At 43.5% G+C, this 144179-nt stretch overlaps 2 protein-coding genes across 2 annotated transcripts in view; one reads left to right on the top strand and one right to left on the bottom strand.

Annotated features, from left to right (window-relative positions):
* Positions 1-10449, top strand: part of ASTN2 (astrotactin 2) — a 289840-nt gene extending 279391 nt beyond the window's left edge. The window contains exons 24-26 of the mRNA XM_063316464.1: positions 2245-2345; positions 4151-4334; positions 9544-10449. Coding sequence (XP_063172534.1) covers positions 2245-2345; positions 4151-4334; positions 9544-9781 — 523 coding nt within the window. The 3' untranslated portion in view covers positions 9782-10449. The remainder of the gene's footprint in view (positions 1-2244; positions 2346-4150; positions 4335-9543) is intronic.
* A 12370-nt stretch (positions 10450-22819) lies between these two features.
* On the bottom strand, positions 22820-141384 carry PAPPA (pappalysin 1). Its single transcript, XM_063316193.1, has 22 exons — positions 140892-141384; positions 120892-121963; positions 111643-111788; positions 108699-108992; positions 107257-107449; positions 104038-104159; positions 100430-100937; positions 91888-92016; positions 89761-89852; positions 74595-74788; positions 61355-61453; positions 61033-61177; positions 59857-60070; positions 56098-56266; positions 49859-50042; positions 46065-46275; positions 44055-44226; positions 43104-43251; positions 37526-37635; positions 32915-32986; positions 29123-29221; positions 22820-23313 (listed from the first exon to the last, which is right to left on the bottom strand). Exons 1-22 carry the CDS (start codon positions 141382-141384, stop codon positions 23206-23208), a joined length of 4974 nt encoding a protein of 1657 aa, XP_063172263.1. The 3' UTR covers positions 22820-23205.
* Between the last annotated feature and the right edge of the window lie 2795 nt (positions 141385-144179).

Below are 144179 nucleotides of genomic sequence, written 5' to 3'. Positions count from 1 at the left end.
CCTTCTTCATCCTCTTTATTATTATTATTCTTTTTAAAGAGTTTGTAACAGGTTGAAGGAAACACTTCTTTCTGCCTAGCCTCTGGAAGGGTCTCTGATGCTCCCAGTAGGCAGTAATGACTACAGGAGCTGACTTAAAGATGATATTTTCTTGATGGGTTTATAATTGCAATTCTCAGAATTTCTTTCTCCATGCTGGCTGGAAATGTGGAGAGGTGAAAGTCTTAACATGCAGTAAAAATCTGCATGAGGCCTGAATTCAGCACTTGGAAGCTGATTCATAGTGAGAGCAAGGAATGCTGCCTTTCCTCTGAAGAGGCTTCCTAACCCAGAAGCCAATCAGATTGGGCCACCCAATTATCACTAGAGCTGAAAAAAGTCACCCCTTTGAGAAGTCGCACCTTCATCCTCCTAGGTCCTTCAGCGCAATTTGCTCTTTCATTTTGTTTCTCCTCCAATGAATATGAAAGTATGGCAGAATATTAGTGGTAGGCAAAATGTTACAACTGTTTCAAACTCAAAATAGAGTCTTTCCACCTCGCCAGGTGTATTCCCACCTCAAAAACTTTTGCATGGCTCTTTAAGATCTCTGTTTCCACTGAAGTTGCATTTTTTTCTCACTCACAAGGACATCTTTGTGGCAGTCTCCATAAAGATACCCCCCCCCCCAACAAGCCTTTTCTTTGATCTCTTGGGACTGGGTAGCCATGTAAACACTGACTTTTTGTCAGCTTGTTTAAATTGCGGATGCATCAATTCATGGAGCATAAAAACAGATTCCGGGTTGCTTTTTTTATTTTTATTTTTATTTTGTTTTTTACTCTCTCTCTCTTGGCACAATCTGCTTGCTTTGTGTCTGTTGATTTACTCTTCCCTAATTGTGCCAAGTTGCATCCAAAAGAGGAACTGCATTCTTGTGGCTTTGGTGAATAATATTTGTATAAATATGTACCTTACAACACAGTGGCTTGAAAGGGGCATTTTTCTACCGATTATCTAAGGACCATACAGTTAATTGTCTCTTGCTGCTAGGACACTGCACTGAAATTTGGGAAAGTTTAGCCACTGGATATTTCACAGAGATTGCACAACTTTCTCTCTTGTGCACACACACACACAGAGAGAGAGAAAGAATGAGAGAGAGAGACTTTTATAGTAGATTATAAATAAAATGGCCCCTGGGTTTTGTGTCCAGGTGAACAGGTGGAAATTTTGGATTGGGGTAGATTTTTCTTTTGTTTTGTTTTGTTTTGAAAATGCAAACTTTGCAGACAACGTTTGATAAACATCCTTTTCTCCTTTGGTTCTCTAGCAGAACTGTGGGCATAGCAGTGTTTTTTGTTTGTCTTTTTTCTTTTGTTTCTGAGAGAGAAGGAAAAAGGAAAGGAGCTTTTACTGCCCATATCAGTGGCTAAAGAGAAATGGGTAGGTGCTGGCTGCTGTTCTTGAAAGCTGTCCATAACATCCTCCCAGAGGAAGTATTGCACATTCTTAAAAGTGTGGTAATCACCTTTCTTTCAGAGGGAATCAAATTTGCATCTCGGATGTTTTCGCTGCAAAGGAGGTACCTGTAATCCAGGATCTCTGGAAATGTACATGAAAGTGGGCTGGGTACTATCTTTACAAGGCTGCAGACTTAGAGGACCACTGCACACTGTTTTGGGAAGGATGATCCACCTTCTTAGCCCAAAAATTGGAGAAAGGAGTTTACTTCAAGTCCATCTCCTTGTTTTGCCCATTGTGATTCCTCCAGCCTAAAAAATAGCTGAATTCTGCAAGTGGTGGTTGTTTCCTGCTACATATCTCTCCATTGCTCTGCATCAGATGAAAAAGAATGGGAGGAAGATGGATGGGTGGATGGATGGATGGATGGATGGATGGATGGAAGGAAATGCTGAAGAAAAGCCTAGGAATTTATTTGGCCCACAGTTCTATCCTGTTCAGTTAGAGTGCTTGTGTTTTCACACCATAAACTCCTCCTAAGCATGTCTGGCCTCTTTTTCTCTTTTCTCTTATGCATTACATTTATTTTTCCCCTTTCCACTCTGAACGCTGGTCAAGGAAGTTAACAATGCAATACAGTGAAACTCAAATCATAACTTCCCAGGCTAATGCCTTCTCTGAATGAAAGCTGTTTCTTTATCTGCTTGCTGCTGAAAGAGCTATCAGGAAGGGAGTTGGTTCAAAACTCTTCATTCCTCCTGTTTATCCCAGTTTATCCTGGTGGGTGTTTTTTTCTTCCAGATTTACCCTCTATGCTGTGGACACCCGGGGGAGGCACTCAGGACTGAGCACCATCACACTAAGAACGGCCTGTCCTTTGGTGGATGACAGCAAGGCAGAAGGTAAGTGGGTGGGATATGGGTCCCAAAGGACTCTTAAAGGTAAAGGTAAAGGTTTCCCTTGACATTAAGTCCAGTTGTGTCCAACTCTAGGGGGTGGTGCTCATCTCCGTTTCAAAGCCGAAGAGCCGGCGTTTGTCTGTAGACACTTCCGTGGTCATGTGGCCAGCATGACTACACGGAACGCCGTTACCTGCCCGCCGAAGCGGTACCTATTAATCTACTCACATTGGCATGTTTTCGAACTGCTAGGTTGGCAGGAGCTGGGACTAGCAACGGGAGCTCACCCCGTCACGCAGATTCGAACCACCGACCTTCCGATTGGCAAGCTCAGCAGCTCAGCGGTTTAACCTGCAGCGCCACCGCGTCCCTTATAAAGGACTCTTACTGATGTCTTAACTTTGCCTTAATTTCTGGAGTCTCCTACATAGCCCATTCTCAGATATTTCTGGGTCATAGACTAGAGCAGTGCTTTCCAAGCTGGACAACTCTGAGCTGTGTGGACCTCAACCCCCAGGATTCTTAGCAAGGGCCATGCTGGCTAGGGTTCTGGGAGTTGCAGTGCACGATTCTCAAAGTGGGAAACAGTGGTCTAGAACAATGGGTCTGTTGACAAATTTTGGACATTTGAATGCTCCCACAAAATAGACACCCACATTTCTAATTCACGAAACCATCTGTGGTCCTACGTTTAGCCCAGAGGCATTCAACTACTGGTTGCCACTCGTCTGCTATTTAATTCTTTCTAATTAATTTATGTAATACGTTGTAAAAGAGTGTTAGGTGCCTTCTGCAGCAACCTCATGCTCACTGCTGATTTGGGGACAGCTTGGGCTCAAAGCCATCTACGGTTCCTGTGGGCCCTGAACTGCATTCCATTGGGGGGGGGATTACTTGAAAGTAATGCTTAGATTCTTTGCTATCTCATCCTGAAGAAAGTTTGGAATTGCTTTCAGAATCCTTCCATTGCTTCCACTTCTTCAGTCTCCTTGATTCTTGTGGAATGGCAGAGGACATTAAAAGTAAATGTGGGTGTTCCTACTGCTGCCGTTGCAAATCTTAATATACCCGTCACAGGTGTTCTTTGGGCAGACTACAAGATTACTTGAGGTTTCAGGACCATGAAATTGGGAGGGTTTTCAATTTAGAATATTTGGAAATATGGACTGCACAGTTGGCCTTATTAGTAGCAGCAACAGCAGCAGTAGTCAAAAGGAAAGCAGCTTTATTTTTATTTATTTTTTCAAGTTTTGCCACTGCCCATCTCCCCCCAGAAGATGATAGATACATAGATGATAAATGATAAATAGATGATAGATAGATAGATAGATAGATAGATAGATAGATAGATAGATTGATTTACTTACTTACTTACTTACTTACTTACTTACTTACTTACTTACTTACTTACTTAAACAGCAGTGATGATCGCTGAACCTTTCTACCCCTTTGCAGCTTCCCCACTGTCCTCACTTCCCAAACTGAAGAACCTCCACTGGAAGAGACCCCTTGTTACACCTTTATTTAGGATTCAGTTGGAAGTGTGAGAAACTGCAGAGCGATGGATCATTGAGGCTGCAACACAGAACAGGATAACTAGCAAATCCTTGACCACCTTGTAAATAAAACAATTGTCCCTCATCCGGTGCATTAGACTTTCTCCAGCCCTTCTATTTCTTTAGTAGAAGGGAATTATTATTTTTTTAAAAAAAAAACATTCAACTCGAGATGGTCCATAGAAAGAAAATCTGGTCAAATTGCTACGTTCTGGTTGCTGCTCAGCCTGTTCCTCTCTGCTTGCTTTCCAGAGATAGCAGATAAGATCTACAACCTCTACAATGGCTACACCAGTGGGAAGGAGCAACAGACAGCCTACAACACCCTAATGGAAGTCTCTGCATCAATGCTCTCCCGAGTCCAGCATCACTACAACTCCCACTATGAGAAGTTTGGCGACTTTGTCTGGCGCAGCGAGGATGAGCTTGGCCCCAGGTAATTCTTTTGGCCGAGTCTGAATTCCTGCCGCCTTCCTTACCATTATCAGGGCTAGCTAAAATGTCACTAGGGTAGGTGAGCTTCTGAGTTTCTCAGGGTTCTTCATTAGGCAAGGTGTTTGTTACCAAAGGGGTGAAAAAGGAGATACCCAGTTCTCCCCACCACTACGATCACCACCATTCCTGTTATTGGATAGGAACCAGTCTTGATGAGGCTGGGGTCTCCTTCCACTGCAAGACTGTCAGTGTAAGAACTGACACTTTGGATCCCAATAATGACCTGACTCATGCACACTTGAAATATACAGAATTCAGATTTATTGAGAATGTGTACAGATCAAGAGAAAAGCTGTGATTGAAGATTCCCGCCTAAACTACCTAATTAAAGGTTAGCAGACATCCCGCTCCCCCACCCCTTACTTCTCTCCCCACCTAATTCCAATGGCCAGGCATGCCAAGCACAGACGTCTCTGATGGTACGAGCTTGACTCTCCCCCTTAGTCCAAACAGAATAGTTTCACACTCCTTGGTGTTCCCCCTCCCAACTGGTTCTTGACACACGTTAGCTCATCATGGCAGACAAACACGATCAGACGATTCATCAATCATTTGATTGTGGAGTCTGACAGTCAGACTTAGGGGGCATCCTAGAGGACCCATGCTGTTGGTTCAGTTTAAGGCCCAGCTGACTTCAAAGGTCTGCATCAACTTACATACCCATTGTCCAACCCTTCTCCATGAAATCTGGGCATCTACCCTTCAATTCAAACACTTGAGAAATCTTCTGAGATTCTCTTCTTCCAAACTGGATCATGTTTATGGGCTTGAACACCCTCCGTTTATCCCCATCACAGCTGTGGGGTACTTGGGTGTGCTTTCCGTTGTTGTTCATCCAGAGTTCCAGAATGTTTCTAAGTGTTCAAAGAAAAACAATTATTTTCATTCCCACTTCTGAAACATATTGGGATTTAAACTTTCCTACCACTCCGCCCCCTGTTATGCCTATCTAAGTGGCACTGCTTACTGGATTTTGGCTCTTCCTGAAAACAGGATTAGAGGTAGAGACCATCAAGAAATCTTTGCACTGTAGGCTAGACTGCAAAGTAAAAAGAAAAAAAGAAAAACAGAAGTCCCCAAAGAAGGCAAGGGCAACCCAATTCCATTCTGCTGCTAAGAAGTACATGAATGAATCCATTAAGTCAATAGGGAGCCAAGGTCATCTTAGTGACTTGATTTCCACCTTGCTATGCCTATGGAGTTGGTGGGCTGGTTTGACAATTTTCCTTCCCCAGATCTCTTCTGAACAATGGTATGGACAAAGCCCTCAGATATTACTCATTATAAGCCATCATTGCTCCCTACCCACCCCTCAAAAAAGCTCAGAAATTCAAATCACTTGGGAGATTTCAGAGAGCCCTTCCTTCTTCACACATCTGATGTTCTTCTGTTTTGCTTTCCAAGCCCTGTAGTGATGGATTTGTAGCAGCCCTTTCTTGTTTGCACATGAGTTGCCTTCAGTCCTCTGTGTGCCCAAGCTGAGCCATACAGATCCATGAAGCAGATGCCAAGAGCTGCAGTCAGGATGACCACAGAAAAGTAGTCCGTGAAAAGCCAGTGTTGGCCAGGCTTGAGGGTCTTTCCACTTGAAAATATCCAGGTCCCAGCCCAGAATGGTAAAGATCTCAACAGCACCCCTGAATCCTTTGCTGTTCCCAAGAGTAGTTTTGGAGGCTGACCTCACTGAGCAGGCATTCCCAAGATCAGGGCCCCCCTAGTTTGCCCCAGCATCCCTTAACTCTGACTGAATGCCCATGTCCTTTTACCCTGTCCAGGTCCCATTTTCCAGACTGGTTCTTCAAAGAGCTGCTGTGAAAGAACAGGCAGAGACCAAATGTCATTTGAAGGCGGGATGCTTCTTAATGAGCTTTTAATTGGCAGGAGCCTAATGTTCTGTGGGGGTCATTAATTTCCCCACTTTGAAATGTTTATCAGGGGAGCCCCTGATCTGTAGCAGAAGTTGGGCCATAAAACTTAGTGACAAGAATGGAGCCTGTTGCATAATCACCATAAATAAACTATACCGAAGCTCCCGCACAGGCCAGTTTCAGGAAGAACCACAGGTTCCTTCAAACAGCTGGTTAGCAGTAGATACAGTGCTTATCTGCTGTTCAAAGCAGAAGGTTTATGCTAGGAAAAAACAAGCTCATAGGTGGCCTTGGTTAAGGGGCTGTGCACCCAGCCAAATTTTCTCTGCACCTGCTGCAGTCCTGACCCCTTATTCCTAGCACCACCACAAGAATCCTAGGCTTTCTCCATAACTTAAAACAAGGCTTTTCTGTATTACTGTCCTGGATGTTCCTTCTGCAGTGTGTTTCTATCATACTTCAGCAGGATGGAAAATTATTTCTGTGGGCTTTGTGTTTTCCACCAGAGGATAAGAGGAAAAAAACAAACAAACAAAGAAAAAAAAAAACATGGAAAAGTTCTCGTAATGAGGAGCAAGATTCTTCCAGTCCCCTTGGTTGTGAAGTGGTCAAAGGATCTGAGAATCTCCTTCCCTCCATTCCAAGCATCTCTCCCTTCGGGGAGATATCACAAGATCACTTTTCCTGTCTATGTGTGCATGTGTTGTGCTGCTGAAATGGAGGCAGGGAGGCTTTGGAATGGTGGAAAGATTCAGAGTCCAGCGCCACTGTTACAAATATTAAGTCATTTCCTTGAATAATTAGTATTATTATTGCTTTGGCGCATATCCAGGTAGCGAAATCTATGACACCAAGGCTTCTAAATGAAGGCTTAAATGCAAACTCTTCTCTAAAATTCATAGGACAGTTCATTAGTCATGCCCAAAGAACAGAAGGCAAAAAATTGAGGGGACGTGACGCATAAAATATAAAAGGAGGTAAACACTAGGGTCATACTTGCAATCTTCCTGCCAATGGACAATGAGGTCCACTAGTTTGAACCCTCGCAACGTTATTTCTCACCACCTGTTATCTAATTCTGCTTTTTGTTGGTTTGTTTTTATTCAGAGATGGCAGGATTGGATTGGGGGGCTTTATCCATGGGTGGGTTTTTCTGGGCACTCTTTCCTTGCACCGCAAACTGGGAAAATGGAGCAGCCCTTCTAATCCTCCATCATCATACTCTCTTAATGCTTGGTTGCCTCCCAATTGACAAGGTGGAATGGAGGTGGCCGAGTGTGGTAGGGAGTGGTCACAAGTTGGCAGCAGAGGGCTGGTCGCGTACAGTGACTGCCCCCCTTGACCATCCTTTCCTGACTCAGCTTTCTAACGGCTTCATTAAGGTCTGTCCTTTTTGCAAATGATTCCCATTTTCTGGAGCTGAGTGGGTAGGAGATAGGTCAGGGTCAGGGGGTTGGGCCAATTTCATCTCCAGCTTTGGAAAAACTCCAACCTCCATAGGGAAATCTTGGAGAGGACCCAGCATCTGATTTATGGCATCCAACCGGCTGCCCTTTGAATTTATCTCCTCGCCTGCTCTGGGAGGTAACTCTCTCCCCTTTTTCAACTTCCTCTTTCAGCCTGCCCTCTTCTTTGTTTCCCCTTTCCTCAGGGGAAGATGTCAGCCAAAGATAAGTCTACCCTTTAGACGTTACTTCATTAACCTTTTCACACAAGTGAGTCACATCGGCAGCTTGGCCTAAATAGTCCACAATAATCTGCCTTTGGCTGAAAGGGAATTTGTCATTAGGAAAGCCTCAATGGGTTCCACTTCCCTCCGCCTCTTCTCTCCTCCATACCTTCCTTGTAGATTTATTTTCACTTGTAAGATGCTGCTGCTGATTCTCCTGGCCAAACTTGCCAAAACTTGCTGATGGCTCTTTCCCATATGCCACACCCAAAGCTATCACCAGAGATTCTAGAGTGGGGGGAACAGACTGGTTCAAAAGGCTATGTGGGGTGAGAGTCGGTCGTAATTCAAAAATACATTCAGTAATGTTGGGGGAAAAAAAAAAAAAGATTGGACTGGAGAATTCAAAGGCCATGACTCTCAACTCAACTGTTTTAACAGTACTGCATTTCTTTTCCAAGCATTCTCCTTTGGTTTGGGTAAAAACAGTGGGTTTTACTTACTTCTTTCCCAGTGGGAAAATTAAAAATAGTAAAATGTCCGTGGCTGCACGAAGTGGGTGGAGAGGGATTTAATGAAGCTGTTCCAAAGCTGCAGTAGTTCTGGATGAGGAGGATAAGTGATCATGCTTAGGTTTCAAAATGCAGTTGGAGGGGTGCAGAACAGCACCCCTGATTTTCTTTTTCCCTACCATTTTCAAGCCCAACAAGAACTTGACTTTGAAGCTTCTTTCAATGGAGAAGAAAAAGTTGGTGAAATTTTCATGAGTGGAGAGTGGTGTTCTAATCTGAAGGTGTCAATGAGGTAGTCATGGGGGTGTTGTGAAGATCCTGTCTTTTAAGGTAGTGGTCTGCAGCCTCCCCAACTTCCCACAAATCCATTCCATCCCAGAGAAGGAAATCAAACCCATGAGGCTTTTTCAAGTGTGGACAGCCAGGGAAGCTGCAGAGGGATGGAAGAATATTTCAAAACACATTAAGAGTACAAGATAAACCCAGGAGCCTCCTTCATATGGGAAGAAAATGTAAGTAAATTAGTAAAGAGATTTTAGCATGGTCCTACAGTCTTCTCATTAGTCACAGCCACATATCATTTGAAGCATTCAGTGTTATCTCCATACTATGCCCCAGTCTGAAATCCAATTGACATTGGTCTATGGCAATGTTTGAAGTGTGAATAAAAAAGTAAAGGAACAAAAATAGCTCCCAGTTGCACCAGTTCATTGAATTGCCACTATGACTCAGATCACCCATAAAATAATCTGATTATCCCCTCCTACCCACCCACCCTTGAGCTTTGCAAATTGTGAATAAGGTGACAAAAATATAGGTTTTGCTTAGTCCTAAATCCCACATACTCCAAATTCTCTGAAGAACAGGAAGAAGGGGAAAACCTCTATATTTTGAGTTTGAATTAAGGAATAATTTGGGGAGGCCATGACAAAGGGTATGTAGATGCTACCAGACTCCTGATTTTTTGCTACCATAGACTAGTCCGGCTCTCCTGCCACCTGACAGTTTCTAGAAATGGTGGTTTGGTCCTCTTCTCTTCCTATCCAATGTTCTTCATCTTTGACTTTCTCCAAATCTCAAGCTATTTTTTCCCCCTTCTAGAAAAGCACATCTCATCCTGCGACGGCTTGAGAAAGTCAGTAGCCACTGTTCAACTTTGCTACGCAGTGCCTACATCCAGAGCCGGACTGATACCATGCCCTACTTATTCTGTCGTAGCGAAGAGGTCCGGCCCCCTGGCATGGTCTGGTACAATGTCCTCAAGGACACCAAAATCACATGTGAGGAGAAGATGGTCTCTCTGCTGCGCAACATGTACAGTGATTCCAAGGGGCGATGAAAGACAGTGCCGGCCAACCGAGGCAACCCAGCAGAGGCACACCCAACTCAGACGAGTCAAGGACATGTGGCAACCTGCAGTTTGAGGGAAAGGAGAGCAGAGAGGTGAACAACAGCCAGCTGAGGGATCAGCAAGATTTCTCCCCCATTCCCCTTTTTTAGGTTCTGTTTTTTAAAATAATAATTATTATTTAAGCAGGAAGTACATAGTTTTGCTCCGTTCAAGGGAAAAAAAGACCAAAAAAAAGTGTCATCCTTCTCAGATGCTTTTCCTAACTAAATCCCTAGCCATGTGCTCCAAAGCTGAGAGCAGGGGCTGGAGAGAAAACTCAGCTGGTGGGGTGGGGGCCCACAAGTGGTGGCACCAACAGCTTTCAGCTGTACTTTAGGTGGGTGACTCACTTTAGGTCTTTGCTCGGAGTGACTGAGACTTGGGTAGCACGAGAACTTTATGCAGGAAGTCAGAAGAACCTACATTTTTGAAGGGACAGCACCCTTGAAGTAGCCACTGAGCAACTGACACCAGATTAGAGCAGGGGCTTTGCTGGTGGGCTATTACAAGAAAAGTGACACGTCAAACACGAACAAGAGAATGGCTCCTTGGATGATTCTCTCTACCAGTGTCCTGACAGGTTGTTCTGTGCATTAAAACATTCATATTTACTTCCACCTTGCTGGCCTGTCGTTTCTTGAGTCATGTGAGTGAATCGTTGCCAAAGATACACCCGCTTCCTTATTGTCTCTTTAGCTACTCTCATGTTTCTTCCCCCGTCCCCGCTTGGCTAAGGGAGACAATGCTCTTCCTACTATACACTCCACTGTCACATGCACTTAAAGTCTGCCAGTTCCTTCCATATATACTGATTACAAATTACACCTCTGGGACTCTTTCACACTCCAAATTGATTCAGATCAGTTTGGCTCATCAAACATAGCCAGTTCAGACCCTTACTGTGCCTGTTTCTGAATAGTCTGAACCTAGTTCAGTACAGCCCAATTCTATATGTGTGTCCTAGGAGGATCAGATCTGTTTTCCAGATTGTTTTCTATGTTCAAATTGAACTGGACCTGAATCATGAACCCCTTTTGCTTGATCCTTACAGAGTCTTCCTTCACCTCCATCTCTTCTTCTTTTAAGCCAGAAATGGAACTTGGGATCATTTGCACGCAAAGCAAAATCTATACCACTAAGCCTTGTACCCAAGGGAAACTTGGAGAATCCAAATGCATACGTGTTTCTAAATGTTGATAAGATGCTAAACATATTGCTTCCAGTATTGTTATAATAAGATTATTTGGGGTGGAGGGACAATGACACCCACCTCTGTTTTAACTGACAAAAGTTGGGCAGACTATTAGACCCTAAGCATCTTCCTCAGCAATTGTCCCTTTCCATTATGGTCTCTGCTACCCATTCAAAGCCAGAAGAAGACACTGGTGAGATACAGTCCCTTGATGTCCAGTGCCACAGCCAAGCCAAACTGAAGGAGGCAAGCAGCCCATTTTCTAACACTTGATATGGAGGAAGCCAACTCTACCCAGCTCTTCCATCAGCAACCTGAATATTCTGGATGGGTTCACACAACACCTTAGATCAGGCAAAAATGGGCTTGAAGAGTTGTTGGCTGAGCTTGTTTTAGGAAACCCAGCCAACATTTTAGCATGATGTGTAAATATCCTACTAAGCCATAATGTGGTTTATTTATTTATTTGGGCATCACATGGTACATGTACACAGACATTCTGTTTTGTAAACTCAGTTTTAGGATTACATGAGTTGTATGAATCCAGCCTGTGTGCCAAAACCTACCAGGCCAGAGAAGGTAAAACCCTGGATTATGGAAGCTTTGCTGTCTACTCTTGACATGGGAAAAATCTGATGTTTTCTTGCAGTTGCTACTTAGCCTTTTAAGCACTGTGAGACATTGCAAAGTATGGCATGGAGTGTCTTATTTTCTCTTGCCTCTACTGAATAAGTCTCCACACACCCAGCATCAGGTGAAGGTCTTCAATGCACTCAACACAGAAATGCTCAGCTGAAATAGGTCTCTTTGTGAGTACTCAGGATTAAAGTTGTAATTGCAAGGAGGAATTTTTCTCATTTGGGCTGGATTGCCTGCAGCAGGTCTCTGATATTGGAACAATGCTTAAACAGCTTCTGTTCTTACTTACGCTGTACTGCAACCTACCTGTTTTCCTGGATTTATGGTGTTTGCCTTCTGGAGCATCCCTGGAAACTACTTGAATATGCTATTTTGTCTGTCTCTCTTCATTGGGACTCCAAGGACCAACCATGGCCTTTTTGGGTGAAATTGACTTCCTTCCATTGACTGTGAGTAATTTATGTACTTCACACCCCTGTAAAGTGAGACTTGGATGTATGTATAGTTCTAAACACCTATAGGCCAGAGTACGTGGTTACAATTCCACTGCCTTAACATCCTTCTAGTTCATTCCACATGGAAGTTTGGTCTGGGCTTTTGATGACTTTGTAGAACTTTGAAACAAAGATGATTTAACTATAATTTCTATGTTTGGCCAGCATAACATAAATAATAAAAAACGCACCAGAGATTATGAATTGAACAACTATAAATATAGAGACAGTCTGTTCCTCAAAACTGTAAGGCCAACTACCACAGGATTAAAAGATGGCGACATGAAAGCTATAAGATATGTCAAACCAAAACTATTAAAAGGTAATAAGGTGAAGTCACAAACTTTAAAATTTCAAGAGCTGAACACATTTCAGTAAGACAAGTCTATCTTATCTGTGGAGCTAAAAGAAAAAAGGAAAGTAGGGGAACGAAAGTGCAGAATTGAATAACTGAAGGTTAAAATCAATAGTGTTACTAGACAAGAGCTATGCTGAACCTGATTGGCTCCAACTGGCAAATCAATACCTAGTGAATTTTGCAAGCTGTTGTGCAGAAGTTGGCAAATTTAGACACTGAACTCTGAGAACAGTGGGGTGAAGTAGAGTTGGTCTGTTCGGATTAGCAAACTGGGGAGTGGTGGGAATGAAACTTGCCCATCCAGGGATGATTTAACTCCAAATATCTTTGGCAACTAAAGGATGTAAGCCTTGTATAAGAAAGTGCTTCCTAAACCGTCAGGCTAGATTGAGCTTTGTTTTATTCCAAAAGGTAGACAACACTGGGATCTGGGGAGGACATTTCAAATTTTGAAAAGAAAGCAATCTTCCTTTGGGCAAGACTGTTGCTGGGGCCAGTCACCAACTACCCATTTACAAGAAGGCAAACTGGGGTGATTGCTTGCTTCCATCTCCTTCTCTAGGTATTTTAAACCATCCATGACTGGCTTTGTCTTATTTTCTGGTGAGGTGAACCCATCATAAACAAAACTCCATGTTGCAGCTGCCTACTATTTTTTTAAAGCAATTTTCTAAGAATGCTTTTATGGCCCAAGTGGAGATGTTCCATAAAATGATCATTAATGGCTGGTGGCTTGTTAGCGGGACGCAAACGTGTTGTTTCTGGGCACGTTGGTGTCCATCAGTTTCATACAACCGTTTTTTTTTTGTTTTTTTTTAATCCGACAAGGGACATCTTCAAATTCCTACACTGTGTATAACTAGCGGGCATGATGCCTGCTAAGGGCTTGCTCATTTTAATGCACAGAAGGAATTCTCCAGTGATCTTGCCACCCCTTAATTGATAGACGTGGGGGCTATACACATTTCGTTCTCCTATTTTAGGTGCTGGCATCTCCTTTGCTGGTCCTGTGGGAAATCTCTGCCGGTATTTATATGGAAATGTGCTTTGAAAAGTTATGAATGCTTGAAGGCACGTGCAAGGCCACCAAATAAGTCTGTCTGCAGGTTTTCTGTTGGGAAGAAAAACCTCAAGCCCAGCTGGGATGGGGGGAGGATGCCCTCCACTTTATGAGTCCTCTTGGGTGTTCTTCAAAGAGGAGACCTGTCTTGCAATAGAAATCCAAGCTGTGGGATCTTTATGTCTCTCAATGTTTCTTTTTGCTCTTCTTTTGGCCCTCGTTTAATATTTTTGTCTCTATCCGTCTTGCCAGTAGGAATTCTTCTTCCCGAGTTGGAAATTACAATAATAAGGTTGTGTCTTGGTTAATTAGAAGATGTGGGGGCTGTTCGTCTTTCATATATGGGTAAAAGCTCTTCAGTGTACAAGGCAAGGTTGTGGAGGGCCACACTGGTTTACAGCCATCAGTTTTGACCCAGAATCTCTGGCTGCAACCTTTTCCCCTGAGTTTCAACTTTTCCACCTTTCCTGTACAAGGTGAATCTGCTTCATGTTGTCTCCCTTTTACTTTCTTGAAATGATAATTGAACCATTGGGATTAAAAGCATGGCATTTATAAAGAAACCACGAAGAATTATGAGTCTGCAAAGTCATACTCATCCTGCAGTAAACTTGGACTTATAACCTAAACCACAAACATAGCATGATAATGCTACACAATGCGTGTCATACCAAGAAAACGTAATTGATGAGCAAATGCTTTTTTAGAAGAAAAGTATCACTGATTTATTAATATCAACATGCAATGTGTGATCTTTATCCCAAATATGTCATTACAGTTTTGCATTGGCGTAGTTGAATTTTAACCCTTGCTGTTCATCTATTCCTTTCTAAATCTTCAGCATTTTTATTTGTGTTGCCCATTGTCCACCAAAATGATGCAGAACCTTTGGAAAAGAGGCAGCTGCTTTAAAGAGCTGCAAACACAGGCTATGGTGTTTTGGTCTGCATGTATTAATGTCAGCTTTCAGAAGTCATGCAGAGAAAAAGCGTCTCTGCATAATTTTGGAACATCAACTCCCAGGAATGTGTGTATCAGCAATTTAAGCAATATGGGTTTCTTCTCAAGAGTTAACAGATGTTCATGAATGAAATCCTGTATGACTTTAGCAGAGTGCGCTTAGCTGGATGGAAAATGGAATGCTGTGAGCAAAAAGATAAAAAGAGAATGAAAGAAATAAAAAAGATGGGCCTACAGAGGGAAATGGGGAGAAGATACAGAAATGGATACACAGATTATTTAACAACTGAGTGCTTAGATGCTAAGGTTAACAAGCAACATCGCTGTGCTGTGCCCTGTCTAAACAAATCATCTTAGGGCTCAACATGATATTTTAGTTCAGACAACTGTAAGAAAACAGTTGCATTCCCACAACATGATGCCCCAACCTGATTTAGCTTAAGCTAGCATGTTGTGTGAAAACAGCCAACCTAAGGTTTTATGCACCATTTGTAGCCAATGAAGCCGTTTTCTTGCCTTTACAGGATTTTTTCTAAATCAACCTTCCCTATATGGGTCTCTCCAAATGTGCTGAGACCCCAGCTCCCAGGTTTCAAAACTAATGCCTCTTCTGGCTGGGGATGCAAGTACCTGGAGAATCTCCAGTTGAAGAAAACCTTGGAAAGGGGAGAAGTCGTCCTTGCAAAATAATAATTCAACAGAGGTATTCTGCAGTTGGCCAAAAGAGAGTGGATAGACATTACCAAATAAATTACTCCACTTGATATAGTGCCATCTGCTCACCTCTTCAGCTCCTGAGTTCACAGAATCAACTTCTAAAAATCCGATGGCTTGTCTTTCAGCAGTGGGAGATGGAGCAAAACATCTGTACACTCTTCATCGCCAATGTGTGAAACAGGGCTGCTGGGAATCCTGGGATATCCAGCTTCCTAGGGTACCAGTTAATACTGGGTGCCTGGAAAAGCATGTCTCCCAAGAAATCTTCCATTAGCATTTATATTGCAGGATGTATAATCCTTTCCTACCACATGTGTAGCAGCAAAGTGAATGATTAGTGGTTGGACAGATGGAAGGTGCTAATCCTTCCCTGTTTCAGAGCAAAATTGGACCTGGGCAATAGCTCACAGCTGAAATGCACAAGGTGAGCCAGCAGCATTTGGCAGATTCTCAATCTTGAATCGTAAACTTGAATGGTATGCCTTCCCTTGGCACATGGCTTGCAATACAAATTGTTCATAAAAGGTTTGATTCTTGTTTTCATCCCTAATGATCAGGCATTACATCCAACCAAGAGTCTGTGGGCACTCTCCAGACATCCTGTTTCAAAAGGAATCACTTTGAGGGAATGGGTGGGTGGGAGGGGAGTTCTCAAAACTCAGTAAATTTTTCTCATACTTGAGAGTTTTCTTATGCGACCCAGACACTGAAAGTCAGATGTTGAGGTTTCTCTGTGACTGGCTGGAAAGTCTGAAGCTTGGAAATTTCAGGGGCTGGTGAGTTGATGAATAAAAGGGATTCCCTTTATCCTCAAATGTTTCTTTCTTCCCTCTGTGGCTGCAGAGTTCATTTATAGCAGTTCTCCATGGACAGGAGCAAAACAGCACGGTAGGAAAAAAAAAAAAGTTTGCCTTTGCAGAATTAAGTTGGCAATGCTACTTGAGAGAGAACAAGAGGGAGTTGAACAATATTCCCAGAGCAGTGGGTGTATCAGTGTAGAGATAGTTGAGATTTTTTCCCCCTTTTTCTGCCTCTCCCCCCCCCCCCACCTGATTTATAAGTCAGGACAAATGAGGATTGTTGTTTTATCAGGCAAAACTGATCCATCAAAATTCATCGGGATTAGGGTTGAGTGAGAACTTGTATCGCCCACTCACTCCAACAATACTGCCACAGGATGCTTTTAAGAAGTGCAAGATTTTAATCCTTGCCAAATAAGTAGCCATGATCAGTTCACCAGCTGTGATTGAAGGTTCACCCCCAACTCTTTGCACTGAGCAAAAATACATGAAAGACGCAGAAATTGGAATAAAAAAGAACTAATGTCCAGTTCAGAACTTTTTAATACAAGGGTATATCACTGTGTTGTAATCATGGTGGTCCCCGGGAAAAGTCCATCAAGGTGCGCTGAATTACGGATCGGACGTTACACACAAAACCACACTGTTTGATGTCGGTGCATACAAGGTATTATATTTATGTAATATAGGACTTTAACATACAGGAAGAGACAATGGGAAAAAATAGTTCCAATGCATGTTGACATTATTTTTAATAAATCAAAAATAGCCAGTTACTTTAAAAAAAAAAAAAATGGGAGGGGAGGAACTCATTTAAAAATGCCAGACCTGTTTAAAAATTATAAAGACAACCTGAACAGAACCAGAAAACTTCAGGACAAAGGTAAGCAGCCTCCCCCCCACCCCAAACCTGTACTAAACAGTAATAATTATAATAATAAATTAGATGAAACGTTGTGTAAATATATTTTTTTAAAAAATGACCATCTTAATAAATAAGCTTTTTTTTTTACTATTTACATCTTTATATATTGCTTGAAGATTTAAATTAGATTTGTTAAAAACGAATGCAGCAACAAAACAAAAAAATTAAAAGGGGGGGCAAACCCCAACCAACTGGAGCAGCAAACTTACAGGCGTGAGGTACAGATGTAAGATTTAAACTGTGTTTTTTCTCTTTGCCCATCTCTTTTTTTCTTCTCCACCCCTTCCTCTCACTTCCTCTCCTTTTTATACAGTAGACATCTTATGAAAACAGCTGCAGTAATGGGAGGCTTGAGGCGCATCGGTTGATGCTGGCGTGGAGTATGGTGCAAAACAAATTCCACAATGAAGGTACAACAGTAACCATCCTAACAGCAGAAATAAAAACGATACAATAGGGTAATATCCATATGAAGGAATGCTTGGTAGTAAGAGTATTATACATATATAGATATATATTTCACTAAGAGGTCACAGCATGTGTATCTATATATTAATATATAGATATAAACACATACCTAGCCTACTTTTTCTTGAAGTTAGCAGCAGCCAAAGGGCAGAAAAAAATGACTCTTCCTTTTTCCCTTCCGTCCCCCTTGTGTGTATTCTAAAAGAAAGCCAGACGTCTCTCTTGTGACTTCTGTCAAATATGACGTCTCAGGCACCCGGTTTCCCATTTCTCCTCGTTTGCCTCTCAATTGCTGGTGAAAATTCGCATCCTTATGAACCCATGGCCCCCATTTTCAGCAACAGCAGGGGTCGGGCTGAAAGTGCTCTGGCCAGCGTCAACTGGGCAAGAAGACAAGGTGAAAAATGTATCTACAGCCAACCACCCCGGTTGGAGACCTAATCAACCTCTTGCTGAAAGCAACGGTTGGGAAAGATCTCCCCTTGGCCTCCAGGAAAGCTGGCTGACACTGCTATGTGCGGGGTACATGGGAAGGGAAATGTAGCTGCATCCTTTCCTACCACTGTTTATGTCCTTCCTCTCAGTGAAAAAAGGCGAGTGAAAAAGCTCTCATTGGCACCTTTACTCTTTAAAGGGTGTGTCAGGAGGGAAGATGTGCCCAGCTAAGGTGATAAGTGCATTGTTAGCTACAGCCAACAGTACTGTTTGCAGGGAATGGTCACATGTCCAGAGAGGCCTGAAAGCATCAACCAAGTGGGCCCTCTGGTTCTTTTCCACTTCACTTCCTAGCTTGGGTTTGACCCAGACTTAACTCCTCTGTTCTCTACCCCAAAGTTCTTCAGCCATGATGTTGGAGGGGCTGAATTACTTCATTTGATTGAAAATCAAGATGCTTTTCATGATTAAGACATCTTTGATGTTGACACCAACAAGCCTCACTGTTTCTGAGTTGGTCCTATGCAATGCAGACCCTTTTACTAATCTTCTAGATGCTGTCCCCAACCACAGGGCTAGAGGATAGCATTCCAACCCACTTCTCTGGGTAGATCATGATCCCCAGAAGTCTTGGGCTCCACTTATCAGTGATCATGTGAAGGTGATCATGCCCAGTGATGAACATGCCCAGTGACGAAGGCTGACAGGAGCTATATTCTAAAGTACCAATTGGGGGAGATTTTCTTTTTGCTAAAAAGGAGTAAACTGATTGCTCTCTTTCTATTTGGCTTGGCTTTTTCCTCCTTAGCTCACACAACTATGATCCATCACTTTCTGCCTGGGCCATGTCTATTAGGCATCTGTCTCGTCTCTTACAAATTGTTTCAGTTGTAGTGTTTGATGCTGTGCCCTCACCACTACCAGGGAAGATTTGAAGCCCTTGTCCAATTGGATTGGAGGCCTACCTTTACACAATCCCATGTCCAAATCTTCTGAACTTTGGAATGTGTAGTTAGCTGACTTTTTCAGAGTCTAAGGCACACTGGCTCTTGATCCCACAGGCAACAATGGTAGGCGTTGTTTCACCACACTTGCAAAAACTAAAAAGCTGTGGCTTTCCTCAGTCTAGGGACTGTCCAGCTGTGTGGATTTCAACTGCAGGAATTCTGAGCAGCAGTCCTGCTGCCTGAGAAATTCTGGCAAATGAAGTTCACACATCTGATAGGGAACCCAGATAGAGGAGGTTGGTTAAGGAGGACCATCCCAGTTTGCAGAGTTCAGGTTTGACCAAGCTGGAGCTAATCTTTCTGCTCAGGCTTGATCACATAGATGGCATCCAGTCTGGACACCATTTGCCCCACCTTCTGGAGGAAGCAACGGAATTGTCCCACCTCAATCTGCTAGATAAAAGGCAACAGCAGACTAAATACGAGCTATTTTGGAATCAGTGCTTCTAGGTTCTGACTTACAACAATGGCAGAGGATGGTCATTTGAGGGAGCAACACAGATTTTTTTCTATGCAGTTAGAATCTGGCCCAGGAGTTCAATGTAAAAAAATAAATCCGGTACTTCTCAGACGGGAAGAGTGGCATGCCATTTCTATACTTCCTCCTATCCATTGTTACCTAACCTTTCTGCTAACCCCATGCCTTTGACTTTTGTTCTAGCACAATAAAGCAGATAAAAAGTTCCCCTAAGACTTAAGGGAATCATCAAATTGTGGGTAACAATGACAATGCTGTGATCTTAATATGGTTTGTTGTTGATGTTTAAAATAAGGTTCTTCTTTTTTTTAATTTTACCTGTGCAGTTGGGCAAGCTGTGAAATACTGATAGACACATATTATATACAGTCTAATAACAAACATGGGGTGGGAATTGGGGAGAACCTTCGAGCATGCAAATAGTTTAAAAGGCATCCATTCCACCCCTATACACAAGAGACAGGATGCCAATTGATAAGGAAGGTCACCCTATTATCTAACCAACAATGCAAGGAAGGAAGGAAAGAAAAACAGTGGATTGGATCTTCCTCATCTTCTCACAGTTGCTTCTGTAACTTCTCTGGGTGTGCAAAACTTGTGTTATTTTAGAGGATGCCGCACTTTTGAGGCAACATGACATTGTCCTGCTTACTTGGAGGTCAGCTCCATTTTAACCCAATGCTACCTACTTCTATCTAGACACGCAGGGAAGCTGAAGGGCCTTGCAGAGGGTGTTGAACTACACCTCTGAGCAGCCATGGTCAATGACAAGCAATGCTGGTAGCTGTAGACTAGCAACATCTGGAGGGACTCAGGTTCTCCATCCTTGCTCTGGTGGACTGGCAGAAATGGATGTTTCATTTAAAACACACACCAGATCTGATATTTCTTGTTGGTCATGTTTTGCCCCAGCACCAACATATTTCTGTCCAGGCAAACGCCAATGGATGATTTCCTCCCCTTCAGATGCCCCTCAAATCAGTTGCAGCAATTTGTAGGCAAAGAAAAAAGGCCAAAGTCGCCACCTTAAGCCGCCTTCTCCCCCCCCCCCCCCTCTCTTCTTTCTTCCTTACAGGCAAAAATGAAACACAGGTAAGACCTAAAACAAACTGACAGTTACAACCAACTGACACCACAATGGAGGTAGCTGAGGCCTGCTTCCAAAGGATCCTCCAAGACTGAAATGGACCTCTTTGCAGTCGTCGTTGTTGCTGTTCCTTTTGAAAGGGTGGTGGTGGTGGGGGATGGACAGAAAAGGCACTCCCCCAACCTGCTATGTTTGACAAGGAGATAATGGAAGACCATAGGGAAACAACTTCCTTTATGCCTGCATAATGTTCTGCCTTATTTTAGCAGCGGACAAAGGGGATCTAGATCTCCAATCCTTCTAGGAGCTACTAGTAATGTGAAACAAAATACCCAAAGCCCACTATTATTTTGCCATATAATGCATAACATCCTGCAAAAAAATCTCATTTGGGCGTTAGAAATGGAATAACTCTGTGCCAATGTTATTGCTGGACCTAGAAAATCTATCTCCCTAGGGCCATCCTCCATGCTGCCTTACAAACAGGGTTTACACTTAGCAGTTGATTTGGAGCAGGTCAGGAGAAACCTACTGTGGGCCCTGAACTTCTGCATGGCATAACTCACTTTTTTTTTTGGTCCTGGCGGGTTCAGCTATTGAGTCACAACGTTAAACAGTGTTCTCCATTGTGCGCTACCTAGTTTCTTCCACAGAATTAAGGGAGGGGGGAATAAAACTTTTCCTTCATGGGAGGGGACAAATCCCTGTGGAATTAATCCTTATTTGGAAGGACTTGGATGAAATGGCTTTAGAGACAACTGGCCAGGGGGGAGAAAACCCTCAATCTAAAGATGTGGAGGAAAAATTGGGGTAGAGAAAGATTAATATTTTCTGAGGCTCCACGCTGACAGGAAGGATGGGGTCTAACAAGGTGGTGGTTAAAGTTTGGGGTGTAAAGATCTCCAGAACTTTGTGAGCAGCATAAAAAGCATCTCAACCCCAAATTGCAAAAGGCATCTTAACGTGAATGATTTCCAAGGACTCATTCTCTCTCTCTCCCCCTCCTGAGGATTAAATGCTCAGGGATCAGGCAGAGAAAGGGAAGCCAATTTGCTCTGTCCTCTGGAGCTCCAAGGTTGTGGTTTGCTCTCACCCGAATGGCATCCAGACATGGCAGTGGAGCCATTCTGTGTAAAAACAACAAACACACCAAGTAACTCTGCTAAATTGTGCCTCCTGTTCCATGCCTGGGCCACTGAAGGCTTGGCTCTTCTTTTTTGGCCACAGCCAAGGGGAATTGTGGTCACCTTCCAGATTCCCAGCAGAGGAAGGACACCCAAGTTGAAGGAGATGAGGCTTCTGTGTACAGAACATAATGCTCCAGCAGCAGAGGATGGTGGTGGGAGAATGGTGACTCAGCCCTCAAGGCCCCCCCACTTTCTTTTGCAAAATGGAATCTTCCATAAAAAGTTAATGCTGATATAGGGGGTTCATTCAACTTGAAGGTTGGCAGAACGACATCACTTCTCTTTGGGCGTGATCCTTCCCTTCATCCATCACTTAAGTTTCTGTCTCAGGGATTTTTTATTTTTAAAGCAAAAGAGGAAAGGGTCTAAATGGATGAAACATGGGCCAAGAAACAGGCAGGAGTTGCTGTCGGTCACCTAGTAGGAACAGGTTGGATGACCATCCCTTGGCATCCTTATCTACTGAAGCTTTGTTATGGGGAATGGAGGCTCTTCAGGTTGGGGAGGGGGGAGGTGTCCCCATTTTCTTCACCAGTGACCCTCACACACCCTCGGAGTGCTGGAAGGGGGGTGGAAAAAAAAGCCAAGGAGGATTTGGGAAGGCAGGCCATAGATAAAACAATTTTAAGGCAGACTGGTTGGTCGGTTGGAAGGTTGAACGTCACCCTGCTCTTGATATGGGAAGGGAATTTGGTTGTCTGAGAATCTAGCAGCAGAATTAGCAGCACAGCAGAATGGAGATTTGGTTGACCCTCTTTGTCATCTTCACCTTCTCCTGGGTTCCCTGGCAGCAACGCAGAGCACGTAGCAGCTTTCCCCCTCTCAGCCTCTTACCACAGGTGTGTCCTTCACAAGAGCTGACATCTTGAGAAAGCCTTTCTTTGCTCTCTGGTGTTGCTGCAACCGCCTCTAGATGTAGGGAGAAGGGTTAGCCTTCAGCACCAAGGAGAGCCTGGCTTAGCCAAAGAGGTCCAGTCTTCTCTGGAAAAAAGGCTTGAACTGGGAGCACAAAAGTTGAGCTCTCTTCTATTACTGTAATGGACCCTCTCTCATGCTCTTTCTTTCCCTCCCTCAGTTTCTCTCTATAAATATTAGGTATATATTTATATATGGCTTGTTTCTTGCCTTAATCTGGATCCAGAAAGGGGGGGGGGGGAAACTTAACCCCAAAGACGTACAAACCCACATCTAAAACCATACAGAGTTCATACGAGATGGATGCAGTATTAACACATGCTTTTTTTCTCCCCCCCCCCATCCCGCCCTGAAAAGTCCATTTCAACACGCTTGTTGTTCTGCTTGTTCTCGCTAGTAAGGTACAATGAATACAATATCTTGCTTGCCACCTTTCCCCTCTGCCAGAGTCTTGGTTCTCCTTGGGCAAAGAACGTTAAAGGCAGACCGGTTGCAGTCTAAATGTCCCTGGTGCAGAAATGCCATGGAGTGAGTTTGAGCAGCTTACTATAAATGATACTGACAAAATGAGAGGTGTAATGATGTGTTTCCTTGCCTTCCACTGGCGGGGATCTCTGTCTATTTCTCTTTCCTGTGCCTTGGCACTTGGCATTATGCAAAGCTGAAGCCACGATGGTCCCGCTGATTGTGCTCTTGAGCATTGGGATCTAAACAAGCACATTCTCCCTGCAGGTCGCATGACATGGGGAAGGGGATGACCTGTGTGGAGAAACAAAGGCTGTTATTGACTTCATTCAGTGAGCTGCGTTTTGACAGAGCAAGTTGCCAGTTCATCTCAAGACCACTGAGAACAGGAATGGAAAACCTTTAGGGGGCGAGGTCCATTTGAAGCCAACATCAATTTCATTTTCCTGGAAACAATATTAATAAATCAGCCCTCCCCCACAATGGAGGCCAGTAGCATTTAACTAAGGCTGAATGCCTGATGAAGTGAAACTCTTTGATGATCTTCTGCAGGCCATGACACAGGAGGACTTACCAAGGTGGGGCCTAATGTAACCTGGAACTATGCATGTAGGACCCAGAAGCCTATTGACAGCTAATGCGGTGACTTCAGGAGTGATGGCATCTTGCCAACATAGGATTAACCTGCCAATAATCTTACAACAGCATTCTGGTCCAGTTGTGCCTACTCAGTCATCTCCAGAGGCTGCACCATATAAAGCACATTACAGTAATCCAGCCAGGTGGTGTTCAGGGCATGAGTTAGCAATTTCAGGGGACCCTAGCCCACAGAGGGTCATAACTGGCAAAACTGCCAAAGTTGGGCCATAGCCTCCATTGGCTCTTTAACCATTTAAATAGTAGCTGTGAATCCAGGAGACCTCCAGGTCATGCATCAACTGCTTTGCTGGAAGCCAAATCCTGTTTCACTCCTTTCCTACAAAGGAGGGTTCTGCTTTTCTACATGGTTTGTTAAAATCACGTTTGGGTCACATTACTGAGCGCATTCATTAAAGATAACCATGCTTGTACAGGACTTTTTTCCCAGTTTTGCACAACTTTCCATGGCTCTGCAGCCTCCCTGGCTGCTCTTTCAAAAAAAAAAATAATCCCTACTGTTTTTCTCTCTGGTTTTAATGAAAGTCTGATTGATTGATTGAACGAGCCTCTCCACTGCCCAACTTGTATTCAATGAGTTGAATATGATTTGGACTCCAGGGAAGTTAAGACCACTAGAGAGGATTTTCTGTTCCCTTCCATCCTGCTGCAGCCTCCCTGGCTGCCTACACTTCTCAATCTGGAAAAGCTCCTTGCCTTGGGATCAATGGAAGTACAGTAAGGCAAGGAGACTGCAGATGGCAACCAAGAGGGTTGTACCAGGAAATCAATTATGCTCTGATAATCTGGACCAAAGACATGCATAGCACAAAACAGGATTTCATCTATGGTTCCAGTGTCTTGTTACATACCCATGCTGTGTTTGCACAACAAGCTTAACCAGATCCCTTAAAGACCTAGCATCTGTTCAACTTCATGCCAGTCTTGGTTTGGTTTAGCTGAGGGTGTAGTATGAACCCAGCCTTCTTGGTTAGTGTATGATTCCATGTACTGTAGAATCCATACATTAACTGGGTTAAGCATGTAATGCCCAGAGTCATGTTTGAGATGGGGCGGTGGAAAAATGTGTCAAATAAAATGTAGCATGAATCCAACCCTAGCAAGGGGGAGAGTGATAACTTAAGCCAGCCCATACATGCTCCCACCCAAAACAGACCAAATCTCACCCAGATCAGATTCTCAGTCAGCAGACGTGACCTTCCTTCAAAGGAGGCTCCTCCAGGCTGGTTAGGGTCATTGCATTGATGGAACCTGACCCCAAGCTGTACCTCTGCAGCTTGCTACAGCAGTACAGCCCTGCTCAAGAGAATCCACTAGGCTTCTCTAAAGGGACTGTGAAGCCCTGTGGAGGGCCCTTGTGCCCATGACTCCCTCTCACTTCCAAACAATTATGAGAAAGCCTTGCTTCAGCAGAAGGGAGCTGATTTCGAAGGATTGCATCAGGAAAGTGCAGGGACCAAGCTGAGGATGGGGAGGTGAGGAGTGAATTCCCCAGTGTCTTTCCCATCTGCACAGCCAGAGTTAATGGCTTAATTCCCCTCCCTTCCTGGCTGATGCCACAACCTGTTCAAATTTTTTCGGCATGTGCAATACTCCCTTCCTTCCTTCCTTCCCTGCTGACACCCCAACTTGTTCCTTCTAGGGCAATTTAAATAAAAAAAAATGTGGCAGCTTCTCCCTTGACACCCACAGGGGCTTCTGGGAATAGGCAACACACACACACACACACCCTCTCCCTCTCCCTCCCTCCCTCCCCCTCCTTTCACCACTTAACCACTCCCAGCACATGCACCCACCTGCTTCTTTGGAACATTCATTTTACACCCAAGCCACACAGAGAAAGGGATGGGCCAACTAGGTCTTCCTAACTAGAGTGTTTCTCTTCCACCCAGAATCTGGCAGAAACTCAAAGCACTAATCTCTGGGGCTGGCCATTTGTGAACCTGCAAGGAATTTTCAGGCCTATTGCTGCAAGGCAGAGACACACAACAAAAGTGTTCAGGGGTGCACAGGCCCCCAGAAGACTTGGGAGTGGTCCCTACAGCCTTTCCCCAAATTGTTACCAAATCATATGGAACGTAAGAGGGTAATTATTGATTACATGGAGGATAGTCATAATATGAGTTATGTTTAATTCCATACATTCATATGCATGGTAAATGACATAAAATCTAATTTTGTCTCTATCCTCACCTCACCTGCTGCTGTCCTCCAAAGAGTTGCTTAGCTCTTCTGGAATGCAGATTGAGGACATCATAAGGTCAGGGAAGGCTTTGTGATTTGGATAGAATGGATATTCATGGAAAGAGGATTCTAAATTTAGGCCTTTTCAGCTTCGTTTTCTCCCACTGGATCAGATTAGATTTGTATTCTGTTGGTTTTGTATTCTACGTTGTGTGTCTTAATTATATCTTAAACAATTACTAATAGAAATTAAAAAAAAAAAATATTCCCTCCTCCCCATTATCTTCCTTGCTCAATATTCTGCAGTTGTGCTGGTTAATGACTGCAATAAAGTTTTTCAGTTTCTCCACTCCACAGTCGGCTTCTTTCTCACCTGAAGTGGTGAGAACTTTCTTACCAAGCAAAGCCTCCAAGAATACGGTCAAAAACTTAGTTGTAGGTCCTGGAACTGTGAAGTCCCAGTGATTGAGAGTTAAGAAAGGCCTTTCTCTACAGTGACTCCTGGGCTATCAGTTATCTTCCCAGATTTAGTTTATGAAACCACCCAATATTTCTTCCAGAAATTCCAGTCAGATAGCTACACCTCAACCAACACCAGGATATTGCTACAGACCCATCCTGTGTCTTCCAGATTTTTTTAAGTGCTTTATTTTAATGGTAGATCTTGGACTTTTGGTTGTAAAATCAGTTGCCATGTTATAGAAAAAGTGGCTCAGGAATACAGCTGCCTTAAGAATTTAAATCGGTGTGCCCACTCCCAGATGGTAGCTGATCTGTCTGCTTACAGAATCCAACTAAATTTCAGCCTAGCTGGTTGGCCTCTTGCTCGACTTTGCGATTCAGTGTTCCCCGTCCGAATGGATTTAGGCATCTTCTGACAATGTCCCGCAGTGGCCCTATCAGAAGGGAGAAAGGTTTTCTAAGCAGTCAGAAGAGTTGGGAGTCATGGAGAAGTCATGGGGTCACCAATCTTTAAAAGGAAGCAGGGTTTGTGCCTGTCAGTAAATGGAGGAGTTTGTCCCCCCCGGAAGCACAGCAGAAGCTGATGCTTCTTGCTGTGGGCTCAGAAGGGATTGTTGGAACGCTCTTTGTCAAGGCTCAAAGATGTTCTTGGGTCAGTTGCAGGGCAAAGGGGCTCAGGAGATTAGCACATTCTCTCCCCCACTCCTGCTTCACTCAGCAGCTTTGCTTTCTGTTCCTTCCCCTGCCAGATGGTCACTGCCTGAGTTGAAGGCAGGTGGGAACCTTGGAACCAAATGGCGCTCCCCAGAATGAAGGAGCAAATTCATAAATCCCCTGCTGGGGTGGCATTTACTCTGCCCAGTGGACATCTGTACCAGGGAAGTGCATGTCTTGTCGAAAAGTAAGGCCCCTAAGACCCAGTGCAAAGGGTTCACACAACACGGCAAGCTGTCCACGAGAGTACAAGGATGAGTTCCCATTAGATACACCAAAGCACCATGTGGACCTTCCAGAGATATACAGTAGATTCAATTCCCAGAAACCCTAGCCATGGCTATGCTGCTTGGGGAATGCTGGGAGTTGAAATCCACATATCAGGAAGGGATCCAGGCTGGGAAAAGCTGTGAACGTTAAAACCAAGCTCACTGCATCTTTGGCTTTGAGGCAGGGTTAAGGGTAGGAAATAAACCATCATTCCCATCCTTAGCTTCCCCATAACAACTTGAACAACTCCCCTGTGTTGCATTTCCACAGGGCAATTTCAGGGATCTGGAGAGGGTAAATGTGGTATAGGAGGCCACACTATGTTCCCCTATTTTTTAGAACATGGCCTTGGATACCCTTTGTCCTCTGTATTTTGAAATAGCAACACAAACGGCTACTAGAGCCGCTGTGTAGCCTTCCTCCTGGTGCAACTTTATTGCATGATGGTGGTGCTACAGCTGCTAGTAAAGTAAGTTGCAAGTAAAGACGGAAAAGAAGTTAAAGGCAGAGCTGGGAATGGGCTAGCAGAGACCACTTGTGCGAACCTTAGAATAAGAGGCAGGTTTGAAAATATAATGCCGGTTGTAGGTGGAAGCCACAGACCAGAGTTTGTGCTTGCAAAGAAGAAACAACACAGACAACTTTTCTTCTTCATTGTCTGGGAGAAGCAGGATCAGCCTGCTTCTCCCTGCTTTTTCATCTGCTTTCTCCTCTTAGTTTGCCCCACTCAAGCACAGTAGCATAATCATGCTGGAAAAGTTGCCGTATGCAGGGCATTTTTATGCAGAATGTTTTATCTCTTGTTGCTTCTCCCTCGCTCTCTTTCCATTGTTTTTTTTTCCCTGCTGCTTTGGAATAATTCTTTTTAGCATTCTTCTCACAAAGCACCTCGGATGACGAAAGGATGGGAAGGGCTGTATCTGAGCAAGCTATGTCAAGAATTCACTTTTCAGTCAAGGGTCTCAGACAGGAAACATAACTGAAAGGGCTGGCCCCACTGTTCACGGGGCCAAGTCTTTGAATCCAAAATCCAGCAGGTATCTTCAAGCACTCAAGAACTGCTGGGCAACATAATTTTAAAATGTCGCACATTGTTTTAAAACATTACAGCAGCTGAATTCTTGAGAATGATCTCACCCTCCAACCAAGAGTTGGCCTCCCTTTGAAATGCAAAAGGTTTGGGCCGTTGAGATACATTACCTCTTTCCTGTTCCATCTGTCACTGAACATATTCATAGGCTGCACTGGCCAGACTTTTGATTAATTTATTCCAAAGGTGAGCACTTCATAAACCTCAGTTAGGCTTTTAAAATTCCAGCTAAGAAGCAAACTAGCATCTAGTAGGATAACAGCCGAATTGCAGTTCAAAGGCAGGTGGGCCTCATCATAGGAGAGAGGAGTAAAACATTAGCTTTAGAAGCCAATAATACATTTTTCCATTCTGCTCACGAGTCCCTGATAAATAGATCCGTTATACTTTTAATGGATATACAGACACAATTTGGTAGATAAAAACAGAGCAAATGTAGCATATTTAAGTCAAAAATTAGAGCTTGCTTGCCTTTCTTCCTACAGATCTTTAAGATGCAAACCTGTGGGCTGAGTAGTCTTTTTCCTCCCACTGATATTACTACAGGAGAATCTACCCAAAGGCTGTAGGACAAGGCAAAGTCCTTCTGTCAACAAACCCCCCAATTTCCCGTGCTTTAATTGCAAATGGGAAGGCGACAATTTCGATGGAAGTGGAAGGGCAAAATGAGATTACACACTCTTGGTCTTGCTGTTCAATGGAGAGAAGAAGAGAACTCAGCCTTACCTTTTTAGTCTTCACTGTCGACACACAACAATCACCGTCATCATAGTTGCAGAAGGCTCGGTTGTTGATCGCATCACAGTAGTTGTCTTCGCCAAAAGGCTGAAAAGAAAAAAAAAGAAAAAAGGCGAGGCCATGTCAACTTTCTCATTAGCAAACATCAGGGACCAGCCTCAGATGCCCACCATTCAGACCTCCCCAGAATGACAAGCAAGAGAATTGAACCTTCCTAGTGGAAAACCCAGTGCTGTTCCAATTCCCTTAGTAGACTTGTGTGTTGCTCCTCTGCTAAGCCTTGATATCCTTTCTTCTTTCCACTGCCTTTAAGGATGACTGCAAATCACTTTTATGCCCAGACTCAGATTTTCCAGAGAAATAGGTAAGATTTTCTTCCTAGTATAATCACTGAATTTAGCCATTTATCCTTTTAGGTCATCACCATACACAGCATCAAAGCATACAAGGCAGTGGTGTTTTGGGTGGCTCTTAAGAGTGTTGAAAGCTTGGGAAACATGTTCTAATATCTGTGTGTGTGTGCGCATGTGTGTGTTTTGGAGAATGATGGACTTGGGGCCTATAAAATGAAGTAAATAATCCATACCACATTTTCTTTTGTTTGTTTTCATCCTTGTTTTCCAAATCCATGGTGAACTTTGGCAGAGATGATTGCACTCATTCATATTTAAAGAAAATAAGTGTTTGGCTTTCATTGTTAAAAATGAGTGACTGGGTTTGCTTAAAAATTCATAGCTGGTTAATCTTGGCCAAAAACAGAAGGAAACAGATGCTGCCAACAAGTTGTGTGTCAAGCAAAAAATAAAGAGACCTGGGTTCAAATTCCCCTCCTCAGAAGTGAAACTGACTGGAAAAGACTCTTCCTTCTACATCAGAAAGATGTGAGGAAAACTTGAGCATGAGGATGCACAAAAACCAGGTATGGTGGCTCAAGCTTATACTATGGTCCATTAAGGAAAACTTTCTATGAAATAACTTTTAATGCTTCTGGGCTTGCAAGGTGAAAACACAGTTGCAGGGATGACTGTTTTCTTCTGTTCCCCCCCTCCCACCTCCACACATTTTATTTCTCAGTGGAGGTACATGTCATACTTTTAGGGAAGAAACCATCTCAGATACTGGCATATAATTGTGAAAACTGCAGCCTATAATGTTCCACTTTTCCATCTTTGGGGGAAAAAAAGGAGCAGAAAGCAATGAACTGGATGGAGTGTGTTTGTGTGTGTGGGACTGTGTGTTGCAAAAATGAAAATAGCATTGGGCTGTCTGAAGAACAATCAGCAAGGACATTTTGGTTCTCTTTTCTTTCTGAAGAGCCAAGGTCAAGCTCATAAATACTCATATTTCCAGAGGACTCCGTGAAATATTTCAGACCCCATCGTGTGTGTGTGTGTGTGTGTGTGTGTTTTAAATCACCATTATTGCTTTCCTCTATGTAAAAAAAAAACAAAAACCTCATTGCAGCACTCTCCTTTTTGCACCCAGAAAGGAGAGCTAGCACTGTGTGTTTTAGGTAACAATAGGGGAAACTGTTGTTACACCAGCCCAAGTTCACATTTTAGATGGGTGGTGTTCAAAAGTACAGCTTACTCAAACTGGGAAGCAAAACATTAAAACAGTCAAAGAAAGGAGATGCCCAGCCCTTTGATTCTCCAAATCATGGCTCAAAATATCAATACAGGTGTGTAACTTTTCATGGAGAAGAAAAATAGGCATAACAATGCCATAACAAACTTTCCAAATGTGGAATGGATATGGACAAAGCCTTATATAGGTAGTCCTCACTTAATGACCACAACTGGGACCAGGATTTCGGGTGCTAAGCAAAGCGGTCATTAGGCAAATGTGACCTGATTTTATGACCTTTTTGCAGCAGTCATTAAGTGAATTAAACAAACCACTTGGTCATTAAGTGAATCACATGGTTCCCCATTGATTTTACTTGCCAGAAGGAAGCCAGGAAGGTCAAAAATGGTAATCATGGGACCACAGGATGCTGCGACAGTCATAAATGCAAACTGGTTGCCAAGTGCTCAAATCGTGATCACGTGATCGTAGGGATGCTGTGACAGTTGTAAGTGTGAGGACCAGTCACGAGTCAGTTTTTCCGGCACCATCGTAAGTCTGAACTGTCACTAAACAAATAGTTGTAAAGCGAGGACTGCCTGTACCTCTGTTGCTCCTGGAGGTTGAGCTGCAATGACCTTGAGTTATGAAGGATTGCATCCTGGAGTAAATTGCTTCCTAATCAATGCAGTTTGATGCTGGAATCAATGCTTTGAGAAGTGATAGGGTTTCTGCTCACAAGGATTCCAGGCAGAGGCTGAACTATTATCCACTGGAAATGTTTTAGGTCTGGATTTTCCACTCTGAGTGAAGGTTGGCTGACAGGACCTCAAGTGTTCCTTCAACTCCTCCTCGCCTTTTCTTCAGTCCTTTTTAACGTGCTATTTGTACCTTTCCATTTCTCCAAGTTGTTTAAGGAAGCTTATCTCATTCTCTCCTGAAAAAGCCAAACAACCCTTCTTCCTAACAGCTTTAAGCTGAGTCTGTGCCAGAATCCCTCCTCAAAAGGAAGGATAGGGTGAGAAAGCTTCTTGATTAAATCTTGCAGCCATACGAGGGAGTGGAAAAAAAATGTATTAGACCAAAGCCACACGTGTGCACACACACGTATCCCTCAAATAAGCAAGTTATTTTCAAGGAGATGAGTTAAGTGCAAAACATAAACACCAATCTATTAACGGCACAGTGAGACAATTTTTAATCATAGTCCTCAAGTAACTTGCCTCTGCCCGCTGTGTTAAAAACGTCCACTTCTTGTGTGTGTAGAAACCTTCACTCTTAAGGAGAGACTAAAACTTGTGGGCAATTTTTAACTCCAGGAGAAGTGTGAAAAAGCATGATGTAAGTGCAAGCAGAAAGCTCTGAAGTGAGAAGAGATAATATTTTTAAAAAGTGAGAGAGAACAGAACCATTGTGTGTTTAAATGGTTAGAGCGCAGCACACAACCTTGGTCAGAGGATTAAAGTTGGCTTGGGGCCACATCCCCATGTGGAGGTAGGCTGAGGACAAAAAACTCAACTCGAATTAGTTTTAATTCCAAAAAATTAATAAGATAATTCCTTGTGGGTTTAATTAAGCTCTCCCTCTTGCAGAGAAAGAGAAAGAGGCACAAGGTGGCTAGGAACTTTAAGAGAAGGTGCTGGGAGTCAGACTGTGCTCTTCATTTTGAAGCAAATGCACTCAGCTCTTCAAAGTTTCTTCTGTTATAGCACATGGATCTTAATTCTTCAAACAAATTAAAAGAGTGGGTTAAAGGTAAAGTCTTACTCAAGTCCACCTTGACTCCTGAGAACTTCATGAATATGGAACTGGTTTGCCACTGTCATCTTTGGGAATTTCTTTCTTTTCTTTTTACATTCCAGTCTAGCCTACTTTCCTGAGATTTCCTGGCTTGCCTCCCATCCAAACGCAAACCAGGTCTGACCCTGCTTCATTTTTTGAGATTAGTGGAAGTTAGCTAAGTGCTGCTACTTACCTGGGCAGGGGGTGGGGTGAGAGTTTAAAATTCTATAATTTGTTCACTGTTAAAGCATTTATCCACCCCCACCCCCCATTGGCAGAAACAAATAAATAAAAGTGCACGGTCTGAGCAAAAAGCCACCATCCTGAATTTTGGTGGTGGTGAATGATTGAGCTGAAAGAGTTGAGGAAAGAGAGACAAGAGCAGTAGGAAGTGAAAGATCTAGAGAATTGGATTGGCTTATGCATACTCACCTCACAACCTTTGATGCAGTGGATCAATGCAGGGTGTGGGTACCACTTAAGTTCACCCGTGCAGACAACATTCTAGAGGATGGAATGGGAAAGAGTGGACATAATGAGACCTGAGGAGCATCAGTGCTAAGCCAGCTAGCAACTTTGTTTGACTGTCTTCTGATCTCCAGATGTTCCTTCCCTAGAGATGAAATCTTGCCTCCCCATACGTTTGGACTTTTTCAGGACCTGGAACCCCTCCAAGTATTTACAAGAACTGCTGGACACCCAACGGTTACAATAACAGAAAGCCTGAGATTAAAATAATATTTAAGGTTCCTTCCAAGCATCATGTTTGATATTTCATTTGCAACAGGGAAAGGAGCCTCTGCTGTGGAAAACGGGGGCAGGCAGAAGAGGGGAAAACTTTTGGTAATGAAACCAAGATTTTTCCCCTCCCCAGTATTAGCACAAAGAAGAGCTTTCTTATAGTGGTCATCTACATACATAAATATCCATCAAACCATTCCCTTTAGGGATAAGCAACATGCCACGCTCAGAAAAGGCATAATAAATATTAAGCTAAAGAAACTGAAGACCTGAGATAGGGAAAAGAAATGTAGCTAGAACTAATTTACATCAATATCATTCACTGTATTTTTAAATCCTTCAGTGTTCTCATCTTTAGTAGACATTCCATCAAGGTACAAAGCTCCATCTACTTGCTCCAGTTTTTCACTGTATGTCCATAACTTACCATCACTCGTTCCATTTTCTCTGTCAAATACAATTAACTTGGCCTTTGATACATCAATTTACATAAAGCAACCAAGGGACATCACACATATTTCTCTTACTTCCTCTCAATGTTGGCGTAGTCATTAAGGACTCTATAAGCAAACCACTTTCACCTTTAAGCATTTCTCCAGTTTTGCAGTTTTATTGTGTTTTCAACTTTCTCATAGCATTTAAGAGTTATTTTTAATTGGCTTTATAGCGGTCATCTTGCCTCCCTAAATTCATTAGTTTTTGTTCCTGATGCTGAACCAGAAATATGCCTGTTACTCAGATGTCTTCTCCCCTTATGAAAAATGTTTTCATATTTTTATGTTATTCTTAAATTGCTTTAGAACTTCTTTCAAATTCCTGTTGGTGAAGTTTTTGAGCTAACTTAATTCCTGATGATGATGATGATGATGATGCACCTTTTCTCATGGCTCTGCAAGCTGGTTTCCTACATTTCCCAATGTGAAGAAGTCCTAGGGGGAAGATCCCTTAAGGTCTTGAAGGTGATTCCTCAAAGTCCTGACCAGGAATGGAATGGAAGCATGGGAAGAAGATCTGGACAATGATTTTACCATGAAAGACAGGATGTTCACACATCCCTCTTAACCATCCTTGTAATTAAGTATGTATAATAAAACTACATGTCCCATGAACATTTTCAGTAGCCGTATGCTTTCTTGGGAATGCGTGTGTGTGTGTGTGTGTGTGTGTGATATTGTGAATGTGCCTTCATCAAATAGAATTAGGATTGGTGGTAAAAAAATGCAACACATTTTTTTTTTTCCCCTGCATGGTACCTTTCCCAAATTATCATACAGATGTCTTTGGTGTTTGCCATTGCTGGAGCTATCTCTTACTTCCCTGGTTTTGATCAGAATTATTGGCCACTTCAGTCTGCTTCCCAAAGGGTTCAGAGAACTGTTTTATTAAGCTGTTTAATTACACATCACAAGAGTGCCATTTATTAGTATTTTTTTCATGGGGAAAACCTCACCTGCTTTTTAGTGAGAGCTGCAGAGAACTTTACAAGTGGAGCGAGCAAGGGAGGAACAGGAGCAATAATTTTCCTTTCCCCCAACTTATTTGAGATATAATTCTGCAGGGAAACCTTGGTGTGTTTTTAGTTTTGGTCATTTGAGGCTCACCTGGCATGGAATAGGAAAAAAGGGGAGCTTTTATGTTGTACATGTAGGGCTGTTTATTCTTCCACAGCACAAGGATTTTCCACTGTTACTCAGGATCCAAATTGTTCCACCTGTCTTAAAACAGGTCTGGTCTGTGTGAATGGGGCCTGGGTAAAGCTGGACAGCAGTGGGCAAGATGTGAAGGGCATAGTTTTGACAGCCCCCATGGTGGGGTCAAGGATATCCCAATAGGAAATGGAAAGGCTGATTCTCATAGCAGGAAGGCAATTTTATTTTATTTTATTTTATTTTTTTTTTGCTTATTTTGCATCTCGACTTATTTCACATTAAGATGCTGTTTTAAAGAGTATTTTATTTTTAAATCTCTGGAAATAAACAGGAGGAGGTTGTAATTATGGGCAACCAGGTGATCAGTGATGCTAGTGTTTGTAAACCAGGGTGTACAGTAAATCAGCAAAGATTGTAAGTTAATTCCCTCCCCCCATCCCTGGGGTAAAAAACTAAGAAACTGCCAAAATTGGTCTTCCAATTGGAAAGCTTTGTTTCCCACTGAAGCAGTTCCCATTTCCTCACAGATCTCTATGACTGTCTTCACATTTACAACTGCCACACCTCCCTGAATATTGCCTCTGTAGTATCTTGACTTCAAGCATATATCTTTCTTAAGTGAGGACAGTTTTCCTTCTTTATGACACATCTTGAATACATAACACTCTGGGTGCATTGCTTTACCATGGAGGGAATATTCAGGATGGTTGTAAAGTTGAATTGTTTGGGGGTATAATCTCTAGACAGGGGGCAGGACAGGGTACAAGAACAGAGGAAGGGGAGGTATCAAGACCAACATGGTCTTTTTTCTTTGACCATCAGTTCCTCCAGATATGTTGGACAATAACTTCGATTGGTTCCATCCACAATGGATAATGGCCAGGAATTCTGGTAGTTGCAGTCCAAGCCCTCTGAAAAGTTATGATAAGCTTTCGACTTCTCTGTGATGTATCTCGTCATGATTGTAAAAAAGTAAAAATAAAAAATAAAAATCATTTTTAGCTGTAGAAACCCCTCCATCTTTGGTGCCTTCTCTGAGACATCCTCTTTTTTCTCCCTCATTGTCCTTGTTGCCATTATCTAAATGCCTTGGCTAAGTTGACATCCCTCAAAGGCCCATCTGTGAGTGGTGATGCCAGTTAGCTTTTGATATGGTCAATTGACTAATCAATAAAGTTATATTACGAAAACTATTACTATAGATGCCAGTTAGCAGAATCACGTGGTTTGCCATGGCAAATGGTACAAAATCACTGGCTGGACAAACCAGGTCCAGGACAATGAGGGCAACTGAGGTCAAAGAAAAACCAAGAACCAGAGGGACACGGCAATGTGTGACAGTACACAAAGATCACATATGTTCAGTAAAGTGTATCACCATCCTGTAATTTTGTCTGGCAGTATCTAACATGCTTTTTTAGAATTGAGCTATCGAATTCTTCATCACATTGCCTAACTTTTATGCATTTTCAGCAAACTTCTTGTTACAAAAGCTATTATTTTAGTATTCTGGATCAGATCATCCTCTCCCTGGCTCCCCCCCCCCCCAATCCTCTCTGCTTTCCCTTTCTTTTTTCCTTTTTTATTACCAGTTATTTTTTTCCTCCCAGCTATCTAATGAGACCTCCAGGGATACACAGGTATAAAACCCGTTATGGTTCCCACAAAGAGGAAGCATCAATAAAGGACCATGGCAGGTGGGTGGGGAGGGAGGGAATGAAGGAAGGAAGGAGGGAGCCATTGTTCTTTCAAGCCATTTTCCCCCTTTTTTTCACAATGTATTGGCCAAAAAATAAAGGCATCAGCAGCAGCTGCTTAAAAACCAAAAGTTCAAGAAATAAATTGCTGCAGTGGCCATTGGAAAAATTCTATATCCATTTCAGAGGCTGAGAATTCTTTGCTCCCAGGCCCTGGCCTGTTTTTCTTCCTGGAAAACGCCTAATCAAACTCAAGGCCTTGGAAATTAGCATTAACTGGGGGGCAAGCTGGAATTCTGCTCAAGGAAACAAAGTGAGGGGGGGGCAAGTTAGTTCCCTTTCTGTGTAACACCGAATCACCTACTGCCATCTGGACTTGCTGAAGCCACCCACTTATTCGTCTCTTCTGTTTGTACCTTTCCCACAAGATTGTAACAAGAAAAGCTTCTGCTTCTAGTCACCCAGAAGCTTCCAGGAATCTGAAATGTGTGTACAAATCCATCAGCTGTTTCTTGGTCCCTGTTGGACATTCTGGACCACACACATCTTCTAAACATGGACCATTCAGCTATCCTTTCCCATGTATTCCTCTATTATTCCCATTCATTGCCCTGAAAGCGATCTCAAGATATCAGAATCAATTCTTTCTTCAGTCCTGATAAATGGATAGTGTCTTCCCAAAATTAGCAAACCAGTTTAGGAGTTGCAGCAAAGACTGGGCAGCATCTACAACTCTCTCCCACAAAATGGTGCTACTCAGGCTATCTGGTGCTTGAGCGCAGTGGTTCACTTGGCCTCACTGTTCATTCCCAATGGAAAGGGATGGCATTAAAGGTTACTAAAACCCGGGTCTGCATCTGGATGGGCTCACTGTACTTACTGAGTTGAACAGCAATAGACCCATTGGTATGAACAACTCTTTTTCTCCATCTTTGCCAAGCCACCTTTGTTCTTACCTTCACTCGTGGAGGTTTCATCCAGTGTTGGATGTCCTGTAATGTTTCATTGGCACGCAACAGGATGGGCTCAGTGTGATGTTCTGGGCATAAGATGGTGCATTCAGCTCCTTGAAATGACAAAGAGAATGAGATGAAAGCCATTCATTTACTGTATATCACACATCTTCCTGTTCAACAGGGATAAAAAAACATTGGCTCACATGGACTATGCTGGCATTTGCCCACATCTTAAGGTTAATACTTCAGCAGTATCTATACAGCAAGCTGCCCACTATTTTAATTGGCTCCAGAACATTGTCACTGTGGATAAATAAAACAGGGGTCTCATAGCCTCCAGTCACAGATTTCAACAGAACCGTAAAACCAGTTGGTAGGCTCAGGAGGCAAAGCTATCAACACAGAAGGAGATCTAGAGAGTAATTTGCCTACTTCCTTAATTCAGAAGGTGACTCTATGTTGATGCTAGACTGGCTCCTATTAAGGGGGGAAAGGCAAAATTCTGTGTATATGTTGAAATGGTTAGGAAAAAGGAGAGAAATAGAAGGAATGAGATTCTCCAATGTAAGTCTATCTTTCTAGATTAGATCCTCCAGATTCAGAGATGGCCTATCTCCATAGAGGAAGATCAGGTTTCCCATACAGCACAAGCACTTGTCAGGACAATGGTGTCAGCAGTAGGATTATCTTGTAAGCATCTGAATCAGCCTCACAGCTCTGTTCACCAATAGCAACTTGCAGCTTCACGTGAAGACAGAGGGACCAAGAAGTCAGCTGAATAAATACCAATCTGGGTCCCAGAAGTTAGCCTGAATACAGCAGCCCCTGAACACTGTGTTCTAAATTCTAAACAAAAATCCAGAAGTAAGATGGAAGCTATCAAGAAAGTAGCAACCATTGTCTGCAAGAACTTGTGTGCTAGATCTACTTAATCATGCAAGCGACATGTCCTAGAGACAGAAACGTGACACAGGAGCTAAAGCATTTCAATCTGCAGCATAAACAGAAGCCACTTGATGGAAGGCTCAAATCCATCAATTCTTCCCAGCATAAGGTACCACTTCTTTAGGACCTGTCCAGGGTTCTGAAGGAAGTCTCTCACTCCCTGAACAGAAGCAAGGGTCCCCAATAAATAAATATTCTATAATTAAAAAAAAAACTATTTAGAAGTGTGCTTTTGTTCATTTCCATGTCTGCAATGCCAGGACATTGCACACTAATTGATGAAAAACTTAGTTCTTTATCAGGCAGAAAACTCAAGTCTTGGGCTGTATCCACTGCAGATGGAATCAGAGAAGGGCCCTCATTTTGGAATAATCCCAGGAGGGAGGGAGGAATCCTTGCACATAGAAAAAAATAACATGGTGGGGTAAATTAGGAGTGGAATACAGATGCTCAGGTCCCCCCAACTTCCCCCTCGCCATCTCCATTTCAAGACCTCCTGGATTAATATATAAACTGGAATATAATTATTTGTGGATTTTACTCTTTTCCAAATGTTGGGGATAAAATGCATTTGTATTCCCCCACCCCACCCAATCTTTACACCACCAAAATCCAAATACATAGCCATGCAATTATTTTCTGTAGGTTGTACAGTCTCTGCAAAGTTTTGTTTCAAGGGTAAGACTGTTTATTTGTTTCTATTTGTATGGCTGCCCCTCTCAACAGAGCAGCTTGGGAGAGTGAACAGGATTAAGGATTAAACAACAGCATCAATGACTGTAACAAACACACAATATTATTCTTTCAAACTGGGTGCCTCTGAATCAATCTGATGATTCAGATCAGATCTTGGTGATCTGCACTCTCTTTCTCTCTGTAGGTAAAGGTAAAGGTTTCCCTTGACGTAAAGTCCAGTCGTGTCCGACTCTAGGGGGCGGTGCTCATCTCCGTTTCAAAGCCTTGGAGCCGGCGTTGTCATAGACACTTCCGGGTCATGTGGCCAGCATGACGACTCGGAACGCCGTTACCTTCCCGCCGAAGCGGTACCAATTAATCTACTCACATTTGCATGTTTTCGAACTGCTTGGTGTGCAGAAGCTGGGACGAGCAACGGGAGCTCACCCCGCCGCGCGGTTTCGAACCGCCGACCTTCCGATCGACAGCTCAGCGGTTTAACCCGCAGCGCCACCGCGTCCCTCTCTGTAAGTTTATATTATATTATATATTACGTGTATATATCTCCTGCCAACCTGGCAGTTTGAAAACATGCAAATGTGAGCCAATTAATAGGCACCACTTCAGCGGGCAGGTAATGGCATTCCGTTTAGTCATGCCGGCCACATGACCATGGAAGTGTCTTCGGACAAACGCCGGCTCTTCGGCTTTGAAATGGAGGTAAGCACCACCCCCTAGAGTCAGACACGACTGGACTTAATGTCAAGGGAAACCTTTACTTATATGTATATGTATGTACATATTATATATATGTAGGTGTGAAATAGATAGACCACATCACACTCAGATAACTAAGGTGACACACTCCTAACTTGAACCCTGCTTCTTAACAGGGTGGATTTTTATAGGCAGGGATTTTTTTCTCCCATTGTATAGAGAATCAATCCACATATAGTAGATTGGGGGGGGGTCATTTAAGGGAATATGCAGCATGGCACAGATGCTGGCAACCAGTTTATTCCAGTTAATGGGGTTACCTGCAAGGATCCTCTCTCTCCTTTGTTAAAATAAGCACTGAGTGGTAATACAAGGGACCTTTCAGAGATACAACGCTAGATCCCAAGGCGATACCCTTGAACCTCCCGTTCATTAGAAAATGCCTCTTATAACCATACAGATGCTATAAATTACAGCACTCAGAACAGTCATCAGCTCCAGAAACAAGGAAGAGAGAACAGCCAGTTTTGCTCTGAATTAGCCTGACCAACACAATGCCCATCTTGCCATCCTTCTCAGCCACCTTGGCCCTGCTGGACATTTGGGCCTTAGCATTTGCCAAGATGTCATCACTGGTGCTACAAATCATGATCTGGAGATCCAAAGTCAGTTTGACCCCCAGTTATAAAACTGGCCAGCTTAGCTGCAATCTCCAAACAGAGATTGGAGAATCCCACTTACTTCAAATGAGCATCCTTCTAGAAAAGTGGGCACAGATCAGCTCTCCCCAATCTGATGACCTCAGCATGCACTGGTTTCAAATCCAATGGTTTCCAGCCAATTCTGAGGGTCAGACCCAGTGCTAGATGAAAGGAGATGAAGACACCATCCAGAAGGGACCATGGTTGGGGAAAACCACCTTACCTAGCTGGGCTTCATTTGTCAGGGGAGTGTAACCAGGTCAAATTTATAAAGATTGAGCCAGAAGAAGCAGACACGAACACCATCCCTCAACAAGGCAAGATAATTAGGAATTTTCTCTGCCTTTCTTCCTGCTCCTTCCACCCCTGAAATTGGAAAGCAGGGTTCTTTCTTTCTCATTCTCCTGTCCTTCCTCCCTGCCCCCCTGAAAAGCAAGTAAAATATTCTTTGCAAGTACCAGCAAACCTTGGTAGGTATGAAAAGGTCACCCCTGTCTCCAGGGGCAAAACACATCATCTGGAGAAACGAAACTGCAGCCTTCCTGCTCATTCACTAGTGGTGCAATTTACACTTTAGGAGGAGAGCGGTCCTGGATTGTTTTGATATACAATCCATAATTGGCTTCATTATAGAGCGATGAGCTCATCCAGCTCACATTCCTCTTTCCCTTGGGATGGGTGCAGAGCAGGTCCTGGTGCTCCACAATAGCTAGTCTATAATGAAGGAAAGGTTGGGAGGAGGGGGGCATGGACGAGGAAGAGATTGCTTCCCTGGCAGTTCAGAAAGACAAGCAAGAGACAAAAAGGTGCAGGGGAAAGAGGACACACAGCCTTGCATTCTTGGGTTGGATTGTCTTCTCCCCAGTGCACCTTTATTGATGTGGTACCCAAAAATCACGGGCAAGGATGCGGAAGGAAGAAACATGCTTTCCAGATGGACATGCAAGAGAAGAATAGAACTGGGTCTGAACATTCAAATTCCTGGCATCTGCAGAAATGGCTGGACAAAGCCCAGATCTACATCATGCAAAGCAGCTACAAGGAACATAGATAAGGCAGAGACCAATGGGCCATCTGGATGACTTGGGGTAAGACAGCTTTCAATGTCTGTTGAAGAAAGCATTTCATTCAGTACATCTCTCTGGCAGTGCTCCTGGAGAGTTAGTGCCAACAGAAGTGGGCTAGTTGGACCAAGTGCCTGATCTTGCTTCAGGTAGCTTTCTATGAGGGGCATACACATCAATTCAGATATGAGACACAAAACACCAGATAGGATCAACCTGAATTGAAAATCTAATTGTATAAGGTGTGGGAGTGCATGAAGCCAAGTCCATTGAAACTCTGGATCAGTTCCATGGCACCAGACTCAGTCCGACACATACGATCACTTGATTTCATTCCAAGGACTCTCCTTTCTATTGAAGGTTCCCTTAGACCACCTCCTTCTGATTCACAAGAACTGGAATCTTACTTTACTTCAGGCGAAGAACAATAGCTTCAAGAAGAGCATGAACTCTGCAACAACAAGACCCAAGTTCAGTCTACAGGGACCAATCTGCAGATGTGGGATTAGAAACTTTTCCAAGACCCTGATTCTCATTAACATCCAATTAATGCAGACCAGAATTATGCACCATACAGATAAAAGAAGAAAAAAAAAAAATCTGCTGGTGACAGATTAACATCTATCACCTTTCATCATCCCACAATCAATAGCCACCCAGTGATAGGAGCCACAACTTGACAACATTTGGACACAAAACTTGTTCATTTTAGATTTTTTACTCTGGGTTGGTGGTGTACACAAAATGCAGATAAGCTATCTATTTTCCTTGTGCTATTGATTCATTTTCTTTCCTGATCTCATGGTTTTTAGCTGTAATTGCTCTGCAACCAACTCAGTAGGGGCTTGCTGTTTGGGACAATTCAAAATATAATAAATAAATCACACCAATGAGATTAAATCATAAATCATAGTAAATAATAACTGAAGCCCATGTACCTCTGGAAACAGTTGCAGGGATATAAAATTGCAGTATAACTTTGTGCCCAGCCTGCACAAAATCAAACAAGGGAAGCAGAATGCCACACTGATGTTCTGGAAAGCAAGACTCTAAGTCCAACCCAACCAGCATTCCATCATCATCATCATCATCATCATCATCATCATCATCACCATCATCAACAAATTAGCTATTTCTTATCCATTTAGCTGAGAGAAACCAGGTAGATATTTTTGGGTGTGAAATCACATTTTTTAAAAAGTCATCAACAGCATCATTTAATGTTGCCAGTGGCCATCACCAAAGACAGCGAGACAACCCAATGTCCTTGGCCTGCTCCATCCATGACTGAGTCTTCTGGCACTTGACTTTCCTTTTTAAAATAGGTTCAGGAGCTGCTGTGGTTTTGACATTGGGGCCAACTGAGGCCAAACAAACAAACAAAAGAGGTGAGTTCAGGTCTCACCCCACTACCCTTCTTCTGTCTTACATGATACAACTCAGTCTTTTATTGTGAGCTGAACCTTGTGTAAATACCTATCCCGTAGCCATCTGGACACTGTAGCTTCAGGCCACCACTCAACTGGGTAGGTGGGGAACAGTGCCCTTGCATTTCAGGGCAGAGATGGAATGACCCACTCCAATTCCCATCCTTTCGGCAGTGAATCATGTTATTTCCCTGGCCCTGGAAAGAGAAAAAAAGATGTTAGGCAGGAGAACTAAGGAGGACAAGCAGCACCAAAAAGAAGAAAAAGGAAATGATCCAAGGTCCTAGTCCAATGTCTTAATCACTCTACCACACCAGGTGACAGAAATAATTTTCAGGGAAATAGCAAAAGTGAAACCATCACCATCCTTACGGCATGCCAGATTCAGTCTCTGCTTTCTCCAGTTACAGCTGGGAAAACAAACAAACAAACAAAAAACTTTTTTTAAAAAATTGGGGGAGGGAACTTTCTAATGGGATTTTTCAGACCTAACTGGGGATGGTATGGATTGAGCTTGATATGCCTTGAGTAAAATGTATGCACTCTACTACAGATTGATTGAGAGCCAGTTTGGTGCAGTGGTGAAGGCAGCAGGCTAGAAACCAGGAGGCCGTGAGTTCTAGTCCCGCCTTAGGCATGCAAGCCAGCTGGGTGACCTTGGGCCAGTCACTCCCTCTCAGCCCTCAGAAGGAGGCAATGGCAAACCACTTCTGAAAACCTTGTCAAGAAAACTGTAGGGACTTGTCCAGGCAGTCTCCAAGAATCAGACGAGACTCAACAGAAGAAAAGAAAGATGGATTGCCTTCCAGTTAAAAAAGGTAAGAAGATGGTTCCCATGTTTCTGATCAAATGGGCCGAATTAAATAGGAATCGGTCACTGCGTTAATCCACCTAGCACATCCATGTCTTAACTGATTCAAAGTGGCTACTGTTGGTTTCAGGCAGGTGGAGAAGCCAGGTGTTAACCCTTCAGGTATGGCAATCCCTGAACAGGACTCACGGATTGAGGGTCATCCTCTTCACACTTAATCTGACACACACTGTTGAACTGGAAACCGTTGGTGCAGTGGTACAGCCCGTGGAACTTGGAGGGTGGGGGGTCACAGGTCACAGGAACGCAGGCTCCTTCCAGCCAAGTTCCGTCTTGGGCACACTGAATCTTGAAAGTTCTCCTTCCATACATGCAGGGACAAAAACCAGAACCATAGACATATGAATGAGAGAAGACTGGATGAGAGTCCAGAAATTAAACAATCCCCGTTTCTCCAAGCAGTCTTTGCAACAGACATTTGTACCTCCCATATTTAGGGGTCAAGATCACCGAGACTTTCACTTTTTCGTGTTTGTCATTTATTGGCATGCCATGTGGTCTTCCAGGGAAAGCTATAAATGTTTGCAGAAGGAGATACACAAACACACTCAGTCAAAACAGCCCCTTTTGGGAAGAGAGGGGGGGGATAAATTCACCCAGAATCTTCAGCACTTTGTGGCCCAGGACTATTTTTAATGTGGCTGTGTGGTTCTCCCCCCCCCCCCGTCCCTCCCCCAAGTCATAAAATGTAGGATAGTGAGAAAGTTTTCCCACCGAGGTTCAAAGGGGGACTCCCCAGGTTGCATATCAAAGAAGGGCATTGCCAAAAGGAGGCGGGTGGCCCCAAAGCTGGTTTGTGAATGAAAGGGCTTAGAGATGCAGAACAGGCGGGAGTGAACTTAACTCCCCCCCCCTCTTTAAATGAAAGAAGCAGGTCCAAAATTGTCTCCTCCCCAAAGGAACCCATTAAACACCACTCCATTTGAGCCCCTTGGAGAAATAAAATGCAGGGAACAGAGGCCAGCTGTCCTTTTCTGTCCTGGAGATAAAAACAAGGGACTGAGCAGCCCTATTTAAGAATCAGAGAATTAATGCTAACCTCCCCTGCTCTCATTAACACTTCCTATACATGAGTGATGGTTTTTCTCACTTCTATAGCTTTCCTTGCAAATTGCAAAGCCAGGAGTGGGGGGACCTTGTAGATATCCTTCGGTCAGCTCCTAGGCAAAGTTTAGAGCGGCCTTTTCTTTTATGCCTCCCTCTACATCCAAAACTTAAAATAAAGCAAACAAGCATCCAACTAACATATCAGGAAGTGGGTAGACTCGAAGTGTTAGGTGTGATATGCTAGCTCTTTCTGTGTCAGGGGCTATCACCCAGGTTTGGGGCACGTTCTTTTTGCAAACAGAAAGTTCATAGCAGACTCGCCCATCCCAAGCAGGAGATTCAGTACAGCAGAAGATTCAAAAGTCACCTCAAACCCTTGAGAGCTAGAAAATATTAAACATACAGGCTTAACTCACTTAGCGGTAATGTGGGATTGTTGAGTTCTGGATTGGTATGTTTTGCAAACCCAGCCACTGTGGTTTGGAAAACAAGGTGGATGGCTTTTGGTGATAGATGAACCCAGGCAGTTAAGAAGCCAGTTTGGTGTCATGGTTAAGGCACTGGCCTAGAAACCAGGAGACTGGGAGATCTAGCCTTAGGCACAAAGCCAGCTGGGTGACCTTGGGCCAGTCACTCCCTCTCAGCCCTAGGAAGGAGGCAATGGCAAACCACTTCTGAAAAACTGGCCAAGAAAACTGCAAGGACTTGTCCAGGCAGTCTCCAAGAATCGGACATGATGGAATGGATTAAAAAAAAAAAAAAGATGCCTAAAACAAAAAATGGTTTAGCATAGTCCGATCTTCTACAGTAAAGACACTACAACTCATAGAAATGCTGTTTGTTCATAATGGTCTTTTGTTCGTCCCCTCCCAGGAAGACTGAATTGTAAGTGTGTGCCATCTAAGTTGAAAAATGTGGTATATGGTTGATGGGCACCTTACACTGCCTTCTAGATGATTTGGACTACAGCTTCCATGATCACCTCCCTCTGGTCCTGCTGGAGGACCCCAGGATGGTCCACAATTATCTATTATGTGTCCATTACAAGGACCTACAGAAGAATGCAGAGAACATTAACATGATACCACCTACTTTCTTGCTCTCTGTGAAGGTCCTGGGACATGGTAGCCTGGTCTGCATTTATACTTGCAGAAGGATCCCACTTTATGTTTCCCATCGCGGCAGCGGGCAGTTTGGAGGTCAGCGTTGGGAATCAAAGGGGGCGTCCTGCACATCAGCTCACAAAGAGCCTCCGGGAAAGACCACAGACCATCTTCCAAGCATGTCAAATTGTTATTGCTTCCTGGGAAAGACGTAAAACAATGTCAGATGGGTGCAAGCGGTTATAAATGCTGCTGGGCCAAAGTAAATAAACCAATTAAAAAATGGTACTTTGTTCAACCAGTTTCCTTCAGAGGGACAGGGAAGCAAGTTGCACGCAGTTCTCACAGATGGGTTATATTTCTCTGAGCTACAAATGTTCTGTCTTTCACTGTACAGTCTGCTGCCTTGCTGCCTGCAGCCTCCTAGTCTTCATGTACTTTCCAAAGGGAAATTTCTACCCAGGTGGTTTTTCCAGGTCAAGAAGCAAGGACTGGAGAGTCATGGAGCCTGGAAAGTGATGGAGTGAGAAGTAACCAAGAAGAAAGAGAAAATCTCTCTCTCACTCACTCTGTGTGTGTGTGTGTGTGTGTGTGTGTGAGAGAGAGAGAGAGAGAGAGAGAGAGAGAGACTTTCTGCTACCTTAAAACCATAAAGGAAGCTTTAAAACCATCAAAAGAAGTTCTAAAGCACTCTGAAAATGAGGTGGAAAAGCAAAGGACTCATTTGCAAGGGAAGAAACTGGAGGGGGAAAAAATTAAAGGTAGATTTTGGCATCATGGTTATGCTGAGGAAACTGGTGAATTTGAGGCCATATCAACCAAGGATGTGTTTTGAAAATCTCCCTCCTATTTCTTCCCCTTGAATTTCGGACTTCTCACTATCTTCTTTTCAGAATCAACCACAGATGGTCCAAAATCCCTCTTTTAAAAATCTCCTCCAGCTTTTTCTTCCCCTTTTTACAAAGAATATTTAAAAAAAAAAAAAATCCCAACTCTAGAAGCACATCCAAAGAAAGAAAATGTCACAGGCACCTAAGCTCCACAGCAAAGTTTTGGTCTACTATCCCACATTTGATTTGGAGGCACGAGAGCTTCCTCTACAGCTGATGCTTCCTTTTCTCCATCCTCTCCACTAAAGTTGCATTCGCCAGACTTCTTGAAATCAACCTCAGCCAAAAATAGTGGGGCACAAGCTTTGAGTAAACCTATCCCAGACTGCATTGCAATTTTCTGTGTCTGGAAAGACCTTAATTTCTCTTGTAGAAGACCACTGCAGGCAACCATCAATGATTTAAAAAAATGCTTATGAGGACCTCCTGAATCCAGAACAGGAGTTGCAGGGAGAAGAAAAACAACCATTACATCTTTCCGACTGCTTTGAGCTGTTGAGGTATTTTTGGACAGTTTCTAATGCTCCTTCCCTGAGGCAGCTTGCTTAGCTTTCTCCAGTCTGACTCACCCAGCACGTCCACTGTCCAGCATGGATGATCTCATGCTTGTTTCAGCAGGGTGATGAACTGTGACATTAAGAAACGGTGGCTGGTGTGACATTGGTGATTGAATTTGGGATGAGTCATCCCCGCCTCTTCTCCCAACATGCAGCTCACTGGCTGATCTCTGTTAGTCACACCCCACTGATTCAGCATTGAGAATTGCCAGCTTCTCCTTCTTTTCCTTCTTCCCTTCTTCCACCACCTGTTCTTCTGCTGCTTCTCCACCTTTGTGACTTCTTTATCCTTGCCATCATGTACCATGTCCAACCTCCTGTTCATGGTGAGAATTCATGTTCAAGGATTCCTAATAGGTGGCTGTCCAGATTCAGCTTGGTCACCTCCATGCAAGGTGAGCTCACCATCTCTCTGGATCATTTATTCCACTATCTAATTGCTCTTGTTTTGAGACCTTTTTCCTCCTACCATCCAGCCACAATCTTCCCCCCTGCCATTAAAGACCTTTATTCCACATTCTGCATTCTGAGACAATAGAGAAAAGTCTTGAGCTTCTCCAGTGTGACACCTCCCTTTCTGATGCTTAAAAAGTGTCCCTCCTTAGTCTTCTATTCTCAGGAACTGAGAGTGTTTACAGTTCCTTCAATCTATCTTCAAACCTCTGAGTTTCCACGCCACTAATCAGCCTTATTACCTTTCTTCCAGCCATTACTTCTTCAACCTTTCAATTAGAGTCACTGTCAAATATATTGACAAAATACACATGGTTCACTACAGCTGCCAGATAGCTTCACCCTATTTCCCTTAACAGGTGAAAATCAACCGTACTGTTCATGGTTTGCTAGAACCATGATTCTGACCTTGTTTGCACATCACACTAAGTCAGCATGTGATTGATTTGCAAACCCAGCTAGCTGAGGTTTACTCCATGAACCATGTTATACAAACCACTACAATAACAAGTATTTTTTTTTCTTATTCTTGCCATATGCAGGTTAATCCTAACCCTAACCCTAACCCTATGCAGGTTCTACGAAATGAATGAATGCATTCCAGTTTTAGAACATTAGCCTTGCCTTTTACTTCCTTTGTGAGTATGTTTGACACTGGTCTGGCTTTTGGCTTCAGCTTTCAGAATTAAACACATACACACAGACACACACACACACACCTGAAGGGCTGCTACACTGGAGTAATTAGACACTGGAGGCAGGACTTCATGCAGATGGTGGCATTCAAAGGATATCCATGGAACTACCTCTGACCATCCATTCACAAAAACAATTGCTACTGATGGTACATTGATGCTATTGATGGTCCCTTCCATCAAAGTGCTACAGCTGGTGTCTGTGAACAAGGCTCAGAAAAGGTCAGGTTCCAAAGTAGAGAAGGGAAACTTGTGGTCTTCCAGTTGTCACTGAATTCCAACACCCAGCAGCCCCCACCCTGAAGCGTGCAGGGAATTGTCATTCCATTCTGCTGTTCTCCTCCTTTGCTTTCAGTGATTAAACAGAGCTCAGGGGTAAGTTACACAATGCAGAGTGAATAAAGCTTGAGTTCTAGAAGTGGCTTCTATGCTGGTCTTTGACCATAATGAAGATTTGATTTGATTTGATTTGATTTGAAGTGGCTTCTAAAGATCAGACTTGTAGGGCTGTGTTGAAGGCTCAATAGGGTGATTCAGTTCAGGGATGATTCAGTAGTCTCTCCGAACATTGAGTTCAGCAAGTAAAACAATGCAATGTTCTGAATGGAAACACTGTCTGAGATTGAAACAAGTTGATACAAACAAATGAGACATGTGTATGAGCTCTGCTCTTTCCTTATGTCATCTCTCCAGAGATTTGCAGCCTCTCTGGCTTCCCTCTCCTGCATTGAATCTCAAAGGAAGGCATCAGAACTCCGCCCAGGGTGCTCTTTCAGGTCAAGAAATAGGGGTAAACAACAAGGCTGAAGAACAATGGAGTAACCCCCTTAAAAAAATTAAAACGTCCCCCCTTTTATCCACCCAAAACAATAAATCAAGTTCAGAAACACTACCCAAAGAGATCTGAAAGCATCTCAGCACTGAAGTAGAAAAAATGGAAGCTTTCCTTGCAGCAGAAGACAAGGTTCAGGGAAACTGGAGGATCATGTTTGGCTTAGAATTTGGAAAAAGGCAAAGTTGGGGGCAGCAGAAGAAAGATCTTGGGTGTATCCAAAGCATAGGGCAGCATCTGTGTAAGGCAGCAGAGAAATCTGGTGCCTTACATGAGTCTTTCCCTTTGACTCAGATTTGGAGGCACCCAAAATCATCATGATCCAGTTGGCAGAACTACCCTCCCCAAGAATTTACCTTTCAGCTGAGCAGGAGGCTTGCAAGTGAAAGAGCATTTCTTGCCAAAGGTGGTCCCTTCACTGCAGTTAAAAGTAGCTGGGTAGACATGGTGCTGGTCTGGAATTCTGCAGTCAATAGGCTCACAGGAGACTTGCTTGTTCCATTTCCCATCGATGCACATCATGGTGGTGCTCGGCTCCCACTGAGAGAAGAAAAACAGGATTGAGTAAGAGCTGAGCCTATTTCAGATCAGTAGCTTGTACCCTGGAGTTGCTTCACATCTGATTTTCCCCGGGCAAGCTCAACCGTGTCCAAATTCCCCTTTCGCAAATAGCAGACGAGCTCTTAATGTACAATGGGGGCTTCCAGAGATCATGCTGTAGATTTAGGAAATCAGAACTAGACACAACCCTTGCATTGGATTCATTTCTCCATCACCCTTAGCCCAAAAGACACCAACAATCAAAGTTCTGTGTGTGTTTTGTGACAGTCCATATCCACAAGTGAAGCCATTTACTGGCTTAACAGCCTTCTCTGTGGAGACAGGCTCATTGCCCTGGACTCAAGAAGGTTCTCTACTTATGACCTAGAACAGTGTTTTTCATCCTCAGCAAGTTTAAGATGAGTGCACTTCAGCTCCCAGAATACCCCAGCAGCATGCTGGCTCTCCGCACATCTTAAAGTTGTTGAGGATGAAAAACACTGATCTAGAATAAGCAAGCCAGAAAGGACCACATTTCAAAAGCCTAAGCCTAATATGGTGTGTGTGTGTGTGTGTATGTGTGTGTGTGTGTATGTATATGTATATGTGTGTGTGTGTGTGTGTGTGTGTGTGTATATATATATATATATATATAATTATTTTTAAACTGATAGTTCCTACCACAAGGTTGGCTGCAGGTCTATATACATATTTTAAAAGGTGGGGGAGGATATATGATTTGGGGCTAGCAAAGGCAGTAGAAGTTTTATCAAGGACTGAGGTGCAGTTATGAAAATCAGAGATTTTTTTTCTTTCCCCAATGAAAAGACTCTGGAATCTCCATTTGCTCAAGATCTTAATGGTTTCAGCAGTTTAGGGCCTGTCTGCTTTTGACTTATGGCTGGCTTTGGGATGGAAAAAAGCAGCTCTGCATATCTCCAGCTGGGAGAAGGCTGGTGGTTACCCCCAAACGGGCACACAAATCCTACACTTTCTTTCTTTTGCCAAGCTAATAAAATCAAGGTTGAATCACAAAGGTCTGCTTTACACAGCTATCAATTGACGGGGGAGGAAATCTGACGAGGAGTGCATTTTCCTCTACCCCTTGCAACATCCAAAGAAGAATGGTGGTGGTGGGAGTTGGCAAACATAAGCAAAAGAGAGATAATTACAGGTATGCTTAAAAAAAGCTAATGTATCAACAAAGAACCATGCTTGATCAGTCAGAAGTGTATGAAGTCCAGCTTCATGTTTCCTAAAAGGGCTAAAGAGATGTTTCAGGGTCATCCTTCAACAAAATTAGCACTTACCATTGGGTCTTCCTTCCCGCACAAAATTAACATTCGGAGGTTTACCTTTCCTAAACATTCATAGTCTACGTAGCTAAAAACAGGTGCTGTGATCTTCGTCCCTATAAAAGTGGAACCATTTAACTGAACTTCAGTGATCTCAGAAAAGCTAAGCTGAGTTGAGCCTGGTTACCACTTGGGCCACACTGAGATCCCAGAGGTGAGGACTAGACTGGGAAATGAAGGGGTAAAAAATACAATTTTCCGGGCACGTATGTGGAACTGGCTTCCTTGTTTAAGGAATAAGCAAGCCAGTTCTACATGTTTACCCAGAAAATTTCAAGGATGCCTTCATGAAATGTTCAGGAGTTGAGCTTGACTCAAAGAAACCACTTTAAGTTGAATGCAGTCTTAGTCATCCCTAGAACAAATCCAATATAATCAACAGCGCTCAATAAAAGATGTGACAATTCCATATATGATATTTATTTCCTGAAGATTTTAAAAGAGAAGGAATCTTCAGGGTGTGTGTGCGTGTGTGTATACATACATATTTGTTTCTCTGAAAAAGAAAGAGTTAAAAACACACAAGCACAGACATAAAATCAGTGAGATTTATTCTTGATTTCAGGGGACAGGCTAAACATGCCCGAATCTAATCCAGCCCAAATGGAATTTCCCAATAAATTCCTCCAGGTTCCTTGACTTTTGCTGAAAAGCTCCAGAAAATCTTTTCACTTGGTGTACTTTATTTAGCATCACATTCTTTTGGGCTCTTCAACTGAAAAGTCTGCCAAAGTAGCTTACACATTTTTTTAAAAAAAAGATCAATGTCATGCCAACAGGTTTGAAATCCAAATGTCATGACTTGAAAGGAAGGATGGGAAGAGGAAGGCAGAGAAAAACAGGAAAATAAAGCCGCAAGTTTCATGAGCAGTTTTTATCCTGACCAGAAAAGAAATGGTATGGAATTATCAGAAGCCAAATCAATATAGTTCTCCTAAGAACAATGACCCCTTAAGAAAAGTAATGCATGTTTTTATACAGGGTAGATAACTACAGCTTTTCCTGCCATTGTTGGTCTACAATCCCCATCATCTTTGGCCCCAGCTTATAATAGGGGGGGGGGGGTGATGAAAAGGGAGGACGATGCCTTTCCCACCTCTGGTGCAGAAAAACTGCATCCTTCTCTACTAAGCTCTGTTTCTAAATTCTGAATCCCCTTTTTCCCCAAAGACCAACTGCCCGGTTCACGCCTTCCTCTGCAGAGCCTCCCTGGTGCCTCTAATGGAACCCACATGGAGAAGTCTTTTTTTCTCCCCAATGTGATTGATGGGAGTTTTACAGAATTTGTTGGAGCTGTATTTTTTTTTTCATGGCACCTCCCGACCACAGCAGGAGTGAAAAGAGAGGCCGAGATGATACCTAGCCACCAACCAAGAAAACAGCAGATTTTGAATGAAGGGCAGGTGGGGGGGGGATGAGAGAGAGGAGGAGGGTGGGAAACAAAAGGAGGAGGGAGGGGGGTCGATGAAGAGATGAGAGAGGAGGAAGCAGAGAAGCTATTAGTGAGCACTATTGCATGTTGGGGCTGGGGGTATGTGCTCGCCAACTGCAATATCAGGCAGGTTCTGCCCAGAACCAGCTCTGTTTTTTTTTTTCCTCTTGCAAAAGATATTTCTGGTTTGTTTCCCCCCTCCCCCTCCCCCACATATTTCCCCCCATATGTTTCAGATTTCTGCTGTTATTTTTAAGCTTGCTTTCTTGTGGCAAGATGGCTGGGACAAGCCAGGGTGTTTCTCACCAGTGGGCTAAGAGTCGGAGAGGTCCACCACTTCCCCATTCCTGGCACTAGACCACCCCAAGCTACACCTGGAAGGGTTCAGCTGGCAGCCCTCCAGATGTGGATGAACTCCAATTCCCATCTGCCTTAGCAAGGCTTCAGGTAAGGAGTGATGGGAGCTGTACTCCCAGAAGAACTGGTGAGTCCACATTGGGCACCCCTGGGCTAGCGTGACAAATGGGAACACTTGCTAGGATAATGTTCCCCAATCTGGCAACTCCAGATGTGACGGGTGACCACTGCCATCACTGAGCGATGATGGGGGCCGTGGTCCAATGTGTCTGACTGAGGAACCTGGGTAGGGCAGTGCTGTTTGTGAAAGGGTGGTTAAATTAACTATGCATCCATATTTGCTTTGGAAACAAGATGCCTTGATCAAAACCAGGCACATTAGCTGGCTCTGATTCTTAACATAGGCACAAACACACACACACACACACACACACATGGACACAGACACACTATACTCTGCTGGTGAAACATATAGGCTGGCTGTATTTAGTTCATGGACTCTCACATTCTCTGGACGTTCAGCTTGATTTCCAAGTATTTCCAATCCATCTTAGCCTCCTTGCAGACCCAGTTTTATGTTCTGCAGGAACTGGTCAGCCACAGAGGGGTTCTGCTGCCATGGTGCTGTTCAACATGAGAAAATCCAGGCCATGGGGCAGAGCAGGGAGGATTTCAAATCCTGCTTGGCCTGCCACCGAATTAAATGGGCTGACTCTGTCCATCTCTCCCCCCCACCGTACAAATCTCTCTCTTCGCTAACTTCAGGAAAGGTTGGAGCATTTTGCAAAACTGAGGGAACGGAAACCTCCAACGTAGTCTACGCTGATAGTAAAGAGCTGGTTCCAAATTAATATCTGCATGCACGCACACACACCTCTGTGCAACCTCTGCTTGCACAAAAATGGCAAGATTCTTTCTCCTGAAAAACTCTGGATTTCCTTTGCTGCAAAGAGCCCACAAGGCTCCATGAATAGAGAGAAATAAACAAGCAATTGGGGCTTGGGTGGGGTGTGCAGAGGGGGGCAGGTTGAAGAAGAAAAAGGGAGCTGCCAACTTTCTCCTGGAAGAGAAGAAGAGAAGCCAGTCAGTGCTGGGGCCATGTTAGGGTACAACCTCTCAGAACAGAGGCCCAGATGGTGCGCTCGCTCCTTGAAAATGAGAGACGCCGACATGTCTTCGCGTTTCTTACGGGAAGACGCCACGCTCCTGACACTGAGACAAATTTTGCCTCTGCTTGCTGCCAAAACAAGGCACCCTGATTTGGATGGGGATAGCAAGGTCAAAGACTTCACCAGACTTTCTCCAAAAAGACATAATAAATGGCCTGTTGGTTTCTTGTGGGAGTGAGATTTACCACTGGTCGTAATCCAACATTTATTTCTCTTCTCCCGCCCCATGTTTTAATGTTTATTTATTGACAATACTTCTTGCAAAGGGTAGGAACAGCTATGCTTTAATTGCTTGGTACCCTTTTGGCATCTGCCAGTAAGGTCTGAAAAGCTGCAGAGGGCTGCCTCTGAAAAAAGGGTGGATTCTTTGCAAACACACACACACGGCAAATCTTTTTTATGGGGATGGAGCTGAGGAAGGGGTGATAAAAAGTCAAATTTAAAAAAACAAAAAAAACAAAAAGAAGGTCCAGAAATGTATCTTCAGAGAAATCTCAGCCACCCATGCTTACATCAGGGTTTGGTTCACACTGTGGATTTAACTTAGTTACTGAATTAACCCATTCTTTTCCTTTGCTCCACATGTAGAACTTAGTAGATGCAATCACTCAAGAAGTTAAGTTTGTTTATGTTTAGCCTTGGCTGGGTTTCCTACGACATGTTGTATTGATCCAACCCATTCAGCTATTTTATGGCTCAATGTATTATATGAAACCATAAAGATGGGTTATTTTGGACACCAGAGGAAGCATATTTTGTAAATGCCCAACACCTGGTCTTAGCCAAAAGACCAACAAGCAAGACAGCCACTGACATATAAACTAATCCAAAGGACTGGGTTCTCTCTCTCTTTCTCACACACACACACACATTAAGCCATTAAGAAACACCCTAACCAATAGTAAGACTAACCAAGCTTAGCATATTGTGTGAACACAGCCACTGGATCTTGACTGACCTGATTAAATTTTTAATCAGAGCACAGCCCATCACTTCTCATACGCAATCCTAGAAAAAAAAGATTATTCCAACTGGTACTTATTTCTTAGGAATAGCATCTATATCTACCACACTATATCTGCATATTATTGCCCTCTAGGAAATCATGGAGCTAAGGAAGATCGATGCTTTTGAACTGTGGTGCTGGAGGAAAGTTCTGAGGGTGCCTTGGACTGCAAGAAGATCAAACCAGTCCATCCTCCTGGAAATAAAGCCAGACTGCTCACTTGAGGGAATGATATTAAAGGCAAAACTGAAGTACTTTGGCCACATAATGAGAAGACAGGACACCCTGGAGAAGATGCTGATGCTGGGGAGAGTGGAGGGCAAAAGGAAGAGGGGCCGACCAAGGGCAAGGTGGATGGATGATATTCTAGAGGTGACGGACTCGTCCCTGGGGGAGCTGGGGGTGTTGACGACCGACAGGAAGCTCTGGCGTGGGCTGGTCCACGAAGTCATGAAGAGTCGGAAGCGACTGAATGAATAAACAACAAACAGGAAATCATGGCCTCTGATTTTGGTTTTGAGGGATCTCTCATCTGGGTTAACATCAAAGGTTATCACTGCTGAGCCCCTGCAATCTCATAGCCAAGAAAGGCCCCAAAGAAACCCTTATTTTCCAGCCTGTTGTCCTCTCTTCTCCCATCAGAGTCGTGTTTCATAAGATAGGTGGCTATATAAATTTGTTAATTAAAAATAAATAAAGTAAACCGCACAGCAGATGGTTTATGAATTCAACCAACCTGGCTCTGGGGTAGATCATCATTTCTGTGAATCTGAAGGACATAACCTATTTGGCAGGTAACGTTACACTGGGCACCATTGTAGCGCCCCCCACTGGTGAAAGTCAGCATGGCATTCTCAATCTCCAACTCTTGGCAGTCCATGGTCTTGCAAGAGTGCTGAACACAGCTGTTAGGAGGGGAAAGAGAATGGGGAAAAAAATCTCAGTTAAAGCAGGGTAGTCAGACTTGCAAAGTAGAGTAGATCTGGTGGGATGGTAATACCCCAAAGAGCACTGTGGGGTTCTGTGGCCCACTACCACCCCCAGACTGTGATTTTTCTTCTTCCTTTGAGTAGAAAGACAAAGCAGAAAAGCTGAGCTTGCACATAGAGTGAACCCAGTTATTTATGTGTGTATTTATTCATTCATTCAATTTCTATAGCCGCCCATCTCAGCAAGTGACTCTGGGCGGCTTACAACGATAAAAACCATAAAACCATAAAACAATTACAATTAAAACAGTTAACAACAGTTTCTGGGTTGCGTGATCCTGTGGACTAGTCTTTTGAAGTCTAACGACGAAAGAGCCAAGTAAACTGCGGGGGCTGCTTGTTGTAAAAGGAGTCACTATTTAGACGGGCCAAATTTCTGGATGGAGAAGTAGAATGTGGATGAAGAAGAATGGCACAGCACATACACCAAGGTGCATAAGTAGCAGAAAGTATCCAGTTTTAAAACCTTTTTTAAAACCTTTTTGGGGTTGAGAAAGTGAATTAAAGATGCCGGGAGGCCTTTTTAATGAGCTGGGGATGCCCTGTGTCTGTGTCACATGGTCAACCTAACTCACAAAGTATCTACTCATACAGAACATTGTGTGTGTGTGTGTGTACATACTACCATCTGCACCTGCACAGGTGTAAATTGAAAGGTGTGAGAGACAACACACAGCCCACCCTGCAGAAGCTGGTTCTTGGCTGCTTCCACCAATGTATTGGTAATAAAATATGATTCGGCAGATCTGAGAAAAGCAAATGTACTACCAAGTATGCAACACAGTGATGCACTTAAAGAGGAAGGAAACCACATGCTACCTGGGTGGGGGGAAAACCATATGAAATTGAAACGGGGAATTCATGACCTTCCAGATGTTGGCCTGTTGCAATTCTCCTGGTGGAAGCTGATGGGAATTATAACTCAGCAACATCTGGAAGTACCCCAGTTCCCCAACCCTTGTTGCTCACTGTGCCACCTGATTCTGACTTCCCTGGCTTCAAAATGCCTTTGAAATCTTGCAAATCTTACAGCAGGGCTATAAGAAGCTAACACAGAGTCAGTTCCAGCACACTGAGATCTGCAGTGGGCCAAGGAAAAGCTGGAAAAGGTACGAGCAAGCGACAAATCATTTGAGCTTCCTGTCCAGGGTAGCCCTATTGGGAAACTACTCAACATGCCTTGGCAGAGACTGCAAGCTTTTGATGCTGGAATCTGAATATTATCCTAGATTTATAACCCACTCCAGGCTTGAGACTCAGGCTAGGTGATAGTATTTCCTCCTTTCATTTCAAAAACAAATCTGAGCAGATTTGCAGGAGAAGAGGGCCTCACCATAAAACGTAAAGGTCCTGTTTTCAAAACCTCTGAATAGCAGCCATGGAGAAAGTCCTCTGGAGCTATCCAACAGTATCTAGAAGAGGGAGAGTGTTTCCTTTGCCACAGCATGATTGCTTCCCAGCAGGCCTTCAAATGTTAATTTTACATATGGAAGAAGAAGAATTCATCAGTAGCTTACCAAGGCTCAGGAGCCTTAGGAAGAGCTTTGGAATACACCTGGAAATCAACTGCCAATAAATTTGACAACCAACATTTCTGTTGAGAACAGACCACCCAGTTTCATAATAGGAGTAGTCAGAATAATTTAGAGTCAATCTGTCTTTAAGGAGGCATGAATACCAATGAGCAAGTGTGCTGCAGGTCCCATAATGGGGGAAATGCAGAGTAACATCCAGGGTGGAAATGAGCACATCAATTTGAATGGGATCCTGCCCTGGACATTTTTACACATTTGCTGGGAATCTTCTTTTAGACTGAAAAGGCAAAGAATAAATGCATCTGGGACAGAAGTAAAACCAATTTAACTCAGAGAAGTTAGGTCTGATCAAGAGGCATGGCATCTGATCACTCCAAAGGAGGCAAGTAAATTCAGAGACCGAACATTAGCCAGATCAAGTTTCAAATGAAAGGTCCAGTTTGTGGATGTCTGGCCAAGCCCCTCTGTGGGAAGCTGGCAGAGGTAGAATAAGACCTCCTGGAATAATGGATATGATATAGACTGTCGCTGAAAATCCAAATGGGAATGCTCGGGGGCGGGGGGTGGGGTAGACAGACGGACAAACCAGGGCTTCTCTACTCCTTTTCTTTCAACTGAAAGTCCCCATCATATAATTGGAGTGTGAGCTTTTTAATTATGGATTAGCGTTAATGTGGTGGAGGTGGCAGGAATGAGGGAGAATGAGAAGGAGAAAGAGAGGGAACAAGCAAATGTCATATTAAAGTAAAAACATGTTGAGCACCTTTAGCTTGTGGGAGCTAGCTGTCAAAGGGGAATAACTGGCCCTTTTCCGATCATATACTGTCTCATTCTCTTTCAGTTTGATGGGAATAATGTGCTTTTTTTTGTCCAAGGGAGAAGCCAATGCCAGTGAGATTCTAAGGGCTGGTGTGTGTGTTCCTTGTTCTCAGACAAGCCAGAGGGAGTCCAAGGGGTGCATGAGTGTCCTGTCTTCCCCAGTTTGCAGCCTCCCTTGCTTTCTATATCATGATTCAGTCCCAAGAAAAATGATCAGCCAGGACCTTCTCCCACAATTATAGAGGGATTATGGCATGAAGTCATCTCTCCAAGGTCTACATCATCTCTTCCTTCCCATGTTACCTTTCACTCCTAAGGAGAGAACTCTTCCCATAAGACTTTTTTTTTCCAGATTGGGAAATGGGGGCAACCAAGGCAGCTTCAGGGTGTAGAAATATGGGTGACACATTTTCTTTGTATGCTCCCTGAATTCCCACACTTCAATTCAATTCCAAGAGAAGACACCAGAAATAAACCCTTCCAACTGAGATTTTCAGATCAGGAAGTGGGAATAGACAGGAAGGAAGGAAGGAAGGAAGGAAGGAAGGAAGGAAGGAAGGAAGGAAGGAAGGAAGGAAGGAAGGAAGGAAGGAAGGAAGGTTCTAAGCCATCCTGAAAATTAAGCAGGAAGAAAAAGTTTCTTTTAGGACATGGAAAGAAAAATTTCAGCACCTTTCTAATCCATGGCCACCCAGCAAGCTTTTACAATGAATGCGGAATTTAAAACCAGGACTCATTTGCTTTTCAATGCTTCCCACCACACAAAATTTTCTTCTCAGGACTGATGTAAAGATCAACTAAAAACCAAAAAGCACTTTGTCCTGAGAAGAATAAAACTGAAATGACAAAGATCTTTCCCTCTTTCACAGAGGGAAGGGCTATATTCTTGAACTGCTAATTTAATTCCAACATTGGAATTGTACAGATTGGATGGAGGTCATAGAGAGAGGTCAAAAGAGGTGGAAATAATCTATGGACCTTCTCCCATGTGGGTTAAATGGCCCAGCCTGTTTGTATTCAGCGAGAGCCACATGGCTTCTGCCAACAGTGTCAGAGGTCAATCCCCCTTTCCCCTCTTACTCCTTATGATCCTCTTGATCAGGCCTTCTGAAGTTGGGAACTAATGAGTGGTAAAGAACAGAAGAGACTCACCTCTGTTCAGCTGGGCTATAGGTCTGTCCACTCTGGCAGCTGCTGACAGTGATGGGGTCAAAATTGTGGAAGGAGCGCAAGGCCACCCCAGAGATCGCCACATACTGAGACCTGAAGGTGATGAGAATTGCCTGGGTGTGGTAGAAATGCTGGCTAAGGTCATGGACAACTGGGATAATCAAAGGATTTTTTCGGCAGCTCAGACCATGCTCCCCTGCATCAGAGAGGGAAAATGAGAGTGGGGCCAGGGTTGGCAAGAATGAGAAGGACCAAAAGATTAAAAGGGTCAGTAATTGCACAGAGAAAGCTAACTGGACAGCAGTAGCATAACCCTATTGTAGAATTAATGCCAGAGGTATTTCCTTGCCTCCTTGCACAGCTTCCAGGATTTGTACCACCTAACATATTCTCTATAAGACTTAGAGAGAAATTTCCAATTAAAGTGGGATGGCATGCAGGAAGTTGGTAGTGGGTCCCAGTAACTTATCACACATTGCAGAAGTTACCACTTGGATTCTTTTTTAAGGAACGGAATCCATTCCTTCTTCAAGGGATTGGATCCCTTTCTTCCTCCAATGGATTTCCTTAATTCATTACACATTAACTTAGCCTCCAAATCCTTGCCAAGACACCTCAAGTCAAAGAAACCAGCAATTCAAGCTTTCCAACCAAGAGCAAAGAACTGATTATTGGGGGCTTAAGAAGCAATTCTGAAGAGGAAACGATTCGTGGATTGGTGAAACTTCTACTTAGAAATGCATAGAATCTTTACTGAATAGGATTCTAAGTGAATGTTGCAGGAGATCTTAGCCCCAAGCTTGGCTGGATAACAGTACTGCATTAAATACCACCAGTGGGGGTTCAGGGCTGTTAGCTTAGCTTAGTGCTAATGAGTCCCTAGGTTAGAAGCAACAATACATACATATAAATATACAAATAATCAATAAAATATGTTAATTGTTTCCCCATCCCAATTAGCTGGTAGAACAGCCTGTCGAATCTGCCTGATTAAATTCCTGCTGCGGAATCTGCTGCTGACTTTTGTGTGTCTCATGCAACCCTTTTAAAAAACAATTAAATGATTTCCTCCTGTTCCCTGGCCTAACTCAAGGGGAAGCACAAAAAGCAACATGAGTTTCACTTTATTTCATTATATAAGAGAGCCAACATTCTCACCGAGATCGTGAGTTTGGTTTTTGGTGTCCACCAGCTGCACAAAAATTGACTCTTGTTTCTGATCGAGGTCCATCTGCAACCATGTCCCATCAGTTACTAAGTGGATGATCACTGCAGCAGCAACCATGGCTTGGGAGTAGAAAGCCTGGGTAGAGAAAGTGGGGACCTCAGAAGTCTGGATCAGTTCTTACTTAAACAAGACCATGAATGGCCCAGAATAGAACCTCATCTGTCCTTGAAAAGTGACGAAACCCCAATGAATAGAGCTGCTTCTGTGTCTTTTTTAACCTCATCACTTTACACAATTGCATTGCATATTTACCTTTAGCCAGAAAACAGTGTGAGTGTGGTTGGCAGTGCAGGGGTACCACGCATATTGGGTCATGGCATCACTGAAGTCATACTCCTTGGTCCGGCACATCTGATAAAAATAAGAACATGGAGTCCAACTACAGTCTGAGGGGGGGGGGGGAAGTCTAGTGCAACTTGTGGTCTTCTCAGGTGGACCCAACTCATCTGTTGACATATGTGCTTGTATAAACACACACTCAGTATGCTAAACTCCAAACCCAGGTTAACAAAATGCAATGATAGTGTTCACAAAACATACAATGCCCCAACAAATAAACCATGGGATAGCTTCAGTGTGACAGTTTGTTTCACACAACAAGCAAAGATGACAGCTGGGTTCCCACAATGTTCTGATCCACAAACCCCATTTTAGTCTAGTGTTCCACAAACCAGCCCAAAGAGTTTGTGTAGGCAGCAAAAGATGGGAGATTATTGTGTGTCTAGTGGGCCACCCTAAGAATTCAATGCTCTTAAGAAGGCCTGGGCCATGAAAAGCACAGTCCTGGCCAAGATTGAAGGGGCAATGCCTTGAAAGAATCCTACATAAACTAGTATTAGTATTTCATGGAAGGAAAGTGTGAATGACTTTTAATGTTGCTGAAATCTCTACCCATCTTGATAAGAACCAGTCTTACATTTGGAACTAAAACATACGGGCCCCTTAATGTGCTGTCATTTTTCTGCAAACACAGGGCAAAGAGTTACCACTTCTCAAGCTTTTCAGCTAGCTTTGTGGATAACTCTCTAAATTTCAAAGAAGCTTAGGATACCAGAGGAACGATGGGTTCTAGTATCCCTTACTATGGGGTCTACTCACATTTCAAAATTATAGCTCAGCAGGACCTTGAGGGTGCTAAGATCTCCACCCTTGGCCCAAATCCTGGCAGCTGCCCCTCAAAGCTTTCTGAGAGAAGAGGGCTCTATCAGCACAAAAATAAATAAATAAATAAATAAATAAATAAATAAATAAATAAATCTCAGTCTCTGACCACGTGTGTTCCCCTTTCTACTGAGCTCTTTTTTCTGGAGAAGCCACAAATCTTGACGTCAGGCTGAAGCGCACACAATCCAAGATAGATGGAGTTATTTTGGCACTTAAGGAAGAAAAGCCCCCCAGGCATCTCTCTCTAGCAGCAAAAATGCAAGTTTCATTAAATAATAATTTGCTGTTCTCTCCTGATCCCCCCAGGCCAGCTCCCCTAAAAGTGTTCATGCATTAGATCCATGAAATGACAAGACTGGCCTGGAATCAGACATGATGAACAGAGAGTTTTTGAGGGGATCACTCTGACATTAAGTGGTGGCAACCATGGAAAAAGAATTCCACAGAACTTCAGGTCAGAACAGTTTCCTTCTATTCACACAGATAAAAAGTCCAAGTATTTGGGAAATGGAGAGGCTGGATTGCCCAAAAGTGAGGTAATGATTTCTCTAATTTAAATCCCAAAAAGCTGAGAGGAAAGGAATCCATGGGCGAAACATAAATCAAGTTTAATGGGTTGGAAGAAGTTTTTCAGTTTTGTCAAATAGAAAAGGAAAAAAGAGAGAGAGAGAGAGGGGGGCGGGGGGGGGGGGAGGAAAGGAAAGAAAACCCAAACTGGGACCGAATTTTGCCGAGACTTGCCAGTGGATAGTGTTACATTTTACAACAGTGCAAGACTTTGCATAAACTATCTTTGGCATTTGAAATCCATTCCAGCAATTTGACATGTATCATTTTCAGCAATCTGTCTCAGTGGAGCGGGATGGGGGTGGGAGGGAGGGAAGACTGGTTTTGATTTTAATACCTATCCCAGTTAGGGGACGGATCCTGCCCACATCTGCAATTTATACAGCCACGGAGCTCGCCAAGGCCAATGGCGCACCCCTCATTTTTCGCAACCCTTGCAGGGTGCCTCTGCTCTAGATTTACTCAGCCCCCAAGAAGACCGAAGAAAACGAAATGGGAGGAATGGAGTTTGGCACCATTCACCTGTCGCTTAATGGATGAGTGAGAACTGCTTTTAAAAGCTGACCCAAACCTCTACTAAAAAACTTGAGCGAAACCCAAAACAAACCACTGTTGAGCTTCAGGAAAGCTCTGTTCATTTAAAATATCGATGTTTCCATTTTATGTTATTTTATTTTTCTTTTCTTTTTTTCTTTTTTTGGTATTTTTGTGAAGCTCAGCACTTTTCCTGTGAAATCTGCCTGCAATCAGAAGCAGGACTTCTCAGCTTGGTAGGGCCCTATTGTGTGGTTTGGAGTGGGTTGGATGGCCAGGTCTTCAAAGAAATGCTCCTTAACGCTGCACAGCACTGAACGAATGGATCGGCTGATCACACCCATTGATTTAGAATGGATTTCAAATAGTTTATGCCCAAACACTTTGCTGGAGATCTTCAAATGAGGCCAGATTGTCATCTGTCAGCGATGCCTTGATAGATCTTGCACTGGACTAGATTATAAGTGACCAACTCCATGATTCTTTGATTAAACACTTTCAAATAATCAGGCAAGCATTATCAGGATGTTTTCGACAGGCAAACCATGGTTGGCATGCACCCTGTTAGAATACATCTCTTGGCCCTTTCCTAGCCACCTGGGTTTCATTCAGAGTCTTTGATTCAGATATATGATATTCACTGAACATTCCTGGTGTTCAAATACTATTAAACTCAGGAAGCAACCAAGATTGTCTCTGTCTGTCTGTCATCTATGTCCAATGTTCCACACAACATCTTTGATCAATCATATATTGGCAAATGCCAAACTAGACCTCCTCAGCCAGATTGCCTATGATATGCCATAAAATATACCAGTCAAGTGATCAGTCAAGTAAGGCACAAGAAATTTTACATTGCTTGTTTAGCAGAAGTCCAGGAAGAGAACCAGAAGACATCAGAGAATTTATTTATGGAAGCATTATCTAAACCAACCTACTTGAGACAGGGATACCTAGTTAATGGCATAAAATGCAGATGGCCAAGGACTGTTTGCCACTTGAGACACAAAAAGATGCAACTCATAATCCCTGAATGGTTTTAGTCCCTTGGAATGGTGATAAACACAAAACAGTCTGTGTGCTCAAATATTAAGGATGACACTATAGAGTAAACTGAATTGTTAAGGCTCTAGGAACTGAAAATACTAGCAGATATTGTAGACTTAGAGTAAATTCCTTGTGCTGATTCTTAGGAGAGCTATTGCTACTGAGTTAAAGCTTCCATATGACTTTCTATTTGGAGCATGAATTGAGGTCACCTTTACAAACAACTAATAGGGAAGAATGTTCAGTTCGATTCCTAACCAAAAATTGCTACAGTGGTTACAATGAAAAGTAATAAATAAATAAATAAATTAAAAACAAAAAAACAAAAACATAGGTGGAGGTCTCAAAACCTTAACAAGTTAGTATGGATACAACTTCTGCTTCTAACAGTATCATCTTCCAAAGTCCCACTGAAAGTTGTTACAATATTCTCATGTTTAATGCTACAGAAGTGAAGGATGACAAAATACACTGGGAATAATCATTTTGATGATTAGGAGATACCCCATTTAGAGACTCAGCTCAAAGGTTCCCATCTCCAAATCCGATCAACTTTCTAAACCAACTTTCCAGATCAAAGTCACTTGTTAAATCAAACGCTTCCAAACTGATTCAATGATTTCCACATATCTAATGGATTTGGCTTTTCAAAGCAACTAGATCATCCCAATCAATTAAATTTTCCAAATCGAATTAACTATCCAAATTGGACCAGGAGTGTTTTGCCCAGGCTCATTAACTGCAGTTAATTCAGCCAATTTAAAGCAAATGAAATGTAAATTTTAAAAAAGAGCTCTTTGTCAAGCCACACCAACTTTTTTGGCCTTGGCCCCAACTACATTTAGAGTGGCCCCAACTTGGTGTGTCTCAAAGTTTGAAAAGTCTTAGGCACCTCTCCTTAGAGATGGACAACTGAAAGTTTCTGCATCTGCTTCCTGGCATCTCGTCTCGAAAGCTGTTTTCAATTAGAGCTATCCTGAGTTGCTTCTGCCTTTGAGTGAGTTCTAAATCCAGCTTTCTTCCTTCCACCCACACACATGGTGGAGAAAGCAGGAGACAGAGAAAAGGAGGGCACAGTTTTGGGTCTTTCCCCTGGGGATGTGGTGAGGTTTCCCTTTGGCTTATGTGGCCCAGCTTTTGCCAACAATAAGGCAACATGTTCCTCCTCACCACTGGTCCCCAAAGGCTGCCGTGCTGGAGTTTTATCCTGGAGCCCTAAAGCCCCAGGAATTTCTTTAGGAGGGCAGAGGAAAAGTATTCTAGCAGTCATGCATAAAAAATATCCATGTCAACCCCTGAACCTTGCCTCTCAAAACATCATTACAGCAGTCTGCAAAACTGGTCATTCTTTTTCAGGAAGGACTTGGCTTCTGTCCTGTTGTGCTGCTTCTCTGCAAAATGTAAATGTAGATCTTGCCTAAACTAGGGATGGAGGGAGGGAGGGGGAATAGTCAAAGCTGGTCCTAGAGCATACTATTAAGTGTTCAGTATTGGTGTTGATGAACAGACAGCGGCAGGATGGAGACATGCAGCATCATCTCCTTCCTCTTCTTCAAATGGGAAGCCTTGAATTCAATGGAGGGCATGAACAGAAGGTGTTCTGGAAAGACATCAAGGGTAGTTGGGTTCTGCAGCACACCCATCAGCCATCCCAATCAAAGTCAAGTGTCTGAGATGCCTTCAGTCTGCTTGCTCAATGGGATGTTTCCCATGCATAATTAAACAATCCCAACAAGTACAAAAGTAGCACATCAAGGCAACAATTCTGATTTCCTTATTTTCTAAGGGCAGGGAAGGCTATGCATGCACATATACATAAAGCCACTTAGGTAACATCAACACACATGCCTTCAGTTTATTACTCTTACATTCAAGAAGTGTTTGGCCATATGGTACCTCCATTGTCTGACATGGTAGCACGTGAGTAGGAAAGCCTATGATCCTCCTCCAGATGTTATGGAACTACAGTTCCCAGAACTCTTGCCATTGGACATATTTTTAGGACCATTGCTCTCCACCCTGGGCTACATCCCAAGCCTCCTATTTTCCTTCATTATACTGGTATAGTCCACCATCTCTCCCACTGGTTTCAATGGAAAGGAAACTAAAATAGGAATTAAATAGGCCAAGAAGGGAGGGAGAAGAAGAACATATGGCATTCCCTATTGGATGGAGGTGGGGGAACCATGTTGTCCTAGCCCAGGGTGAAAAAGAGAGGTTGATATAACATAGGGAGAGCAGGCCCCGCACCCCACCAGATGATGCTGGATTTCAAGCCCAGTAGGTTTAGCTAGCATGGCTAACGGGCTGATGAAAGTGAGTGACCAGAACCCTGCACTTGATGGACCTTTAGTCTAACCCCAGAAAGTTGTATTTCTCTTCCAACCCCAGCACAGTGACCTAAGATGACACTTGGGAAACCACAAGAAATGATTAGCATGGAATGTCAATGGGAGAGAATGAATTTACCCAATATGCAAGGACATTTTGCAATCCAGGACTATATTTATCCACTGCATTTACAAGATCGTGGCGTACTTAAGGCTGGGTACTTTTGGAAGATGCATCTGTTGCACTCCCAAAAAGTTGTGTCATCTGTTCCTTCTTCCTGTTCAAGGTCAGCCTGGTAGGGACTTTTCTTATGAATGAAGTGTAAACAATGGCTGCCTTCCAATTGGATTTGAACAATCGATTTTCCAATTGGAAGGCAGCCATTGTTTACACTTAATCGAACAGACAGTATCCACGTACAGCCATAAATCAATAGGTACCAGCTACACTGCAGAGGGACTCCTTTGAAAAAGGGGCGAAGCTTGAGAGAAAGGGGCCCTTCTACTCTATTAAAGCAGAGCAAGATATCAGGCTCCAGTGAAATACAACTGTGTTGAAGGACTTGGCAGCAGCAGATAATCAAGAGAGGACTTTCAGGCAGATAAATCATGGAGGGGGGTAAATTCTTGCCCTTGTGGAAATTCACCAAAATGCTTTTTTGTGGTTTCAGTGATATGCATCCTTTCCTCATTAGCTCTGCTGCTTCTATTGGTGCCTTGTTGACAATGATGGAGTTGCATGCTAAATCTACAATATCCTCCAATTTTAAAGCCATTTTCTTCTCTGCTAATCAAACTTCTCAGAAAGCTCTGGGTGGCTTGTATAAACTTACTCAGAAGATAAGGAACCTTCTCAAGAGAAGTCAGCAAGGAAAGTATGTGCCAACAGTTTACCATGGACAGTTCCTATTTCCAGTCACCAAGAAATCCCCCTTTCTGATAGCTCTTAGCATTATATTTTTATTTAGTATGCCCTTATATCTAAGCACAGTGCAAGACCCATTTTTCCCCACAACAGCAGCCCTGTGAGGTTGATTGGGCTGAGAGTCAGTGACTGGCCCAAAATCTCCTAGTGAGCTTCCATGGGTGATGTTAGTCTCTCTGTTCCTAGTTAAACACTTAACCACTATGCCACACTGGCTCTCACTGATGATAGCCCAATCCTTCAAAACTAATAATGTGGGAGGATAGACTCATTTCTCTTGCTGAAACTTAATGCTAGTGGTTGTGGATTAAGTGCTGGAGAAAAGTAAGAGCAAGACGTAGAGCATGCATATTCTCCAAAAACAAAATACCATTCTTCATCATCATCATCATCTTCGTCATCATCATCATCATCATCATCATCATCAAAAGTTACCAGTCCAAATAGTAGTGAGCATTCAGCAGCTTTGTTCACACAACCTGACTACCAATTCAGCTGCTCTCCTGGGCAACAGACTCATCTTCAGGTCCCAACTTTACCAAAGACTCAGTCAGAATTTTTTTATTCTGCATCTAGCTACCCCAGAAGGAATCACTACTTTCTGTCATTCCTCCCCACCCCAAGAAGAAAACATGTATTTATTTAAAAATCAGTAGTGTTCCAATCAGGACAGCCACCCCTGCATATGATATCAGAAGAGGCTTCACCAATGCTCTGACAGATTTCCTGCACTCTGGTAGCTTCGAAGCTGCAGACCCTAAAATCAGCTTCTCTCTAGCCCCAAATATCTTTATTTTCCTCAACTTTGGGGATTGTGGGGAGGATATGCCCCAAAACATTTGCCCCAAGTTCTTAGTTGTTCAGCATCATAAGTGTTTGTTGTAAACAACCGTGTGAGTGGCAAATGCCAATTTTAATCACTTTCTCTCATGTTAAAAAGGTCAGGAGGACTATTTTTCATTTTCAAACATCTTTGAATTGAAAGAACAAAGCCTTTCTCGTGTTGAAGAGGAAGAAATAAAACAACTCAAATGCCTTCCTGCAGAAAACACCCGCAACTGTTTTTAATTAGGAATGCCACCCAAACTAGAAATTAGTAGGTTTGTTGGTTGAACCTATTACGGTAAGTAATTCCCATATTATACATCTGGATTTTGATTCATGGAATTTTACTGCTTTCAGAATGCAAGCTGAGATTGATTGCAAATTAATTTGCATTTTCTGCATGAAAAGCTTCCAAACACAATCTGTGAAGAACAAAAACATGTTGCCCATCTGTACTAACTCACAGTTAGTTTTCTAGCTCAGTGTGTGTGAGTGGGAGAGAGAAGGAGAGAAAGGAAAGATTTCGTCACCTAAATAGTTGCAGACTTACCCTGGTAGCAAACACACCTGCCTATACTGCAACATACTTTTGAGTAAGGAGGCTTAGGGTATAAGAGATGGAAAATCCGGTTTTGGAAGCAAAGGAGTTTTTTTTTTTTTAAAAGCTGAGATCCTTTTTCCTCATCCAATCATCAAGCTACATGTTGAAAACAGCAAAGTTTAGAATTAAACATTTTTGTGGCTTTGTAGTTCCTGTCCCCCACTGCCTATAGTATACCAAAGTAAAGGGCAATTTTAGTAGGAGATACATCTGAAGGGTCAGCCTTTCTTTCCCCTTCATTCTAAAAGTGCTGAGTAATCAAACTGGCACTGTGTCCATTTGCGTATCGGCTCAAAGGATCTTCTTGCCCTCTTCATATCTAAGTACAGTTCTCATGGAAGTATCTTGAGAAGCCTTGTTAAACCCTTCACCATAATGCACTCTCGTTAGCTTCAGAGAACTCTGGAATTGAAAAGGGGTTCTTGGGGCCACTGAATTTCATCCTATTTCAAGCAGGAATCCAAACTAGAGCATTCCTGGGAGACGGCTGTCCCACCTCAGAATACATCCATGATCCATCAGTTGCCTGAGTTCTAACCAGCATCTTCCTTCCAGTAATTATAATTCTGCTTCTGCACTCTTTTCTCCCACATGGCACTCCTTCTGCTGTCCTATCGGCCCCCCTCCAGTCATCTATTCTTAAGACTAAACTTACCCAGTTCCCCTTTATTTCCATGAGACTTTAGTTTCTAGGGCCTTGACCACCCATTCAGAGCATGCCAGTTGTCCAGAGAAGCAGAAGACCATGTTGTTATTACTTTCCACAGAAAGGATCATCATTCTAAAAAGCAAGACAGCAATTTTGCATGCAAAAAGTCTTAAATTGACTGGAGAGTAAAGATTTATAGGCAATTAAGCTGGGCAAATTCTGTATCTGGGATCAGTTGCAGAACGGCTGTTCTCCAGTCCCTACATAAGCAAATTCATCACCCTCCAGCCCCGTGTTTTGTAGAGGAATATCCCAGGATCACTGTCCAATGGGTCCAATGTCCTTGGGTGGACCATGAGAATGGTCTCATCCTGTTTCCTTCTCCCCTTTCTCCATGCCGGCATCCCATTTCCAGCTGCCAGATCCAGTTGAGAAGAACACAGAAGTTTAGGTAACACTATGCTAATCACCATCTCATCTTTTTGAAATCTGGGATGGTGGAGGAACATCCCAACTGCAGAACAAGTGAAACTGTCAGATACCCTTTGAACATTGCCTTATGGAGAAGCATCCAACTGTATGCCTTGCCTTTTTGTTTGACTCAGTATAGCAAGGGGAAGGAATCTGGGGCCCTCCATATGTTTCAGAACTATAATTCTCCAAATCTTTAGCCACTGGACATGCTATCTCCAAGGTTCATCAATAGCTCAAGGTTCATCAATAGCTGCACGGCTAGAGATTCCCCACCACACATATGGTAGAAACCTTGTAAAGCCAAAGAAGTTGTATGAAGAGCCAATAAGGGCACTGGAGTGAGTCAACAGAGAGTCCTACACTTCTTAGAGACCACTATGTCTTGCTTAGTTGAATCTTCTCAAGGTTATCTTAGCCAAATGAGAATGGTTAAGTCCATTGCTTGTGGACAGTCACTACTTAGGCCAGAGAAGCAAAGAAGGAAACCATTTAGATTGCTCCCTCCCTTCAGATGGTGATGTGTATTATTTTACTTACTTAAAATGTGCTAAGCCAGCCCTTGCTCAGTATGACTCCTCCCTTGCTCATTCTGATTAGGGAAACTCTGGACAACTGCCCCAGACTTCTACCTTGATAGCACCCCTGGGGGGAGAAGGCATTTAATGAAAACCATAAGACCCACTTCCTTTATTCTTTTTTTTTTAAATCCATCTTTAGCCAAATACTCCAAACCGCATATCCTCTAAAAGAAATAGCTAAAGGAGTCCTAACAAGTAAGAGGGAAAGGGGGACAGGCCAATCATTATTTCCTTCCCTTAGCCTCCTTTTCTTGAAATCCCAATTTGCTTGAGGTACCAGAATGTTTTACACTGCCTCCCCTTCAAACTGTCGTTTGTTTTTGCAAAATGCCTTTGGAGCCAAGTCAGCTCCAAGCAATGTTGCAATGCCTCATGGTTTTTGTTTTGTTTAATTTCGACTTCCATCTCATGAAACAAAGGTCAACACAAACTTTGTTGTAAACTCGGACGGGAGCAACTGTCCTCTGCCTCTTTTGTTTTGTGTGTCTGTGTGTGTGTTCCTCTGCAACACAGAAACACAGATCAGGGTGTCCTGCCCCTCTTGGTGCTAACAGTTTTCTTCTCCTAAAATGACTTTTGATCAGGATGCAGAGAAAGAGAAGATTTATCTGAAAACCTAAAAAAAGAGGGGCGTGTTGAGTGTTTCAGTAAAACTACCTGGAATGTTTCCTGGCATTTTCATGCAAAATCTGCCTCAGCCACATTCTCTGAGGCACAGCACAGCCAAACACAACTAAGGATGAAGGGAAATTGGGAGAAAAACAACACTGGATGTTTTTTTCCAATAGGAGCTACCCAATGAGGGCAGAGAAGTAGTTATGAAATCAGAGAGCTCAGGAAAATACGAGAAACCTGTCAGAAGTCTTCCTCATCCAGATTCCTGCTTCTTACTGTGGCCAGCTAGGTTTCTGCAATAAACTACCCAAAAAAGAAACAAAGGAAGTGACCCAATTTTTTCTAGGTTTCCAACTAGGACCACATAAAAAGGGCTTTGCAGCTTGGAGACAAGATAGATAAGAGGGTACTGAGAGAGGTTCCTAAAACAATGAATGGTCTGGAAAAGGGGGAAGAGAGTCCTCTCATTTTATGACAGTCTGGAGCGATTGTTCAATCTGGGTAGATGTGGAAAAAAGAAAGTTCTATTTTACATAATGCCTAAAGAATCCACTACCTTCAAAGACGGTGGTGGACACCAACTGAGATGGCTTTAAGAAGACTAGACAAATCCCTGGAGGATCAAGCTGTTAGTGGCTACTAGCCCTAGCTATGGTTTACTGCACCCAGAACAACAGTGTAAGAGATTTACTACTCCATTCCCTGTGTTCGTGAGTTCCTGGATGCAACTGGTTGGCCACCGTGTAACAAAGGATGCTGGATCAGACAAACCCTTGGCCTAATCCAGCCTTAGGGATCTAAGGTTCCTACACACAAAACACAGAAGTGGTAATAAGCAGCCTCATTTAGAAGGAAGTGATGGAGTTCCTATACAGGAAACTTTTATTCTGCATCTTTAAGGAATTCCAGTCAACTAAACCTCCATTGCTCCTGCTCCCAGTTCCTAACAAAACAGGCTTTATGATACAGGTAGCCCCCCACTTCTGGAGTACAGTATGAATTCAGTGGATAAGTAGTGTGGTAGAACAGATTTCCCTAAAGGTTTGACACTGCCATCAGATACAATGTTCTCAGATCAAGGAGAAGAAAGGAAACCCATCTTCTAGCAAGAGTCCCTCCGGTCAGAGGAGATGGGCAGTGACAAATCTGATAAATGAATAAATAAAGAGGAGCCACTGACTTCTCTCAGAGAGACCTTGCTGAGAACGAGATTCAGACCTGACATGCCCCAGAGGCTCCTTATTCAGACTTCGCCTACACTCACCCAGTCTTTCCTCTTAAGACTGGAGAACATTCTAAATATTTTAGGATCTCCACAGAATCTCCCATCATTTCTCCAGTTTTAATCTGTTTGTTTGTTAACTTGTAGATCACTTGTATTGTAAACCACTTGTAAATTTCTTGGATTTTTTTTTTATTAGCAGATCAATGAGGGTTTTAGTGGATTGGCATGCTACTTCAACAGTCTAGAATAACTGGCAGAAATCAAGCCCACCAACTGAATCTTCTGTGTGCATTTCACAAGACAGCAACTTGATGAAAGGGAAGTAAGCATGCACCTTGTGCACAGCACCCCTGGGTAGCTGAACTAGCTGACTGTTCGGACAGCTCCGTGAGTTAGCACACAAAGGGGCAGATAGGAGGCAAGCAAGAAGCCAACCTCAGTAGTTTATTAATCAAAGATTAATCCCAAAGGAAATCAGAAAGTCAGAAGGCTTTTCTTTCTCAAGATCGAGGATTAGATGCTGGAAAAAAAAGATGTTGATATAGCAGCCTGGAACTGTTTTGGTCTCAGGACTCTAGCCAAGGTTTGGCTGCTGAAATTGTCTTTGGTGCCATTAATTGACAAGCAGGTTTTTACTCTGGAGGAATCCTGATCAAAACTACACCTTCCCATGCTGGTAATGTTACCCCTGCCCAAATAAGAAAGGCTTGTAAATGCAAACATTTCCGTTCAAAAGAAACAACATGGAACAGACAAGGTTTCAGCGTGCCAACGGATGAACATCTCTGCATGTGCATGGCTCAGATTTTTGGTAAAACAATCTTTGCCTCTTGCAGTAAGGAGACAAGGACCCTGGAGCTATTGGTCTTTTAAGCATCATTACCACTTAGATTGGGAAGGAAGGGTCATCGAGTCTACCTGGACTGGTATAAGATTGAACTTGGGGAGTCCCACCTACAAAGCATTTTCCCACTTTCCTAAAAACTGGCAACCAATACACCATACTGGGGACTGCTGAGCAGATGACTTGGCTGTTCAAATAAATCAAGAAAGGGGTAATTTGTGGTGGCCAGACTGCCAATGTGGAAACCAGTGGCACAAAAAGGGGGATGATGATGATGTTGGTGGTGATGATGATAGTTTGGTGTACTGGTTAAGGCCCCAGGCTAGAAACCAGGAGACTTTGAATTCTAGTCCCATCTGAGACACAAAGCCAGCTGGGTGACTTTGGGCCAGTCACTCTCTTTCAGCACTAGGAAGCAGGCAATAGCAAACCACCTCCAAAAAACCTTGTCAAGAAGACTTCAGGGACTTGCCCAAGAAGTTGCCAGGAGTCAATAGTGACTCGAAGGTGCGCACATGCATGCACAAATACACCATGTACGTGAAGGAAACTGTTCCCTTCCCCCATGGATTTGTAATTGTTATTATTGGTTTTTTTTTTTAAGAAAAAAACGTTTACACTAAGATTGCACTTGCACAACATGCTAAATCTTGAAGAAGGGTAGTCAAATATAACTATGTTCAATGCTATAAACTGCCAGGGGTCATTCTTGATTCAATGGTAGATAGGCATCATGAATGAATGAATGAATGAATGAATGAATGAATGAATGAATGAATGAATGAATGAATCTGTGCAAAAACAAATAAATCATGCTATGTTTCCTAACTATGATAGCCTAATTCACCAACATGCTAAATAAAAGTTGGGTTTCCCACAAGAAGACTGAATCATGAAAAATCCAATCCTATTTTAGTCTTGTCTACCTAACTGTGCAAATTCAGCTTAAATTAAGGCATTCATCTGTCTTCTGCCTGGAAGTAGCAGGCATTTTTTTCAAATGTCACCAATCACTGTGTGTGGAGACTCCCAGGGCCACAGGTTGATATACAGGACCGTCCAAAACCATGGCTTGCTCACCCCAGAAATACTTGCAATGCCTAACCATTCTTACTTGATTTGCTGCTGGCTGACCTGCAACCACCATTGCTGGGCATTTCTCGTTATAGTGTGAAACTGACACATTGGATGCCCACTGGTCCAGGAACCCTTTGGGTGTGTAGATCCCACAGTCCATGATGCTGGTGGTCTGCTCAAACTCTTCGCACACACCATCCCCGTCATGGAAGTAGCAACGGCTCGGCTCATCTATAGGAAGGAGAATGACATGGAGTCAAGGCAGAAGCGAATGCTGTATCTCCACCCAAAAGCCCGGTGGTGGCACATGATGTGACTTGACAAACCAATGTGAACAGTGCCTTTGGAAAAGCCAAGCTCTTGCCCTAGAACTAAATTATGCAAATTAGAAACATTTGCACAGATTTACTCATCTGGCATGAAGCACTTCACTTCCATCACAGTCTGGTTTTCATCACTCTACTCCCCACCACCCTTTCTTCTTGTCAAATACTGGGTTGGCAGAGGGCAAGGAGACAGAGAGAGGAACAGTGAATTGCTAACATATGTATCCAAGGCCAGTTGTGAACCACACATTTTCACAAGCCCATCGGCAGCTTCTAGAGTGCTGTCACATAAAATGTGACCATTGCTTGGCCCTGTTCTAACATACTTCATCACTGATCAGTGGCCATGCATTATTAAACTAGTTTTGTTTTGGCCATGTATCCATCCAGATTCATCTATGAGAAAGTTCCACCAATTTCAATTGCAGCCATTACCACACATGAGTGTTAGTGCATGGTTTTCTACTCTGACTTGGCTATACTCCTTCTGTTGGTGGGACAACTTTTCCAAGATTAAACCTGAGACCTTCTGTATGAGAAGGATGAATCTATGATCCATAAAGCCCAAGTTTGGAACCCTCCAATCACCTCTTTTTGAACCTGGAATCTTCTGCAGGCAAAGTATACGATCTAGCAGTGATGGATGATCTCCTCTTGTTAATACAGCTAATTGCTTAATTATCATTTAGTCTACCACTATGGACTCATCACCCTTAGAAATCCAATAAACGGTCTAATACCCAGTCAAACTATTTGTCCACCTATTTTAGAATTGTTTACTCTAGTTTAGTTGTTCCCCTTCCAAAAAGGATAAAAGTCTTCTCAATAAATGAAACGGGGGCTTTCCACATGCTACAGATTTGCTGCCTTCCCAAGGAACAGCCTGTTCCTGTACTCAGCAGATCACCACTGTCAGTGTTCTCTATAGGTGACCCTAAAATTCCCAGGAAATTTCCTACCCAGTGGCTTATATTCATACATCTGTACTGTATCTTGACACACAAACTCATGTAAAACCAAAAGAAGTAAACAAAAATAAACACACACAGGGTTAGAAAATAACAACACAGCAAATTAAGAGCTGGCAGAGTACAACTGATTTCGGTGGCTCCATGCCAGCCAAGAAACTCCAGGCTCCAGTGTCATCCCTTATTTTGTTCTATCATGATACTTGCGAAACACCAAGTTTAGTGAGGACAAAGTCCTAGTAATTGGAAGCCTCTATTTATCCCACATTTAGCCTGTGTGGGAAAAGGGAGGAGGGAAAGATGAAAACAAGCTTGAATGAAACACCAAACTAAACTGGAGGGATAAAAAGCAGAGAAAAATAGAGCTACTTTCTGTAGGTACAGTGTGATCCATGATCCTGGATGAATTCCACCCCTTACCTCTAAACCACGTTTCTCCAACCCTGGAACCCTGTATATATGAATTCCAACATGTCTTGTGATGCCAGGTTTAAGGAAAACTACTGAAACACAGCAGAGTTTTCACAACAGGGCCTTCTCTAGCTGCCTTTTCTTCATGCCTTTATTTCTTTTATTAATTTTTTTTTCAAATGCCCTTCACCAAAAGATACTAGGATTATGGGAAAAAAAAGGAAGGAAGGAAGGAAGGAAGGAAGGAAGGAAGGAAGGAGGGAGGGAGGGAGGGAGGGAGGGAGGGAGGGAGGGAAGGAAGGAAGGAAGGAAGGAAGGAAGGAAGGAAGGAAGGAAGGAAGGAGGGAGGGAGGGAAGGAAGGAAGGAAGGAAGGAAGGAGGAAGGAAGGAGGAAGGAAGGAAGGAAGGAAGGAAGGAAGGAGGAAGGAAGGAAGGAAGGAAGGAAGGAGGGAGGGAGGGAGGGAGGGAGGGAAGGAAGGAAGGAAGGAAGGAAGGAAGGAGGGAGGGAGGGAGGGAAGGAAGGAAGGAAGGAAGGAAGGAAGGAAGGAAGGAAGGAGGAAGGAAGGAAGGAAGGAAGGTCCAGCAAGTAATCTTTACAAGGACATTTGGAATTGTGCACCAGGAATCAAATCACAGTCCTTGTTCTGGCTGTTTGAGGATGGCTGCTCAAATTTGTTTGAGTAACTATCATTTGTTTGATTTCAGCTGCTTAGAAATTAAGCCTCAATATCTCTGGTGGACTATATCTAGATAGAACCTTTCATTCTGATTGTTTTTCCCCCAGCTGCTGCCTTCCTACAAGACTGGAATATTTCTTCCCTAAGATCAATATCACCCTGACCCTGTTGGGCATCCTAAAAGCTGTAAAACCCTATTCTTTTATCAAGCCCTGAAGCAGGAAGGAGGGATCTGCTCCCTGGGGGTACTCTGGTGGGGAATGTGTTGTGTGATTATTCTCCCTGGTGTGCCATGTACCCTTCCAGTGTTTTTGTTCTGTTTGTTTTTAACTTTTTTTTTTTTTTTCAGATGTTGTAATCCCATTGTGTTAGCCACCTAAACTCACCCTCTGATTGAGGCGACACGCAAGTTGAGAAATAAATAATGACAACAAATATATCAAAACAACAACAAGGAATGTTTTTTTTTTTTCTTCTCTAATTCACCTATATAATAGAATTGGCTGCTTCCAGCAAGTACAGCTCCTGGTGGGTGACAGAGCCTCCTCTGTGCTGAATCACTTCCAAGAGAGTAACCCCACCCCCCACCGCTGACATTTCTTCTCAAGTTATACTGTGAAATAACATTGCAAGAGCCAGAATAAATTAGATCATTACAATTCAATTACTTAATGACTCCTCCTCCCTCTCCATTCCACCCCCACGGCATTCAGTTCCAATTCTTAATAGCGTAGTGCAGTTGGGAAAAGAAACTGGGAAGAAGACAGACTGCGAGGTTTATAAAGTCCACTGAGAAAGTACTCTTAACCCTTACCCACTCACTCACGCACACACCAAAAGGATAACGAGGAGCATGGAAGGGTAGGTTACTCAGAGCTTTTTGTCTCAGGACACCCCAACACTGAGAACGCTGTTTTAAAAAAAATCTGGAAACACCTAGACCAGCCTTTCTCAACCTTTTGAGCCTGGAGGAACCCTTGAAATATTTTTCAGGCCTGGGGGCTCAAATACAGGCCAGAAGTTACAAAACTATTGTATTTGTTTCATGGGTAGGCCTGTCGATATGCGTTAACAGTGTTCTTAAACTAAATATAAAGAATGAAACTTACCTCTTTAATGTGAAGTGGCCCGAATCTGAAATATTTTTTTTAAAATAAATCCTGATCTCCCAGGGGATCCCTAATGACCTCTGGTGGAACCCGAGTCTTCCATGGAACACTGGTTGAGAAACCCTGATCTGAACTGGGTTCACTGAACTGGGTTTCTTAGACAAATTGAAACATTGCCAGGTCCATGTTGCTGTGAACCCTGTCTAGATTGTACCAAGCCTAAGCTTTCAAACCATGCCAGTAACAGTAAACTACTCAGAGGTCCAACTCAATCCTTTTGGCACAAAGGTTTTGTTTGCACTGCCCATCCCAGATTGAAAATCAGCCCCCATCATGTTTTGCTGCATATTCATCTGTGGGGATGAGAAGGATTCTTTAACAAAGTCCTGGGCTCAGGTTAGAGGATGAAGAATGATTTGTTTCTTTAGCTTATAGACAGATCACATTCTCTAGTTCTCCCAATGTGGGGTTTTATTTTATTTTATTTTATTTTTTATGTTATAGAATCACGATCTGAAAGCCATGAAAGGGGATTCCTTTGCTTAATAAGAAATATGAGGAAGTTAACTTGGGTGCGCTGTGTGAGTGTTGTGTCATGGCCTGCAGCTGCACACAGAATAAATTGGCTGTAAGTCTAATTCTCTGACCCCAAGTCTTCCTTCCAAGGTCACAGCATCCAAAAATAAATAAAATCTGAACTGAGGCACTTCAGCCTTGTTTCTATATATTAGCATGGAAGACTTGACCAGGCAGAGTTTTAGTTTTTAATTTTCCAAACAGAAGTCAGTTTGAAATGGCAATCTCTCTTAGGATATGATGCCCTTCCTATGAAGGGTCTTTCATGCCCCTAGGTGAAAATACTCTTTTTTCATACCAGGCACCACTGCTTTCAAAAAGTAAGAGTAGAGCAGCAATGCACCTGCAATAAGGTCATATGTTCAGTTTAAGCAAGCAAGCACCCGTCTGCTCCATTGTGGTGAGTTAATTCATATGAAGAAGAGGCAATTCTTCCAAAATGATCTGGACCAAACTTGGGATCTGCTACAGCAGCTAATTTGTTCCTGATTATGTTTAAGACCTTAATAAATATCTCTGCTCCAAGCCTTCAAAGCTCATGGGAGCAGAGGAATGGGAGACAGAGATGTTTGGATTAAGACAGAAGTCCTCCAAGTGATTAAAGAAAAGTCTTGCTGAATGCAACACAGACGGTGAACATGGCCCATTCTTGGATTCCAGCTCTGCTCTTTTGAGTCAGCACGCCCTGCCCTCCATTACCTTTTTGGCAATGCTTGCCCCAGTGACATAGCTTAGGGGAGCCAGGAAAAGATTAGGGAGACTTCAGAAAAGGATGGGAAAATGTAGCTTAACTACTGTATTTCTTCTGAACTTGTTTTCTTTTTAAGGAAAGACAAAGACCTTAGTGTTGGCAGGTCACTATGAAATATTTCAAGTTGCCCTTTTAAAGGAGGGCAGCTGGACTGATCCAAGATGTTCGAGCTCTCAAGACAGAGGGAAAAAGGAAAGTAGCACAGTGGAAAATAAATTACCCCTGAGCTCAATGCAGAGGTTTGTGTTTTGGACCAGAAAAAGAACAGCAAGAGAAAGTAGATGGTGCAGAACTGGCTCAACATGGGAAAATGTATTTCTGGATCACTGCCCATAACCTGGACATGATCCAGCAGCCAGACGCAAGCTGCAAAAAAGGCAAATGTGATTGCACTTGATGAGTTTTCCACATCAAGAGAAGTAGCGGTTCCATTTCATCCCATCTTTGGCAGACCTTCTCTGCTGCACTTAGTCCATTCTCCATGGAGTATGTAGACAAATCAGAGCATGAAAAAGCAAGCTGTCTTCATACTCTCTCTTCATCCATACAACCCAGTCAGACCTGTAGCAAATGCATTCACACAAAATACTCAGCTTAGTTCATCTTAAAACTGGTTAAACTTTCTGAGGCATAGCAAGTGATGTGAACTAGGTTGCTTGGTAGTTTAAGGATGGATTTATGGTAAGGCTTCATCTAAGAGAGCCTGGTTTATCTCCTCATTACAAATTGGATAGGGCATGCATGAAATTGGCCTGAGAGAGTTTATTTTCATTGTTCCTTATAACAAACTGGATCTTGGCAAGGCTGAAAAACTGATAAGATATTGGCTGAGCTCTTATAAGCAGCAGATGTGGTGTTAAACTGATGTTTTGGCTGTCTCGCTACAGATTGCAGAGAGGAAAGTGTCATGAACCTGCTTCTTTGGAAAAAAAAAACTGACCATCCTCTTTCAAACAGGTCTGGTTTAAACAGTTTCCTGGGATTTATCAGAATTATTTCTTGGGCAACAGATTATGGGTGAGTAACTCCCCCCCGCCCCATCAAGGGCTGCATTCCTTCAGTATCAATTTATTGAGGTCCACATGGAGAGTGGAGCTGAAACAATAGTTGGATGAAGCTAGAACCAAGGGTGGCACTATACTTTTCTGTCTCTAACACCCCCACTCTGCTCTACTGCAGCTTGGCATTAAGGCCAGATAGCTAGATCAGTCATTCTTAAGACTTTGATTGATTGGTTATGTGCTATCAAGTCAGTGTTGACTCTTAGTGACCACACAGAGAGGTTCTCTCCAGAATGATCTGTCCCTTCATTAAGGCTTCAGCGGGCCTCTATTTTATCCGCGTCTGAATCAGAACCAGACAGAAAAATTCCCCCTGCAGGGCCATTCGTCTCATATAGACTCATCCCATTTTACAGGGTACATTGAATAATCTGGCATGCTCGCCTGAAAATCTTAGGTCCAATTTCAAGGTACCTATAAATATGGATTGGCACAGCCTTGTCTTTTCCAGAAGACTCAGATGAAACTCCAATAAAAAAGGCCCCAAACCTGGAAAAATAGCTATAAATTTCCCTTCTCTCTGATGTGCTCGCTCTGTAAATGCTTGGAATATTTTGTCACTGGGTTGGGGGGGAGTTGCCATGGAGATGCATGCTATCCCATAAAATCAGGTTGTTCACCTGATATTCTTTGTTACATTGGTGGTCTGCAATGCATGATACATATGGAGGGGTCCCTATTCAGTCTGATCCCCAGAGAAGATGTGCCTCAAACTCAAGCAGGGAGTTAATTATCAAATGAATGATGGACTCCAGGTTTTCCTTACAGCTCCCAGTGGCCCTGAGCCAGCAAGGCCATCACAGGGGATCGATGGGAGACCAACATCTGGAGATCCATCCTTCACCTAACCACTCCATCACACTGGCATGTTCCCTGTGGACAAATGGCCCTTTCTTTTTGTTTATTTGTTACAGATACTTCTGATTTTTTAGAAGCAGCAGAAAGAGGTGGGGCTAAGTGGGTGCAAAACCTCTGCCACATTAGGAAGTGGGCAGAACAAAACAACAGCTTTCCACACTGCAGTGCAAACCCAAAAATATGAATCTAATTTGGGTTTCCACCGGGGACTGCATTGCACAAACCAGAGAAGTCGGACCCACAGGGCTGCATCCTGTTTTCAGTTTGAGATGGAGGTGCTGGCACCAGAATTATCTTTTCTTCTACAATAGTTCATCTTTTTTAAAAAAAATGGGAGAGGGGACAATGCAGCCCAGACAAAATTAAAGAGGCAAGGAAAAGAGATATTTTTAAGTCTGATTATTTATTTAGGGATCAATCCAAAGGCAACAAGCCCAGAATCATATAACTACATGTCCAATTTTGATTTTATTTTATTAAAAAAAAGGAACAAGAATGCACAAGCATTGTTTCTGAGTTACAGATTCTTGGACCAAGTTGGCTTCCGCATCAACCTCCCTCTGCCAACGGCAAAAGTCTATTCAGGGTCAACTCCCCACTGTGATTGCTGGCCAAGCCCAGGTTTTCATTGCAAAGAAGTTCTGACTATGTCATATGGCAGATTACAACAAAAATAAAAGCCAGGCACTGATGATCTGCTAGCTAGAGCAGAATATGGTGCCGGAAACTGTCTTCCAGCTTCCTGGAAGGTTTTTTCCCCTTTCAAAAGAGGCTTTTGGTTGTGTCTCATTCTCAGCTTGCCCTTGGATGGATGCTGATCCACTGACTTTCTTGTTCCACTGTTGTCCCTTTCAGTTAATCATCCCTCCATCAGGCTGCAGCCTTCCCTCACTGCTCCCTCATTCTGAACAGGACAAAAATCCACGGGAAGAGTTAATCAAGGTGTGGGAAATTGTTTTTTACATAGGGCAACTGCAGCAAGATTATTATAGGCTCAAAAGCAGAAAGCACTCCCCACAACGGAGCGATGGTTGGTGAAGGTGATGGAGCTTTCAGAGATGGCTAAATTGGCTTTCTTGATTGGAGAAAAGGCAACATCTACGTTTATGGCTGACTGGAAACCCCTTATGGACTTTTTTGTGAAAAACAGAAAAAAAACAGACTCATGATTTATGATTTGGATGATTAGAAAATATTTGATAATAGAAAAAACATTTTTTTTTTTTTGGTAACTATAGAGTAAGAGATAATTTTGTAATTATACTTGTGTTGGCTGCAAAGGAAATCAGAAGCTCCTTCTTTCTATTTCTTTTTATCTTTTCTTTCTGCACTTTGGTCCTTTCCATTCTTTCTCTTTCTTACTTTCCTTTCTTTCTTTACTTCGTATTTGTTTTTGTTAATTTTTATCTTCGTTTTAAAACTTTTAACTAGATCTAAATCTAAATCCAAATCCTTTGAACAACACGGAAATGCCCTTTCTCTTTTCATTTCTCTAGCAATGATAACCTGAACCTGAACCTGAACCTGAACCTGAACCTGAACCTGAACCTGAACCTGAACCTGAACCTGAACCTGAACCTGAACCTAAAGTGTAGGAAGCCAAAGAGGCTGCAGATTGCTTGAAATATGATTATAAAGTGAAAGACATTCACAGGCACACACACACACCCATATACAACCTGCTCTTAACTAAGAAAAATGTGCAAATACTACTTCCCACTTATGTGGTAGTCTCCATAATCATCATGTCCTCCAGGAATACTCTTAAACAAATCAATCCCCAGTTAGAAGGAGAGCAGGCTTTTGTAGGGCACACAAAGATGGATTAAGGGCAGACTTTCTCAAGCTTTTGACCCTCCAGGTGCTGTGGGACTACAAACCCCAGGCTTCCCAGCCAGTGCTTCTGACTAATGAGACCATTGTCCAATGATACCCATAGGTCTAAAACTTGGGAAGGTTGAACTAGGAAGCAGAAAAGCTTAAAATGGGCTATTATTCTCCTGTTTTTCATCTGCAAGAGGGCAGAAAATAAGAGATGAACAAAGGCCATGTACTGTTTGTTGTTAAGGTTATGAGTAAAGCAGGAAGTCTTTGCTCTAATCTTGTTTACAGACTGAAGTGAGGAGAAGAAAACAGGCATCACAAATGCTGTGAGACACCCATTTCTTGTGGTTGCGTAAAAGGAAGGGGATGCAAAGAAGCAGAAAGCATCTTTGCCATGAGTATGGATGGTCATCTATCAATTTATTTTAAGCCTATTGGCTTAACAAAATTAGGCTTTGGAAGAGTGGAGATGAGAAATGAAAAGAGGGTTAGGGGAGGAAAGATGAAGAAAATTAGATTTGTGTCATTCCTCCCCAGAGAACTGCCTCTTAAATAGAGCTCAGGGGCTTGTGAATATTCATTGTTTCCCTGAATGCATCATCAGTTCCTGAAACAATGAGATAAGGGCAAAGGAAATCAGATTTATGGAAGGAGAGAAAGAAGGGCTGGTAGAAACCCAAACAAGAAGATGATGGGTTCCCCACAGATTTGTCCAGGGATAGTCCTTTAGAAAACGGTGCCTGTCAAAAATGCAGAACAAACTGTGAAACCTGGTCAAGTGCTCAACTTGATCAGCTTTTTGTATCACGCAAGCCAGCCAGATGCATCCAGAAATCTCACAAGCAGGGGTAGGAGGGGACACAGCCTACCTAATATTTGGGATGTGCAGACTTGGGCTCTGGTGGTAGAACATTTGTGTCAAGGCCAGCAGCCACTGACAGCCTGTTCCTCTACAAATTTGTCTGGTTCCCGTTTCAAACCATCTTAACTGGCAACATAGCATCAGTCAGTTTAACTCTGTATTTTGGATATGTCATTCCACCCCCACCCCCCCAAAGAAACCTGTATGGTGGCCACCTCCATAAATCTGAAAAAAATATCAGAAGACATCATCACCTTGAAGGTTCTTCTACTTGAAGATCTGTCCATGTCCTAGTCTGGTTTAAAGATTAAAATCCTAAGAAAGGAGAGTAACTTAGACCTTAAGTTCCCCATCACACACCAAAAGCTAACTGTTCCACCATCCTTCCTGTTCCTTAATAGCCCACTGCTAGGATGCAGGAGGCAAGCATTTAATTACACCATGAAAGCATGCCTTTAATTGCATGTGGTACATGGGAAATCTAAGATACTTGCAGAAAGAAGGTGGGGGTGGGTGGGGAGAAGGAAACCACGAAGCAAACAAACACTAATCAGCTGTAACTAAAACTTTTGCACCCCTGACATTAGAGCAAATGAGCAGAGCCATATTCTTCAGGGCATCTCAGGCAAGGGTGCCACATCAGAATGTGTAAAAGCAAGGGAGCCAGGTGCCAAGGAACCGTATTCTGGTGTGAGCACAGGAAGAACAAAGCACCATTAATCTGATCTGCTCTCTTTTATTCAGCTTTTTGTGTGCATAAAAAAGCCCCTGGATTTCAGGAGGCCAGGGCAGTCTGACCAAGATAGGAAAAAAGAAAAAAAAAAGTGTGTGTGTGTGTGAGACAGAGAGAGAAGACCACACATTCACTTTTGTTCCTGCTATTCCTACCTCCCATGATCTAAAGCAGATCGATCCAAGTCTTATCTGATTAGGAGGAGGCTCGAGGCAAAGAACAGGTCAGGGAAAACATAAGCAGGAGCTAACTATGTTACAGGCCAACAGGCACAAGCAAGACACTTTGTGAGCTGAGAATGCACAGAGGCAAACAATGATATATCCAGGCAAGACAAGAGCAAAACACACACTTAATTCCTCCCATTAAAAAAGGACAAACCAACCTACCACCATGGGGTGGACATAGGGAACAAAAGGAACACACATCTGATGGATTGGCATCACCTCCATTCCTCCAACTTTGCAGGAGACGATCTGGAAAGGAAATCCTCTCTCAGGTACCTCTGCCTACTTAGTGGGGCAGCAGCCAGCAGCAGTGACACCTCTGAGAAGAGGAGAGGAGCATCTTCCTCTCATAGCTAAGAATGAAATCTTCACCTCTTTTCTTGTGCTTTGGTTGCTAAGGCCAAAGGAGGAGGAAAAACATCTCCATTTTCTACTCAAGTAGGTCCAGAATTTGCTGGCTGGTCCTTTACAGGGACCAGATGAAGCGTAACCTGAAAACCTAGAGTAACAGTATGCATGTTAAGTTCTCAACTCTGGAATGTTCTAAGGTGGGAATACAGAGAGGGCAGTGAGTAGAGATTCAGATCAGCATTCCTTCACCTGGTGCCTCTCCTGATACTTAGGATTGTGTTCCCATTGGCTGGGGATGATGGAATATTTTGTTGGGAGGACTGCTGAACTGAGGAAGCATGGATTAGACAAATCTATAACAGAGTGGACGATCAAGGGCTATCAGGCTAAGTGGGGTAGAATCTCCAAATCAGGATCTCCCTGATCCAGAAAGTGCAGCTGAGTAAGGCTTGGAGCAATAGACAAAAACTGCAGGGAAGCAGATTTTTGGCTGCTCATCATGAACATCATGAACATCCTAACAATAAGAACTGTCTCAGAAGGTGGTGGCCTTTCCTGAGCTGATGGTAGATAAGCAAAGAACGGATGGCCAGCTGTCACCCTTCCAAATTTATGACTATGTTCACAGAACCCAGTTAAACAGGTCAGTTGCAAACTAAGAGCTGCATTTGGACAACATGTTGCTCTAGATGAGTTCTAACCTCATATGTGTGCTTGTATCTAGCCCATTTTTTTAAAGCTGACAGTTCACAGCATTGTGCATATCAGGAAAATGATCTGATTTGGGAACTAGGTTGAGCACGGTGCTGAATGCAGCCCATGATTCTAGAGCTTGCCTTTCCACTGTTGAAGGCCAACTATGGCCTAATCTGAAATTGCAGCCCCACTGCTGTAACTATCGGTTTGCTATTTAGTGGTACATACAACCCCATATCCGCTGCTTGCTGGCTGAGACAGCTGAGAGTGACTTCAGTGGTTTTAGCAGGAACTTCAACAGATTATGTTGCTAACACCCCAAGTCTCATTATAGAACAGAGCTGGCTTTTCTCAATCAAAGCTGATAATGATTAGATGTGTTGAAAGGGCTGAAACGGAGCTATTGTTGAGCTTTTGCTGAGTGGGCAGGTACCAATGGCCATGCTAGTTGGGAATTTGGGGAATAGTATAATGTTAAGGTAAAGGTAAAGGTTTCCCTTGACGTAAAGTCCAGTCGTGTCCGACTCTAGGGGGCGGTGCTCATCTCTGTTTCTAAGCCTTGGAGCCGGCGTTGTCATAGACACTTCCGGGTCATGTGGCCAGCATGACGACTCGGAACGCCGTTACCTTCCTGCCAAAGCGGTACCAATTAATCTACTCACATTTGCATGTTTTCGAACTGCTTGGTGTGCAGGAGCTGGGACTAGCAACGGGAGCTCACCCCGCCGCGCGGTTTCGAACTGCCGACCTTCCGATCGGCAGCTCAGCGGTTTAACCCGCAGCGCCACCGCGTCCCAGTATAATGTTATACTGTATATATATTATACTGTATGTATGTATGTATGTATAATACTATATATATATATATATATAACTATATACACACACACACACAGACACACACACACCTTGACATATACACACACTGTGTATATTTATTTATTTATTTGTCTAATTTGTCCCCGCCCATCTCCTCCCATCGGGGGACTCTGGGTGGTTTACAACAATCGATTAAAAACCATAACCATAAATACACAGAATAAAATACAGTAATAAATAATATAAATAGAGGTAAAAATAAATACTCTGTGTGTGTGTGTGTGTGTAATGTTAGTTTTATTGTAAACCACCCAGTGTCCCTCTTTTTGGGGGTGATGGGCAGTGATAAAATTTGAAAAATCAATAAATCAATAAATCAATAGTAGTAGTAGTAGTAGTAGTAGGAGGAGGAGGAGGAGGAGGAGAGGAGGGGGTGGAGAGATGGAAATTTATAAAGAACAGCTAAATCTCTGGACCCCCATCTCCTGAATCACTCCAAGCATCCTCCAGCCATTGTGTGCTGACAATCATTGCTAATCAAGGCTCAGAAAAAGGGAGATCTGGTTAAGCAATTATCATCCCTGAAAAGGAAGGATAAAAGCAACTTTGATGCCCCTTCGAGGGTGCTGATTAGCATCTCAAAGGAGATGTCAACTTCTTCAGTTTTCCCATCTTGGGCTCCCAAAGACTTATTCTTTACCCTTCTGGGCTTTTCAGAGCCCAGAAACCCCTAAAGATCCCCACAGATAAGCTTTAACCAGTTCTAGGGTTTAGAGTCCTGGAAGGGAAGGGCTGTAATCACAGAGAAACCAGGAAGGATTGATCGATTGCATCACCTGGGAAAAAACGGTATGAAGAACTCTCAACCCGGGAATTGGCATTTCCCAGACTGGGCTATGGTGTAATCCCTGGAATTTGCAATTTCTAACCAGATTTCGGCAGGCCATCAGTTCCGAGAAGATGAATGGAGGCTTTAGCAGAGAAGCTTAAGGTGAGTGACAAATTCCAGAAGGTGAGCCCCATTAAGGTAACTCTTCCCTACCACCAAAAGAAGTAACATTTATTTATTTATCATTTTTTTATCACCACCCATCTCCCTCAGACATAGCATTCCTTTTATACTATATATCCCACTCCGTGTGTTCTCACACCAGGTAAGTCTTCAGTTTTTTCACATGGAGATCATTTCCATAAACACATCTCCTTTCTCCTGGTCATGCTTTTAGGCTCTACCCACCGCACTAGTATCTTCTATTTTAATGGTTCTTTACCCAACAAACAAATGTCCAAGCAACCCATGAGAACTCTATAAACCTCAGCAACCACTCACAAGCCCAGGAATGGAGACTGCACAATCTTCCTTTCTCCTTATACAGTATATCTGAGTCTCAACCGAATTGGGGAGAAATCCAAGGCTCTTCACACAGACTGGCCACAACAAGTACTATTCTAGAAAACAAGCTGATAGCAGGTTTAGTAGCAGCAGCATTATTGTGACTACTCTGCACAAGTAATGCTACAGATATGGTGGACTGAGGATTATACCTCATGGGAGCTATCTAGCCTGCAGTACTCATCTACCCATAGGTTCAGTCAGCTGACTCCACCAGCCTGATGGCCACTTTTACTCCAGTGCCCCTACAAAGGGGATAACAACACAGCTTCCACAAGGGCTAAAGATCTATCTATCTATCTATCTATCTATCTATCTATCTATCTATCTATCTATCTATCTATCTATCATCCTGCCATGATGAAGGGCCATGGTGGCTCAGTGGTTAAGATGCTAAGTCAGAGGACCTTAAAGGTCGGCAGCTCGGCAGTTCGAAACCCAAGAGTGCAAGCCGCGTGACGGAGTGAGCTCCCGTCAACTTATCCCAGCTCCTGCTAACCTAGCAGTTTGAAAGCATGCAAATGCAAGTAGATGAATAGGTACCACTTCGATGGGAAAATAACAGGGACATGAAAGGAGCCCCCTCGGGTGTCCCCTGGGCAGCAGTGACGTCACCAGCAAATCCTCTCAATGCAGAAGCGCCTTGGTCGGTGCTCCTCTCTCTCTCTCACACACACACACCCTGCCATGTTCACAGAAGAAGACTTTTGGTGGCTCCCAATAATAAACCAAGCATAATGATCAAACAAACAAGCAAAAATCTGACAAAGGTATTAAAACATCCCAACGCAATAATGGCATTAGAGCCCCCCCACCCCCAAACTCCTCAGGGAAATCTCTATTTTCAACTTTTTCCATAAGGCAGATTATGTTGAAGACAGGCAGACCTCTAATGGGAGACCATTCTAGATGACAGCCCTCCTCATGGAAAAACAATGCTTCCAGGTTTAGGTTCCCTCAATCTTCTGAAAATGGGGGCCAACCAGTTACTTCTCCCAGAACAAGGTGGTTGGACCAATTCTAGTGGGGGAGATTCAGTCCTTCAGGCAACCTGGTGCCAAGCCATTTTTCTTTTTTAATTTATTAGCAAAAATTGAAGATTTTGAATCACATTCTGAATTTTGAATGAGAGTACCCAGGTTCTCAGCATAGTTCAACCCTGTGACTCCACTTCAAAATAAGTTGAAATCCAAACAGATTAACATATCTTAGGACCTTTCAGTATTCCTGTCTGAAATCTCATGTTATTCTGAGAATTCTCACATAAAAGTCATACAAGAACTCAAGAGCCTGACTGCCAAAAGCTCAACCATTTAAAAACTAAATGAATTTATTTTTGTATTTACTGCTTGGAAAGAAAACACTAGTTCCATGCATAACAGTTGCTCCTTAGTCCAAGAAGCCTTCTGGATGGATGTTGATGGCTATCTTACTTTAGGCCACTTTAGATGGATAGTAACAATGACATTCCTTTCCATCAGTTGACCGTTTCATTATCAATACAATGTGGGCATGGTGTTTACTCTATCACTTACGATGAAAGTACACCAGCGAAACTTACCTACACAGTTGAAAGATAATTCCTGCTGGCAAAAGAGGGAACATCCATCACGATTCACTTTGTTCATATCATCACACTCTTCCCCAAGGTCTCTGCCAATAGTAACAACAGTTACAACAATCAGATTATTAAAATAAATTTTGAAGGATGGGAGGATCTGGAGAGAAGAACTTTAAACCTTAAGCTAATGTCTTTCTTACTTTTTTTTTTTTTTTTTTTGCTTCTCGACAAGATGGACAGGAAAGAGAAAAGGGATAGGTTTGCTGGAAACAACAGAAAAGCAAGCAGACATTTTAAAATATGTTTTAGACTACATAAAAATCCCTGTAAGTGAGACTTGTTAAGTACGGTGCAAATACATTCAAAACAATGTAAATGCTATCAACCCTTTAGAGTTTAAAACAACATAAACTGGAGCTTCAGCTGGTTGGCAAAGGAAGAGATGATGGTTACAGAAGCTGTCACCTTTACCCATCTACTGAAGGGCAGGACCTTTCGGCCTCTCCTCAGTTATGCAGATCTTCTTTAGAGCAAATCTGAAATACAGCTAAAATGCAGCCTTCCATTGCCATAAATCCTTATGGGATGCCTCATTTTCTGATAGCACAAATGAGTTTGGGAGCTTTTCTGTTTTTCTTGTGATAACAAATGGTTACAGCCTTCACGTATTCATGTACTTTGTAGAATATTTTGGGGCTGCTTGAAAAAAAGTCTCTTAAGCGGGATGAAACATCATAAAACAATTATAGGGATTTGCGGGGAAGCAAAAACATACAATAAATGTTGATTAAAGATCAGCCAGTTTGGTGTAGTGGTTCAGGCACCAGGCTAGGAACCAGGAGGCTGTGAGTTCTAGTCCTACCTTAAGCACAAGCCAACTGGGTGACTTTGGGCCAGTCCCTCTCCACCCTAGGAAGGAGGCAATGGCAAACCACTTCTAAAATCTTGCCAAGAAAACTGCAGGGATTAGTCCAGGCAGTCACCAGAAGTCAACTTTGATCAGCACACATTCAAACAACAGGAGACATTTGTGTAGAATTGTGCAATGCTAGAATCTGCCTTGCAATTTCTGAATTGATTTCCTGTCTCCCAAAAGAGGCTTCTGTTTTTCCAGCACAGTCTTTGTGCTTCAGAGTTCTTGATTTTGTTTTTGAATTGATTTTATGGTTTTCTCTTAAACCCCTTTCTATCATCTGCAGCCTCCTTGTATGACCGCACTTTCCAACCAGAGAACATCCCATGGAAAAATTCCTGGTTTCTCAGAATGAAAGCATGGGAAGTCAAGGAAACTACAGGCTATTGGAGGGAGGATGAATATGGAGTGAAATACAGAATATTCACATGGGACAGTCATTCATCTCATAGATAAATTGTTGTTTTGGTACAATATGTTTAGTTCTATTACTCAATTAGCTCATTTTCCGAGTCCACCTCACACTGAATCATACACTCGCCAACAAGGCTGGGTTTACACACTAGGCTAAGCCACAGAAAGACTAACCAAGGTTACAGTTAACCAAGCTTAACCAAAGCCATTAGGGTTTCAATTGAGCTGGCTAAGCAGTCAATGAATGCCAGAAATCTGCTTTGTTTGTTTGTTTGTTTTGTTCCAGTAGGAAATAAATTTGGAAAGCAAATTCTCTTTCATCAGATGCAATAGGAATTGCTAGGCCAAGAGAAAAAGGAATATTTTTTACCATACCTCATTAACTTTAAGCCTTTTGACTGATGCAACTGTCCCTAACTACAAATAATAAAAACAATAATAACAACAGCAAAAATCCCCTGTGAAAAACAATCACAATCCCTTCTTCATTGTCAGGACATTGTCACTCATTGCCCTTTTGTGCATTATCCCCCTGTGAAAAATTAACAAGAATCATGTCATATTCAACAAACAAGTCTATCACAATCTCAGCAAAACAGCCATCCACCCAAAAGGAAAAATAATCATATGGCCTTTTTCATATGAGATAAAAATCAGGTTGGGCTCAAACTTTCTCACTGAAAGCAACGGGATTTCATTTTTTAGAAAAAAATACTGATATTGAACAAATCCTTGACATGAATGGAACCCAACACCTTTAGATAGAGAAGATGTGACACAAAAAAACCATCCATACTTACTTCTGAATAATCCCATCACCACAGTAGCCTTTTCCATGGGTGTATGCCAGAGGGGGAGAAAGCTCACTTTCTTCTTCCCCAGAAAGAACAGAAACCCAGTAATGGTATGACATCCCAACCTTCAGATCACTGCAAGTCAAGAAAAAGATGTCAGCTGGACAATGGGACCCTTAGAAACTGGGCATGATGTCTACTTTCTTGGAAAACTATATTTCCAAGATGCAGCAATACTACAGGGGACACAAGCAGGCTTAGTACACAGCATGGACTTCCATACAAATGTGCATCACTGCTCATGTACAGTACCTTAGAGATAATGGATGGGGAGTAGCCCAGGTCCTCACAGGTCCTTCCTATCCAATCTTTCCAGTGTGATGCAAAAGCAAGACCAAAGTTCCTGAGGGGTCTTTCCAATTATCCTGAGCCTTCTACCAATGTTTTGCAAGCAATGACATTTAAAGGTTAAGAGAAACTGACTTAAGACAAGGAACTATCCTTTTCTCACCACCACCACCACCACCCCGACTTTGGCGAATGAGAGTGGCTGTCTTCTAAATGAAACCCAGATTGCAGGGTTGTGCAAAAATTACCAAAATCATCCTCCCCATAAAATGTGGTTTTGAATGTTACTGGATTGTTTTGGTTATTTCCAGTGAAAGGGTTTCATGGTCTAAAGCTGCAAGGTTCTGTCATTGTTTTATCTGCTATAGAGATGAAAATGTAGGTGAAGTGATTTATTCCTGCCTTGCCCTAATAAGGTCATTAGTTTTATTCATGGGAGTTGGGCTGTACAAATTCCTTTTATCATTTGGGGGGGAGGGTTCATGGTGTTGTAATATTTGGGACCCCCGGTTTATAAGATTGCCCCAGTTAGCTTTAAAGGTTTTACCAGAGATTCCAAACCCACCCAGAAGGCTCTATTTCCTGATTTAAGTATTAAAGCTTGCAGCAACCCAGTGTACACCCACCTTTCTGTCTATTGCAAGATTAAGGACAACTTACAGCGATGAGCAATATGCAGCATAAACCAAAACAAAATAATTTCAAATTACTACTCAAATTAAAACCAATCATTAAAATAATTAAAAATTTAGGGAAAGAGGCATGACTCTACCACCTTCTTAAATTCTAGGAGAGTGAGAGCCTTAAGGAGCAAAACTGAAAGATCCCCCAACTCTCAAAGCTCCATGTAGGAAGGACATTATCAGTAGTAGCAGAACATACTACAACTATTATTGATATTAGTATTATGATTGCTGTCGTTTGGGTCAATGGAATGTTGAACTCCCCCCTCCCCCATTTTTAGTTTGGAGCGGGGGGGGGGGGAAGAGAGAGAGTGTGTGTTTGGATTATAAATGGCAATATATATTAAGCCAGCCTGAAGTGAGCATGTATTGCTAATTTTAAATGACAACTACCCAGCTGCTGGGTGTTTACATTTTAAAATTAAGTCACAATATCTGTGCCCCATCTTCTTCATGCAGCATGAAGAAATAAGATTCTGGATTCTGTCCAAGGAAGAGGAAGAGGAAGAGGAAGAGGAAGAGGAAGAGGAAGAGGAAGAGGAAGAGGAAGAGGAAAAAGCTGTCTAGTAATTACATCCATTATAACCTGGTGTTTTTTAAAGATGATAACGAAGGCTGAAATTAGTGGCTATTTAGTTACGGCATTGTTGCTGCAACAAATTGTTTTAGATACGTTTATCAAACCCTGTAGACTGTTCTTTTAAAGGAGAAAGAGGGAAAGGTGGCAGGGCACAGAAAGAAGACTTGAGAATATTTTCAGTGACGCCCCCCAAAATGGATAAAGAGCTCCATTCCACCAGGCCAATTCCAGATGGCTATTCCAAGCAAAGAGGAAGGTGGCTGGGAACCCAGCGCTCTTTTTCTACAGATAATTGAACAGAATGTCCTTCTACACAAAGGGGACCAGAAGGGAAGAAATAATTCAAATAGAAAAGCTCAATAATAAGGCCTAATCTGTGTTCTCAGATGAACCTTCCTATTAACTCCTTTGTTTTTAATCGTTTGTGATGCCCCGAGGTTGACTGCCCCACTCCCTGGGTATCGTTCCAGTCTGAACACCCAGCCCTGGTGGACCTCCTTCTGCTGGCCTTCCAGTGCCAAACCTGTGTGCACTAGAAACAAAGTTGATGAAACAGTCTTGTTTAAATAGCCCATTCCACCATCTTTGCCTCGCTAACGGCCAAGAGAATGTTAGAAATCAACTATTTTTGAGACCCTTTCTTAGAGGCTGCTCCTTTTTCACACGCCAAAAGAGCATCTCTTGCTGGCCATCACCAACAAGCATTACGTGGATCTGGTAACTCACCTAATGAACATATTAAGTGTTATCTGAGAGTAAATTAGTATATTAGACCAGATATCTCCCACTTGGGGTGCTCACTCAAGAGTGACCATATTGAGCATTGAAACAAGCTTGAAGAACCATGGTGGTCCATTGGAGGAAGTTTACGAACTCAACAATTGTAGAGAGTCTGAAATTAAAAATCAAACTAAAGCAAAACTTCATTTTCTTGGGCAACTCTAAGACTTTGCCTTCCTTTCAGCGGACAACAAAACCATCCATCTTCTTGCATTTGTTCACACAACACATCTTTGCTGATCCCAACCTCATATCCCAACCTTCTTCACAAGTGTATCCTGTGAACAAGGCTTTGAGGTACCTTTTACACAAATCTAGGAAGGAGAATAACACACACACTTGTTTATGACCTAAGGTTGTTGCCAAGTTACGGATTTACGATCTTCCATATACTGAAGCTGAAAGCAATGTAAATGTCAGCATGAAAAAAGAGGCATAGTCAAAGCAGCCTAAAAGACCGTAAGAACATTCAGCTTGCAGCTTCCCATAATTAAGCCATATAGCCTTTAAAACTGAGATACCTCCTGATTTTTTTTTTTTTCAAAGACATAGATACACAGAAAACCTTTTTCCCTGACTCCTGACATTGTTCACCCTAAGGCAAAGAACATTCATTTGCCACACAGGTTGGGTTGAGAGTTAAAACTAGTATGGCACTAGGCTAGTTTAGAGATTGCAGACCAGGGTAGGTGGCCAATTGGTTGCATCCTCCAGGACAGGATCTCACAGCTTCATTTGGCCAGCTGCCACCTCCTAGTTCCTACTGAAGCAGGCATCTCCCCCTGTCTAATGGTAGGGCTCCTCCTGTTACCAAAAGAAACAAAGAAGGGCCTGAAATAACCTGTGGGGTGCCTCAATCAGAAGCTGCCCTTCCTTAGTAATACTCTACATAGCTTCATTCCTTCACTTCAGACTTTGATAAGAGAAAAGAAGGGATAACAACATGACCTTCTTTTCTACAGTATCTGGAAATCAGAAAGGTATTTTCATTTGGGTCCAAACTGGTCCCACTGAAGGTGAGCAATTCCATCAGCAATTTCATCTTTGTTGGAAAGTCCAGAGAAATCATTTTCCGGGTCCTGTACAATCCCTCCCATCTTTTGAAGCTTACAGGCAAGGGGAAAGCCATTTTTTTACAGGCCCTGTAAAAAGGTAATTGCAGAATGCATTCATGGGGCAAGTGTATTGATTAGATCCTGCCTTTCTTCCACATTTTGACCTCTCCCCATTTCTTCATTATATACGAAAAGGCTCTCATCTTTTTGTTTTGATTTTTAAAAAATCTACAAAAAAGCTTCATTGGCCAGAACAGCAAGAATGCTGGCCTGGGTCTCAAGTTTAAGCTCTTTGTCTATGTGTCCAAAGCAGAGGAGATGGGCAGGATTTTGCAAATTTAAAGAAAAAAAAAATTAAAAGCCAGAAGTTCTTTGCAGTTGTTATTTCAGCTGGGTCTGGTCTAATGTTGTTTGGACAAGGCTGGAGCAGAAGAACAGGTACAGCTTCCCAGTTTTTGTGTTTGTTGATTTAACAGGCAGGTGCACCAAAACAACGTCAGCCAATGCTGGGTCTGATGGAAGTTTGCAAACTAAGGAGACCATCGGGACACAACTGTAAGGGTAATAGGGTGGGTGCATACTGTATGGTGTTGCCTATAGGAAGGAGAAAGTCTTGCTGAACTGAGGATTCCCATGTGAGATCCCAAAGTCATCTTGATAGTTGCATATCCTCCTTGTTTTGAGGATATTCATTATCCTATTAGCCAAATCTAAATCCTTTTTCTAATATAGAAATTGTTTCATTCCCTAAAATAATGTAACTGGCTGGAACAAGGATGGGCATTTATTTATTTATTTATTCATTCAATTTGTAGAGCCGCCCATCTCAGCAAGTGACTTTGGGCGGCGGACAATCTTACAATAAATTGAAAACAAATCCTCATCAAAGATATAGAAATTAAAATACACATCAGCAGAGGAAGATATCACTATTAATGGTTGTTAATGGAACCAGGAGATGGAGCCCTTTACACTCTTGGGGCCCCAGGCCTGGGCACAGAACCAGGTCTTTAGTGTGAAAGGCCAACAGGATCAGGGCCATCCTAATCTCTGGAGGGAGATTATCCCCAGGCTTGAACTCCAAGACCCTCTCAGAGTTGTCCTCCATGTTCCTCCCCGATCCCTCTTCTGCAGCTCTTCCTCCTTCTGCTAGAATATAACCTGGGAGGATATGTCTACTCCTATCACCCTTTCACTGACAGTTCTACCACCCGAACATGATACAGACCACCATTCCTGGAGCAACAGGTGGTGGGTATGTCTGAAAAACCGTTTTGTCTTCTCCACATAAACCACTAGAATAAAGACAGGGAATTAAAAAAGAAAAAAGAAAAAAACCTGCAAGCCATCTCCTTAATGTTTTAAGTCGGTTTCTTAACGCACCAAACAGAGAGCGTTCTTTTGCTAAGGAGATGGCTGGGAGTAACACACATGTGAAATGTTAAGGTGCCTCTCAACTTTGGGGCCCCTTTTAGGAGGAATGGTGATTTGATTTCCTAGGAGGGCCTAGGAGGAAGCTGTCTGCATTTCAAGCAACAGTTAAAGAAAATAAAAACAAAACAAACAGAACCTATTTCTCTTGGCCGATTCCTCATCCCACTTAAAAAAGAAAAAAAGAAAAAAAGAAAGGGAAGAACCACTTCTCTGTTATCATCCAATTTGCAACCGGCCTCACAAAATAAGCCACAGGGAAGATCAGGCTCACTGCTCTCCACTGAAGAAAGACCCAGGGATTGAGAAGACATATTTTGGACTAGGGGACCAAATGTCTCCAGCCAAAACAAGCAAGCGCAGAGGGGTGAGAAGGGGGAAACGCACACAGTTGAGAAAGGAAATTATTTTTAAACTTGTTGAGTAATGCACATCCACCCATGATGTCTTGCTTCTTTTAGTCAAACTAAGAAAATGCCATTTGTTTATGCCTGGGAGATTCTGTGGTATGCTAGAATTTACTCCAGCATCTAAAAATGGTAAGAAATGGAATGCTACAGTGAAATAACACCCCATGGGAAAGTGTGTAAATATGTGTGTGTGTGTGTGTGTGCGCGTGCACAAACACACAAATATTTTTGACCTCAACCCATTAACCTTGCCTAACCTTCCCATCATACTTTCTCCATTCAAAAGGAGAAGAAAAGGGGAGCTTCTTCTAAGGCTGGCTCTGACAACTGTAGTTTGTCAAGCCATGGTTAAGTCTTCTTTTGGCAGAGCAAAAATGATACTGAGAGAGTGTTTTTTTTTTCTTCCCAAGAACCAGAACACAGACCCATTGAAACCATTTAACACTTAATTCAAGATAAACACACACAAGGGAAAGCACCTATTTGCGCAATTCAGAGACAATTGAATGAATCCCACTGACATAAGATTTGTTGTTTATTCGTTTAGTCACTTCCGACTCTTCATGACTTCATGGACCAGCCCATGCCAGAGCTTCCTGTCAGTCGTCGACACCCCCAGCTCCCCCAGGGACAAGTCCGTCACCTCTAGAATATCATCCATCCATCTTGCCTTTGGTCGGCCCCTCTTCCTTTTGCCCTCCACTCTCCCCAGCATCAGCATCTTCTCCAGGGTGTCCTGTCTTCTCATTGTGTGGCCAAAGTATTTCAGTTTTGCCTTTAATATCATTCCCTCAAGTGAGCAGTCTGGCTTTATTTCCTGGAGGATGGACTGGTTTGATCTTCTTGCAGTCCAAGGCACTCTCAGAATTTTCCTCCAACACCACAGTTCAAAAGCATCGATCTTCCCTCTCTCAGACTTCCTTATGGTCCAGCTCTCGCAGCCATATGTTACTATGGGGAACACCATTGCTTTAACTATGTGGACCTTTGTTGTCAGTGTGATGTCTCTGCTCTTGACTATTTTATCGAGATTGGTCATTGCTCTTCTCCCAAGAATTAAGCGTCTTCTGATTTCCTGACTGCAGTCAGCATCTGCAGTAATCTTTGCACCTAGGAATACAAAGTCTTTCACTGCTTCTACATTTTCTCCCTCTATTTGCCAGTTATCAATCAAGCTGGTTGCCATAATCTTGGTTTTTTTGAGGTTTAGCTGCAAGCCAGCTTTTGCACTTTCTTCTTTCACCTTCATCATAAGGCTCCTCAGTTCCTCTTCACATAAGATACTAAGAGCCAAAACGAAAATGATGTTGCCTCTGTTGAAGCTGAAGGCCCCACCCCCTCCTTTCAGCAAAAAAGCATATATTCTGGTTGTTTTTCTTTAAAGGGGAAAAAAAAGGGGGTTCACACAAGATGCATAATCCACCTTAACAAAGGACAATATCTGTACTCAACTACCATACTATGCCCAAATAAATAAACCATAGGAGTGTTTAAGCTGATGGCCTGATCTGCACAACATGCAAAGGTTACCTATAACATACTAACCTTCAAACTATTCAACCCCATTTTAATCTAGTCCAGCCCGCTGTTGGAAAACTAGACATCACATCTAATTTACATTAACACAACAATTGTATTGCAACGTCTACCCCCAAATGTTGGGAAATCTTATTCAAATATGCCACGAGTACCATTGGACAGGATTTGGGGTATGGTGATGCCCCACCAAAAAACCTGTACCCAGAGTTGTAGGTGCCCATCTCTGGATCCTATAGCTGTATTAGTGGATCTGTACACTGAGCAAGATCCCTTCCATCTCTTCTGTTCTATGATTCTATGAAACCTATGACCCTGTGAACAAAGGGTTGACACAGTGCTAAATGGAGAGCAGCCAGAAATCACACTTTCACTATCATTGAGATGACCTCTTCAAGGATACTGTGCACCCAAATTTCAACCATTCCTCCTGACTCAGAAACTTCTAAATGATGGACTCTTGAAAGGTTTTTCCAAATCTAGAACAATATGGTCATGGCAATGCAACCTCAGAGATGCTTACTAAGAACTTCAGAACCAGGCTAGGGCATGAAACAGTGCAAGGGATGGCACCCTTCTCAAGCACAGAGACAAAAGTCTTCATTTCCTATTTTCAGGTCTACAACCAGGAAAGGTGCATCTCCAAAGCAAAGGAACAGCTGAGATATGGAAGGCCATGCACTAAAAGCAGCAAGCAGAAGAAGAAACTTTGAAGAAGGATGATGTAACTCTTTCACAGGGTCAGTTTCCCAATTTAAACATTTCCTCCCCAAAGTTGTTGTTAATACAGTAGCTAGCATTTATGGGAAAAATGGTGATGAAGAAAGATTAAACCCCCAACTCCCTGGTAGTTCCTGATCCAATCTAATTGAATCCCCGTGGCATCAGAACATCCAGCCCTAAGATATTTGGCCCGCCCCATAGTGGAGCAGTCCTAAAAAGAGGACTAACTAAACCATCTTCGTTTATTTCTTATGGAGATTGCTACCCCTGCTGTCCAAATGAAATCTCCAGGGTGACTCACTTTAGTGCATTTTTTGATGCAAGCCACAGCATGAGACAAGCAAAGAATAAGCTTGCAAATAAATACTCCAATGAGCCAACAATAAAAATAACCCACAAGTAAACAAATAGCAAATTCTGTCCCTTAACTGATAGTCCTCATATAGATGAAATGGCACTGTTTTTCATGCAAAAAGAAAACACTGAAAGATTTGGTGGAATTTCAAAATTTGGACAAGAACAAACAATCTTTAGACTAAAAGAGAAGTGTCTGGTACAGGGAAGGTGAAAAACCTCGTTGTGTTCATGTAGCAGATAAGGTTATAGCTTGACTGCATTCACACACCTGGGTAAGTTTGGTTAGTATTCACCATATTTGGCTTGTTTGCAAGTTAGCGCCACATCTGTTAGAAGGTTTAATATAATGTGGGTTAGTTCAGTAACACTGGTTCAGTAGTGAAGGTGTTGAATTAACACTAGGGAGAACCATGATCCCAGTTCATCCTCAACTATGGTAGCTTTCTGGCTGACTAAGGCCAGTCATTGGTTGAGTATGTGTGAGATGAGCAACTCCAGCATCTTTTTCCCTGGTCAGGGATGGAACAGAGTGTTTTAAAAAGGGGCAAGCCGCTGGCTGAAAAACAGAGCATGCACCCAGTTCAGAACAATTAAAGTTTCAATCAAATAATTGTTTGGCCATTCCTTTTTGCTTACGGTACTTACCTGTCCACAAATTTCCGACTGAGGTCCAAGATGAGGAACGAAGGACCTTTCTGAAAGGGAGGGTCCCGGGACACTTTGTACTGGATGGGCTGGCAATTTGTACACTGTGTGCTCTGTGGGACTGAACTGATCATAGCAGCGTCAATCTCCAGTTGCTCATCCAAGGTGTAAATCTGTATGCCATAGACTTCCTCATTCATCTTCTCAACATCCAGCCTGATGGTCATGGGGACATCACAGAAGAAGTTCTGAGGCCCAAGAGAAATATTTTGTCCACTGACCATCAACAATTTGATATCGTTTACTGCTTCTTTGGAGTCCCACTCTGGGGAAACATAAGTTACCCAGATGGTCAGAGATTCTGGGATCACTGGATACTGGAATTCCAGCTCCAGATAGCATCCTTGAGGTTCAGGACAAGCGGGTGGGACAGTTTGCTTGATGACAGCTGAATTGGGAGTCCACGTTCGGACATCAGGTTTACATGGCTGTTCTACATCTGGGTGCCCTTGAATACAAGAGGACAAAAAGAGTGGAATCAATCTTGCATTAAGCCTAGCAAAACTAGGAACTCCAGCAGTACTGTAAAACTTTGCATTAACAATCCACATAAATGAATGGAAGCTATCTTCATTTACTATAACATGTCTTCAAATTAAACAGTACCCCAAACATACAGCTGGGGTGTAGAATGAGATAACCTTCCTCCATTTTGTTCACTTTAAGAACTGTAAGTCATCCTCTAGCAAGTGGTCTCAGGACAAAATACAAGACCAGCAGGAGGCAGACCGATCCCTACCAACCAAATCAAACCAACATGAGGAAATGATAGGCAGACAACAGCCATTCACAAAAAGCAACATAGTCTCAGGTAGACCAAAGGTTGCTCTAAACTGAGGGCTTCTATGCTGAGTTCTCAACTTGGAATGTTTTTACTTGTGAGGAAGGAAGAATACTAAACACCCTGCTGGATTAGGGCTACCATAGCTGCAGAAATTCAGAAGTCCACCAAAAGTGTTTGTATCTCTGCTGCCATCTAGTGGTCACCCAGATTCTTACAGCCAAGATACAGCAGCCCTACAGGGTGTATTGTAGTCTATCTAATCCAAAACCCATTTCCTGCCTCCAAGGAGTCCATGAGTGGGTTGAACCAATACAATTCGTTCTCATTCTCCAACATAAACCACTTTTAAACCTGTAGGATCTATTTAGCCATTACAGCTTAGAAGCCAGCTCCTTTTGCTCACTCTGAATTGACTACCCATACATTTTCAGGGATCGCCTCAATTTAATATTACAGAAAATGGAGAAAAGTATATTTCTGTTCACCCTCTGAAGACACTGGCATTATTCTACCCGACCCAGTGATGTACCCTGCCCTTTTCAATCATTTTCTCCAACAAGCTCAAAAATTCGAGGGAAAAAGGAAGGACAGAGATAAAAAGTTGGACAAGGTCACAAAGGATGGCAACAAGCTGATAAAAGCAGATGAAAATGAAACAAATGTAAAATGTAAAAGAAGGATATGATCAAGAAGAACAACAGGCACAGTGTGTCCCTGCCTCAGTTGCAAACCAAGTAAGTTTGGGTAACAAAGAGAAGAGACAATTTTACACCTGTTACAGGTTGAGCCCAATCAAGGGCTTTACTCATACATAAAGACACATGGGAAAGGGTATGCTCTCCTGATCTCTTCAGCCTATGACCTTCCAGTGCTGAGTGAGATCTGAAGTGGGAGTTCACCAGCACCCATTTAACATGAGAGGAACCCTGGATTCTTTGGGTTCCCTGATTATCCAGAAAGCCTTGCTCTTGTGCAAGTGAATGTCACAAGATCAGGAAAGAAAAAGACACAGTAGGCATACATGAGGTAACTGAGGCATGACCCCTTCCTTCTTTACTTGCAAGCAAACACTCTGTTGAAGCTGAACACTTGATCTGGGGAATTGACTCAAAGTAACCTGATTTTAATGGGGAGATGGGGTTAATTTTTAAAATAACAAACAAAAGGATGTTAACCCATTAATTGATTTAATCAAATGAAAGGGGAGAAACTTCCCCCCTCCATGTAGAGTTTTTAACTCATGGGAAAAGGCAATCAGGAATCCCAGCAAGTAATGGATAGAGGCAGATCAAAGGGTGAGCACAGCAAGAGTTGACCACATCTTTTGGTCCCACCACACCTCCTTCTCTTGCAATGCTAGGAAATGGCAATGTTTACAAGGGAAGAAAATTGGGGAAATCTGGATTTCAGCACAGGAACAGCATGAGAACCCCCAAAGCTAAACAAACCATTCTTCAGGCTGCAATCAACAACTTCTTCTGATTCACAAAGCCAATGTCACTGATTCCCTGCCATCAAGATTGGGACAATGGTGACCTCTTCCGCCCAGCCCCCTTGCTCTCATTCACAAGGCATATCCTATTGATCTATCAGATCCAAGCACAGCTTTGTTCCTGGCAATGCTTGCTCAGCTCCCATGGAGTGACTCTTGTTTTAAAAGCTGGGGAAGAGGGGAGACATCTTTGAGCTTCCTGGAAAACTAACAGAGGGTGTTCCTTCTGTACACTCTCCACAAAGTCTAGTACTGACATTGAATAAACCTGCAAATTTTACTCGAGTACACAGGGTGACCTCTAAGGTGGACCAGATGCCAAAATGTTGGGGTTTTTTAAACACATATCTGGGATGGTATATGAGATTTATTGGTTGCTTAAGGCATCCATGTCACCTACTAAGATCCATGAAACTATTCCCCAGAGGGGGCCAGCCTGTGCCCACTTTGGTAAGGTCACCCTTGGCATGCCACTCAAATGCTGGCAAGGAGCTGAAGCCAACAGAAGGTCTGCAGCTCTGTCTTCTCCACACAGAATCAAATCAAGGCAGGCAAAGCCACCCAACCTTTTGAGAAGTGCTCCTTGTTGTAGGTTCTTAATGATGATTTGGTATTTTGGGAAATCTTTTGGAGGAGGAGGAGGAGATAAGGCAAAGTGAAGGGCTTGCCTAAGATGGCACTGGCTTGAATATGGTGGAAGATGATATTCCATCACCAAAGTGGAAGGAAGCTTCCATTTCCTACTCCAATCAATGCTTGTTTTGCTTCAAACAAATGAAAGGCATTGAAATATCTCTGGGATGAACAAGTGGAGAAAGGATGGGTTCCTTTTCCCTGAGAATTCTGCATTTTTAATATACTGTAGGTTGAGTTGTTAACTGGGTCAAAATCTCCTGTCCTTATCCAAGTCCTAAGCAAGTTCAGAAGAAATAGAGTGAGCAAACATCCTCTTATTTAAAGGGGGCAAGGGGTGGGAACAGGCCCTGCTTACTAATATGGCCAAGAGAAGGATCAAGGAGGAAAAAGGGCTCCAGACATAATTATGAATCTGTTACTCATCCTTCACTGTTACTGTACTGATTGCATTGTTTTTGTCTTCTCTTCATTAAATTCGTCACCCTTCCTTTATATTAATCACGCTGTCTGAACAGGTTTCCAACATTTGTTTGCAGGAACTGTTAGAGCATGTTAGTGCATTTCCATGCCCACATCTTCCCACACTTCCTCCCTTTGGCCATCCAATCCTTGTCCTGTTTGTAACATCAGGCTGACCTTCAGCTCCTCGGGGGCTCCAGTGGCCTGACGGGTCACACGGCATCGGCGAAGAGGCACTAAAAGCATATTGCACCAAAATCCGTTCTTCCCCACACAGGTCACATGGTGATCCCACTTCTCTAGGTGGCCAGGAAATAAAAAAGGAAATGCTACAACTTAGTAACAGTTGAAAGGAACATTCATTCATTCATTCATTCATTCATTCATTCCTCCCTTCTTTCCTTCCTTCCTTTGGTAGAACAAAAAAGGGACAAGGTGGCTTGCTGATTCCATGGTTTACTTAACTATGATTTACGGAGGTTTGGGATACTATACACTAAGCTATAATCCTCAGTTCACAGTTCACACAATATTTATTTATTTATTTCTCACATTTCTTCACCACTCATCCTGCCAAGTGACTCTGGGCAGTTTACAATTCAATTAAAAGAACAAGAGATTAAAATCATGAAAACAAGTGCATCATAAAAATATAAATAGTAATATGAATGTAAGTATAAAATCCCGGATGGACTAACGATCTCAATAAAATTCCTCAGGAGCCACATCACGGCGCCAACCACCCCCAGGATTGATGAAAATATATAATATACCAACCTCAAGCCAACAAATGGTACTACATGAACCCTGTCTCTAGTTGTGACTGCCCCTTGAGGGGTTTAATCTTTTAGTTACTACTCAGTTGAAGTAAATTGGGTCCCAATCCCCAAACAAGGAGGGCACCTCCCCCAACCCCTTTCTTGGCAAGTGTAGGGAGGGTGAATTATACCCATCATGGAATATCACTAAAGGCCACTAACCAGTATGTTCAGCTGTACAAGTAGCTTTTTAAAAAAAAAATCACTCCTCTGTGAAGGATGTATTTGTGGCTGTTCATGAAATGAATCACCTTCTAAGCATGGGCACTTCTTGCTGATGATCAGCTTCAGAGAGAAAACATTGCTCTTTCTACTCAGGTTTCCACCTCCCTCTCCCTTAGAGAGATGGAAATTAGCACAGAAAAGTGAAATCCATGTCAACTCCCTGCCCAATAATCTCCTTGACTCAGAAAATCTGTACTATGCAAGTACAGAAAGGATAAGAAAGGGACTGAGAGAGTAACAGATAGGAATGCCACTGCCCTGTTGGAAAGCAGATTGGGGAGATGCACCCCAAGTTGTTGTTTCAAATCTCCAGTGGGATTGTGTGATTGCTCAGTCCACCATACCCATCTGCATCAGCCTGATCACAGATCAGGTGTTGCAAAATCTGTGGCTCAGGGATAACAAGATTAAAAAGGAATGGACTTTCTGTCAAGAAAGGAATGGACTTTCTGTCCTCCAGATCCTGACCCCATTCTTCCAAGCTTCCTGGACTATTTTCTTATTCAAAACTAGCAAAACACCCATCATTACAACACATATAGGGTGTATCCTTGAATGCCTGAAGCAGCACTCATCTTTGGTTCTAAATAAAAACATCTATTAGTAGCTTGATTTAGGTGGTGCACTTAGCTAATTTTAGACCCCAGTCCTCTTTAGATGGTTATATGTATTAGCTCACTTACTGCAACATGATGGAAAAGCTGGTTCAGCTGCTTTTGGGTCTCATTTCCCATACATCTGCCCTAAAGTTCTACCTACAACTGTTTGACTTAAGACTACCTCATATGTACACCTGTCTTCCAAGGTGCTACATAGCACTGTTTTTCTTTTGCAGTGTATGGGCTGAGAGAAAGGGACTGGCCCAATGGTACTTGGTTGGAAATAGTGAAACCACCAACCAACATCTGGAAAGAGATGAGAATGGACTTGATTCTTGGTCTTCCCAATCTTAGCCCAACACTTTCACCACCGTACCACAGTAGTTTCTGGAGGCTGTTCTTACCCTTAAAATGCACACATGTACACACATGTACACACACATAGACATTTTTCCAACCCAAAGCTGATCTGAAATGTTGGGGTAATTAAAGGGAGTAGATGGTTAATTTCAAATAGGTACATAAATCCAAAGATGCAGATGAGGTCAATCAGCCCTGTAATCTATAATGTAAAAATTCCCTAGGACTATTAGCTCCCCAATGACCATCGAAGATTGGGTTTTTAGTTGCATGTTCTCCTAATCCAAATTTCAAATGCATATTAATCACCATCTAACAATAACTTCGCAGGAACTAACAAAAGGGCCAGTTATAATTCAAAAATAAGAGTTTAAGCAATTCCCTCCCTTCTGTCTTCAGGGGGAAAGTCATTGCGAGATTTATTTATCTAAGATTTGAAAAACTCGGAAAATGATGACATAATTGTAGGACAATGTTTCCTTCGATATCCCCAAGTCATACCTGCCCAACCCAAATGAACCCCCCAGTGGAAGGGTCTGTAAGAGAAATTGAGTGTTGATTTAAGGTCTTGTTATGAAATCTTAGATCAAACTGGCTGGCAACTGGCTGTCATTTAAGTATCAGTTCACTGTGGCTTAATAAAAACAGACTGAGGGAGGCTGAAGAGGTATGTTAGGGCTGGTGTCTTTCATTACACAACAATTAGCCTTCGATCAGAATGTTTTTTTAATTGACAGATTGAATTTATTTAATGTACAAGAACCACCTTATGAAATAGAAATTGAATGTGTATTGCACGGGCTTAATTTGTCCTTTTGGAAAGCACAAGACGGAAGATGGTGCTATGTCTGAATGTGAGGCGAAAAATAATGGGGAAGCTCAGCACTAAGCCCGCATTTCAACTGTTTCCTTGAGAATGCGCTGGCTGAGCTTGAATTCTATCCTTATGGCACCCCATCCCATATGCCAATGTTCATAACCTGTGAAATAGCTGCTGTAGAAACCAAATGTTTGAATAGGTCAAAACATTATGGGATCATCATGAGCAGCAACCAAATTATTTTCAATCTTCGGCTATGTGGCAGAACAGCAAAGATACACAACATCCATTCTCTTTGTTTCTGGGGTAATTTTTTAGCCTCCTTCCCATTCTGATCTTAAGTTTGTTTGCTCTTCTTTCTTCAGATGTGTGTGTGTGTGTGTGTGTTGAAAAGTGCATTTTCTCCTAAGACACCCATCTTAGTATGCACCACTCCCTAATTAAACGTACACACAAAAGAGGAGGAAGGAACAGCTATCCAGCAAAATTCAGAATTCATTACTCCCATATCATCACCATTACCCTGAGCCCACCTTCCAAAGACTGCCCAATAGACATTGTCCTACCCATTCACCTTTCAAAGAAGTGCCTGTCAATTGGGGGAAACCACTCCAGAGTAATGGAGGTTGCTGTTCGGTCCACAATCTGAGGCATGATGGCAATGGGGGTCAGCTTCTTGATCGGTTGCCAGCCCTGATACACGAGGTCTAAATAGCAGTGCATACGGGCAACCTGGTTGGGTGTGAAGGAATTGGTGCAGTCATCATCTGGAGTGGCACACACCACCAAAAACCAGGAGAGAAAGAGAGAGAGAGTTAAGACATTATAAAAATGGGATTTCCCAGCAGTTTCCTACCCAAGGATCAGCAGCAGCTTTCAGAACCCAGCCAAAGTTAACTAGTACTGCCTCTCAGCTGGCCTGTAAACCCTCTTTATGCTAAGCTGTGCTCCCAAAGACTTTGCAGGCACATCCATGTGATATTCTGGCAACACTGTCTCCTTCCAAGGTATTATTTTCATTTTCCCAGTCTAGACCACAGTGCTGAGGCTTCCTAGTGATTTCCCACTCAAGAACTAACAGGTCTGACCCAGCTTAGCTTTTTTTGAGATCAGCCTGGATTAGCGACATGCTGCCACTTGCTATGACTGCGGAGAATTATGTTAGCATTGTCCACCCTTTGTTTCCAAGACAGGTAAAAAGAAAAAGAATGGTGGCCATTACAAAACAAAGAAACAAACAAACTGGGAGGAATTTTAGAGAAAATTCAACAACCTGTTGTCCTTTTTTCCAGGGTGGGGATGAAAAGGAAAAAAAAAAACACAGTCATTTTCACAAGGAGGAAAAAAAGTCTTCTGAGAACATTGGTGCAGCTCCAAAGAGAGCTGCCACTGATTGGTTTGTTTCTTTGGTTGCAAAAGTTATTCCTTGCTTTGCTTTTAGAAACTGGTAAAACCAGATTTCTCTGAGCAAAACTAGACTGTGCGTAATCCAAACCATCCTAGCTTCTAACTCATTTTTCCTGCTTGTTTCACTGTAGGAAAATCGTGAATGCTGGTGTCACCCACCGTTTGTCCCATGGCACCAAAACTGCACCCCATATGCTAGAAAGGCCTGAACTCAGATCACTTGGAATATAAATATGACTTGCCATTTGTTATTCTTGCTCCCCAAATTAGGGGTTCAGGTAAGAGCTCTCTAACCTGCAAAGCCCTCTCCAAAAAATTAGGGTGTGCTCCTTCCAAGCCCTCTCCACCAGCTGACACCAAATTGTCATATTTAAGGTGACTGAAGGAAGGGGGGGGGGAAATCAATATGTAAGGAGCAACAATGCAATTGCACAAACTGCCTTAAACTTAATTAAACTTATATAGAAATCAAATGTAGCTTGGTACAGACCCCACCCACTTCTTGAATCCTTGTCTCCTGGGTGGCGGTGGGGAAATCTTTACAGATGTTGTGCAACGCTGTCTAAAGCTTACAATCAACAAAGTATCCCAGCAGAAAATAGCTGTTACCTGCGTAGCTCATAAAGTTGTTGAATGGTGTATTCTGGAAGCTATGGAACCCACACATGTCACTACTAGCAGGGGGATCTCCACAGACCTTGTGGGTTGGGGTCGGGTTGGTGTCGTGGCAGAGATCACCCGTCTCAAAGGATGGCTCCGTTTCCATGCATGGGTCGCTGCAGGAGAAGACCTCAGAGACCCCCTTAAAGACATGGTAGAGGCCCAGGCTGTGTCCTACTTCATGGACCATGGTATGAGTGTGACCGGCAATGCCATAGAAGGAAGGATTCAGGACAATACCTCCTGCATGGACAAAAGGGAGGACGGACATTGCTCCACACTGTTGCCCTCAGAAACATAATGAAAGAACACACCGATGCAACACTTGCATGTCATCACTCCCACGGGCATACCAGTAGCATTAGCAACCAACTTCCTTTTGGTGAGGGACAGAGATTTGGACAAAATGCATTCTGTGGACCCCAATTCTTGCTGCTTGCTCCCTGGGGACAATCAGTGCTCTCCCTCAGAACCAGAAAAGAAGACCAATGACACCTCCTTTTTTATTTCCTTGTTATTTGTAGGCTTGGAAGCAAGGAGGAACATCCATCAACAGGGAGGAGGAAGAGGAAGAGGAGGAGAATCAGAGAAGGGGGACTCCAATAGGCATCAGTGACATCTTTGCTGGAGCACCAGCATAAGACAACCTACAGAGGTGATTCCTGGATGCAACAGCTTGGGAATACCAGCCTCAGAGAATCCACATGGGTGTTTTTGCAACAGATCCATCCCAAAGTGCAATTCTTCTCTGTGTTCTCCACTTTTTCTCTTGTTTGAGACTTCGGCATTTTGTTTTGTTTCCCTTTCTTTCTGATTGTTAGAGATATTGGGGGAGGGGGAGAAAAATCCCCCTTAACGGAGAAGATAAAAATCACAGTACTGGCTGGCTCAACTTTATCAGGGCCACGGAGCTGAGCAGATTGTTTGATTCTTTGGCCTACTGGAGGGAGGGGGTTGTGTTGGGGGGGCGAGGAGAGGAACTTTATATTTTTCACAGCTGTCAAAGGTCTAAATCAATTACAGTTTTTCCATTTAAAAGAGAAAGAGAGAGATCATTCTTCGTGCCCAGATGATAATATATTCCGAAGTTAAGATCTGGACAACAGAACATCTTTCATTTTATTTTCTTATTAAATATATATTGGATTTAGAGAATCAGTGGGGGGGGAACAAATATGTGGAGAGATGAGGCAGAATCTTTCTGAGCGAGAAGGGGGCAGTGAAGGTGGTTAAACAGGAAATTAATTTTCCTTACTCATGTTTTTCCCCCCTCCTTCCTTGTAAGTTGATTTCAAATGGCTGGCAAAATAATTAGAATTGCCGCTCCTACAAGTAAACTCAGTTAAGGAATGTTCTCTTTGGACAATGACTGCCAATGTAATTGGCATTCAACAATCAAACCTTAAAAGACAGGACATGTGGCTGACAATGTGACCAAGACATCTGATAAATCCAGCAGGAGGTGCTAGAAGAGAACATAATGCTAATTAGTCCAAATATCCAGTTATTGGAATTCAAATGTTCCATTCCTCTTTGGCCATCGCAAGACTATTTCTCCCATCCAGCTGCCCAGTTCAGCTCCATCTCGTTCCATAAGAGGATGTCTCCTAATGAATGAGGGTGCCACAGAGCATTAATCAGGGGGTGGGGGCTCCAGGGCAAGGTAAAATGTTACATATTGAGTTATACATGCCATGGTGTTACCATGAGCTTTCATCTTGGAGTTTGACCCAACCTGGGAAGCTGCATACAAAAGCTGGCATAAAGGACTTCTTGACATTCTTCGTTCAATTTGTGGGCAAATAAATTGGGCGGACAACTTTTCCAAGAGGAAAACAATCAACCCTTACTCCCTACCTCTGCTTTTGGCAATGAGTTCCTTTATTGTGTCGTCTCTTGGGAATGGAAGGACTTGAGATTCATGTGCATGTCTTGGCCACCTCTTCATTAAGCAAATGCCAACACTCCACTCCACCCATTTTCCCCCATCAAATTAAAAGATGGGGAAAGGAAGTGAAAGAAATTTCTGGTGTGCCCCAATTCTCATCTTGCCCTGCTCTCCTCCTCTAACAAAATGCTGCTGGGAAGTTCACAAGCAAGGCATGATGGAGAGAAATCAAGCCCAGATATGTGTCCCAGCTATCAAATACCTCCCAGTCATTGAGAAAAGAAGGGACTGTTTCAATCAAGTATTCTAGCTGTTGTATCCCTTCCCTTTTAGAGGTTTCTTTTTTTTTTAAGAAACAGATCACCAGGATACATTCCCCTTATTCTGTTCCATCCCCCAGTTTAAGAATCTGCACAAAACCTTGCAAATTACAAAAATGGAGAAGATGCCCTCCCTTCACTCACTCACTCTCTCACACACACAAGAACTATTTCAGGGCTGACATCACTTGAGAAATACCATAATATGCTTTGGGTTTATAATCTAATTTTTTCCTGGCTGGAAGTCGAGAATGATGAATATTTTTGTTGTCTTGATTTTCTCTCTCTCTCTCCCAGTCCAGCCCCCCCGCCCCCATTTTCTTTTTAAAATCCTCTGGGCTATTTAAGGCTATTTATTGTTGGAAATGATTTAAAAAAAAAAGAAATCAGAACAAAGGTTGATGACATTCTGGAGCCTCCTCCTTAATGTTCACCCAACATCCTTAACTTGGTGTCTGAGTTAACTATTGTTATGGTTTTGCACAGTGAATCATAAGCTTTTTAAATGTTTTGTGCCTTGCACAGCACACTACATCTCCCCACATCTCCCAAAACCAGACTAAAACTAACCACATTTAGCATGCTGTGCAAATACAGCTAGATCTTTCCTTGATCTGTTTAGGCTTGGTGAGTGAAGGCACCCTGTGTGGTCACAGAGAGATGGCCCACTTTCCCAAGGTCTTACCCAAGTGCACCAAGGCTTCTTTGTCCCATGGAAAGGTGGCCATGCCAGCCAACTCTTCTTCAGAGGAATTAGCAAAGAAGATGTTGAGATGTGTAGAGCCATCCAGGTTGAGCCTATTCTTCAGTTCTTTGACATCTAAGTAGGCTCTGAAGCAAGAATAAGAAGGGCTTCATGTTAAATGTTGATTGTCCCCATTTCTGTACCTTACACAGTGCAAACTTCTCAGGTACTCAACTTCTGAGTGGCTATTAGAAGTCTTGTCTTGCCCCATCCAAGTAAATTATTTTATCAAGCAGCACAGCAGAGAAAGAGAAAACATCTATTTCATTTGGGAGTTGGGGGGGGGGGATGCTTGACCTTTCTTTGTTACTCTCCCTCCCTTTTATTCCATGTAAACTCTTTGTAAACTCCTCCAGGAGCCTCTTATGGCTTCACAGGTAAGGTCAGCATGCTATAGACCCATGCTTCCCAACATTGATAATTTCCAGACGTCAACTTCCAGAATTTCCCAGTCAGCATGACCATTGCTAACAATGTCCAGAGTTTAGTTTGCATATCAGGAAGTTGCCTAAGTTGGAGACACTGTTCTAAATGAACCAGTCACAGTATTTCCAGAGATCAAAGGTTCAAATCAGCCAGCTAGCTGAAAGAAAGACCATTCAAGTCCATCCCCCTGAATCTCAGTAAAGCTGTATCTAGCGTACCTAATAAATGAGGGCCATATGCAACCTAATGTAGTGGCATTTTTCTTATCCCAATGAACACCCATTCAGGCACTTCTTATGGAAAGTGAGCATATCAAGAAAGATGCTTTTGTGACATACGACTCTGCGTCATCTTACAGCATTCCTGGAGCTGCTGGTGAATCTGTACTGCTATAATTATGGAGGGAGTTTTCCTAACATCAGCTGCTTACTCGCAAGATAACAATGAGCTGCCATGAGGACGAAGCCTGATTCGTTCCTCTCATATTACTTTATTGCTAATATGGGGGTGGGGAAAACACCTGCATCTTAAAGCTCTTCCTGTAACCATGGTTCAGCACCTACATTTAAAAATAAATAAAAGAAACACAGCACGCCACAGTTACAATTTCCATTTCTCCCACTTCCTTGTTCAAAGAATATTCAACCCTCTCAAACATGAGCAAATCAAAGGCAATAACAACTGTGACAGGGTCCAAACATTGGGTGAGAGGGGAGAGAGAGAGAGAAGATGGGGTTGGCATTCTTGCATCTGACACCTACACTCTTAAAGACCATTTTTAGGAGGTGATGGAGAGGTGAAACATTTTATTTTTCTCAACGCAACACCTCTAGGAAGGGAAAGGGCTACTTGGCCACTTCCTCTAAGCACTCCCTACTAATTTTGGTGATCCCCAATATTTTCTCTTACGAACACATTGGGTGAGTGTCAAAGGAGGCCAGATGGTGGACAGGCCACTGTTTCAGTTGCTGATCTGCTTTTTGTGAAGGAGCAAGAAGTTGTTTCATTTTATTTTGTGGCTTTGAAAAGTTGTTGTTGTTTGTCTAGAAATTCTGCAGAGGAAAGAAAGTCTATTCTTCTATAGCCCTGACTGCATCTCCTCTCTCCCCAAAAATCTGTTCCCTTCCCAATCATGCTGCCCCCACAAATAGGGTAGTAAATATCACAATTATTTAGACACTTCGTTACAAAGCAGAACATCAAAATCCGAGGAAAGAACAGGAGAAGCGTGTATCTGGAAAGGAAAGCAAAGGCTGAAAATCAAGAGGAAAGTTGATGTTATGATTGGGATTCAGAGCACAAGGACATTGATCTGTTCTCTGGTGTGACGCCTCATTAGCAACGCAACCAAGCACCTCATGGGAAAATACCACAGGTATCAGATGCTGTGCACTCTGCCTCAAGGAAGGTGCATCCCCAGAGAAGCAGCTCACATGGACAGGGAGAGCCGGCAAAAGTCCAAAAGAAGAGAACTCCTGCAGGACACCAAGTAGCTCCATGGTCTTTGCCCCAATTGCCTCTTACTACACTTTTGTCCCAACAAGCCTGCCTTCTGCTGAGTCAGACCTTTGTTCATTGAAGCCAGTATTGGCAACTTGACAGAGTTTCCAGCAAGAATTGTCCAGTCTGACCTGGGACTGAACCCAGGTCCTTCTGCATGCAAAGCAGATGCTCAGCCACTAAGTTACACTCCCTCACCTAAAGCCTACCGTCATAACAAGTTGCCCTACAATCAAACCACTACTTTATTCAGCATCAGTTTCCAGGGTTTGAAGGAGTCATCTTCTTCCATCCAACTTGGAGATACTAGGGACTCAGCTGAGGTGCTTCTGTATATAAAGGGAAGATTATACCATTTCCCTATAACTCCTCCCTTTACAGTTCCATATTTTGCACCTTCTTGCGTTTCTGCTGGCCTCCATCACCATCCTGGCACGAGAGGCTGCAAAATCTTCCAGCATTTCTCCCTGTTGACCAGCATGAAAATTCTCATGACATCAGCACAGAATTTTGCAAATTTTGAAATGAAGGTGGAACGCAAAGAAACTAATTCAGTTGTTGTTGCTCAGTGCCTATCATTTCCTTAGTGGGTAGAAGAGAGATTTGCCTGGAAATTCAGACACGTTCCATCAGGATATACTTTCAGAACGGACGCCACCTAGCCATATTTCGATCAGACCCAATGTTGGAATCACTGGCGAGCAAAATGCCAGGTTGGAATTTTCATTGAGAATGGATTTTGTAGGTCCCTCTAGGTCTTATAGGTACGACACTCCATGTGCAAGGAGGGAGTGAGGTAGGGGAAGGAAAAAAGGAAGGGGGCAGCTTGCTCCCAGTCTACTATTCTCCGAAGTTAAAAAAACAGCTGATGTGGGCTTCTGCCTGTTGATGTGGCACCCTCCCAGGCCAATCTGCTCTTCTTTTCCACTCTGCTGGGTTCCTAGAATTCTTTGCTGGAATTCCATTCCCAGGAGGAAGTGAGAAACTACAGGACTGGGCAAGGCACCAAAGGTTTCCAATCCTCCCCCAAGGACTCTCCAAGAGGGAAAAACAAACAAACGAAGCAAGACAAAATGATTTTTCCACAATGCCATTCTTGCTAACATTTTTTTTTTCTTTCTAGTTCACCACCCTTCCTCACCCCCACCTGCTGGTGAAGTCACCAAACTTGAAATAGCTTTGGGCTTGGTGTCCCCAGCCCCTCCTTCAGCTGAATCATGAAAGCTACCTCCCCAGGAATAGGACCAAGAAGGAGGGGGCTTTTTCCTTCTATGCAGGGTTTACCTCAAGAAAAATAGCCATCTCCTGAAGATTGCAGCTCAGCTACCGATGATCCTATTCTTGAGTCTCCTCATGAGTGAGACTCTCTGTAGGTTTGTGGCCAAGAACAAAGAGTTCTCTGCAAATATTAGAGCAGGTTTCCTATGAGGAGGGGGTTGGCACACCAAATATTAGACTCCCACTTGTGGAGTCCTTGGTGCTCTCTGAGCCTTGTTGTTTTGTTGCAGACATTTCATTGCCAGACTAGGCAACGTCTTCAGTGCGAAGAGGGAGTGGGGTTCTTCTCACACGGAAGTTGTTGTCTGGCAATGAAACATCTGCAAGAAAACAACAAGGCTCAGAGAGCACCAAGGACTCCCCAGTCCAACCCTGAGCTACAAATATTCTCTTAGTTTGCACTCCCAGTTATATTGGGTCTCAGCAAATAGAAGCCCCTGGTTGACCTTGGGCTCAGAAGAGGGTTGGACCCATTTAGAATTTGGATGGAAATTATTGGAAAATGGCAAGGTTGTAGGATAATCTGGGCAGTTGAAAATACCCCAGAAGAAAGCAGTGGAATCTGCTCCCATATTGTTGCCAAGAAAACCCCATGGACATGTTCATTAAAATACCAGGAATTGAACTTGGCTCAGAGGAGGTTTCATCAAAGGATATGGGCTCCTGGCTGCTGGCAATTCTCCCACACCTTCATCCAGATGACAATAAAATGTCATTTTCCCACCAGCCCTCAAATGTATCCTTCTGGATGTAGCAGAACTACAATTCCTAGCAACCCCAATATCCAATTTGGAGATTCTATTTGAAGACCCTTTGATCAAATCATATCACGGCTTGCACAAGTCAAATGGAGACGTCAGATTGAATTGGAACCTCCAGTTCAATTTGGCTGAGCCAATGGACTTTTGACTGACTCTCTCACACACATTTCTCTGAATCTAATCAACTCTCCCAATCAAAGAAATTCATCAATTCAGTTTGGCGTATTGTCCACATGACTTTCCAAAGTGAAAAAAAAATTGGAATCAAATCAAGCATTCCAAATGGATCTTCCCTGATTCTCATACCCTACTGGTGATGAGCTTTCCAAGAAACATTTGGTTGGCATTGTGGGAAATAAGATGGCCAATGGAGCCTTAAGCCTACATCCTGAGATCCAGTCTTAGCTTTATTGCTACTCACATAAAGCTTTGGTTGAATCTAGCTGAGCTACAGTACTTTGTAAACAGCATTGTTGGACCAGGCCCTTTAAAAGAGGTCCTTGCAGGTAAGATGGTCTGAATCTGCAGGGGACTTCTTAATTGCTGGTTTCTGATTACAGCTCTGAATAGCTGACGATGCATCAATGTCCTCCCTCCTCCTTCCCTCACTGTGATCTGTAAGCTGTACTCCATCTTCTCAAGGTTATTTGCATTCCATGATGGAGGACATAATGTCAGCCATATGAGCCCAAGCCAAGTGAACCAAAGAAGCCAGACATCAAGAGCTGCCAAAATCACATTTCAAAGCCATGAGTACAGCTCTGGGGAATGATCAAAGATGTTCTCCACTGTCATTGGAACATTTCTTTAATGTCTCTTTTTGGAAGGGCAAGTAGGCTCCTTCCTTCCTTCCTTCCTTCCTTCCTTCCTTCCTTCCTTCCTTCCTTCCTTCCTCCCTCCCTCCCTCCCTCCCTCCCTTCCTTCCTTCCTTCCTCTATTCCCTTTCTTCCTTATTCATCAACAATAAGATACTCAAGAAATGGAGATGGGTAGTACAGAACAGACATGGACACCAGAAAGAGAGCATGAATCTTTTTAAGAGAGAAATGGGAATGGGTGCAGAGAAGGGCCAGAAAAATGATCCTGGGACTGGGTACGGAGTCTTAAAGAAGAGGCTGAGAGATTTGGCCACTTATAGAAAAGACTGAGGTGAGATTCAATAGCACTTTTAAAGGACTGAAGAAATGTCACACAGGAGAAGGTCATGACCTGTTTTCCAGCATCCTAGAGTGCAGGACAGTCTTAAGCCACAGGCAGGCATATTCCAGTTAAATGGTTAGGCAAAACATCCTAAGAAAATGAACATAAATTATCCACAGGGGTGGTAGTCTCCTCTTCCAGATTCTCAAGCAAAGTCTAGAGAGCCATCTGTCAGAGATACTTAATGTTTGATCCCTGCATTGAGCAGAGAGTCTTGACTCATGGCCTCAGTCGCCCCCTCTAGTTTTAGGATTCTATGGAAGGTGGGGAGAGGATAATTCTGAAAGTAATGCCCCCTATAAGCATGCCTACCAGCAGCCACAGTTCTGCAAGGCTTACAAAGCTTACAAGGCTTACACTATGTTGGCTAATAATCCTTCCTTGAGAGAAAAAGAAATTCAGTACGTCCCTTGGATCCTGTTGGTGGTATGCTAAAACTGCCTCTTCTAATACCTGGTTCTGTGAAAATGGGCTTCCCCAAGCCAATTTGCACAAAATCACACAGACAGAACAATGAAGCAGTGGGATCTTACAATGAGAGGGGGGAAAGTAGTAGACTGCTCCAGACTGGTTCTTCCTCTTTGGTTTACTGTATGCTGTGATCTACTCAGTCCACACTCAGTTGTGCAAGACCCGCAAATGAGGGCATTTAAAATGGTGACCACCAATAGCAAGGCTTGCTAGGGAACAATCATTATCCACCATGTCTTTTCTCTAGAATTTGCTTGCCATTTCTCCCTGTCTACCCTTGTTAGGTCTTAGGAAATGCAAACCCTTTCTCCTGGATGAGATTGTAGGGTGTGTGTGTGGGGGGGGGGGGACCCTGCCATGCAATGTTCAGCCAAATTATTATGGAATAGTTAGATGCAGCAAGAGAGGGAAGAAAGGAGAGGAAAAATCAGGAGTTTTCAATGAACAATCTATTGATAGCAGACCTTGGAACATAAAGGACTTGGCTGAATCAGCGCCAGGCTGATTCTCTGATCTTGTAGTCCGTTTCCAACTTCCGGATGGATCCAAGAACATCACAAGGAAAACATAAATGCAACTATTTTCCCCTATTGTTGTTGTTCCCTGCTTTCTGAAAACCCAGTTAACCAGCAGTTTACAATGTCTGTGTCACACAACATTCTTCACCAAGTTAAAGACCTTGTAGATGTATTTGCACAATATATGAAACTTGGGGATGTTCAACTTTGGGTAGGTGTTTTTTACCTCTCCTCTTTTTCTGGTGTGGGGGGGACCTTAAGACTTTTAGTGCAAGTCCACCTTTAGGATTAGTTATTGAGGAAACACAGAAAACAGATTAAATCAGTAACTGTGTTAAACATGCTGCACAAATATAACCATGAACTGTGCTCACACAACATATTTCATTCTACACCTGTGCAAAATGAACCCCATTGTTAGTCACATTAAGTCCCATATCCCAACAAATAATCTGCATTAACCTTGAGCCTGACTGAAATGAATACTGGATTTTGTCCAGGTATGTGTGTATGTGCATATGGCAGGGGAGGGAAGGAGCCTTGGCAAAGCAGCAAGGAAAATGGGCTGTTCTCCCCAAATTGTCTTCTGTAATTCTCCTGAAACCTTTCCTTTCTTTCATCCATGTCAGCTTTTCTCCTTGTTTCAAAGATTGGACGGGTAGACTTTGGGCATATGAGTTTGGGGGTGTCAATGAGTAATGGGCAAGGGCAACAAGGAGGCAACCCTTACAAACAGCTCAGCTGCCTTGAAATCATCCTCTACAGCTGTTTTAGACCATACCTGTTCAACCTGATGGAAAACAAAATTGTTTTTGATATTTTTTTTCCTCCAGGGGAGAAGAAAATGTTGGTGAAGTGTCTATGGAAGGAGCTGTGCTGGCTGAGGAATTCTGGGAGTTGAAGTCCACACATCTTGAAGTTGCCATGGTTGAGAAACACTGCTCTAGTCCCCTGAGAACGAGGCACAAAGGCAGAAGCCACTTTTCCAGGGAGAGACAAACCTGGGGGAAATTGGCGGATCTTGGCATAGCTTTAGGCTGAAACTGATTTCATGGAGGATTTCAATCATGAATAGCTTATTGTCACCCATTTCCTTATTCTATTTGAAGGAACAGAAGGAGCTGACTCACAGATCAGGGCGGAACAAGCTGCTAACATGCAGTGGCGGGAAAGGGGTAGAAAATCTTTATCAGTATCCAGGAATCAGGCACCACCCTTTCCTCTGTACACTTCAAGTTACTACATCTTTTGGTCGAATTTCAACATAGAAATTTTCCTGGCATGGACCTCACAGGTTCCCCTTTTTCCATCACACTGTTCTATATTTCGACAAATGTCTTCTATTAATAGTCTTCCTTGGGTGGCTATTAAAAACACAGAAGGTTGATCCAGAGCAACAAAAAGTCACTCTCTCTTTCAGCAAGCAGCTATAAGCACTCAAAGGCAAGCTGTTGTGATATCACAGCTTGGAGCGTTTTCCTGTCTTGGAAGTTGGACAAAATTACACCAGACAGGACAGGGGAACCCAGCCTTGTCCAAACAAGCTATCTCTGGGGTCACATGGGGGAAGCTTCAGCCTACGGGGCTTATGGGTCACAACTGGATTCCACACCAGCAAAGCCTGAATTTAATCCCTCCCGTTGAAAAACACTGGAATCTCAGGTCTGCTTCAATTACAGAATATGTAAAATAGGCTCCGCTTTTCTTTTCTTTTTTCCCCATGTGAATGGATTAGTCTGGGAGGAGGCAAAATGCTCCAAACACATTTATCTCTCAGGTTTCTGACCCTCACCTTACTCTAAGGGGCTTTGTCCCAGCAAAAGCTGATTTTTAATATAAGACCTTGGTTGAAGGGAACAGCAACAGGATAACGGGGAGGTAACCTAAGAAGGCAATTTCCTTCTTTCTCCTCCAGAAAGGATGCTCAGAAACAGATATAATTCATAAAATGATGTTCAGGTTTCTCTGCCTGAGCATAAAGTATCTATTGGGAGAGGTATATATGAGGTATGTATGAGTCTGCTTGGTTTTGGGGCAGATATGAGTTCATTTTCTGTATCTCTAACTAAGCATTTTGGAACTTCTTAAAAACCAAGCAGACTCATACAGCAAGGAAATTTGTCACCTGCTCCTCTTCCCCAGAAATCCAGCAGTCTACCAGAGAAGGACTGGAGTGTTTCATCTCGCCTTCTATCAAACCTCAAAAGGCTCATAAAACTCTTTACAAGCTACTAATTTTTGTGGCTTCTTGTTTACAGGCTGTGCCAAAGGTCTCTTGAACCACAACCAAGACACATAAGAGTCCAACAGATAGTTACTGCTAAGACAGATATGTATGTTTTAAACATGACATGCCACTCATCAAAATCAAGTTTATGGTTCAGTAATGCTTTAAAAACAAGCAGCCTCTCTGAATGCATGTCTCTGCACACATCTTGTTCTTGACACAGTTCTCCAATGGTCATTCCAGAACAGTACAAATTCATCTGCTCTTTCATGTTCCTCAGGCTTTAACATTCTGCTTTACTTTATTGCTGGCATAAAACACTCACAAAAAGAACTAAAACATGCTTCCCTTCATCTGGGCTACACTTCTGTTCCACTCTCCACAGAGATAATATTCCAGAATCCAACTAAGACAGAAAGAGGTAGGAGGAGCAGGTGGAAATAAATGAATGGATGGATGGATCTTGGTTAAAGGCCAAGCTATTTTCAGAATATCTATGTGGTTGCCAAGAGGTGAAAACAACTTGGTGGCACAAAACATTTTCAGAATGTTCCAAAACTTAGCCAACCAATAGCATCATCACGTCTTTCTGGACTGACAAGTATCAGGGTCACATTAACGGGGCTGAGCACCTCACTCCATTGGTAGCCCACTCCAAAGAACAGCTTCAGACAAAACAGCTTCATTAACATTAATTGGGAAGGGATGTGGTGGAAGATAGAAATCCAAAACAGAGGTGAATAGAAAGCGCAGCACAGATAGATCTGATATCAAATATAAGCAGCCTATTTGCTCCGAATGCACTTACCTGTGAGGAGAATCAGGATCAAAGCAAGTCTTGGTGACATCTGTTATATCTGGGTTACAACAGTCCCCACCGTCAAAGTTGTATCGCTCGTAGTTGCAATCCATGTCGCAAACACCATTCTGTTTTTTCTTGTTGAATGAAGGTTGACGCACATGGCGGCAATCTCCTCCATCATAACCTGTCAACGTATGATTGCACTCAGGGTCACAGCTCTCATCCCCAATCTTGCTGATCTCGCAGTTGGCCAGGATGAGGCGGTGGCGAAGGGAGGAATTATTTATCTCCAACACCTCAATTTCCCACGAAATGTTGTACGGACTGAAGGCGTCATTCAGTTGCTGATGCTGGAACTCTATTTGTTGGCGGCTAATCGTTGGGTTCCGATGATGGTCGTCATAAATGTTCACCACTCGGTAGCGAACCACCTTTTTGTGGCGGAAGCTTGGGAGATGGTTGTAACTGGCAATGACCTCCATATTGTCGCAGACGGTTTGCCCACAAAGAGGAGGCTCAAGGCTTGTATCCAATAGGTAGCCAGAGTGGGATGTGAACTCAGTCAGAGGAAGACGCGGGCTATCTTTCATGGGGGACCAGATGCTCTTCACATTCAGTAAAGTCTCCTGAAAAACGAGCTGAGGTAGAGGAACATCTACTTCATGAGCCACAAGAGTCATGTCCATCAGTATCTCCTTCTGAGAACGGACTGTTCTCCAAAGACTAAAATGTTCTATGTATCCTCGGTAGTTCTGGTTGTGGGCATTGCCTCCAAGCATAAGGACTTTACACTTCAAGGTCAAAGGGCTGAAGATACTCCCTACCTGTTCTCTGCTGGCTGCCACCTGGGCACCATTCACATAGATCTTCATCAGGCGTCCATCGTAAGTGATGGCAAGGTGAACCCACTGATTTGGGAGGTAGCTATGATGATCTGTGATGGTAGTAACCTTCCGGGCACGATCCGTCTTCAGTGAGAAAAAATAGCGAGGATCTCGATTACCCTGGTCACTGACGTTGTTAATTCCAAGAACCCATCCTCGGTCAAGGGTGGTATAAGAACATTTGTCATATAATCCTAAGTGTCCCCAACACAAAAAGGAAAGAAAGGAAAAGAGAGTGAATATGGGTGAGCATAATACCATAATATCATGATTAATTTGGAACAGAGGTGTTCAGTTCTGAGTTCAGCCCATCTCTCAGCACTCACTTGAGCCCATCTAGCACTCCAACATCATCCAGTAGAAAATTGTCTGATTTCAGAATCATGAGAAATCTCATTCATGTTCCTTGAACTATATTTATTTATTTATTTATTTATTATTTATTAATTATCCCACCTTTATTATTTTCATAAATAACTCAAGGTGGCGAACATACCTAATACCCCTTCCTCCTCCTGTTTTCCCCACAACAACAAGCCTGTGAGGTGGGTTGGGCTGAGAGAGAGCGACTGGCCCAAGGTCACCCAGCCGGCTTTCATGCCTAAGGCAGAACTAGAACTCTCAGTCTCCTGGTTTCTAGCCCGTTGCCTTAACCACTAGACCAAACTGGCTCTCTCTCTATATGCTTAATGTTAAATAAGTCAAACAACTTTTCATTATAAAATGATTCATTAGCTAATTCTCAGCACCTTCATAAAATTGCAGTTGCCATAATTCTTCTGCTCAAGTCCATGTGGGAGAAGGAAGGAATATAAGGTACTTATTTCTGCACAAAAGGTATACACAACTGTTTCATCTCATGTTATCAAACACTATATCAATGAACTCAAGTCAGAGAGCATATTTTTAATGTTTTCCATAAATAATTCTTGCGAACTGATTTGAGAATCTCTCACAAGGATGCATGTTCTCACAAGTAGTTACATTGTCAGTCCTCATCCAGCCTGGTTTCAAAATTTTATGAAACGTACCAACCTATTGCTCTCTGATGCCAACGGTCATCATTCCTATCCAACTACAAAAATCGAATACACACATCCTTTATTGCAGGTTTTCTCAACCAAGGTTCAGTGGCACCTTAGGGTTCCATGAGAGGTCACTAAGGGTTCCCTGGGAGATCACAATTTATTTAAAAAAGCATTTCATATTCGGGCAACTTCACATTAAAGAGGCTAGTTTCATTCTTTATTTTTAGTCTGAGTGCACTGTTAATGCATATATACAGGACTACCCATGATACAAATATAATAATTTTGTAACTTCTGGCCTATATTATATGTGCAGGGGTTCCCCGAGGCCTGAAAAATATTTCAAGCATTTCTCCATGGTCAAAAAGTTGAGAAAGGCTGTTTTATTGTACGGAAAGTGGAACAAGTTGGAAGGAGGTAGTAGAATACCAAGTGTGTGGGCTCCACCTCATATAAACTTCCACAATAGGGAACAAAGCAGTCCACAAGTGTCTGTCTGTGTGTGTGTGTGTGTGTGTGTGTGTGTGTGTGATTGCAATGGGTTTGTAATATCTGCCATTTGTGTAAGAAAGTACTCAACCGAGTCATCAGGAAGAACATCCATTTCATCACCGTGGTATCTGAACTGGCATGGACTTCTCTGCATTCTGCCTGTCTACTGCCTATATCGACTTCCTTTGGACAAACTGAGATCCAGGAGTGGCTCTTCAGGGTGGCCTAACTGGGGATTGGTCAGGATCTCAAGACACATCGGAGGCATCTTAGCTCACACGTTCTGCCTGTTCTGGTTCAGGGGAGATCTGCCTTAGAGCCTGTATTGCTGAAGCAAGAAAATGGACAGTGGACGGGTCACATTTATAATGCCCCTTTGCATTTTTCTAAAAGTCTGTGCAAATGGAAAAGCAGGAAGAGAGTAGGGCTAGCACTGGAAGTGCCAGCTTTCTAATAATAGGGAGCTGGGGTTTTGTTTGCTGAAGAAACACTTAACTGTGGTATTCCATACTTACAGTTGCCTTTGCCACAACACACTAACCTCATACACCGTTGAAACTAAGCCAAAATACATCTTATTACAACAATGTTCCTAGGCTGTTTACACCAGACTCCATTCCTCGTCCCTTTCCTTGTCTCTTTCTAAACTGGGCTGCAGTTTTGCAAACTGCCACATGACCACTAACTGCCATAATGATTATAAAATATCCATCCCTGTTGTCACCTTAAGGGGTGGCAATCAAAGCCAATTTTCCCACCTGAACAGCCATTCAATCCATGTTCAGGGTCAAATTACAGATTTATATGAAGCACACGCTTAAAGAAAAATAATACTTAAAACTGGCCCAATTTTTGTTTATGTTCCTCCCCCCACCCCCAAAAGGCAGCTGTGGAAGGTCTGCAGGGCATAGTTAAGAAGTTACAGCACAAGGACAGTAACATCTCAAGATGAAAGGGGGCAAGTTCTAGTTCTGGAGAAATGTACCCATTCTCACTCAGCTTCCAACTATTATTAATTTTACAATCTTGGAGAGAACATCAAGGCTAGAAAAGGCATTAGATTAGGGTACAAGACATTGTACCCATGTTGTAGACTGCTCCCCAGATAGGGTTTTTCTCCAAATGAACTGACTTCCAAAATCAGAGAACCTGGCGTGCAAATGATCCCCAAGACAAAGTAAACCAAAGCAATAACCACTAATTAAATAAAGAAAATGAACAGCTCAGATGTGGCATCCAACTTTGAATGACTTTTGTGCATGATCTGGTTTGCTGCCCTGCAAGATGTCTGCATTTCAGAAGGTAGGAGAAAAGGTCATGGAAATGCGAGTGGTGGTTATGAAGAGTGGGGGGTAGGAACATGTTTACATCAAACATGCCATGCACAGAGGTGTGGGTAGAGGTGGGCAACCTGTCATGTTCTTAGGAAAAACAAGGAGAGTTAATTCCCTCCTGAGTAACTTCTGGAAGTTGTCATGGCTTTCATTGCTGGGATAATCCAACCAAAGGTGACAGGTCTTAGTTATGAAAGGGGAATTTTGGTCAACAATCAAAGCTGTAGTCAAGAGGCCCATAGATGGGGAGTAAAAGGTTGGAGTTAAGTTCCTTCTCCTTTGCATGCTTTAATCACTTAGTATCAAATTTGCAGCAGAACGCTTGAAAGAGCAACTATTCCACAAGAACCTATAGGAAGCTTTCATCTCTGCAGCAGAAAATAATTAAAAGAGACAGATTTGGGTTAACTATTTCCATGGTTCATGCGACTGAATAAAGTTGGGGAAGATCTACCCAAGTTATTTCCAAAGTCGGTGGAGATTTCTTGGGCTAGTGTCTGTTTGATACAGTTATAACTACCAGAAGGGCAGGTTGTGTGCTCCTCTGGGCTCACAACTCTCCCATCACCTTTGTCCACATGAATCTTAAATAATTCAGAAGTTAAAACCATAAAGGGAAAGATATTCAACTTTTGTTTCTGCCACTGTCATTGGAAGCAGATAGCCTATGAATAGAAGAGAGCCCGTATCTGACCACAGTCCTGAAGAATGACTCCTTACTAATTTCAAAAGGAGGTCCTGCCCATAAAGTACTTCTGAATCTTCTTTGTTTCAGCTTAAACCATTGTTATACCATGTTCTTAGACAATTGCCCCCAAAGCAATGTCATTCTTCCCTCTACAATGATTCTGTCTGTGCAGAAAACAATACAGTTTTGTAAAAGATTCATTACTCAACTCTTTCCATGCGTGATAGTAGTATCATGGGGGGAGAAAGTTGAACCTTATGTTACAAAGATGGGAAGTCTTGATTCATTAGGAAAGTCAGACTACATTGGCTTGCAAGCCCCTTCTATTTCCAATCTAATCTTGAACGTTCACAAAGGCCAAACAGGATTCAGCACTGCTTTTTAGGCTAAATGTCTAGATTCTCCTTCCATGATATCTAGCAGAAATTAACTTTCATCCATATGTCATGACATTCTGTCTTAGCCCATCCTTACCTCACAGCCCTGGCTGCTGTTGGTACAAATATGTGGGATGACACCAAGATGATAGATGGTTCAGACATTTTAGAAAGGGGAAGGAGAAAGTGAGCCATGCACTTTCTTTTCTTTTTTGTCAACAGCCGTGTGTTCTCTCATCTTGTTCTAGCATTGGCAAACTCGTGACCTTCAAATATTTTTGTCTACAACTCCCACAGTTCCTTGCCAATAGCTCTCCTGGCTGGGACTGATGAAGAGGGTCCAAAACATCTAGGAAGTGCCAGTTTGCTTATCCCTGATTTAGCTGTTTTGAAGAATTATTGGCCCTTTCAATCTTAGGAGATTTTGGAATGTTTGTAAACATTTCACAACTCCAACCACAGAATCAATGGATGGGGAAGGTTTCATTTCAGCCCGTGGAAACCAGACCTCTGAGAATCAGGACGATTGAAAAAGGGCTGAAGGCTCTGTATAAATTGTTGGGGGTTTGCTGTCTGCTTTTTGTTTTCTCGAGTTTATCAAAATGGCTAAAAAGGACCCCACCACCACCACCGATTCTACACACAACGTGCTCCATCATCTCAATACAACAGCTTTACAAGTCTACAATCATGCCCATGTGTTATTAGTTAGTCTATCAAAATATATGTGCATTCTTGCAAAGGAAAGAGTTGCTCACATTCTAGCATTGATGTGCTAAATAGAATGGGGAATATATGCTTCCATGTTGACATGACTGTCATAAGGCATCTATTTCCACAGATTTTAGTGGGAGTTCTGATGCTGTTAAATATATGGTGGAGACAGTAGCAAAAGTAGAGAAGACTACTGCTTAATGCAACAACATGCACATGGCAGGTCTACGTGCCTGCCTGAACACAAATGTTGCAGTAGAGAAAGCAGACAAAGTGGTGGAAATGACATCTTGCTGCCTGGTAGAGATATGGAATAATTTGAACTTCCACCAAGCTTCGAGAGAGGCATCAATCTAGCACCAACTAGCTCAGGTGTTCCCTAGTGGGAAAGAATAGAGGCTATGGAAAGTTGCATTCAGACAGTGGCCCTTAAGATTCTTTTGAAGCCAACGTTGTATTAAATAAACCAGCATCTAGCAAATTAATGTGTTACAAATGGCAGAGTAATCTATATTTGGAAAGAAGGGAAGGTCCCCAAGCAATTTTGGTTAACCGCTGTGAAGTCATTGATTAATTTTTTAAGAGTTGTTACCTGTATTTCAGGGTTGCTGTAACAATCCCAAGGAGGAAATTATGTATGAGTGGAAAGGCTTTCTACATTAGGACAGCTGTAAAATATCAATAGTTATAAAATTCAGAATAGTTTATTCCTAAAATCTGTAAGAACGCTGTCTTACTAGTAGGGATAGTAAATTGGCCAGAGCTTTTATGGATCTACACATTTCCACCCAACTAGAAGGCTTAAAGGATACACTACATGCTTTTGTTTTTCCTTTCCCATAGATGGATAGATGGAAAAAAGAGGGAGAGAAAGAAAAACAAATAAATGAAGGAAGAAATATGAAGCCAGGTGGGAGAACTAAAATTTGTTCAGTCCAGTAATACAGACCAGTGAATGCCCTTGAGTTTCCATACCGACTACTGTCCTATCAGCCTTCTTGCTACTGTTCCTCCTTCCTCCTTATCTCCATCTGCAAACCACTTCCATTTGTATACAGATTATCATGGTCCCATCCATCAGATCAGTTGGTTCCCCAATAAAAGATAGTTTAGAAAAGCACAAGATACATTTTAATACAACAGTATTACAAATGCAAAAAAAAAAAAAAATGGCAGAAAAGGGGCTGAAAGAACTTCATTTAATAAGGGCCATTCATATCCAGAAAATCTATTTAAATTGAATGAAGAAATAAACCAATCTTGCAGGGAAAAAAAAGTCAAGAAGGGAAAGGTGATATTTGGAGCAATGGCCAATTTACTCAAGAAACTGCAAAAAATGTAATTTTGAAAAGGTCATGTCTGAAAACTCACATGAGAAGAAAATCAGGGAAGGAAGGAAGGAAGGAAGGAAGGAAGGAAGGAAGGAAGGAAGGAAGGAAGGAAGGAAGGAAGGGGGAAGGGGAAGGGGAAGGGGAAGGGGAAATGGATGGAAGGAAGGAAGGAAGGAAGAAAGGGCAAGGGCAAGGGCAAGGGGAAGGGGAAGGGGAAATGGATGGAAGGAAGGAAGAAAGGGGAAGGGGAAGGGGAAGGGGAAGGGGAAGGGGAAGGGGAAGGGGAAGGGGAAGGGGAAGGGGAAGGGGAAGGGGAAATGGATGGAAGGAAGGAAGGAAGGGGGAAGGGGAAGGGGAAGGGGAAGGGGAAATGGATGGAAGGAAGGAAGGAAGGAAGAAAGGGCAAGGGCAAGGGCAAGGGGAAGGGGAAGGGGAAATGGATGGAAGGAAGGAAGAAAGGGGAAGGGGAAGGGGAAGGGGAAGGGGAAGGGGAAGGGGAAGGGGAAGGGGAAGGGGAAGGGGAAATGGATGGAAGGAAGGAAGGTTACATACATATTTTCTATTGTTTGGCTAGAAACAGCCATTGTACACCCTATAGCAACAAAGCTACAATCCTTGACACTATTCCCACTATGCTACATTGCATAAAATACAGTACATATCTCTGAAAATACAAAGTTGCCATACATTAAGTCCAGGATGGTTTGTTCTCAGCACTACCTTGAACCCAAGACTGAAATTAAGATTTTCAGCATGCAAAAACACATGCTGGGACACCTTGCTTTTTCAGCAAAGTTTTTCAGCGAGGACTCCATGACACTACTGCTTCAACTGATGGAGTAAGTGACCAGTCCTTTGCCTACTGGGCTGGAGAATGAGGAAAGAACTCAAGTCCTTTTGAGGGATTTCAACTTCTGGGTTTCAACTTCACATCAAGAGCCACCAGTTTTCTCAGCTTGCACAACACATTGAACCAGAAGCTACTTAAATAATTTGAATTCATACTTGCCCTAAGAGTAGAGAATATTTGTCTCACAGGGTTGAACTGCTGGGTTCTGGGTGTTCACTGGCTGACTGCATTCTTGCTGATGTTTCCATATCAGGCTAAATAGCATCATCAGTCCATGAAGTTGCAAACTCTAATCTCCCATGCATTGATGATGCTACCCAGAGTCAATTCCCATGAGATGGGGGGCAGCTATGTAAAATTGACTAATAAATAAATACTACACATTTCATCTTTCATGCACATGGCTCCTTCATTTATTCCTACAACAACCAACCTAAGGGAGAATAGCTACCCCTTGCCATTGAGTGAATATTATGGTCAATGGAGCTGTGAACTGGTTCTCCCTGTTCCCTGTCCCATGCCTTAGCTATTACTTCATCCAAGTGCTTTGATTGTCCGTGGCTTCAAGCAAAGTCCTTCCTGAGGTCCCACTACCAAGGTACCATTTCTCCAATCCCAAGTCCGCCCTTATAGGTTGGAGGCTGATACGTCTCCCTCTGCCATTACTTGTGTTGGGCATGGAAGGACACCATGTGTCAATGGAAGTGCTCGCTCAAGAGTCAACCCATCCTGTCCCACCTTTGCACTTCACAGCAGATAAACCAGATCAATGTTACCACTGCAAAACAAATTTGTTTCCCTACTTGGCCATAAAAGAGCATCCCACTGGCTGCCTGACGTCTTTTAGGAGTTGCCAACTGGCTGTTGCAATCCATTTTAGGGTTATCTCTGATCTGAATCTCCCAATTTATCAGGAATTGGGAGTTGGAGAAAGGTTCATATTTATGGAATTTACTCCCAGTGGAAAAAGGGACGCGGTGGCGCTGCGGGTTAAACCGCTGAGCTGTCGATTGGAAGGTCGGCGGTTCGAATCCGCGTGGTGGGGTGAGCTCCCGTTGCTCGTCCCAGCTCCTGCTCACCTAGCAGTTCGAAAACATGCAAATGTGAGTAGATCAATAGGTACCGCTTCGGCGGGCAGGTAACGGCGTTCCGTGTCGTCATGCCGGCCACATGACCACGGAGGAAGTGTCTTTGGACAAACGCCGGCTCTTCGGCTTTGAAACGGAGATGAGCACCGCCCCCTAGAGTCGGACACGACTGGACTTTACGTCAAGGGAAACCTTTACCTTTACCTTACTCCCAGTGGATGACTGGGGGGGGGGAGGTGGGGAGAGAGAGAGAGGAGGGAGGGAATGTGTTAGGGAAGAAGAATACCATCAACTCCTGTTGAGAATGTATGACTGAATTCATACAGGATCCTCACCTAGATAAAAGTGCAGTGCAGTTTGTGGCTTTGTGCATTGTGGGAATGCAGTTATTGTATTTCCTGGAGAAGATCTTTCTCTGTGGCCGCTAGGAGTCAAGAACATAATCAATCCATCTCATCAGCCATGGGTTGCATTAGCCTGCTGGGTAATTCAAGCCTGGCCAAAAGCCTTAACAGGATTTGTTAGCTTGAGCATCATATGATATTTGCACACATTGCTGTGTTCCCTTAACCTTAATTGAGCATATTGCGTGAATGTATGCAATACGTGTATAAGACTTGGAAGAGACATCATAGCCATCTTCAGGTATATAAGGGGAAGCTACAGAGAACAAGGAAAAGAGCTATTTTCCATGACCACAGAAACAAGGACCAGAAATAACAGGTATAAATTGCAACTAGCTAGATTTCATTACATAGGTAGGTTGTTCCACTATTGGACAGATTGTAACATCAGGACGTTTTTTCCTTATATTTAATGAAATCTAGCTGGAAGAGGAAAAGATCAGAAAGGTCACTTTTGTGGAAGATTTAATTGGCTTTCCTACACATTACAGAGAGCTGGACTAGATGACCCTTGTGGTCCCTTCCAGCTCTACAATTCTATGTGCTACTTTGCAGCAGGGGCTGGTGAGGTGTCAAGAGTAGACACCAATGTACTCACAGATGCCTCTCCTTCATGCCTCTGCCAGCCTCCAGCATTACCATGACAAGAATGCCTCTGCGCCCCCAGTGGACATAAAAGCATTCTTAGAAAACAAAACGGGAAGGTGTCTCCAGTAAGTAAAGTGTGCCTGTGTTATTTGTGTATACGCTGTAGGACAAAACAAGCAAGTTATTAGGAAGGCAGCTAACTAAGGGAACAAAGAATCAAATCCCCATTCAGCCATGAAAATGGGCCAGGCACTAAACAGCTAAATTTGCTTTTCCCCCCCTCCCCTCCATTCATCCCTTCTTTGCTGGGGAAAGTAAGGAGAAAAATCATGTATGAAAATTGCTGGGTGACTGATGGATGCTATGTATTGCAACTACCCTGACAGCAGGAGCTGTTTGATGGAAGAGTAGCCTGCCCTGAGAAACTGTGAGAGGTTGGTCTGGATGACCTCTGAGAACTTTTCCACATTCTATGCTTTAATCAGCGGGAGACAAAGGCTGTTTTCACACAACTCAATTAACAAGATTGAGCAGTTAAACTCACAGGATGTGCTTGGCTTGGTTAGCAGTAACCTCAGTTTGTACGTGGGGTGGGTGGGTTGGCACATTGTGCAGATCTAACCACTCATTAGTTCATGTTCAGTGCAATGCATAAGCTTTGAAAATGGGTTAATACAGAATTAGTTGTCTATGTGGCATAGATGCAGCCAAAGAATGAAATTTAATTTCAAAGAACATATGGGGGGGGGGGGGAGAAAGGAAAGAACTATGCTCAGAAACTATGCTCAGAAAACTCCACCATTAGTAAGCACTTCCATCAAACTTCTTCAGAAAGAATCCCCAAGAAATGCAAAACCTGAGAGGGACTTTTGCAAAGGCTCAGAAAGGGGTGAGGGATGAAAGGGAGATGTCAGAGCAAAACGGGCCCGCCTTGTGGAATTTCAACTTGTTTTTAAACTGCCGTTGGGGCGGCAGGTTGCCTGGTTGAAATGGGCAGCATTTAAAAAAAAAATCCTGCAGGTGGTTATAAAAATCATTTTCCATGTGATGGGAAGGGGGAGAAAGAAAGTGAGTTCACACCAGAGAGATGCTTCCATGGATGGGCGGGCAGCCAGCCACCTTCTCTGTCAAGGAGATTCCTGTAAGAAGATGAGCCTGTAAAACTCTGCAACAGCCCAGCTTTTCAGCAAGCAAGAGAATATATGATTGCCTTGAGAGGTCCACAACTTGCCTCTTCCCCTTTCAACTTCGGGGAGGATTGGGCTGTTTGTGAACCAGGAGATGGGACCATCTCTCCACCCTGCAATTGAAAACAGGAGAGCAATCCCATTTTGACCTTATTTTATTTCGAAGGAGGTGAGCTGCCTACACTGGGAATCCAAACTTCACGTGCAGGCTTCTTAGCCAGGAACGCCAGGGAACTTGTCCACAGCCTGATTTTTAACAAGGCAAATGGGAATCCAAGAAGTGCAGGATAGATAAAAAATCCATACAAGTTATCTCTGGAGAAGGACTTCCTGCTGGCAGCTGCTGAGCGTGCAACACACCCAATTTAAATAATCATTTACAACACCACAAAGGTCTTACCCTAACTGACAAGGGGTCTCCCCCGCACAGGCTCGGTTTTTCCCAGCAACAGCTGTAAATCTCACACGGGTTTCTGCTCCCTCTTTCTGCTTGCACACGCGCTCCAGGGAGATGCAGTTCACCTTCGTCCTACCCCTCCTTAAACATCCAGAATAATTGAAAGCAGAACTTGGGGCTCAGGCTATGTTAAAGGATGCTGTGCACCACCCAAAAATGCTCCATGGAAGGTCTTTTATATGATGGAAATTCACCTCTGAAGGCCAAAATTATTTTACTATAGGTCAGTGTGCTTGTTGTTCCTTTTCCATGACTTTTCATGATGAACAGCTCTGGGCAGGGGACACACACCAAAGAGCCCAGAGGCTAGGCTGTTGCACAACTGCCCATCAGAGGCTTTTGAGAAGACTTGAACCGAGAGGACCTCTCTCCGAGGAGATTCTTCAGCCATTAGACTAGATGCAAACAGAGCAAGCATCTAGAGTAGCAAGGCACAGTAGGTGGGAAAAAATGGGGGGGGGGGGGCTAAGATGTTCCACCAAACAGGCCAACTTCCTGACCACTAAGTGTCCAGTGGTCAATCTCTGGAGACAGAATGATGAAACCCAGCCATCCCGACCAACTTCATCCATGGCTTCCTGCTTAATCTGTCCCTTATGACAGAGAGAAATCCTGGGTGGGTTGAAGACTGTTGGACAAAATTTTGTCTGTTATCCCTCTACAGCTTCCTGGCTGCCTCTGCTCCCAGTTCTGGAAAAAGCAAGGGACCTTGGCTGGGGAGGGGGGATTCCTTGCTGAGATCTTCTCCTGGGAGTGGCTGGCCTCTAGAAACCAAGGAACCTACCGAGTGACAGAGAAATGGCGGCAATAGGATGTCACCCATTTTGTTGGCATCCTGCAGCTTCCTTGACTCTTCTCCACTTCCAGATCCGCTAAAATCCTGTAGGACTTTCATGCAGATGACTTCCCTTAGCATTGACCGGAAGCTTCAGAAGCCAGGGATGATGTGAATTGTTGGAAAGCTACAGTGGAAGATGGCCCTTATAGACACCAAAGGATTATACAGTGGAAAGCGGGGGGGATCACACACACCCAAATACACAAGAATGTCCCACCCCATCTATGAGAGTTTTGCTGCATTTATTTTTCATCAGACCAGTATGGCACTGAAGCAACACTTTGTTATAGTTTAACTATAGTTGCAGTTTACACATGCACTCAAAACATTTTCATTGCTCTCAGCAACGGACGACTAGGGATATCAGTTATATATTCTAACAAATGGCCTATTGACTAGGCTATGCAGTTAGTTCATTGTCATGCATAATGAATATTATATACTGTATGCATGGGACAGGTGGCATATCAACATTGGAGGAAAGCCTCAACAACCGAGCAGAAGATCCTTTCTGATCCCATCATAAAGTCTGCCTCTTCCATTGCAGGCAAAGTCTGGTCCTGTTTTCATGGCCATCCATCTTACCTCTCTGAAAGCTTTAGGGCAGAGATATATGCTCCTGCCAGTTCTGATGGGGGGCATGGTGGGGGGGACAGGCTCAAGTTCCCAAACCCTGATGTCAGAATGCCTTGCCTCCTCTCTCCAAAGAGCTAATCTCGATGCACAAGGTAACAAAAAGACAGAAACAAAAAAATCAAAGTTATCAGATCCCTTCTCTTTGCTTCGTCAAGCTACGCAAACAGATGAAAACTTTGTCAAGCAAGAAGGAGAGAGATAGTGGGGGAGAGGGAAGATGGATCCAAGGACAGAAAGATAGAAAGGGAAGGAGCATAGAATAGGATGATAAGGTAGGAAAAGAGCAAATGTGGAAGGAAAGAAAGCTTCAGGCATTTGCATCCTAGAGCTGGATAACAACTCTGATTTCAGTGGTGAAGGGGGATCACTTATCATTTTATGTGGCTTCAGATTAAGGCTTGCTGCCCATCACGCTGGGTTACAGTCTGCCTCTTAAGTTCCCCAAAGTTTCTTTTGCCTGAGACAAAAAAGATTCTGTATCTGTTATCTCATTCTTTCCAAATTTTGAAGGGAGTGCTTTGAGCCTCTGCTACCACAGCAAGGTCACAAACATTTGACATACTCATCTCCATCACTTGGCAGACTCTCTGGCTGTTCCATTGTCCTGATATGGGGGGAAAAAAAAAAAAAAACAACCCAGTGGAAGAAGTTCTCTGTTTTTTTTTGTTTTTTTTTGGATTGGAGGCAAAGGTGGGAAACCAAGATGCTGCAGAGCAGTAGAAAGAGCATCTCGTTCCACTTTTATGTTCCACAACTCTTCATCAATCTGCACAATGACAGAAGGGGATATTTGGCAACATTTTCTTCTGTTTTGGAAATACTAGCATACCTGTTATCATTCTGCCTAAAGGGAGGCAGCTCAAGATGCTGAGTGTTGACAGGTCCCAAATTCAGCTGCTGAGCCCTTTGAAAGCACTTTCCTCTTGCACAGGAACTATAGCTTTACTTAAGTTTTGGATGCTGTTCCAAGGAGTCTACCCTCACCACCTCACCTTTTATCTTGTTCTCCACAGGGAATAAAACCTTAAGAAAACACAAGACACTTCTTCTCAAAGAGGGTTCTAAAAGCTGTCCAGAATGGGTGGGAAGGAGCCTGCAAGCAGGGCAGATCTGGGGGAGCCCTCAGGAATTCACCTCCCCTTCTTTTGGGCGCTCAAATAGTTTGGTGAAAAACTGCCCATTTGTTTGGTGGGAAACAACTGGATTTGTTTTGCCTTTAGGTGGTTGGGGTTTTGGTACCCACTGAAATGAGAAGGGCTGTGTTTCACCAAGTCAGAAGCTGCCTTTCCAGTTAGAAGAAGGGTATATATAGAGATGAAGAGCCAAGGATTGAAAAGCCTGGATCTGCTTAATTTTTCCCAAACAAAAGGGCTTTTGAACACCCAAATGTGCTTGAGCAGAAACTGCTGATGGGATTTGCTCGAGAAATTTGCAGCTAGAAACAAATCCCATGAGCTAGCAACTAGCATCCCATCAACTAGGCAACAGCTAGCAACAAATCTGGTTAGTGAATTATTTTATTTTATTTATTTTCTATCCCGCCTTTATCTAATACTGCTTCCTCCTATTTTTCCCACAACAACAACCCTGTGAGGTGAGTTGGGCTGAGAGAGAAGGACTGGCCCAAGGTCAGCCAACCAGCCCTCATGTCTAAGGCAGGACTAGAACTCACAGCCTCCTGGTTTCTAGCCCGTTGCCTTAACCTTAACCACCCAGAGTCCCCCTTTCTTGGGGGAGATGGGTGGTAATAGAAGTTTGAATAAATAAATAAATAAATAAATAAATAACCACTAGACCAAACTGGCTCCAATTATTAATTATTTAATTAATTATTAATTATTAAGAATTAGCCCATTCTCTTGGCTTACATAGTGCCTTGGTTCCTAATTCAGTAAGGAAAGCTTTCCTTTACACTGCATGCTAAGACAAAGAGGAGGAAGCAGCATCAGCCCTAACCAAGATTAACCCTGGTCAAGTTTAGTATGTTCTCTGACCACAACCACTGGGCCTTTAACTCACCTTGTTCAGGATACTGCAGGAACCCAGGCACTGAAAGTGAAACTTTGGGGGCCAAGTCTGACCTGAGCTGCTGAAACAGCATGCCCTAACTCACCCAGGTGTCCAGCCCTCCCTTCACCCGCTGCTTGGCTTTACTAGTGACAGCAGCTGATATTGCCCAAAGTCAATGAAGTTCCAAAATAGCTGTGCTCAGAGGCCGTGTGAAAATTGGCAGCCCCTTGCAGCAAAGGCCACCTATCCTCGGAGACAAGGATGACCCAGAGCAATGAAGAGGCCCCTGTTTAATAGCATTGTAAAATTAACTGTTTAGAAAAGCAGACACACACACACTCCACACTGCAGCTGATGGTGATGTAAGGACATTTCAATTTCAGAGCAGCAGAGAGCAAAACTTGTAAAAGTCCAAGAATGGAACACTGTCTCTTTGATCCTTTGCCACCTGGAAACTATGGAAATCTTTCAGTTCATCTGTTGTGTTTCATTTTTGTTTCCTTTAGAGAACACGACTTTGAGGCTTGATCCTGAGTTGCATTTACCATTCTGAGGGCTAGCTAGAAGGAAACTCTCAAGGGGGAGATCCAGTGCAGCTTGTAGAAAGGATGGCCCATAATTTCCGAGATGGAGTGAGAAATGCTGGTACAGTCTCCTCTAAGTAATGCAGAGAGGTTATTTGTCCCCATGAGATTGCAGCTCAGCCTTAATGTTGCACTTCTCCAAGAGAATCGGGGCCCTATGTTGGAAGAGACCTGCTTGATTAAAAGACAGGACAGACCCAACATTTACAAGCCCAGGACAAGGGTCCTCGCATCGCAGCCTAAGCTGCCCACTCACAGTATTCCCTCTGTAAGGCTGAAATATATTTCTATGTAAAGGATAGTTGTTTCTAATTGCATCTCCAGACTGGCATGAAATAGCATATCCGAAAATGGAGCAAATTGGTGCACTTTGGGTGGGCGAAAAGAAGAGGGATACATTTCCTTGGGGGGAGGGTGGCATGTAAGTGGTTATTCTGGGTAAGAAGGTAAAGATAGATGTTATTTCCTTTCTCAAGAAAGCCCACTGGATACCTTTGCTGATGGCACTTAAGCACCAATGGCAGTCATAAATTTGGTGCGCATCTGATATCCTTTCATTGCAGAGACACAGGAGAAATCTCAGAGAAGCCACTTTCATCACTGTCCTTGTCCTTCCTCTTTCTCCTTAATACCTTTCCTTTGGCATCATCTTTTTTAGATGCAAAAGCCTAGGGCAGCAAAATCTTTTGTAAACCATTCGGGAGGCGGGGGGGGGGACTGTGGGTGAAACATGGGGGCATAGAGAAACCCTAGACAAATCAATTAACTAAAAAACCTACATCCATCCTCATGGCTCTTATTTTTCCTCCTCCCTCCTTCTCCTTTTTTCTTGAGTCTTGCTTCTGTTAGATTGAAGCCATCTAAGGACCCAAATTTGCAAGCCATGGAGGAAGGTGGTTAGATGAAGAGCAGGGAGCATCCCTTATGTAGATGGTATAAATCAAGAAATAAACTGAAAGAGAGACATCTAACTTGGTGTGTGTGTGTGTGTGTGTGTTTGCTGTGTTTTACTGCTTTCTGAAAGTGGGTTGTCATAACTCAGGTCACAGGAAGAAAAGTAACTATGTCACCCTGAGTCAGACGATTGAACCATCTGATAAAGCCTTCTCTAATTGGAAGCAGTTTCCAGAGACTTTCCCAACCCGGCTCACAGATAGTAGGAATCAACTGCTGTGACCTTGCCAGAGGAGACCAGCTGCTTGGTCTCGGGACTCTGGCTTTGCAGCAAGCAGATCCCCCTTAGAACCTCTGCCACCCAGCTTGGGCATCCCAAATGCTCACCAGCCCCTTAGGAAGGGCGGCAAGTTCTCCATTTGCTTGCAGCTGCTGATCTGAATGAGGAGGGGGAGCCATCCCTTTTGGCAAGGGCTACTTTAAGAGACTTGCTCCTTGGCAGGAGTCCAGAAGTTTCTACATCCAGCCAAACCTGGCTTGGAGTCAATTTTCTCCCTCCCTGCAAGAACAGGGAGAGGAAGAGAGGGAGACACTTAACTTTCAAGGGGCTAAACAAAGGCAGAGGCCGATCCTAGGGACCCATCCGAGCCAGGGGCTGGGAGAAGATAAGGCTTTTGACACCACCCCTTCGTTCAGCAATGCCTCTTTCAGCCTTGGGGTCAGGAGAGAAAGGAGGACAGGATCCTAACTCCTGGGGAATGTCCATTTGTTCTCCTAAACGCAGGCGGTATAGAAAGGGAGACTCGGTGCCCCCAAAGTAAAAGGATGGCCATTGCTGGGGAGCAGTCAGGAAGCCCCTTTGTTTATGTTGCTTTTGCTGCTTCCTATGCTGGGGAGGGGGGGGGGATCCTGCAGGTCAGCCATCGGACACATTGAGATAAGGACTCACCCAGCAAGCAAACCAGTCCAGTCATTGTGTGTCTCTTGGGGTGGGGGGATGCAAAGCAACTAGAGTCTACTGGAGTTGGGTGGCCAACAGATGTCAATCAATCAATCAATCAATCAATCAATAACAGGGAAGGGAAGAGAGGAAAACAGCTGTTGCTGTGGCCACATTTTGCTCTATGTCCCTTCAAACCAGCAACACCCCCCACCGCAAAAAAAAGCAGTTGGTGGTCACAACTCCCATCATCCCCCACCAGTGCAATCGTGGCATGATGGGGTTGGCATTCCCATGGGCCTGGAGGGATTTCCACAGCAACCCCCATGAATAACGGCATTCCCAATGTATAGATGAGTTCTGAAGCCTGGATGGCTGTAGGTTATCGGTCCATCCTTGGATCAGCCAGGAAGGGCAGAGGAGAGTTTTAAAAGAATCAATGCATGGATGGGGCAGGAGGAAGGGGCAAGAGGGTTGAGTTTGGCAAGGGCCAAAATCTTGGTGGCCCTAGCAAAATTTGAACCCAAGTTTCTTCAGAGATGGGTGGGTGCTCCCCCTAATTACAGCAGGCCTCTGGAGGAAAAAAAATAAAAGTTAGACCTCCCCTGAATTGTCAGAAGCAAGACTATCCCACCTGAACTTCACCAACAGTCTGACCCAACTCTGCAGGGTTAGTATAGAGATACCGAAGGACACAGAGAGGGAACTTTTGCCAGCTTCAGCAACCCAACAACATTCTTCCACTTTCAGGCTCAGGACAATCCTTCAGTGCGATGCCAGCACACTCACGCAGTCTTCCCCAGAGGGCGAGTAAAACAGGATCCAAACCTGGGTGCACTTCAGATGCCTCAGACCCCCCCCCCTTTTTTTTTTAAATCAAAAAGTCTTTAGAGCTCAAGTTTGCACTTTTAACAATCCAACTACCAGAATGAGAGGGCTTGTTAGAAGCAAACAAAAGTTTTCTCCATGCAACAAGAGACTTACAGTTGCTAAATTGGAAGGAATCTCAAAAATGCTGAAAACTGTCTGCATATGTTTATGTTTAAATCCCTACACACAGCGGGGCCGGGCAACTCCTTGCACCTCAAAAGGTGTTCTCCAAGAGGCAGCACAGCTCCCATCTTCCTCAGCCTGCCCTAGAGAGGACGGTGACAATGGGGGTGGGGGAGTGAAGGGGGGGAGCCAATGCCGACAACAGAAGCGACGATTGGCGGGGATAATAACACCAGTAATGACTTGGTTTATTTGAACCTTGCCAAGCGAGATTTTGTTTGGGCACTAGCTCCCTCATAGCAACCCGGATTGACTTCTGAGTAAACGCGTTTCGCCCCGCACCTTTAAAGAGCCGCTCGCAAAGGTTAACCGTAATTGCAAGGAATTTGACAAAGCCGCGCGCCCAGAGAAGGAACACGGTGCTGGAGCGAAACCTTTGCAAATTGCTGAACAGCGCCAGACGGAACGCGGGCCACCCCAAGCGAAATCTTTAAGGAGATCGTCCGTCCCCGCTCCCTCCCAAACAGCCTTCTCATAAGCCAGTAACAGTAATAAAAAAAGCTACTTTCCCCAATACTCTCGCTTTTAGGTCCCCCACCCGTCCCGCTTAGGAATTCGCGGGGAGGGGAGGGGAGGGGAGGGGAGGGGACGGGCGGCTCTCCCAAACTTAACTTGACACTAATAAAGCCGCTGGTGAAAAACGAGGTTTTCCCCTCCCGGGAAAGAGGCGCGCGCGGTCTTGTGTGTCATTTGACGCAGGAGCCAACCTCACGCGGTTCTCCGGCGCTAACTCCCGAGTGCATGCAGACGTGCCCAAAGGCCGATCCGTGTCCTTGAAAACGGGGTCCCCAAGGAACGCAGGGATCCTCAAGCCTCAGCCTGACGGTCCTGCGCAGAAGGCGTGTGTCCCGAAAGGGACTCCTCTGCTTCTTCCCCCCTCCCCCTTTCCACTATTGAGGACGGCTTCGCTCCCGATTTATTTTCCCCAACCCTCCTTCGCCCAGTTCAGGCGCGCTTCCGAGCCTAGCGCCGTCCGCAGCTGCAGGCACTAGCTGGAAACTCCCGGACTTGCAGCGTCGAAGAGCAACGGCGGCCACAACTCAGGAAGGAGCGAGCCGCATCTGTTCAGCACACTCGCTCCCGACGCGGGCGCTGGGGGCAGGGCCGCAACTGGGGGAGGGGGGGGGCAACCGGGGCATGTGCCCCGGGCGCCGCGCTGGTGGGGCACCAAAATGAGCGCGGTGGGGGGCGCCAAAATGGGTGCGGAATCCATGTTTGCCCCGGGTGACACAGACCCTAGTTGCGGCCCTGGCTGGGGGGCACGGGGGCAGGCTCGGCGGAGCGGAGGGAGCCCGTGCTCCGGGTCACGCCGCGCGAGCGAGCTAGCGAGCGTTCGCGGGTTCGCCTTGGCCAATCTCCTTTCCCCCCATTCACAAAAACAGAAAGCCCGGGCGTGTGTACGACGAGCACAGCAGCACGTGGCTCTGTTGTTGTTGTTGTTGTTGTTGTTACAAAACGCCACCCGCCTCCACTCCCCCACAGCCACCCCACTCCAGACCCTCTGCGTCTTTCCCACAACCGAGGAGTCCCCAGGCGCGGGTCGAACCCCCAACCCTGCGCCCGCCAAGCCCGGGCTGCGCCCAATGGGAACCCGCGCCTCTTCCTTCCCCTCCCCTCTTCCCGGCTTACCTGCGATCACAGCCGGCGCCTTCTGCCCCCCCTCGGGCCGCAGCCATGCTTGGACCGTGAAGGCATCCCGGGGTATCTCCAGCTCCGCCTTCAGGCGCAGCTGGTCGCCCTGGCCGCGGAAATAGAACGCCCTGCTCGGGGCCAGCGGCCGGTCGCCCTCGCTCGGCCCCGCGGCCGCGGCCGCCTCTTCCTGCGCTCGCCTCCTGCGCCGGGGGACGCGCGGTGCCTCCGGCCCGCCCGCCGCAGAAGAGCGCCTACCCCGGGCTAACCTGGTGGCGCAGGTGCCTGGCGCGGGGTAGCGCCAGAGAAGCGCCTGCGGCGGCGGCGGCGGCTGCTGCTGCTGCTGCTGCCGCCGAGTCGCCCGCCGCGCCCGCCGCGAGCGCTCGTCCAGCCCGCATTCGGCGCCGCCACCGGCGTGGGCTGCCGCCGCCGCCGCCGCCGCCGCCGCGCACACAAACGCGAGAGGCAAGAGCAGCAGAGACCAGCGCCGCATCGCCGCGCGTTTTTTTTCCCCCCGGCTCTCTCGCAAGGCTGCCCGGGCTGGCAATTGTGAGCTCCTCCTCGCGGCTTTGCTCGCTTGGACTTCTCTTCTTCGCCCTTCTTGGCGACTTGCGCTTTTTATAACCCTTCTCACTTGCTTTCTCCCTCTTTCTCTCCCCCCCCCACCACCACAGCCGCGTCTGTCCCCCCCCCCCCGCTCAGAGATTTCTTTTTCACCCACCCTTCTCAAAATAAAATGAAATTTAACCGCCTCTCTTTCTCTCCCCCCTTTTTCTTCCCCCTTAAAAAAAAAACAGCTACTAAGAGAGTCCGAACGCGCACGAGATGCTCCGATCCATTTAATTTATTTTATCTCTCTCTCTCTCTCTCTCTCTCTCTCTCGGCCTCCCTCCCCACCACCTTTATCGCTCCCCTCCTTTCTTTTCCACTTAAATGAAAGAAAGAGAAGGGGGGGCAGTCAAGATGATGAGTAAACAAGAAACTGCTAATCGACTTGGGTTCTGGGGGGGGTGCACCTCAGGCGAGAGATGTCTCTCCCCCCCCCCCGCCAAAAAAAGATACCCACCCAGCAAAGAATAGTGACTAATCCATCACTTTGGAGAAAGCGGAGGGGATGGGGGCAGAAACAGAAGAGCCAGATTAGAGCCTTTGGCCCAAAGGGAAATTCTGAGGGAAATTCAAATTCAAGAAAAACCTCCCTCCCACTCCCCCCGCATTTGAGATCCCACCAAAGCACGTATTCCTGACCCTCCTGCCTTTTGGCCCCAAGAATTGCCCCCACTTTGTCGGGAACCCCCCCCCCCTGCTAGCACGGTCCCGCTTTTTATTTTTTATTTTTTCCCACAACCCCTAAAGAGTCTTGAAACTTGATGCTCATATATACATTAAAAAAAAAAAGCTTTCTCTTTCTTTCCTTCTCTTCTGCCTCCCTCTGTGTTAAATTTTCTTCTTTCCTCCAAAGTTATGCAATTGTCAGTCTGAGTCCCCCCCCTTTATTTTTTGGAGGCGGATGCCCCTTCACTGTAGCTAATCCATTATTTCAAATCCAAGGTTCCCATCAGATCATCCGGGAGCAAGCACACTTCAATTGTCCATTGGAAAACTGGAGAAAGATGAGCCAAACCAGGGAGTTGGGAGGAAATACTGCCTTTTGGACTATGCTGCTCAGGCAAATGGAGGGTGGGTGGGGGGAGGGGGGGAGGGGGGGAGGGAGAGAGGATTCTTGATTTAATTTGTAAGTTTTTAATTTGAAAAACACTAAGCAGAAATTGAGCAAGGCTGAATTTTTAAATTAAAAAAAAAATATTGAAAACCATTCTCTCTCTCCCTCCCTCCTTCCTTCCCTCTCTTTTAAAACAGCAAATTTGTCTCAGTTTACAATGCAGGGTTTCTTACCCTGTTTTCTGTCTTCCTCCCACAAAATTATAAACCCACAGGTACATGCAATGACCATTAGATCTTTAGGACATCTGTGCCTGAGCTGGGATGTTTTGAGTTGAAGGGCATGTATGTGTATATCTGGGGGTGCGTGTGTTGTATATAGGTATATGTACACAACACACACACACACACACACACGTGTGTGTGTGTGTGTGTGTGTGTGTGTCTTGGAAGATCACAAAAGCTCCCCCTAATGGCAACAAAGGGTTGGTTTCAACGAAAATAAATAAATAATTATCTTCTCCTAAGCAAGCAGGGGGTTTACAAAGGCACCCGGCACAGGTCAATTCCGAAACTTCAAAACTCTTCCGGTCACATCCTTCCCTGGTTTCAGTCGTTCATAAATACAAGACTTGCCTCTAGTTATGGTACTTCACAACAATGTTATAAAAGGGTCAGCGAGGCAGATGTTCCCACATTCCAAGCTGGTTGTCATCTGTCCTGTAAGCTACAGTGTGGTTGTTTCTTTCTAGCTTAGGGTGGATGCACATCATTTCTTATGCCTTGATTTGCTCAACAAACCACAGTTAAAGCACACCTGACTGAGCATGAGCAGTGAATTTGGGATCACTAGCCAGCATCAGACATCACCCTAAGGCATGATTTAGGATTTGAATTCTTAATTTGTGGATTCCCCTCCAGGGCATAAAAGGTGATGTATAAATGTTCCTTGTGCTAGTATACATTTTCTGTCATAATAAAAATAATGAAGAAGGGAGAGGAGGCAGAGAAAATAATAATAATAATAATAATAATAATAATAATAATAATAATAATAATAATAAATTTAACCAAACTCAAATTGTATCTAGCAAGCACTCAAAGCAGCTTGGGTTCGTGTAACTACAAATATTTTTGCAGAGAGCAAAACATGCAGTGAGAGAGGACAACATAATCCCAGAATATCTAGGCAGATGGAGTGTGAAAATCTGGTTTCTAAGCCTTGCTTTATTGTGTATATGGTGCAGACCCAGCTCATACAATAAACCATGGTTAGATGAAGCTTTGGAGGACTTGTAAACACAGCCCTGACTTGATATTTGCAGAGGGCACAAGGAAGAGGAACTGGAAGAGAGATGGCAAATCTCAGAGTTGTATTGTATATCTAAATTCCCTTTCAGACCAAGCTTGATCTTTGCTTATTTCCCAGGAAAAGGTTTCCATGTTCAGTAGTGTGGCCCTGCTGCTGAGCTGAAAGACTCTGACCATCCCTGAACCAGCAGAAAATGAGATCAGAATGAAATGTGACGTCCCCACTGTTTATCCCTATACTGCCTCTTTCTAGAAGTCACTGCAGTGCCCCGATTTCTTTCCTAGAAAAGGGTAGAAACATCCTAACTGATCGTA

Source organism: Candoia aspera, chromosome 16, assembly GCF_035149785.1.
Source record: "Candoia aspera isolate rCanAsp1 chromosome 16, rCanAsp1.hap2, whole genome shotgun sequence".
NCBI lineage: Eukaryota > Metazoa > Chordata > Lepidosauria > Squamata > Boidae > Candoia > Candoia aspera.
Note: the sequence above shows the minus strand (reverse complement) of the source record. Positions and strands in the feature narration are given on the sequence as shown.

Bases quoted from the DNA above. Each gene is read 5' to 3' on its own strand.
- PAPPA (XM_063316193.1), bottom strand. From the start codon at position 141,384: ATGCGGCGCTGGTCTCTGCTGCTCTTGCCTCTCGCGTTTGTGTGCGCG. The intron at 111,789-120,891 runs GTAAGTGCATTC...TTCTTGCTTCAG, and splicing joins GATCCTGATTCTCCTCACAG to AGCCTACTTAGATGTCAAAG. The intron at 46,276-49,858 runs GTAAATTCTTGG...CGTCTTTCCCAG, and splicing joins GCCTCCTGCTCAGCTGAAAG to GAAGCAATAACAATTTGACA.